Genomic DNA, 124477 nt, shown 5'->3' on the forward strand with positions numbered 1-124477 from the left:
TTTGCCGTGTTGGTTTCTTTTGTAGTTTATTCTCGGTTTCTTTTGTGATTTAAGTTCGTTTTCTCCCAGTTCTGTGACGCTTTCTGTTCTGTTTTAGTTTGTTTAATTATTAAATGTTGTTTATAATTCCCTCCTGCCTCCTGTGCCTATAACCACTCGCACTTGGGTCCTACACCACGTACTCTATACGTGGCTTTAGCTCCCTCGTCCCTTCGTACCCGTGACAGTTAACCTTTTAGACACCGGAGTTTTTTACTGAGCTATTCCAGCTATTAAATGGGAAAACTCGTGTTTTTTTTTTTTTGTTTTTTACATCAGGCTCCATATGCGCACCTTGGCTTGTTTAAGTGCAACTATGGCCGCCAAGGGATTCAGTAAGGACATAAGGGCTTTTCGCTTGGCAACAACACAGAATAATGCACCACCAAATAAAGCCTTCAACGACAAAATGCTCGTAATACATTTGAAATTGTGACTATTGTGTCGCCGATCTATTTGAAGAGGATAATTCAATCAACTTTATTGTGCCACAAATGTATCATTCTTCTCATTCCCAGCGTAATTTCAGTCAATTTCACCCAAGAACATTAGCATCGCTTTATGCAATGGCAAGTATTGTACTGCATCTGTTCTTTGCTTCTTTTAACTCAAATCCAATGAGAACGTGCTCCGAAGTGGGTGCCAAAGTGAGTGCACGCCTAGTTTGACGTAGCCAAACGCAATGGAAGCACAAAAAATTGGACCAGAAGGAATTCCAAGTGAAAGAAACTAGCGATGCTTTACTCAATTATTGGTACACGTTGGTCCACAAGTGCATCAGGTGGATAGCTGTGGATTATGTAGCTTAGGAGTCTTCAAATTGTTTCTCAATGGACCAGGTGTTGGTACAGGTGTTTGTTCCAAGTCAGCAATCGCACATATACCAAGATTGTGCCATCAATCAAACGCATCCACACTCCCATGGCATACTATTTTGATGTGGAATATTGAGTCCCATGCTGACATCAAAGGCAGCGTCCCGCGTTGCATGTTGACGCATAGGCATCTCAAAGGAGTAAAATTCCAGTAAAAAGTCCACATAGCAGAGGGTAGGGATCGGATGTCACAGGGGAGGCGGAAGGCGAGGGGAGACGTTCGGAAGCTCGGAATTACATCGGATATCAGTTATAACCCACCCTCCTCTCCTCCTTATCCATGGCTGTCTGAGGAGCTTTAAAAAGCAATTGACATGTCGTTTCATGTAGAACCTCTGTTGTTTAGTTACCTGTTGCGCTGCCCACGGTAGGGCGTTAATGTACCACGGCATGGGAGTGAGGATGTTTGGATCAATCTTGGATGGGCATTGTACGAAACAGACAAGCATTACATCATTGCAAGATCGACTTTTGCGATAGTCGCCCAACCTTACTGGTCAAACTATAAGTGCTTGATGGGTAGAAACACACTCCTGCCCACTTTTGGGGATCAACTTTTAAGACCGTTGATGTAGAGCACCAAAGTAGCAACAACAATAAATTACTTACCTGAAAAGGTTGATGATCCAGCTGAACTTAAAGACTAGTAATGAGGTATCATGAAACAGCGGTGCCTGGTTAATGAAACACTGCCCTCATTTTCAGAGCTCAGTAGGTGGCGCTCTTGGTTTTGAAGGATGATGTTAGGTTTCACTGAAATAGTCCAAGATAATTCAGTCAGTTCCATCGAGTGGCCTCTTAAAATTAGGACACTGTTTCATGAAACCTCGTCAACCCATCAGTAATAAATATCAAATATATCTGAGGGCAACATTGCAACAGTTGATAGCGATCGCTGTGCGCTCACTCTAGCCACCGTAAAGCACATTCACGAGGAAGGCTGATCTCGTATGAAGACTCTTGTTTGATCATTTATTCTCAGACACGTTGCCTACATGGCTGACTGACGATCTTCAAAGGCTTTAGCCTAATACAATATAAAAAGTGAGGTAACCTGCAAACCTAAATTTATATTACACAGATACATCCTGGAAAGCAGAGGATTATTCCTTGAGAAATGATGATTCTCTGTAAAGCCAAGGGAACGTTAACATCCATTTTAATGAATCATGCTCTCGTGGCAGTGTAATATTAGCAGGTTGCCGTTTAAATTATTGCCTTAGGTATTGGAACATTTTGGGTAGCTGCTTAATGAGTTTATTTGGCTGGCACCCTGCACTATTTCCATTAATCCCCATTGAAAAGTTGGCAGGTGAGGAGAATGTGCCGCAGTCATGGGCTGAATAACAACAAGAGAAAAGACAGAGGATTGAATGTTGTTGTCACCAGAACGCAACACAAAGATTATCTTTATTTTCCCCCACTTAAAAGGAGGATTCAGTAAATTTAGAGTGGATTTACCTCAGTTGTTCACTGGCTTCAAACACAGAAATGATAGCTTTTATATCGGTGTAGACACGATTGGCTGACTGGCTACAGTAGCTGCTCTGAGGTTTGATTCCTGGTACCTTGAAATGTGTGGATTTTGAGGAAATTTGAGTGACAAATGGGAGCCCTATACGGATCGATTATGCCCAATTCTCCTGCAGCATTTTGGTTTCGTATTCCGAGCAGCTGATCATCCATCGACTCTTCTTTATTCCACTCATCTGATTACAAGTTTGCATTCAATGAATGCTGCAACCGAGTGAGAAAGAGGAAATGGAACAGACAGCGATTCTCTTTCGGAGATTGAAATGTGACTGATTTTAAATGAAGCGGAGTGGAGAGGGATGAATGAAGAGCACCGCAGATGCTGCGGTCCACAGCTCTGGAGGAGCACATCTGGAGCGCCGCCAAGTGCCCCAAGGGCACCGCTAAAAGGAACTCCACTCAACTGCTCTGACAGAAGGGAGGAGGTAAAAAGAAAGGATTAGTATCCGGGAAAGAAGGACAGTTTGCCAGTGGAGGCTTATTTGTGGTGTCGAGCAGCTGTTCACCTCCAAGTTTCATGTTTCAACGCAGATTTTTCACACATCCGCAACGGCTTAAGTTCACACAGTGCAACTGTTTTTCTGGCGTTCTAATCCATAAATGGATTTTTTTTTTTTTTTTACCACCTTGTTTTCTACCTCTGCTTCTTCTATGATACAACTAAGATATTTGAGATACACCCTGATAACATCTATAATTATTGATATTGAGACAACAACAACAATGAGAGTGATTTTTTTTCCCCCTAAGTCCATAACTGGCACAGTCCAAACAATAGCAACAGCCATTCCAATTTTAGAAATAAAACAATGATGGGTGGCACCTGCAATACTAAAATAACAAACTCGATATTAATACACAGGTGGATATTCAATATTTAAATAAATATCAATATTCCCAAACTAAAATAAAACAAAAATAAATAAACACATTACAATAGAAGAGCTAAATACATGAAAAAGTACTGCAGTCGAAAGACTTGGGCTCATATTAGGTCGACTTCTCCCAGTCTGTATTACTAATGGAAGAAAACACTGGAGTCACGCTAGCAAGCTAAAGGCTGCTGCTAAAGACGGACAGGCATCTGTTTTCAGTTTAATGCAGCGAGGTAAATGATGAACAGGAGCTTTACTAACCTGTCAGAATTTGTCAAGAAAGTCAGGGTGCCATGACGGTGAAAGAAAGCGATGACTGTTGCGGGATACACAGTCGACTGGTGATGATACAGATGATTTAGACTGATGAAAGTTGAGTGGAATTTAAGACATTTAAGCACAAACATCATGAATCAAGAGTGAATCACCTGTTGGAAGGTTGACTGCAGCATATTTTGCATATTGTCACGTTCTGCACTCTTATTCGTTGTCTGTTCCTCGTGCTTTTATTTTGTTAACCCCCTGTAGTTTCCTTTTGCTGTGTCCCCTCCAGCTTAGTGGCAGCGCAGCTGGAGCTCATCCCGTCATTAACTCCTCTGTGGATATTTTCTCCTGGGTTCCAGACTTCTGGCTGCTCGATGGTCACTTTGTGTCATTCAGTAAATCTCCCAAGACTTATATTCCTTGTTGTGCTTCTGAATTTTCTAGATTTCTGCACGCTTGAATTTCTCTTCAGCCGCTTCCTGAGTTTCGCTTTCTACTCCTTGCTCCGCTTCTGTTTTGATCGCCTCAATTCTTTAGCCAGACCGCGTGTGAGTCTTATTATACTCACCTTTTCATTTATCGATTGCTTAGATTTTTCCCTTCGTGTGAGTTTGAGTGTTTCTCCGCCACGCGCTTTTAGTTGATCTGGACCTTGTGAATTTATATCCGAGCGTGTTTGAGTTCTCCCTGTTTTTGAAGGTTGACATTGATTCACCTCTCTTTTGTTGCAGATTTTTCCCTAGTCCCTCTGTGTGTTTCCCGGTTCATGTTTTGACTCCGGCGCCTTCAGTTCTTGTCTTCGTCGTTTGTATTCATTAATTTAATCTTGTTGTCCGTGCCTTCTGTCAGCCTGTAATCATCTGCACTTAGGTCACTTCTTAGGCAATTATGACACATATAGCACTGTTTTGTTTTTCTATTTTCAAGCACAGATGTTTTTGAACATTTGTGAGAGAATGTTTAACAACACAATTTTAAGAAGTGTTCAATTTCGCCAAAAAAAGCACTGCATTAAAATAAGGCGGAAGTTGCATATGTTGCAGATTTAATTTCAATTTCACTTTTTTTTACTACGTATTAGTTTGTACAAGAAACAGCAGCCGTCACCACTTGTGGCAGAGAACACAGAGCCGATCACCGTGTGCAAACTATAGTAGTAATAGCAAGGCAAATCACAATCGTTCAACAGTACTTTTTGCAGTAGCAGTAATTTGGACAACCTATTTGAGTTGGAGACAAGAAGGAGATATTTCTCTTGTTAAATTTTCTAGGGAGGAAGTCGAATTCAAACACCCGAGGCGGCACATGTTTACCCATGTGCCGCCGAGTAGTGGGGGATCTATTTACCCAGTAGGGAATCAATTGGGAACCAGGAAACATTGCTGGGGAACCAGAAATGTACAACAATAGATATGAAGCAATTTCATAAGCGCATTTTAAACAAATATAATTATGTTGTCGATTTAGTAGCGGAGCAAAATGAAAACATAAATAAGAGAATATCTTGATGGTAAAGTAAAAAGTGAAACAAGATTATTTTTTTAAATGTAGTAAAAGTGAAAAAAGGAAGTTATGTAATGTAGTTTGTTATGAAGGTTCTTGAGAAAAAGAGTAAAAGACGTTTTCTCTTTTTCAAATTGACATAAATATAAATTTCAGACAACATGGAATAGTTCAAAATCCTATTCCTGGAAGGCACTGGATTTGAGGTGCAGTCTCCTCTTGAGAACCTCAGAGCTCTGGTTCTTAGTTGGACTTAGAGGAACTCCTCACTTCAAGCCCACTGTGGAGCACAGAAAATACTTCAAAGGTCAGTGTGGGCAACTGATCTGAAATGCAGCTCCATTTAAGAGCATCACTGAAAAAAAAAAACGTGAATAAAAAGAAAAAAATGATGATCCACCATAACTAACAAAAGCAACAAAACGGTTCTTCAGCCTGCGCCATTTCGATCTCTCTATACAATATGGAGCAAAAGATATATGGCTGAGCCTGAGAAGAATTGCAGCTCGTGTCTTAGTAAAAGGTTGAACAGCAATATTCAGTTTAATATTAGCAGTCTCTCCCCGACACATGCCGGTGATTGAAAACCATGTAAAGGCCTAGTCAGTTGGAAGGCGAGGCTGGAGGTGATGTGGAAAAAAGGAACCTTTGGGGCAAACCACAAAAGAGACACCTCATTTGGATGCAGTTAATTAGAAAGGTTGATTGATTTGATGGCAGCAGCGGGGCGGTGCGGCAAAGTGCACCGGTCTGTGAAGGAGTCCACACTCGGGTCGATATTTACGCCCGGCAGGGAAGCTTTAATAACAACATTAAAGCCTCCAGGAAAAAGACAGTCTCCTTTTGGTGCTTGTCGTCGGGACACGACGACACCAATCCTCCTCAAATATATTTATGTTTGCTCTCACCATGAGTCAAAACACAGAGCAGCGCGAGGAGACCATCTTACTGTATCGTATCAAAGAGCATGCATTTATTTTTCAGTCAGAGAGAAGCCATTAAAAATGATACTCTGCTTCACATGGCTGTTGAAGAGGATGTGCAAGTCTTCAGATGATGAGACACTTCATGCCACATTTATTTATCACTTTGGGAGCGACTTGTGGCTCACGCTCAGGCTCCCGCTGTTGCTCTGACTCCATACATCTCTTTTCTATTTCTGATTTGGGTTCTCACTTGTATTTTTCTCTTTGCCGATCAAAGCAATTTTATCTTTGTCACGCAGAAGAATAAGTGAGCGCGAGGACACTCCGCATTACAGACTTCATTTTCCTCTGTTTCGGCGTGAGAATAAAGCAGTTCCACCAAGTTTCTCCTCAATTCACCTTCATATTTCAAGCAACTTTTAAAGTAACACAGCTCTACAAGGCTTTGTCCTGTTATGATATCGCAATGTCAAGTGGATTATTTCAAGCGCGTGGCCGCCCTTCTACACATGTTCCTCGGTAATTTGCTACGTTTCTTAACAGATGACAGTCATATCGTCTACGCTCTGAACCTAGTGTTTTATCCCAGAAACAAATTTCACTGGTCAAAGATGTAGCAGATATGAAGTGTTCAGTTGAAGCTCTTAAGATTGATATTTTACTTCAGCGTCATTTCACTCATTGTAATATCGCAATAGTTTTATAGAGAGGACCAATGGCATCTCATATTCAATGTTTCTCAGTCTAATCTCAGCGTTAACTCTCACAGACTCCTTTGTGAAAAGTGCAAATCATTTTTGTGATTCGATTTCTCCGTGTGTACCTGCCCGAGGAAACAACAGGGGGCGCTAATCTGCATTTGGTGAAACAACCAGAGGACGTACTCCTTAAGTTCTTATTATTATTTCCTTCCTCTCCGCCCACTTCTTAATTTTACTTCTTCAACTACACCCTGTTTTGATTTACAGTGGATTCATTTTTGGGATGAGGAAAAATAAAATAAACAAAAAAAAGAGCCATCCCACCAATACATTTTCTTTTGTACATATTTTTTTAATATGCATCTTCAAATGATGCAGAAACTGTAATACATAATAATACAGTACATAAAAAATATACAATGCATATTATATTATATAGTATTATAATATATATTGTATATATATAGTATATTAAATATCCATGTATATTATATTGAACAAGCACTGATCCATAATGCATGACTACAGCATTTATAAAATATAATGCATTTAACAGGCTTCATAGCAGATGTGCTGAATGTTTATTATCTTGTATAGTGGCTTATGACAAGGTTTATTAAGTATTATTTATTGTGGATTAAACTTGATGTAATGATTGTAAGTACACCTCAGCCTTACATTGTATCCCAGAAAAGACTTAAAGTGAATCATTTATAACATCTTCTATAGCACCTTATAAATGCATCATGTCTTATGAATGAGCTAATAACGCATTATAGATGAAACCCTAATATAAAGTGTAACCTCAAACAAAAGTAATACTTACTTTAACCACTGTTATATGTTATGTACATCACCTTGGCATAATTTGTGCAAAGGTCAAACTAATCTTTCTCTGTCTCTTTTACACAACTCAGATATTGAAAACTACATAAACAAGAGTTGTACATGAATTATTGATTCTGCACTGAAGTTAATAAAGCAAATGTGTGACCTGCAATATTTTGTTCATAACTTAACGTCTGAAATGAGTTTTGAAAGATGCAAATCAGACAAAAAAACTATTATATATATATATATATATATATATATATATATATATATATATATATATATATATATATATATATATATATATTATTTTCTTGTCATCATGTCGCCAGCAAAATTAAAATCTCCATGTCTCGCGTGAATATAGATCAGGGAAGAGGAAAACAGTAAACACTTGGTGTGAGTGCACATGCAGGCACACTCCTCCCCACTCAGTCAAACGTCCATCATTTCCTCATGACATCCAAATTAAAACTAAGCGCCCGCTGGAGGATTGCCTTTCTGGAGAGGTGCATGTTGATGACAGCTCCATCTCTGAGGTGTGAAATGCAGAGCAGGCCAGAGGGACAGTGTTGTTAAACCCTCAACCATCCATACAAATCATTTGTCACATCCAAACAGCCTTTCTATGGTATCACTTGCTTTTCTTTTTTTCAACCTTCTTGTCTAGCGGTTTGTTAAAACCCGCACCCTTCAAGCTTGACTGAGCAAGACGGGCCTCGGATGTCGGGGATCGACGGCGCAACTTGTCATGTGAAGCTGATATTTGTGTGATTGTATTCGTGGTATTTACTGTCGGAAGACATCAAAACCTTGTCTTTCATTTTTTCTATATGACACATTTTTCACGTTGAAGAGTCAGAATAGCCAGAATAGCTGATTGAAACAGAAATGACACAGAACAGGCAACACATTCTCCCTCGAAGTGTCAAAAATGATAATTTTAAAGTGCACTTTCGTGTCCCAGAGTGACCCAGAAGTCAACCTTCTGCACTGCACGTTGATGCATTAGAGCTTCAATTGAAGCATGTTAGCCTTCCATTGTATATCGTGATGCCGTGGGCAGCGTGTGGCATGAAGAGTTAGAGGTAGAGTTAGAGTAAGAGTTAAGCCATGCGGTAGCACGCCTGTTCACTTGCTGCATATAGCACACTTTCGTCATGGTTCCCCCCCTGAAGGCACATCCGTGAAAATGCAAAGATATATCAAGTGACTTCTAAATTGAAGTGAGATCAGAAAGGTGAACACCATCACAAATAAATGAAAGATCTAAAAAAAAAAAGAAAGAAATTAAAATAAAGTAATAAAACAAATGTCCAACAATGAACAGTAAGTCTACTCAAAGTCCACCTCAGTCCTCAGTGACTGTGGACAAGATGCGCCGCCATAGTGACAAGGAATGAGAGTGGGAATCTGTCAAGCACAAGGACTGCATTTGCTGCTAGTCATGTCTCCACGTCTGACGTTACTTGGGACGAACCCCACAATAATGAACAGTTCATGTCGTCGTAGGCTCCACACTCGGCGCTCAGTGCGACTCCCCTGTCTGTTCCTCCCAGCTCAGCACCGGGGCAGAAAGAGCAGGAGCTGGCGAAATAGCTGCCACTTGTACAGGCAAATTAGTTCTTTGTTTGTTGCACGATCTTATGATATGTAGTGCTACCTCGGTTTTCGAATGTCCCGGAATTCTTACAAATTGGAGTTCGAACAAAAATTTAGAGATTTTGTTGCTTCGGATTTCAAACTAAAATCCAGAACTCGAACGCCCCTGAAAAAAGCCAGAAAAAACAACGTGCGCGGACCGATCAGCCCACCCACGACGCGCTTTGTTATTGTGTATAACGCAGCCTCTGTATGCAGACGTGTCCCGATAGCTACATTTACTGACTGTTTTTTCTTCAAATTGAGGTGTAAAACCTTTCCTGTCTCCGCACTGAACCGTGGTAGAGTGTCACAGGGGAGGTGCTCGCTCTCCACACCTCCGAGGCTGGAGCGCTCACTCCAGGGTTTGATGTCCTGTTGTGGGCTGGAGCTGGGACAGGGATGAGGCGAGTCTGGGACAGAGCGTGACTTGGTTTATGACTTTGCCACAGCCAAACTGCACAGAAGCGCACATTCAGAGCTGGACACGCACCGGGCACCTCTTCCCTTCTGGAGAGACGTCACTCACTCGGCAACCCCTCCCACATGCAGCTGCCACACACATAGAGGAACAGCGCACCTGCAGCAGACACTCTACATTCACTCCTACAAAAGCCTCTTTTAAGGCTTGGAACGCATTATTTCTTTTTCCATTCATTGTAATGGGAAAAATCGATTCAGATTTAGAACAAACCGCTTCTCGAGCGGCTTTCTGCAACGGATTGTGGTCGAGAACCGAGGTACCACTGTACTGTTGAAGTTAAAGTTGATATATTGAGAAATTAAATGTGTGAAATATTTTTTTTTATCCCATATATTACATATATATTAACATATATTACCACATAAACACATACAGTACCGTTGAGTACCGGTAGCGATTCCTAGGTAGTATTGGTATTGGTTTAAATGTGAAAGGTACCTACCCATCCCTATTCCCTGATTTTGTGCTTCCTAGTCAAAAAAAACCTGAGCATGTTCAAGTCTGACGCTTTTAAATCAAGTTCCAGTTTTTGTGTGAGAGCTACTGCCTCTACCTCACTACTGTCCGATAAAACTCCCCTTTCACCTTAGTTGCTTCCATTCTGTCACAGATGTCTGTCCATGATGACTGGTCCCAGATACTTGAACTCATCATAGGCCATAAATTATTCCTCTTCATATTCATACAGGGCCACACTCCTGTAAATTTCATCTCCACCACCATCCCCTCCTTCCCTGCTCTTCATACGATGGTTTGCTCTGCTCTGCCTCACTAAGACTGAGACCTCAAGAGAGTCAGACAGAGGCCATAACCTGATCAGGCTTAACACAACAAAACAATTAAACCACAGAGGAGCACTGGCTGAGAATATTGAGAATGTCAATTCTGGGATCACAGATGTGTTTTTAAGCATGTGTTTTAACCCTTAACCTTGTGTGGTTGAGTTTGATATTCCGGCTTTCACTTACTGTGCTCATCACATTCATGAGCGGATGAGCCAAAACTTGACTGCCTTCCAAAAACAAAAGTTTCAAAGGTCAGCTCACAACTTGACTCCATGCCCTTGATAGCTAAAAGTCGAGTCTGTAATCATTGATAAACAACACCCTAAAGATAGGACAAGCTTGCTAGAATCAAAACTAGCTCCTGTCTGAACAAAGTTTCATTTAAAATGTGTCAGTAAACAAGATTGTTGCAACCATTCCTGCATGGTTCCTCAAATCCCCTCACTGGCTCACTGTGAGCCATAAGGATCGATTTCAGGATGTAACACAGAGTAGAAGGCTGTAAATGTTCGTAGTCCTAAATATATCCTTGACTTTTAAGCCCCCTTTGAGACAGGCAGACCCCTCGGGTTGTCTGGGACAGGCGTACTGTGCACCACCAGGACCAGAACCAGGGAAAGTTGAGCAGCACTCAGTTATTCCCAAACTCCCTGAACACGGGTGATTTAAAGCTGACCTAAAACATGACTTTCACTGCAGACTTTTTGTTATTGAACACTAAATTATTGTGGATTACTTTCTTTTTGGGGGGATTTTGTGCCTTCTAAGTGCTTTGACTTTGCCTGTGTACGGAAGTCAAGAAAAAGCTCATCATGCTTCACAGACATGAGACGGAGGAAACCCTCTTGTATCCACAGCTGAGTCTCCCAGTTTCAGCAGAACCTCTTGGTTCTCTAATAACACGTTCCAACTGTTTGTTTTATGACTGCACAAGTTCAAGTTGGACATACCCTGGACACGTCACCAGGTAGAAATGAAAAATATCCTGACAAGATGTGACTGGATTCTTTTTAGATAATGAACCAACACATTTACACTCCTATAACTGTTACCACATCCATGACTTTCAATGTTTGCGTCCAATGTTTACTTGTAGATATATATTTTTGTGCCATTACCTGACCAAGCAGTTTGAGATTCTGAGCGTGGAAAAAGACATTTTGTGCACTCATAACTGAGATAACAGATTTTACTCTGACAAAGAAAATGAGCTCTTTAGTGCTCTGTAAATGTCAAGTCATGTGCATGCAAGTGCTCAGCCTCTTCTCCTTGATCGTGTTTGGTCTTCTTTTTACACTTTGTCTACTTCTGCAAAGTGTACTGGTGCCAAAAGCGGGAGCAAATCCGTAGACAGTCCAGAGACAGTCACTTCCTGATAGGCCCTTTGGTCTCTAATGTAGTTGTAGCAAGTGTGGAAAACTGCTTCAAAGGACTCAGTTTTAGGTCCAGGTTGGTATTGTACGTTCCAGTACACCTGGCTGCAACAGTACCCCACATGCTACAAATACTACTGCCGTTGAGGATAGCATATGAGGTACAGTCTTTCTCCAGTCTTCATATCTCAATACAGGAGTGGTGATATGATATATACCATACCGTATATGACCATGTATATGACCTTCACCTTCAGCTTCTTCTGCAGCTTATCCGGGGTCGGGTCGCGGAGGCAGCATTTGGAGCAGGGAAGCCCAAACTTCCCGGTCCGCACAAACCTCCTCCAGCTCTTCCCGGGGGATCCCGAGGCGTTCCCAGGCCAGACCGGAGACATAATCTCTCCAGTGAGTCCTGGGTCTTCCCCGGGGTCTCCTCTCGGTAGGACACGCCCGGAACACCTCCCCAGGGAGGCGTCCAGGGGGATTCCGGATCAGATGCCCGAGTCAGTTCAGCTGGTTTCTCTCGATGTGGAGGAGCAGCGGCTCCACCCCGAGCTCCTCCCGGATGACCGAACTCCTCACCCTATCTCTAAGGGTGCACCCAGCCACCCTGCGGAGGAGACTCATCTCAGCCGCTTGTATCCGTGATATCTTTCTTTCGGTCATTACCCAAAGCTCGTGACCATAGGTGAGTGGGGGAACGTAGATCGATCGGTAAATCGCCGAAGCTCTCTCTCTATATATCTATATCTATATATCTATATCTATATCTATATATGGATATATAGATATAGATATAGATATAGATAGATAGATATGTACTCTCGCCTTGCAACAAGAAGTTGGGGGTTCGATGCCCGGGTCAAACCACCTTTCTCCATGGAGTTTGCATGGGTTTGCTCCGAGTTCATCGGTTGCATGTGTGTGTGAATGGTGTGTGTGTGTGACTGGCGACCTGACCACGGTGTATGTATTCCCGCCTCTTGCCCAATGACTGCTGGGATAGGCTCCAGCCACGTATGTACGTACACATTTATAGTACATGCCTGTAGAAGTTTAAGATGAAGCACAAATATCGTCACAGTTTAAAGTGCGAGCGAGTTATTGGCATGCTGTGAGGGCCGGCATGTCGACTGGCTGCTTATTGTGGTGACCTTTCGAGTCAATGAAAGAAAATAATGAGGGGCCAGACATGACGCTTTGGGATGTATCGACTGTTGCAGCAGATGTTAAGAGCCATTCAAATCCTGGTGGAGGACTGCAGACCCTACATCGCCCTTTGTTCCCCCGCAACGTCCCAGCCACACAGTTCAGGCTGTTCGAATCAATCTTAGCGTGACAGTCGCTCCCCCTGCAATCTGGGACCTGAATTAATTGATTTAAATTAGGAAAAGACCTAATGGCTTTCTCGCAGGGAAGATGGGAATTTGTAACATGTGGACTGCAGGTATCGGTCTCCAAGAGTGGGTCAGAGTTTCTGTCCCCCATGGGAATGGCCTGAAACGGGGGTGTCAAACTTATGGGCCGTGGACCATTTGTGGCCCTGAGGATGCAGTTTTGGATGAAAAGAACTTTAGTTTAAATAAGGTGATATAAAAACTTGAATATAGCCACCTCGTGATTTATTGAGCTATTGCCAAACTGATGCAAAACAAACAATATTCTGTTGTTTAAATGTATAGGTCGATCATTTGGTTCAGTAATATACCACATTCATTCAAATTGAAACATGTGGCTTCTTGTTGCAGATATTCTTATACCAATAAACTGCAAATAATTTACATTAATTGATCACAAATTCTTGAATTAAGTCGATGAATATTTTTCAATGGAATCCCACCCCTAGTTTTTACCTTGCATTTGTACTTATAGGTCTTCTGTTTCTCTTCCATCGATGCTGGTTAGGTGACTCTACCAAGCTCAGTCCTGCAGCTAATGCTGGAACACTTCTGGACCTAACATATTGATCTAACACACAATAATCTCAGACACCATGAGTGTGACTCATGGGGTGATACATATTGGGGCGACCTGTTATCATGGAGCAGGTGGTATTTGCTGCCAATGTGCTATCTTGCAGGTGACATAGCTGGTGTGGAAGTGTGGTTTGCCTGTGACTGAGAGGCTGCCAGTTTGATGCATGTGTCGTAGACTCTTGACCTGTGTGTGTTCTTGTTTGTTCAGACAGTGCCCTCTGTTGCTACCTTCTGCCACCTGTGTATGATTGTGTGCATGTCTGCGTGGCTTCCCGTTAAGTATAGAAGCCTTGATGAGGTTTCATGAAATTGTAACAGAAATAGAAATATCCTGATTTTCAGAGGTCGCTGGAGGCACTGTCTGCTGTATAATGTTTGGCTATGAGCAACTAATTCAATGACCAAGAGCGCCATCTTGTGGCCTGGGAAAATTAGCACAGTGTTTCATCAAACCCTGTAATGCTGTTTGATGACACCTCATGTACCTATCACTACTGTTTTGGCTTTGGTCGTCGGATAACCATGGGAATCAATACATACGTAAGTTCCGAATACTGTCTTCTTGATGTCGAGCATGGGGCCGACCTGTGCCTGACTTCTGCGTCACTCGGAGACACAAAAGTGCACTTGAAAACAGATGACATTTGATGGTTCAAGTGAGAATCTGACGCCTGTTCTGCGCGATTTCATGTGGCATGTTCAAATACCAATTGGTCAGTCGCAAAAACCGGACTCCCCCAGACTCTAAAGACTTCGCCTCACTTGAGTAAATGGAAATATTTTGGTCTGAATTCAAAACACTGTATTAAATGTAAAGAGGAGGAAAAAGAAAGTAGGGGTATAGAAGTTTTGTAGTGTTTGAGACTTTTCTTGTCTATTTTTTTTTTTTCAAAGATGAATGGTCATTTCATATTTTAGCAATGGCAAAACCTCAAAGGGCTCTGTTTGTGGAGCACTGGAATCGGAGTGCAAGACAAAAAAAACTTTCAGCACAAGAGTTTCTGAAATATTTGTCAGCGTAAATGACTATACACCAACTCTCCCGACTTCAGGAGACTTCTTACGGAGTGCCAAGCTCACAAGTCATGTCCAATGTTCCTCTGTCAGACTCTGCTCCTGTGAGCCGGTTGTTTACTTGCTAGCAGCAGAGCACCCAGCGTCTCCTGTCTTTGCTGCTTCGTACAGAGCATTTCACTCAATGGTGTTTAGTCTCCTTGTGAGTTAGAAATATAGGCACAGCATCTAGTTTTAGCCTCAGGCCACAAATGTTTCACCGCTGCGTTCTTCTCTTCTTTTCACTGGGAAACATGGAGACTTGCATCACTTCTTCACTCGCAATAAGAGTGAAAACTGTAACTAACAGAATCCCAATGTTTGAATAGTGGCGTCTGAAGCAAAGTCAATAAGAGATACAAATAGCAACCATATGGTACCATCAGTCCTTGCTTCTATAGGCTTTGTGGTAATATTGTGAGTCGTGTACACAGAGGGTGTTAGAGATTTATAGAACAAGCAATTACTCCTGAAAAACTGGGAGCTTTTTAAGAGCTTAAATATGTTGATTTTAACAGAAATGTTAGTTGGTTATGTGTGACTCATTCAACATTTCTTCTTTCTTCAACAAGAATCAAGAAAACTTAAAGCGGTATCACTTGCTTGCCACAATCCCAAGGCTCCCACACACCCTCTTTGTTTATGCCTGTCAATTTGCCTAATGAACTAGAAAATAACCTCAGTTGAAATGGCAGCGGTTGCCTGACTCCTACATTGTTTAGCGGAAGAAAGTGCATCACAACTGCTCAATTCAAGGGATGCGCTGCAATCTGAGCAACACTAACCTCCTTATTACACGATGTAGCCTGCCATTTCTGTTTGAACACCGCCCCAATCTGCGAGCCTTTTGGTTTCAGTCAGAGGCCTGTTCCAGGAGGGCTTGCGTTGAGGGCGCCCTAAATCATGGATATAGTTTAGGGAAATGTAATTGTCGGACTCAGTTATTTTTGACTGACATTTGTTTGCTAAAATAAGGGCTTGTATTAAAGGAAAGACCACTTGATGTGTATGAAGTCTAAAAGGAGAAAAAATAATGCCATCCAATTTACTAGTGTTGCAACTAGCAATGGCTTTGATAGTCGACTATGCGAGTAGTCGCAGAAACAGAAAGACGATGTTGCAACTAGTTGACCAATCCACACATCCTACCATGGCATAATGTATTGACGTCGGGAAAGTCGACTTTTGCGTCACACATTAGGTTTTCAAGCGCATGACCCGCCTTCCATGGGATATCCTGGTGCTGTGGGCAGCCTGTCACATTCGGTAGTTCGGTTCGGTAGGCCATTCACGCGACATGTGATATTTCATTCACTGTAATGGGAATCGTGCATTTATTATACAATATTGATTGTACTTATGAAGAAGTTATTCACAGGAATGCTGAGTGAGTGAGGAGAGTGTGGTTGAGTGTGCGTGAGAAAGAGAGAAGTTTCAGGTGGAGTACAATGGCGGGAGTGAAGCAGACAGTGGAGGTCTGAGCAGACTTGTAACTTGTTGGCGGGTCCAAGGTCAGACGGAGGATGCAGGAAAGGAACCATCTTCTCCAGGGCTGGATGGAGCAGGTCCCGATAAGAGCTACCTGGGTCTGAAAGAGATGAGCGTGTCTAGTGATCGTTGCCATGGTTACGAGCAGCTGAGGACCAATCAGACGAAGACTGAGCCCACATGGAGAACTTTTGTGTATAAAGGGTCAAGACCTCCGATACTTTTTTGTTGCTCTACTGGACTACTGCTAAGGCTAAGCCAGACCCAGAATTCTGCGTATGTATTAGACTCTTCTGTCAGAGAATACATTTCTTGGATGCAACTTGTTGGTTTTTTGGCAGTCATTCTCACGAGTAAACAGACGTGCAGAGATACACAGGAGATGTATTTCCAACAACTGTCAATGAGGAGGACAAGCAGTGATGGGATATGAGGCTTCATGAAACAGCATCCTCATTTTCAGACCCCACTAGGCGGCATTCTCTGATTTAATCTTAGGATTTGAACAACCATTTCAATGAAACCTCACATTGGTTTTAATCTGAGAGCGCTACCTACTGAGCTGAAAAAATGAGGACCATGTTTCATGAAGCTTCAAATGCCCATCACTAAGGACAAGCTATATACAGGGTTGTAAGTAGCAAATGACATCCAATGTGATTCTGTGAAGAGAGCTCCCAAAGATGATGCTCCTCCACACCTCTGCCTGTAGCGCTGCACGGGAAGGAAAATGTTTTTGACTCCATTGAAACACCTATGGATCAACACGCAACGCTGAAGGCTGCTTTTGGCGTCAGTAGTGGACGCAAAAGTTCACTTTCCCAACATCATTATGCTATACCATGGGATAAGGATGAGTTGGACCAATGAACTTGTCGGCCCAAGTGCATATATTGACCACACTAAAAGGGCGGCTGAGAAAACAGAATTACTGGCTTATTCCATTTAAGAGAAGATTTTAAGATACATTTCAACACTTCAGTACAGATGAAGGTCGATGAAAATCAGACTGGGCCAAATAAAACCAACTTATTCCTTGACTTATTTACATTCCTTCACAAGCTGCAACGGCAACAATGAATCTTCCAGACATGAAATGTGGATTGTTACAAACTTTTATTCACTGCCATAGAAATAACCCACACTTCAATGAAATAATAATAATGGAGGAGATGGATGTTAGTCCCAGCAGTTACTTGAGCTCTCACAACTGTCAACTCAGATTTTAGAGATGTCTCAGCGAAAATTTTATATAAAAAAGAGAGGATTTCAGTCCAAGTCAATCAATCGCTTGGGTCTATTTACCATACACAATTTACGAGTTTAGCACATGATATCTGCGAAAATACACTGCAAACTATTAGAAGAGTAAGACGTCACGTCTTGTTTTTTTCCATTTCCCACCTGTTTTATTTTCGTGTGGCCGTCCTCGATAGATAATTCGCCCACTACAGCTTCCCGACCCCCGCAGTGAGAAGTGACAGCGTTAATGATGTGATACATAATAGATCTCTGTAGGAGAGAGAACATCAGTTTGCATCTCTCCTCATGATAAACTCGGATTTCTAGATTTACTGGGAGATTAAATTATCTTTGTGTTATTCCCAGTGGAATCATATGAATTTGTAACAGTGCACATCTACACCCATAAATTACCATACTGTTTCCAACACAGTTATATATACAGTGTGTATAAATATGCATGACTTTTTTATACTCGGCTTCATGGATGTTTCCTTGTATCTCAGTCGGAGACAGAAACAATCCCGCGTTATTGTAATACAGCAGCATTCACTGTAAGAGGGAGGGATGGATGGATGGATGGATAGATAGATAGATAGGTAGGTAGATAGACAGATAGACAGATATATAGATAGATAAATGATAGATGATGGATAGATGGATGACAGATAGATATATAGATAGACAGACAGACAGACAGACAGACAGACAGACAGACAGACAGATAGATAGACAGGCAGACAGACAGACAGACAGACAGACAGACAGACAGACAGACAGACAGACAGATAGATAGACAGGCAGACAGACAGACAGACAGACAGACAGACAGACAGACAGACAGACAGACAGACAGATAGATAGATAGATAGATAGATAGATAGATAGATAGATAGATAGATAGATAGATAGATAGATAGATAGATAGATAGATAGATGGACAGAAGACTGATGATCATTAAGGGTTCAGAAGAACTGTTTTTGGAAACAGACAACAAGAGTAAAAGCAGTCCGCCGGGACAGCAAGCGTAACTTCATCCACTCACTCCGACCTTACAGTATGGCTGCAACTGCCCTTGATGTCAGAAATATGTAGCAGATAAAATATGTATCAGCACTTCTTGGTAAGACAATCACTCCGCCTCGCCCTGTTTCGATTTCTTAGTTTTCCTTTTCAGGAAACATCGACAGACTCTCAGATCACTTCACATTGACATTTGAAGGGAAGTAGACGAGCCAGGGCAGCAGTGTGAATGGTACCGGCTGCCAACAGCAGCTCAGGCGGTTCATGAAATATTTATCTGTAACACCAAAATCTCTGTGTTCAATGGTGTGCAGTCTCGGAGCGGAATACAGGCGGCCAAGTTTGAGTTTTCAGTATTATTTAACTGTTTATGATCCTGGGCTTTACAAAACAAAAAAAAAACACCAGCATAATTGCTGTCAGGGTCGAAGTGAACGTGTTTTAAGCCCTCTAATAAGTGCTACTGGGTGCCACACACTGCAGATATTTGCTTTCTTAGCAGCTATTAGGGAGCTGCGGAGGATTTATCACAAATGTCAGCAAGGTATTAGCAGATCTAATGAAATTTCACATTGTTCTTCATGCCATATTATCCGCCTGACCCCACTCTTTTCACTACACCGAGGTTTAACTGCTGAATGTCAAGCAGCCCGTGAGGCCAACTGCTCAGGGCTTAGAATCTTTTCGCCTGTGCTTATTTAGATTTGTGTCGCCTTCAGAATAATGGGAAATAATGACAACACCACTGCCCCTTTCAGTTGGAGGTGGGCTGCGAGTTAATGACATTGGGCCGCGTTGCGCTTGGCTGCATCACCACACGTAATTACCATTTGACTGTCACAAAAAAAAAAAGAAAATCGCCCGACTCGCCGCTGTAAATCCCCCCCACTTTCAAGATTAACGCGAAGGCAAATCATCTTTAGAGCGCAGGGGCTCCAACCAGAGGCGGACCTGAAATGAGTAATTAAAATTTAGCCTCATTATGACAGGTGCAGCCTGGAAATTAATTGGCAGGCTTGAATATCTGCCTGCTGGAAAATGACTTAAAAAATGGAGTGGCATGTGTTTGCGCTATGTGTTGAGAGGGAGACACACTTTAAAAGTGATGAGGAACCAACAGTTGGTCGACCACACACAGATCTAAATCCACTTCAGCAGCAGCAACATACAGTTACCTAGATGTCTATCGGCGTGTGGCTACATTGTGTCGACCACTTCAAGACGGCATTACACAGTCTACATACCTGACACCGCCACATTGAGTGTACATTACAGATCATCGAAGATACTTCCTCTGTCGGGCCAAGCAGGACCATCACCCTACTGACTGACAATCGCCCCTGACCCACTTTAAAGTCTGCTGCTTTTCTCTAGAAACCTTTCATGACTTCCAAGAAGCACAGACAGGGGGGGATGTTTTGCAATGCTCTGACTTATTCAGGCACCCACCATCACCGCCGCTCAAATTCTGGCTGATTTACTTCGCGATAAAATCCTGCTCCACAGGTTCAATGGGACACACAAAAAAACACTTCTAAAGTCGATTTTTATTTCTGTCTTCTCATATTCTGAGGTCATTTTCTCATGTCTTTTGAATCAGCAATGACAAAATAAAATGGGTTTTATAGTGCAAAACTGACTTCTACTGTTCATTTAGTTAGTTAGATCAAGATTTCTGAAAGCAGCACATATTGTGTTTGTTGTAACACCATAAAACATATTGCAAAGACTGTAGATTTACCCATCATTTCATTCAAGAACTTATGCAGCACAACGTGACTTAGACTTGACTTAGAAACGCTATAGTCTCTATCAGATGTGCCAAGTTTTGAAAACAGACTCCAAGATTGGAACTTTCACTGCCGGCACCATATAAAACAGGAGTGTTTGATCTATGCACCTGCACCTCTCACCCACAAAATGGTCAGTGTCACAACACTGCATAATATTCCGCTGCGATGTTTGGACAACAAATGCTAGTTTAAAAGCCATATGATAAAAACAAAGTCATCTCTGGCAACGGCTCTCTGGCAGTTGAGGTGGACAAATCTTTATTGAAATCTGTGTGAAACATTTCACGTCAACCACATTTAAGCCCCACCATGATCAATTTAAAAACCTAAAATAAAGATTTAGATTTTTAATAAAAAACAATTTGGATTTATTTCATGACAGTTTGTTAATATATTAAATTCTTGATCACAGATGCTGGTTATAACACATGAAAATAATGCATCTTTATCTATAAGCCCTCTAAAAAAAAGTCAGCAAAATGATCAGCACATGGTGAATGTCTGCGCGTCTGATGAATCACATCTGCTGGGAAAAAAAGTGGAAGGGATGACTGATACAGTCAAATGTGGGCGGCGTATTAAGAGTAGGTGAGGAAAGGACGCGAAGGAGACGGCAGACGCGCAACCTTATTTTGGCAGCACCTGGACCTCGACATGCGTTTCTCTCCCGGTTTCCGCACGGTTGCCTGCTGACGTGCATCATCCTTACATTATGTTCTGAAAAATGTCCTCCCACAAGCGCCATTGCTTCCGAAAAACCATTGTTTGTGTTCACTTCACAGCGGCTGTCAGGGAAGGCTGTCCTCAGTGTCCACAATAGTGCTTCCTGTGTAAAGCATTTGGAGGATTGACTCATACCATCAACAAAACAAATATTTCATATGCCACATTCACCACCTATTGTGGGTATTATGACCACCTGCTTATTAAACAAGGGCTTTAAAGCTCCAGATAAGATCGGGATGTCTGAGCCATGTGAGAATGGATTGAGGCAAATGAAAACGTGAGCAAGTGAAATTGCTTGAAAACGTTGCACCAACTTGACAGATGACAGAACACAGCACACACAGTGGTGTGTAGCGCAGCCGAAGCGACTGCGTGGACCCAGACCTCCTGCTGGAAGAGCTAACAAGCCACAACAAGTTGGCATGTTTCATCAGATGATCATCGTCCACAGCTTCGACAGTCAATTCTGACATTCACTGGGCGTTACGGTTTTCCACGGAGGTCAGAAGGAGCAGTCTTCGACTGCACAAGCCACTATATGACGTGCCATGTCACCCATCTCTTGGGAGCATCGACCCTTGGACGGACATGTCTCCAGGTCACTGCTTAGTATCACACAAACCAACCATTGGAGACTGTCATAACCCCACAGGGAAAATACTGTTGCCACACATATAGAAAGTAAATAAGGAAAGTAGTTGGGGGTAAAAAATTACATCTTTATATTTTTTCCTGTTTATAAAGATAGGAGGACCCGTAAATATATATATTTTAAGTTGGTTTTTGTGAGATAATTACAAGAAGATGTAGAAAGACTTTGAGAGAAAACTGTTTGAATTCTAACTGCCTGCTAGATGAGGAGAAAGCTACCTCAAATGAATACAGTAAACACTGCGTCTAAATATCTATGTCGGAAAAGTGGTTCAGTGGCAGTGGTTTCAAGCCTAATCAAGGCCAAATACACTCCAAGTCATAGACATACAGGATCTATTTTTCCTGAGATATGTGGTATGTTTGGTCACAATATAGATTTGAGAGCAGGTAGTAAAACTGTAAACGCTAAATGCTTGCTTATTTACAGTAGTAATTACAGTGTTATTCAAAGTTAACTATGGGTGATGCCATGGTTGATATGTTGCTCATACGCATATGGATAAGCAGTTTATTTACATGTCACCTTTATTCTTTCAACTGTTGCAACACACTATGGAACGTGTTTAAGGGGTAGGAGAGATTTTGCCTTTCTAGTGTGTTGCCTGACATATATATCAAAAGATAGATTTTGGGTCCAGTCCACTTTTTTTCTATGCGACATAGTAATATTTATGACTTATTCTGAAAGAATATGAAGAAAATGTCAATGGGAAATTCCGGAAAATTGCGCTCCTCTTGAACGTATTTCCTGATTTGCCTAGACCAGAGTAGAGTTAGTTTCCGGACTGATGCCTGATGGGCTGGTTTCATGGGCTATGAGAAGTGTAGCCGACGACAGCTTATTGAATTATTGAATTTTTTTTTATTTTGCATATATTTGCCAAGTTAACTGCACGTTTTCGTCGCACATTCTCACCAATTTCACCGCTGCAACTGTTAGCCGTACGAGCCTGAGATTAACCATCAAAGAGGTCCTAAATTCTGTCCTGAAACAAGGGCTGCGTCTAAAGCAGGCAGCAAGAAAACATGAAACAACTTATTTGTGGCTGATTTTTGTGTTTGTTTCTTTGTTATTTCAAGCACACTGATGTTGATGGACGTTCATTGGTTTACATGGCTCCTCTAGAAACTGATTCATTTATTATGAAGGGACTTGCTTCTAGAATAAGTGACATTTCAGTTTAAGATAAAAGATGTACGTCTTTTTATGACGTACTGAAGTTTAGCATTCGCCATGATGTTTGAGGTTAATCTACTGCGCGATGCACAATGGAAGTGCACGCGTCAAACTGCCCACTTGCAGAAAGAACTACTGACTCTCTTTGCATCAGTCAAGACCCTTTCACTGCATAACCTCCAGTTGTGGCATATCAAAGAGAATCCGTTCCATGTTGAACATACGGGGAGGAGGAGCAGCTAGTTGACGGGGGTAAGAGAGCAAAGGAGGCAGAGGCTTTCAATAAATAAACATGGGGACGGTGCAATCAATTTCAAACTCGGGGCAGATTTCTCACTTGTTACTGGAGGATAAAGTGGAGCACAACAGGGGGAGGACTTGTGTGATGACATACATATGCAGGAATTGGCTAACCAGGACACACACACCTCTCGTGTCCCGCTTCTCCGTCCCTCTCCCGGGACTTCCCTTCAAGTTCCGGTGGATGGTCGTCATGGTAACTACCGAGCGCGAGCGATTTGTATTGTGTCTTCTTTCATCTAAAAAAAAAAATAGAGCCCACATTATCCAGACAGTGCAGGTACTGCTGTTTATTTGGATTGCGTCTGTCAAGTTATCCTCAAATAAGTCCATGCAGTTCTCCATATTCCCTGTGCACGTCATTTGCTTTCAGCTTAAGAAGTAAACAGAGAAAACAAGGAAAGGAATCTAAAAGAGGAGAAAAGGTGAGTTCATTCCAGGTGTCTTAAATCAATGGTGTCACGGATGAGAAAGGGGTGTGAATTGCAGAAGGAGGGGAGAAGTTTTCATCCCTTTGGCTCGGTCATTATTCCACAAAACCAATATGAACACCACGTTCTCATTTGAATAAATGCCATGATGTATTCTGCAGTGAATAGCCGGCACTAAAAGGAGCGTGTATTTGTTTGAGAGAGCACTCATGAGTCGCATGTTAGATGGACAAGAAAATAGGGCCTAATGTGTCCTCACAGCTTCGAGGAACAGCCAGGTTTTGAGGAACACTTCTGACATCTGCTGGTCACAATCGAAAGTCCATCATTGAAAACATAAGAATTGGAAAATCTGGACTTCAGAAAAACCTATTAAAATACAGGTTATGTTTGGGGCGAATTAGGTGATTTCTAAAAGCCATTTGAAATCCAGCATTGCGGCGCACAGCATGAGCCTCCAAATGAAAACATCCTTCCCATAGCTAAAACTGAAGGCAGCAGTTCTCGAGCAATTTCTCCTTCCGCAAAGGCACATGGTGATTATTTCAGAAAACACGACAAGTCAGGCCGCTTCCTGTGAGATATCATTACCCAAAAATAAGCACAACCTTCCTCACCGCAGGCTGACTGTTGAGGTAATTTGGTGGATCCACGAGGAAAGAAAACTACACTTTTTCTCGCTGTCTGTGCTCAGGCGGCTAACATAATAACACAAACATTCTGTTCCCAGAGCAAACATCTCACTCAGGATTTGATGGAGCGCTAAAAAGAAAAATGCTTGTCATTCATAATTTAAGGGGCCTCGGAATAATGCAACAAGCTGAACTGCATTGAACAGCAAACAAACTTGAAACAGGGTTTATATAACCATTGAAGATTCTGAGGAGACGATGATGTCACTTTAGTTTCACTGTACTCTGAGCGATGTGTGGAAGTTTTATAAGCAAGACGACCTTTTTAAACTTTCCGTTCTAGGTGCTTGTGAGGTCGAGCAGGTGAAGCAAAATTGGTTTCAGCTATTTAATATGACATTAGCTGGTTTGGGTCACATGATAACCACAATATGGACGGTGTACAACCATGCTATAGTAAGTACATTTGGGTTCAGTCCATCATGGAGTTAAAATACTCCAGGTAACACACTGAGGGATTGGACCCAAGAGACAGTGTTGAACAAGGAACGCTGGAAATGGAGAAGAGGACGACAGACAATGAGGTTTTGGGACAAAGTGAGTGAAGAAGATGTAGTCAATACTGTAGGATAGTGACAAGGTTTCATGATACAGTACTGAAGGGTTTCATAAAACAGTGTCCTTATCTTCAGACACCACCAGATGGCACTGTCTGCTCCATAATGTTTGGATTTGAACAATTGATTCAATGAAACCTCACAACATTTCTAAACCAAGAGCGCCATCTAGAGGCCTCTGAAAATTAGGGCATCAACCCTGCAGTACTGTTTCATGATACCTCATCTACCCATCACTACTGTAGGGCCATTATTCTGTATCTAAACTGGGCAACAATATCAGGATTTGGCTTTTTTTCTGTTGACGTTATGGCCAAAAATTTACAGACACTAAACAAAGTTTGAGGCTTGCAGAGAACATGCCAAATTTATCACCAGAAGAAGGAAAAACTTCTTCTTACGCAGCTCCCAAGGACAAACGGAGCTCAACATAAAGCGGCAGTGAAAGAGTATTTGTTGTTTGTCTTGTTTGTGAGTCAGTTTTGTAACGTCTGAAACGCTTCTGAGCTGTCGTCACTTAAACACCATCTGCTGGGACATTTTGGGCTCTTTTTGGAAGCTGGCGCAGCAATCTTTTTAGATCTTGAGACTGGATACGCAGCAACACGCTGGAACCAAATCTCCTCCTCTCTCATGTTCGATGGAAACAACAAGAGAAATGACAGCTTTAGCTGTTGGATTATTCTGTCTCTGTCGGTCGAGTCAACATCTGCTGCCGTGACTGCAAAGTCTGAAATCAGGTGTTGGCACCTGACGCACGAGCGGACGTAAATCCACGGACGTGGAGGTGAGTCAGCGAATGGGACGCCTCCGACAGGAGGTGAAGATTTGATGGGAAGAGAAGAAGCATGTGCTGCCACTGAGAGCTTAATCCGTCTTACAGATGACAGGTCAGTTTCTCGGTGGAAGCCTCAGATCGATGGCGCATAACCCCGCACTCCCCCTTTTTCCTTAAATACCAGGAGTGTTGACAACCCTCTCAACTCCACGTCTGGCCCGATCGGGATTGATTGCGGTGCTTCCGCACTCTTCCACAGACAAGTGACTGCTGTTAGTTCCTCATTTTTAAAAAATGATGATGCGACACATCCATCCTATAATAACTGTCACCGCGGTGAAAGGGGAATTGAAAAACAATGTTTATCATTTCCAATCCATTCACATGATGGCGAGGCGCCGTGTCTGAGATATGTCTTGGAGGCAGCCGCCTAACCAGCATGAACGAAATATCCCACCCTTATAAATGACTCACAAGTTATCGGGGAGGGTCATGCAGTATCAAGCCAAATGCTGGTTTAAAACAGTAGCCTCCACAAGCTTTGACAGGTTGAGGTTTGATCTCATTTTTGGCTTGATTCATGTTTTCTAAAATAAGACAGTTCTCTTTGCTCTTAAGTATTCTTGTCATTGTTTTACAAACTCTAAAGTGAAATTTTCACTCCGCCAAGAACAGAGAGGAGAACTGGAGCCTTAAAAGCCTCCAATTAAAAATTGTTCTGGCTGCAAACTCCTCAGATGCATCAACAGAAAGAGCAAAGTTAGTCTGTTCACTAGTTTAATAGTTTTTAATGACCTTTAAGAGGTGGGACAGGAATCTGTGCTGCATCACTGAAACATAAATATACAGGTACCACCACACAGATGTCAGGCATCATTCTGAGGGATTGGCAGTGATGCACAGGAGAAGAGAGGCCTTGGTATTAAGTTGGATAAAGGAGTTTAACAAAAGAGAGAAACTTTGAAATACACAGCTTTCTGAGAGTGTAGGTTGCAGACTAGCGCTGCAGCGATAAAAAACCCCGAACTTTGTCTTACAAATTGGCAGGAAAGAAAAGTAAACTGAATGATGAGGAGTTTAAGTTTGTTTTTGTAGGTTCGTTCGATGTTGTAAAATTTAAAATTCCATTTGTTTTTTCCAATTACATTTTCCCAGCTTTCCTGCACAAATACATTGTGTTCCAAGTTGACTACTATGGACTGGAAATTTTGTATTTACTCTCCTCCCAAGAGGCCAAACTCCCGAGTGTTTATTAAAATGGGTTGAAGATTTTCTACTATTTTCTACTTTAGTTGATTTTGAGTGTTTGTGTTTGAGTCCCCTTGCTCTGAACCACATGTGTCAAGCTTGAAACCAAATCAGGTCATTTCCTTTAAATGGTTGGTTCAAAACTGAATGCAATACTAGTAATACACAACACTGCAAGATCACAGTGGAACTACATTTGTACGGCTTATTCAGAGACAAATTCTTTTCCTATTCCTGGATCACAATTTATGTATATAGACAACACAGTTCTGTAAACTAAACCTAGCCTCAACAAGTTAAAGTGATAACTTAAAAGTGACATAAACTTAAACTGAATACTCACAATTTTGTTAGGACCGATCGGTGTTGCCGTTCGACACCCCTGCTCTTAACAGAGCCATTAATAAGCAAAGTATTCTCACCTCCAAGAGCTGAAGTATTTTTCAGCAAATGCCATTTGCTTGTCAGAATTCACGCCGCATATAGTTTCCATTCCACTGCACCTGACGGGAAAATGAATAGCACACCTCTGAACTGCCTCTTAAGAAAGCCTTCTTACATTTGGAATAATGAACTCTTTTGACTTGAAAACATTCCTGTTGATATCTTTGCAGCGCTGAAAGGAAATGGATTTCAAACATTTTTTTTTTTTTTTTTTTAACCAAGGTAATGACACACATGCCGCACTGCTCTGACCGCAGCAGCTCCTACACAAACACACTTGATCAGTGAACTCAGGTGAGGTTGAGAGTGCCATCACACAAAAAAAAAAATCACTTTGAGGTATTTCAATAGGCTCTTTCCAGCAGGTCAGCGTTTTTGTTCAACACTTTTTAGGGTGATTTCTCACCAAGCTCCAAAACTGTTTTCCGCAAGAGCATAATGAAAATAAGTTATGATCAAAAGCTGCGGTTTGCCAGCCATTCATCAGGGTTTCACTTGTTTACTAGCTAAACAAAACGACATTTCAAAGGTTCTTCCTCACCTTTAATCTGGACGACACATATCTGACTATGAAGCGGTTTCTGGGCAGAACTGTTCCTGCTGTGAGGAGTGACCAGCAATTTTGAAGATGATGACATGAAACTCTATCATCAAAGGGTGTGTGAAGTGTTTTTTTTTTTTTTTTTTTTTCCAACTGGCGCTACCAGTGGTTTTCTTTTGCTCGCAGCAGGTTTAGAGGTTCACGGTGAGAAAATGTGATTACACAGCGGCACATGGCTTCGGGAGTGGAGTCAGGAGTGATACGTCTGAGTTGATAAGTGAGCGAAGAGTCTGCATTGAAGTCTGTCGCAATACAAGCCAGAAAACTCCATCGATAAAGACAAATCCTGGACTGCCAGGGTACATTTTTGGGATTCTGAAAGGTGATGAAAAGGAACCTGGATTTTGGGTTGCTATTGATACAGACACTGCATAACTAAGTATTTATGTTAATATTTAATATTTCTAATTTCCAACGTTAAAGTCTGTTGCTGATTTTTTTTTCTTTTTTTTCCTAAGGAGGACAGTCATGACGACAAGCTTTGTTTGTGTGTTTTGTTTGTGAGATGGGTACCGAATTTTGTCAGTGTTACGGGACCAAATTCTGTCAGTGTTATCGAGTGCAGATTCATGTAAAACCAAACAACACCATGTTTCTGTACTTCGCATCCTTGTGACGATGGGTGAGCGGACAAGTTGCCGAATTTCCAAGCCAGACCGGAACGAACCATGACGGAATGGTGTCGGCACACACAGCGCTTGTCCATATGACAGTTTGCAGGTGTTTAGCACATTAGTACGGTGGCTGGGAAGGCTCACAGCAAATGCAAAACGCCGCTACAAATGCAAACACCAAAACACGACAACATGAACTCACAACACATCTGCAAAAGCTGCGGCAAATTCAAACGCCATATTTATTTGTCACATTTCATCGATTCAAATTTTCCTGTTCCATGTTCAGGGAAGTTATCTTGGATCGCGCAACACCTTTGTTACTAAAAACAAAACCGATTTGTGTCCTCTCTGTAAGATGTTGATGTCATGGCAATTGACTAAAAAGAGTTCTGCAATGTTTTCTGCCTTGCTCGGTTCACATTCTTGTTGTGGACAAAATAAACTTCACAGTTTTATTCATTCAAAACGTGACAACCATATGAACCTGCAGTAGAAAGGAGTAGAACATCTCCACTCATAAATAGCAACAGCAGTCACATGGTTTCGAGCAAGGCAACCATTTTGTAAACACCAACTGGATCTGAAATATATCTTTGTTTTGTTATTTTTAAAGCGTCTCTATTAGTATGCAATGTTTGATAAGTGAAGGGGGGGGCGGTGGCACAATAGGGCCTTACATTTCAAGGAAATATGTTTCAGTGAATTCAAAGAAATATATGGTTATCTGCTCAAAACTTGTTCTGAGCAACATGTAGTTCACGATTCCCAACTTCTCTGCTTTATGCTTTTCTCATATCTCGTCCTCAAAGTTCACTCCCACACTGATTTGAGACTCTCACACAGGCACATCCAAATGATTCAACTGTGCGTGACCTACTTAATAGAACCTTCTGGATGCCAAAACAACCCAGGTACCTTCTTCCCACAGCGACGGTTACAAATGCCATTATAAGCAATTATGCAAAAATGAAATGTCCTCGGATTGTTATTAGCTGGAGAATCACGGCCGCTGCAGCCTGATTAAATACAGAAGTGAGTGAATCTCATCCTTTGCCGCCTTGCAAAAGGGCAAATTGGATTTATACTTCCAAAACAGCTCAACCTGTTGTCATTAATAAGGAGTCCAATTTGTCATGGCCCTCGACGCCGCGTGCCTGTTTGGTATGTAAATCTACATGAGTGTTTCTGCTCCCCGCTCAGAGAGCTACTCCATCAGTCCATTTATAAATTGGGAAGGTGGATTTTTCCATCCATCATCTTCTGTCACAACGCACTTTAATAAGTGACCCAAACAAAAGCCAGAGGGAGCTGGCCATCCTCATTACTCAGGTGGGTGCAAGATGGCAGCGAGCTCACACCTGACTGCATGATGACGGCAAACAACATCAAAGACAGACGATAAAAAATAGTTTGACTCCAGCGCATGACGTTAGCATCCAAAAGCATCATGGACATTCACAGAACGGCAAAGGAGATAGCAGCTTTTGCCTCAAAGCCACCAACAATGGCCAAACTAAATAAACAATGAGACACAAGTGGTGTTCAGGATGCTGCACCACCACTGCCTTATTCGGAAAGGAAATTCTGAGTAAGGTAATAAGGTAATAAAGGTAATAAACACAGACAAAATTGGTGGAAATGAGCTGTTTACAGGAGGTCAGCACTCTCTGAGTACTTATCTTGTCTTTTATTTGATCAGCCTATTCACACTCATGGATGTAACAGCCTCCACATCGAGAGGAACCAGTTGAGCTGGCTCGGGCATCTGATCCGGATGCCCCCTGGACGCCTCCCTGGGGAGGTGTTCCGGGCGTGTCCTACCAGGAGGAGACCCAGGGGAAGACCCAGGACTCACTGGAGAGATTATGTCTCTGGTCTGGCCTGGGAACGCCTCGGGATCCCCCGGGAAGAGCTGGAGGAGGCTTGTGCGGACCGGGAAGTTTGGGCTTCCCTGCTCCAAATGCTGCCTCCACGACCCGACCCTGGATAAGCTGCAGAAGAAGGTGAAGGTGAAGGATGTAACAGCTGTTAGTGTTAGTGTTTTACGACGTTGGTGTTGCTCTTAATGTGTGAGTGTGGTTTTAAACTTGTCAACAGCCATGAAAAAAGACCAATTTCTGTTTTTACCAGAACAGACAATAAAGCTTTTTCAACTTCAACTCATGGATTCAAGTCATTTGTGAGGATCACAAACACAAAGGAATGCTTTATTCATGGGAGTGAACAATGAAAACTTCACCAAGTGATGAGCATTTCAACTGTAATTTTGCTTATTAACTGTAACTATTACTCCCTTTATTTACTGCATTCATTCAGCAGTCATTTGTTGTCTTCCTCTTCTCATTTTACTCAGTACCTTCATTTCCTCCAGTAATAACACATTTAACTTCCACCCTATTGTAATAGGTTTAAAGGATCATTTTTATACACTGCTACTACTATACTACTATATCATCAGAGTTTCTCCACAGCAAACCAAAATAACTTTTCAGTCTTTTTTTTTTTAATTAATAGTATTTATTATCATATTCATGAAACATGCCCTTAATTTTGTAGATGTATTTAGTCACAGTTTGCCATTTTTCTCAAAGTGATTGCAAAATCATATTTATACTATTTTAAAACACAGAAACATAAAGTGATTTTAAAACGTGCAACTCACCAGACACGCCTTCACATTCACCACTGATGCCACCTGAATTCCAGAGTCAAGTCTTCTTTGTTTGACACTTCAGCAATGACAAACACAGCGACCTCTGGTGGAGTCTGTGCAGATTGCAATCATTAAAAGCGTGTCCTCCTCTGACCTACTGACTCACTTGTGCACTGTTTCAGTCCCTGAAGAACAGAGGAGTCATCTGGGTTGCCTCGACTGCGACTGAAAATGGCTCGGCCTGGCACCATTTGGCTGTTCTTCTCATTCGAGATGATAGACGTTTGTTGAGTCTATGGACACAACCAAAGGAGATTTCAAGTATCAAAAACCATGACAAAAGCGAGGATGAGGAGTTTCACTTAATAATACTTAATGTTAATGTTGTTGTTTGTTTGTTTCATGTCATGAATAATAGTCTGCAAGATTCAAATGGAAGTTCTCATCTGAACCGATGACGTCAGAGTTTTTTCCTGAGTTTGAACCATATACCACATGAGCGATGGGTCAGAAAATAGAATGTGTATTTCATGTAAAAGTCAAGAGAAGTCTGTGGAAAGTAAAATGACCAAATCACAATCTATTTTACTCAGACGGAAAGTGGCAAACAAACAAACAAAAGAGCAGATGAGCAGCAGAAACTGCTGAATTCCAATGACCTTATTTTACTATGATGATGATTTTATCATTGAGATCATTTCCCAAGGTCACAAATGTTCTCCTGGTCTTGGCACAAACACATCTGAATCAGAGGGACAACCTCAATCGGTGTGTCAAACACTTTAATAAAAAATAAATAAATAAAAATAATTGAACTTTTCGTCTGCTTTATCATTCCATTCTGTTTTAAAAGCCTCGACTGTTGCAGTGCATCATGGGGCTTTTTGTTGCCCTGAGGCTTAACTACAATCCGCAAGTTACGCTGACCCCCCATAGTGTGGCAGAGTTTCCGTTCTAAACTGGAACGCTGCTCCGGCTGCTCCTCAGAGCACCAGCTTTGTCCTCCTAACAGAGTAATTGACCTTTTCTTTGGCACCGATTGTATTTCACAGCACTGCGGTGCTCAAACAGCCGAATCTGGGGCCCTCCAAATATGTGTTGTGGTTTGTGATTAACGCCGTTTCCGTCCAATCTCTGACACGCACAAGGGCCTCTCTGTCCGTGTGATACACTTCTACCCAAATTGAATCCTCTCCTCCTTCTTCTTGCGGCTGATGTAATCGCACTCCCTGCCACCACCTCTCGCTTCGTCTTCTTTTCATTTCCAGCGATGAATTATTACAGAGGGCCCACTTCTCGAACGGTCCCCCAAATACATTTTTTTATTATTTTTTTTAAGGTCAGCTTGAGTGTTCGAGTGCGGCGCTTCCCGGCGAGAATGTAATGATCCAAGTTTGTGCTCCAGACGCAGCTCAATTTACAGCCCCCCCATGTGCCCTTGACCGTCTCCCTGCATGGCAGATCATTGTTCCCACCAATTATCGGACCTGGTGAGAGAAATATCGCCGTCGTTCTGTGCCAGCGCTTTGCCAAATAATAAGTATTTAATGAGCCTCTTGTTCTGCCTTTCAGCTTAATTAGGGAGGAACAGATTTGCTGGAAGGATGATTCCACAGCAGCAGGCTGTGAATCTGAAACAGGGGACCTCCACCCCTTCATTCATTTTGGATATGGGTTTGTTCTGCAGCTGGCTGATTACAGCTCAGGCCTCTTCGCTGCAGTTGACCAGCAGAAGGTCCAGCTGCGGCTGTTTGAGCAGACACCAGCTTGTGATGACTTGAACTTGCCTGTTTGTTTTGTTTGTGTGGCAGTACATCACATGCGCCATCAGCTGGGCAGGACGCTGCCGAGCCTCAACTGCTTTGATGGTGATTCATCGACAATACATGCGCTTCGTACATAAGCTCATGTTTCAGTCTGATGGTTCTGCTTTGAATTATTTATAAAGCAAAAGCAGATAATCTTCAGAACATCGGAGTTGGAATTGGATGAAGTCTATTCCAGTGAGCAAGGGCGGGAGGCTGGGGACACCCTGGACAGGTCAGCGGTCCATCGCTGGGTGGATGCAGACAGACAATTACTTATACGCACAACATGCAGACAGAACTACAGTCGTCCATTAGTATCTCAATAATATGTCTGTCTAACACAGTAGCATGTTTTTGGACTTTGGGAGGAAACTGGAGCACCCAAAGGGGGGGAATATTAAATCCAAGTTGGACTGAAACTCTCAGCTTGTTTTTTTTTCCTCAAAAACCTTTGCTCTTCCACAAAAGGTTACATCTACATAAGAGGAAGCAGGGGGTCATAATGTGAGGACTGGCCACCTTTCATTCAAATTGTTTTCTAAATTGAAATACAACGTATATATGATGACGGTCAACAGGTGACGGAGCCAAGACTCGCTGTCTTGAAGAGCGAAGAGAGGACTTTGTTTTCCGTGCAAACTCTCCAAAAGTGCATCGGCCATTTTGAGCCTTCTTAAAAGTCCACGTAACATGGATTTGAAGTGCTGTTCTGACTTCCACAAAGCGAAGGTCTCAAAGCCATAAATCCTGAGTGAGATTTTATTGGGCCGCGGTGGAGAGAAAGTGGGTCGCTGAAATGGCTCGGCCCATGACAGATCTCCTATTTCCAACGCTTTATCCCAAAAAAGAAACCATAAACAAGAATGGGAGATTATAACATTGCCGCAGACGTTTTAATCACCGCAGCAGAACTTCATCGCAAAACAAGCCGCCATTAACCTTTCGCGTCCCAACCACTCTCTTTTACCCGTGTTCTGATTTGTTAGCTTGATGTTTGCACGTTGGATAATGAGTTGCATCTCGTTAGAATGTTTATCATTTTCAGGTTTTTAATTAGCTTAGCGCCGCGCGCCACTCGCTGCAGCTGTCGGTGAGTGGAGTGACTTGAGCAGCTGGGAGCGACACACGAAGACGGGTAAGAGGAGAATATGACGTTCACTTGTGTGTGTTGAGATGTCAACTCGGACAGCAAAAGTTACATGCCTGAAAACAGAACTGAGGTTGAAGCGTTAGCGACGTCTTTCTTAGCCAGTAAAAGGTCGCGTCGCATGTTATGTGTTCTTATTCATGTTGAGTTCACGATAAACACAAGGGGTCTTTCCTGTTCCTCTGTCCACTATTTTCTCTGTTGCATCACACAGGCAAGGCATGGCTCTCAATGGGAAATTTATGTTCTTAAGTCCTAAGTCCCAAGTCCTAACTTCTCGCTTTCCTGATTTTAGTCATTTTTCCTGCTTATCCAATACAAATGCAAAGATTTTCCAATTCATTTTCAAAACAAAACCACCTGACCATCTTGACATAATGTAGATTTCGATACGTTTTGACGCTTTTGTCATCCTTTCCTGTGTGCACTCTTCTTCACGTCTCCTCTGTGATTGTTGTAGAAGGTCCGTGATGCTACCGCCATCTGCTGTCCGTTTCTGCTCATTGCAGTTTGAATATTATGAACACAAATTATGTCGATAAAATCTGTGTAGGTCTATAATATTGGGTAAAAAATACTGCGTAGATCAGTCCTTCTCAATAGCGGGGCGGGCGCTTGTGACCGTCGAACATACTTTTTTGTCGTACTAGAATAAAGTGTAATTGAACATCCATTTTTTTATTTCAGGCAAATTGATGAACTTAAAGTCTTTTCTGTTACAGACAAAAACAATGTTTATAAAGTTCTACTTTACTTATGGCGATGGACAGGATGACAGATGAGGTTAGACAAGAAGCCCCTTGGACGATGATGTTTGCAGATGACATTGTGATCTGTGGTGAGAGCAGGGAGCAAGTGGAAGAGAAGCTAGAGAGGTGGAGGTATGTCTTAGAAAGGAGGGGAATGAAGGTTAGCCGCAGTAACACGGAATACATGTGTGTGAATGAGAGGGACCCAAGTGGACAGGTGAAGTTACAGGATGCAGAGAAAAAGAAGGTGGAGGATTTTAAGAATTTAAGCTCAACTGTTCAGGGTGATGGAGAGTGTGAGGAAGAGGTGAAGAAACGGGAGCAGGCAGGATGGAATAATTGGAGACAAGGGTCAGGTGTGATGTGTGACAAAAGGGTGTCGGCAAATGAAATGGATGAAAGGGAAAGTGTAAGTTGATCAATATTTCTTTCTTTTTTTCTCTTCTTTAAAGTTAACAAGGATATGTTATTCAGATGTCTACATATCGTACTTTTTTAGACAAATGTAGTAGTATTTACAAAGGTGGCGAAGAGTTGAGAAGCGTGAAACGCTTACTTCTTCATGTGAGGGCGCAACAGAAAATAACGTAGTGAGAGGTTATACGTATTAATAATAATAATAGGAATAATAACAAGGAAAAATAGCAAAAATAATTCACATAGAAATGATCCATCCATTTATGTTACCCATAAAGTAGTGCTCTCACTATTTACTGCTGGAATACGCTTGACATAGTACCAGAGGAACATAAAAGTTGTTTTCTAAAATGCTAAATGCATCACTAAAAGCCAATGTCTACAACTGAGCGGTGTTTACTGACACTCATTGGCAGAAATGGCTCCTTTGTGTCAGCGTTTGTGCGACATGCACTCTGAACCGCGCTCTGCTGAGGTCCAGCTGGCTCTGGAAATGATCCTTTGATGCCAATGCAGACCCAACATTCGCTGGATTCACATCAAAGACTGCAGGAGTAGGAACGCATTATCCACTGTACTGGAGACGGTGTGTTGCACATGGAACAAGAAGCATGTACACGGTCTCTGCTGCTCTTTTGCTGCAGTCGCCGGCTGTAGCAGGCTTCCTTCCCCAGTCTCAATAAATAGATGATAACTGATGACTCGTGAAGTTCTAGATCCTAAACAAAGTAACAGCTTTGTGTGTAAAACGGTTATCTGTCAAATTCCTCGCGAACAATTTGAAACATTTGGGCCCGGAAGCTCTCTGGACAGTTGCAGCTTCCTGGTCTCCTCTGAGGCTGGTGTCCTATTTTCCATTCAAGCTGCTTATTATTTAGCTCGGGATCAGAACGAATGTCTGATCAAAGAGCGGCTGGCTTGTTCTCAGCGGGAATCCTGAGCTCAATTCCAGCTATTAGGAATTTAAGGAGCAGCTCTGTTAATTGAAAAAAAAATAATAATAATAATCATTGATTTTTTTTTTCTTTCCTGTCGGTGCTCTTTGTTACCGCTCTCCATGTGGGTTGTGGTTGTTCAAGGCCTGGTCAGATAAGCTATCAAGCTACTGCCCCGTCTCCACATTAATGTGCTTGTAATTGGGAATTCAGTCAGCACAAGCTTCTCAAGGTCAAACACGGTTTAAAATCAAAACTGCAAAGACAAACGGGCTTGAAAAGGGGTTCTGTGGAGCCTCTTCATGAAATGAAAAATGTAATATTATCATATGATATCAATCTCAATCTTCAAAAAACAAAGTCAAAATTATTCTCTAGAATTATTACATTATTTCTCGACAATATTATTTATAAAAAATATTACGGCGGCAAATTGAGAATTTGTTTCATTCCATACTTTTTAATTGGAAGCAACGTCGGTGTGAGATGTGGACTGGAAAAGTCACAGCGACTGTATCCGGCGCTCAAATGGAAAAAGAAAAAAAAAAAACAAGGTCAAGCTCTGAAGGCCGCTTCAGGAGTCTGATATCGGCGAGGAGGAAGGGACGGCCAAGGAGACCAAATGTAAGTTCAGTATCTCAGAGCCGAGATAGCGATAGCAGGGATGCACACACAAACAAGGATTTAACAGCAGCAGAGCACTTCCACTAATCTACTGACTTGATCCACAATCTTCAGACATGTTCGCTGATGTGGATCTAAGATATCTATACTTCCTAATCCTCCCCTCTCATTGCCTCCCCTTCAAATGAGTCTGGGGTCAGCGAGGCTGCCATGTTGATGTGTGTGTGAACAAGCATCTCATTAAGAGCAATCGTTACCATTAAAAGAACTCCATAAATCTTCTGCTGATCAAAGTGAAATGCCAGAAGAGTCACACAGATGAAGTTTCAGGCGTTTCTTATTGGATGGCTCGGGGTTCTTAGGATTTACAGCCCAGTTTAGTCTGGTTGATGACCTCATGTGGGAAGAGTCACTGTAGAGTTCAATCTCACACATTTGCACACTAAAAACGCTGAATTATGATTGATATATATATATATATATATATAATGAATGTAAAGATTGACAGCCCTGTTAAATCCAAAGGGCCAAAATAAATCTACAAAACCCAAGAATATTGAGAAATGTGAAAGACAGATAAATGAATGAATGAATAAGTATACTTTTTTGTAAAATGACAGATTACCACCATCTCCTTTTCTGTTAAGAAATGTTGAAAAATGTTAAAATAATCCTGATTAATTTAAATCAATATAACTTGTTATTTGATTGTTTTTGTTTATTGTTCTTTCTTTCCAGAAATAGTAAAACATGAAAAAAGTAACAAAATACTTTAAATAAATTATTGAATTATTTGTTTATTTATTTTAAGCACAGCCACGTATAATTCTGTGAAAATATCAAGAAATATTGAAAGTAAAACAGTGAACCTTTTTTCTGATATTCAAGAAATGCAAAACACCAAAATGGAAATTGTTAAAAGGTGTAATTTTTTTTTTTGGTCTAATTGCAAAAGTTGTTTTGTAAGTGATACTTGGTGCATTAACAGAAAACACTGATACAATTTTTGGAAGTTTGGGAAAGGAATAAGGTGAAAATGAAAGGTGAAGGTGGTCATCGGGAAGATGCTCAGAGTAGAACACCAGCTCCAGCAGTTGATGTGACTCAGGCACCACCACATGATGGAGTAGTGTTCATTCACGTTTCTTTGTTTCTCATTGACCTCAGATATGCAACAACATCCCAATGAAGAATTACTTCTAACTCAACCATCTTGTGTTCCTGTACTCACCATGGGACTTCAGCTGAGTTGCATTGTGTAGCGCTGGTTATGCATTACTTATTCACCAGGATAACTCGGACGCACATTTTCTTATTAGTCACAACAGGTTTATGGCAAGGCCTTATTCATTTCATTTTCTCCTCATGCATTTTTCATTTGTGTAAAATTACAACGGCCGCTGTTCTTGCCGGGGGCATGAAGACGATACCAGCAAGTGGACCACAGACCAGGAGCACGCTGGTATAAGACACATTGTTACCACTTGATTTAAGTAAGTGAGGGAAATTCTCACCAGCATGTTCAGAGTCTCCTGCTTGGACGTGCCTTCCTGAAGATGCACCTTTCAACCACCGTACTGAACCAAAAAAACACCTGTCTGGAATTCACAAGAACCACCGCAACCACAGTGAGCAGAGGTAGGAACCTGAAGTCAAAAACACTCCTCATCGTGACTGCACCAAGCATTTTCTAGCTGTAAAACTTTATGTGTGGAAAGCCAACCCCAACAAACTCTCACAATATGGACCAAAATGCTCATCCTCCCATAGCACCACCCACAGGATCCCCAGAGAAACACAGTGGAACTGCAGGTAAGTCTTACCTTCCAATGATATCACTATCTACTGCAGACAGCTGGGGACACTTTCCAAGCCAAAAATGAGCAGGAAAACTTTATAAGTTTGACTCCAGCTTGTTCGATTTTCAGAGGCTCACTCAGACACTGATGAGAAAACATGAAAGACTCAGTGTCCTGGTTGCCAATTACTTCAAATACCAGGGCGACATATATGCACTCTCTCGCTCTCCATCGCTAGGAAATGTCAATCCATGTCGACTGAACAGGTAAACAGTGTTTGACTTTGACTCCTGCTTCAGTGGAGTTCAGCAGAAGTTTCATGTCTCTTCTCTGAGGTTTAGCGAGGGAATCATTTGTTAGATTCACTCTCAGATTCACAGTCTGGATAGTTGCGTCGCAGTGATTTGCTGTTGAAGGTGACTATTCATGAGTAGAGTCACACCATTCGCAGGCAACTCACCGCAAGACGCAACAAATTATTGTCAATTTTCAAATAAAGTCCTTCGTCATTTATATGCATTGACATGTTTATTTAAATAACTAGATGGAGTTCAACTTATATATATGTTTTTATTTGTTTAAACGCATCTTGCAAAGAGAAATTTCATGAAGAGGAGTTTCAAACATTTGCAGGGATCCAGAAATATCATTAATGATGTGGACGGACTGTCAGACACACACACAAACAACACCTACTCCACCAAGGATTTTGAAGGAGGTGTTGTTAGCCCATTGACACGGGAGCCGCGGTGCAAGCAGCAGGAAGGAGGTCAGGGTTAACGGCAGCACCCAAGTCAAGTATTTCAAATGCAGCCTTTCCTTTAATTATGTCCTGCCCTTAACATCTACTTTAAAGTCTAATGGTTCGTGTCACGAGTCACGAGTAAACACACACTTGAAATTAGAGCACAGCATAGAACTTACATTGTATCAAGCTGCAACAGTATCAGTGAAGCTTGTCAGTGACCCATTAAACTGACTCTTACACTTTGTGGAACAGCATTAGTGCAAGGAGCAGTTGAATGAAAATGAGTTATTAGTAGAGTTCAAGTGAAGTGAAAGCAAAATCAAACGCAGTAGTTGAGGAGCAGCAATAGTGGTAGTAAGAGTTGTAGCCCATAGTTGCATGACTTTAAACAGACAACATGAGAGGGAAAGTTGGAGTCTTGGTCACAGTAGTAGTCATGTCAAACTTCCCCACTGTGGGACTCATGAAGCGTCTCTAATAGTACTAGTACTAGCTGCGGTAGAAGTAGCAGTATTATTTGTAGAAGTAGCTGTGGAGTAACTAATAGTTTTTGTTATAATGCTGGCGGAAGAAGGAGCGGTGAGGTTTTCAGAAAAGCAGTGATGGATTCTCATGTAGTTGTTGCAGTAGTCAAAGTAGATGTAGTAAAACCTGTGGCTGTACAATTGCAGTACTGGGAAAAGACTGTCCGGGTAGTTGCCCAGCAGTGATGCTGGTAAGAGTAGCAGCTGAAGCAGGAGGTGGAGGAGGAGGAGGAGGGGAGCAAACGGATGAAGTACTTGTGAATGTATGTTGTTGATAATGTAGGAAAAGTCAATTGGAAACATTTGTGGTACATTGGTAGTGGTAGTAGCAGCAGTTGTTGTGGTGGCGGAGGTAGTAGTAGAACTAGCAGTTGTAGTATTGGTTCAGGACTCGGATGCAAGTGTGAAACTAGCAGCAGCAGAAGAGGATGGTTACAGTCCAAAGTTAAATGGTAGTAGCAGTAGAACGGCAAATCAAGACCTTGGATATGATTTCAACAGTCTCCACTGAACTTTTTTTTTCTCCCCAAATGAAACATTTTTTTCCTTTAACTTAAATCTACCAGTCCAGCACTTGACTTTGACTGCGCCGTCAAGGTCTCCACCCACCGACACGTCACAGCTGTCACAGAAAATCAGAGTTTCTCCTCTGCAGTCTGGTCACAAGTGCAACCATTCCTGACGTGAGCAGACTGAACTGAACTTTATTTTGTCTTTGTTCTGGAACATCTAAGTGCTTTTGCCACGTTATTTTAGACTTTTTTTTTTTTTTTCAAATCATCATCTGGCTGGCCCTGGTGACTCATGGCTGCCTGGGCGGTCTGGCTCCTGCTCTCTCTGACCGGTGCTGTGAACGTGGGCTCATGCTGGGGCTACTCCTGTCAGCCCATCTGCCGCTGCAGCGCAGACACTTTCCAGTGCAGCAGGGACACTCAGCTGGCCTCCAGGGCATCCATGACCCAACTGTAAGTAACAAGAGTTCACTGCTTCCATCTGAATGTGAGTCCGAAACACAACTGTTGTGCTACATGTAATAGAGCATGTTAAATCTCTTGCAGAAGATTCTTTCATCTACCCTTGAAACAAGTTCCCAGTTATGCCTTCAAAGAGCTGATCAACATAACCAGAATGTAAGTCTATTATATGTATATATTTTTTGATGCATTGAGGAAAAGAAGCAAGCGAAAGTAAGGTTGAAGGTCAGGAGCCTCAGCAGCTAGGACAAAGTGTCTTTTTATATCAAAAAGAATACAGTAGATGACACTGAGATGAACTGGGACACACCGAGTTCGATTGCAGCTACAATTTAAATCTGTGTTTAAATCAGATTTTAAGTTGTTTTAAGCTGGTATTTAAACATACACTTGACTGTGAAACACTTGCTTGACTCTCTCATATTAGTGCAAAAATACAAGGAAGCAATGGGTACACAAATAGCAGGAATATGGTTTATATTTACTTTTTGTGTCGCAAATGATACACAGTTTTTTTCTGGTAAACATTGATATTTAATTTCAAACCACAGGCAGCATATCAGAGCTGCGTCCTCAGTCATGACGACTTTATCAGTCTCTCTTATAGTTCAGAATAGTTTGGGGATCCAGGGAGCGAGGTAGAACTGCTACCACTTTGCATCAAGAGATGCCTGGACACCAGGAGTTCTGTGGCGTCTGGACAAGACACCTCATGAACGCCTCCAAAGCGACGTCTTCCCTGGAAGTATTACGTTTCTCTCTTGACCTGGCATTGTAGCAGGCATTGCGTCTAAAACTGAAGAAACAATGGCCACAGCTGGGCAGCAAAATCCACCATCAGAAAGTGTTCAAGGACAAATCAGGAAGTTTTGTTGACTTTGTTTGTCTCCACGTGTCTTTGTTTAGTCCTTCTCTTTAAACATCTTCACTCAGTCTTCCTGGCCCAGATGCACCCATGATGTATGTCTGGAGCTTTTCCAAACATCACCAGTGCGTGCGGGAGCATGGCTGATGCTGGCGTTTTAACATTTGCCTAATGATTTTCAACACCGTATCAGTCATCTGCGTCCTATTTCCATCGATTTATTCCTTAAGAGAAGGCGTTTAAAATATTGTTTGGCGATAAGTTTTGACACTTCTGGGGCTGGTCGTGGTTGATGGTTCCTTTTCTCCTCAGTGAGATCTCCCTGAGCAACTGCATCACCGAGATCCGTAAGAACGCCATCTTCTCCGTCCACAGCCTGGTGGAAATGTAAGCCTCCGACGTTCAAACTGCCTATTGAAGATAATTCTTCGTCTGAACAGCTGGCCTATACATGTGTGTTTGATCAAGGGTTGTGGGATGAATTGTTTGTCGCTGCTACTGGCGAAACAAGACTGATTTCTTCCTTCCTCTTTTCAGTTCTGTGCAGAAGATAAACACCCTGACAAGGATTGAAAAAGGTGCCTTCACTGACCTGCCCAGACTTCAGTACTTGTGAGTGGATATGATGTACTTGTATATTCTCGTTGTTTGTAGCAGCAAGGCCATTTAACTGACTTCATTTCATGAAGTGCATCTTTTATCGCCGTGTTTTTCAAACTCAAAGGTGGATTTACTTCTCCGCGAGGGGAGCTGAGTGTAGATAAATCGGCAAATGCAAGTATTAGCATACAAATGTGTCTTGCACTGTAGACAGTGTTTCTAAGAAAGTAAAATGCCTCTACGTCTTGAAGAAATGTCTTGTGTGATTTTCTTCTGCATATTCTTGATGCAGACTTCTTTAGTGGTGAGATGTAGATGGATCAAGGTAAGAGTAGGAGTAGATCAGGGATTCGCTCTCAGCTCAGTTTGAGTGACAGACAGATGAGGTCGGTGAGGAGTCTCTGTGGACCGTGATGTTTGCTAATGATACAGTGATTTGCAGTGAAAGTAAGGAGGAGGCGGACAAAACAGCGGGAGGAGAGACATGAGAAACAAGACAGAATACATGTGTGTGTGAGTCAAGGTCGTGAAAATATATGGGCTTGGTGGACACAGATCTAGGGTGGTGAAGAAGAGAGTGCAGTCAGAGTGGAACAAGCAATAGGACTTGTGACAGATGAGAGGAGGACTATAGTATGGGAGCTACCTGGTAGCTATAGTTGGCTCATATTTCAGACAGAAAAGTCAGGTTAACCTAGCGTATGTTTGATCTAATATCCTCTGGTTGGCTACATAAATATAATGAAGTTTATAGGCATTTTCTCGCTCAACATCTTTTTTGGTTTCCATTTTGCCGACACAGGAGCATTTCAAATACCGGGCTGACACAGTTCCCAGACTTCACCACTGTCTCCTCCTTGGTCCCAACCATCGTCCTGTGAGTCGACCAGTCCATTAAATTGATTTAAAAAGAACCATTTTGTCCGGCCAAAACACATGAACGTTCGCTATCTCCGTGCACAGAGACATGGCAGACAACATTAAGATCGACAGGATTCCGGCCAACTCTTTCCAGGGAATCACAAAGCAGCATGTTGAAATGTAAGCAGCCAAGTGTCTCATTTGTGATTCAGTCTGTAATGTGTCTCCGAACAACACAACTGAACGACGCTCATCTCTTTCAGGAGCTTGATAAGAAACGGGTTCAAGGAAATCGAACCTCGGGCATTCAACGGAATCAAGCTCAGAACTCTGTAAGCATTTTAATGGTTGAACCACACGAAGCAGAACTTTTCTTTGGTTGTGAATGTGCTCTTTTTTGAAGTCATAGAAACTCAATGTACCAGTCAACAAAAGTTACATAAGACTAAACAAAGATTGCGCCTCCTGTTGTTTTCTGGCTTTGCCCTGGACTGCTGCGTGCAGATAAGTGCCGGCTCCCTGCCACCTAAAATAATGTCCCTGTGTCTCAATGTCAGCTCATATTAGCAGCAGAGCTGATGGAAGATTGTTTGGCAGATTGTTGGCTGCGCGTGTCAAGCCAAACTGTGATATGTGGGGAAATGGCTCCATAAATAGGGGAATATATGTCTATACACATTTACACATTTTATAGTATATTAATATTATATGTATACCTTATATTATATAGACTTTATAGACTTATATTATATAGATCGTATCAACATTACACGTCCCTGTCTCTCCTGTCCACATGTCCTGTCTGTGTGATACTGGCCACCTATAAATGAGTTTTTTTTAAGGAAGCAAATATGGTGGACCTAAAATCGGGTTTTCTTTTTTCAGGATTTTGAGAGACAACAAATATCTGCACTACATTGATGAAGACGCTTTTGAAGGTTCTTCAGGTCTAAGTGCCCTGTAAGTTTTGGTCGTCGCCAAAAGTATTTCACTCCTTTGTAGAATATTCTATATTTGTTTACTACTTAGCTATAGTTACATGTTAAGTGGTTCCTACATGTTGTGCAGATGCAGCTATATGTGTGGGGACATGATTGCTGAGTTGCTGGGCGAAAATGACTCAGGCGGTCATAATGATACAGCCTATTTGTCTCGACGTTACATGGCACAACATCAAACTGCAGATTATTCCTGAATAATGTCAAGAAGCATTGTTGTCATTGATCAGCCAAAATATATTCATTTAATTCTAAAAATAGTCAAAACAGATGTGTGATATTTGGGATATAAATTGAAGCTTTTATTTCCGTGTCCTGACCGGCCCCTTGAGGTCACAAGCGGAGTGAGGCGTGACTGAAATCAGAATGAACACATCAAGATCAGAGGCTGTTGAGAATACAAAAGAGGAGACTGGCCAACTCAGGCTGGGAATGAGCTCCCACTCCAGGTGCAGGAGTTGAACTGTCAACAGTCAGAGATTTTTGGATATTTTGTCACCTAGTCATCCACCAGAAGAGCTGATGGAGGCTTCTCGAGGACGGGCTTCTTTGCTACATTGGCTGCAGCAGGACACAAGCAAAGATAAGAAATGGGATGTAGATTTGAGGCTGAAAGTTGTGCGGATATTAAAAGTGGTGATGCTTTGTAACAAGTCGGAAAGTGTATCTTGACAAGTGGAGGGAGGATCCAATGACAGAGTAATTATGTAGTAAATAATGTATCATCTTCATATAGAGAAGCTCAGAGAAGTGATTCATTTTTAAGATTTTCCTTTTTTTTTTGGTTCCTCTTCTGAAGTGGAGACAATTTGTCTGTGTAAACAGCACAACAAGAAGAGTGAAAGAAGCTTGCAAGGTCTCTGATTACAAGTGCCAACAACTTGAGATAGAAATTTCCTCTTATCTGACTTATAAAGAGAAATATGTGGCGTTCACGGACACTCTGGGGAAAACGTGTTCATGTTCCACTTTAGCAGCAAAGTCCCAAAGTAAAGGGGGTCTAAAACTTTGAATTCAGTCATATAGGAGCCTCGAGAGATTTACATCAGCAGCTGCCATGAAAGCATGAACAGACTTTTCTTTGCTTTTGAATGCAGCACTCTAATGTCCGCCTGTCCTCTGTGCTGCAGGGAGGTTTCTTCCACCGCTCTGAGCTCCCTCCCGCCTAAAGGTCTCCAGCAGGTGAGGACCTTGAAAGCCACCGCTGCTTTCGCCCTGAAGAGCCTCCCGTCGCTGGATAACTTGGCTGAACTGCTTGAAGCGGAGCTCACGTACTCGAGCCACTGCTGTGCCTTCAAGATGTGGCAACGGAAAAACAGGTATGACACTCCTCAACGTGATGTGAGAGGGGATGGATGTGTGGGCCATCTGGATCTGAGAACATGGTTCAGAGTCTGAAAAGACTGGGATATACAGGCTTAAAGAGTGAGACACGACCCAAAGTACAAGAAGTAAAGGTAACTCTATGTAGCTAGTGATCTTGTTCACAAGTGAGGGAAGAAAGTTTATAACTATTGGGTGTGTTTGTAGTATCAGAAGCCCATGTGCCGCCCTTCGCCAACACTGTCTGCAACCATCTTGTGAGACCACCTAGATTTCAAAAGGCATAATTTGAGTTCCATATCCTCACAAGACACTACACACAGGAGATGATCCCCAAAGGTCTCTGGCTCCTATGAAGACAACTTGAAAGAGTTAGTGCCAACCATTAGCTCAGCCAAGGTGCAGCTTCCACTCTCAGGAAATGCTGCAGTCGGGGAAACATTTGATTCATCTGAATGCCCGACGAGTGAACATGCAAGGTGAAAGGCTGGAAGGCCTCAGGAGTGAGAGTGAGTTGGTCAGGAGCTTTGGATAGTGACTGTTGGAAAGATGGGATGAGACTCATGGTTACGACAAGTTGGTTTCAGATGGTCAAGATGGACACCAGACGCTGTAGTCAGGTGTTTGGGTACAGCAAGTAAGAAGCCCCAGCACAGATCCAGGATCAGCAGTAGTGCTTGGGAGGACTTTGATATAACGTTCTTGCACCTTATGATTGAGACCCCAAGGAGCCAAAGATTACATAGATTGAAAGCCCTGAACACAAGGTATTGAACTTCACAGGAACCCTTCAGGTAACATCACGTGCCCTGAGAGCAGCAGCAGACCATTTGTGTCCTCCAGATCCACAGTCCATCAAAATGGACCGATCATCCTGCTGAAGGCGACTAGCACCATGATGGTATCCCACATTCAACAATGGTCTGCAACAATGGTTAGGCAGGAGGACGAGACTGACTATATAAAGCATCACCTCCCTCTTCATCCAATCTTCAGCCAGTCCATCACCACATGTTCTCTGACGCACAACCCTGCGTGACACAATTCTTACAGGCTCAGGAGGAACGTAATGTCCACAACTGCTGCATGATATACTTCACTGCTTCCTCTCTACATTTCCTAGAAGACGTATCGTACTGTAGAGATGAGAATACCAGTGTCTGAATCTTACATTTGAAGAACTGAGCTTATATAATATTAAATCATTCTGTTTCCTTACCTTGTTTTACAATAGGCGCATGAAACAAAAATAAATCATTTGAAACAGATCCTTCCTTGAACGGAGCAAACACGAGCCAGTGTGTGTGTGTTTTAACAATCCCAACTGAGCAAGTGTGTGTCATCTACAAACGGCATTTTGTTATTCACTTTCTTCCTTCTGAACCTCTCTTTCCTGCAGAGAAAGCGTGTCGAAGAACATGACAACGATGTGTGATTTCAGCAACGCAGAAATGTAAGTCACCCTGCAGTCCTTCAGGAGCTTTCGTCAATATCAAACGCAGCTGAAAATCTTTTGATTTTTTTTTTTTTTTTTTGTCGCCTGACAGAGAACAAATCTCATTGCTGAACGGAACAAGCAGAATATGCAACTGCTTCGTAGGTTAACCCACTTCTCCTTGTCTTCTTCCAGAGAGCCCACCTCCGGCGACATCAACGAGATTAACTTCCACTACCCGGATCTGGACTGCTTTAACAACAGCCCCTTTGTCAATTGCACCCCAAAACCTGACGACTTTAACCCCTGCGAGGACCTGCTGGGGTTTGCTTTCCTGCGCTGCCTGGCCTGGATCATCGCAGTGTTTGCGGTCACTGGAAACCTTGCCGTTCTGCTCATTCTCCTCATCAGTCACCGCAAACTGACCGTCTCACGCTTCCTCATGTGTAACCTGGCCATAGCTGACCTGTGTATGGGACTCTATCTGACGCTTATTGCCTGTATGGACTTCTACTCCCGGCGGGAGTACTACAACCATGCGACTGACTGGCAGAACGGGCCGGGATGCGGCGCTGCAGGCTTTCTGACCGTGTTTGCCAGTGAGTTATCCGTGTACACTCTGACCGTGATCAGCCTGGAGCGATGGCACACCATCACTAATGCCATGCACGTGAACAAAAGGCTGCGGCTCCACCACGCCACGGTGATGATGGCAGCGGGCTGGGGCTTCTCTCTGCTGGTCGCTCTGCTCCCTCTGGTGGGGGTCAGTAGCTACAGCAAGGTGAGCATCTGCCTGCCCATGGACATCGACTCCCTTCCCTCCCAGCTCTATGTGATCACCATTCTTCTCCTTAACATCGTGGCCTTCCTGGTCGTCTGCTATTGCTACATCTGCATCTACCTGAGCGTCCACAAGCCGGAGCACTCGGCCCGTCACGGAGACACCAAAATAGCCAAGCGGATGGCCGTGCTCATCTTCACCGACTTCATTTGCATGGCTCCGATCTCATTTTTCGCCATCTCAGCCGCCCTCAGGATGCCCCTCATCACCGTGTCCCACTCGAAAATCCTCCTCATCCTCTTCTATCCCATCAACTCTCTGTGCAACCCCTTCCTGTACACCATCTTCACCCGCAGTTTCAGGCAAGACGTCTGTCTGCTGCTGAGCCGCTGCGGCTGCTGCCCCGCCGCGGCCGACTTCTACAGGTCACAAACTCTGGCGTCGCACTTCACCTGCAGCCAGCAACCACAGAGCAAGTGGACTAGCTCGCTCAGCTTCTACGCTTTTCACAAAAAAATGAAGGGCTGCTTCCTGAACAAGGGGGCCACATGATCTGGAACTCTCTGGGAAAGTCTCTGTCAACTCAAGGATTTCAAGTTCTAGATCTGAATTTTATCTTAGATGCCTGTTGTGACCAGTGAAACTGGACTGGCACCCCTGTAGATGCTTTCTTAGATATGTTTGGACCCTAGAAAGACTGAGCAAATCCTCCACTATGAATTCAGCATTTCATGTTTCTGAGAATCAATCGAGTCACGTGTGTACATGATCAGCTTCGACGCAGCTTTCTTTGGTGTACATTTGGACAGACGCTGGAATGGACAACTTCGGCTGCCAACGCTGCTTCAACAAGCTGATCATGCAGATACTTGCGGCACAGGTTCCTGGATCTCTCACCAGTTGCTGTGGATTTTTGACCTCTCTTGTTGTCCCTTTGCTTTGAGAGACGGCATCTGCTGAAGCAGCTCTGTCGTCACGGTCGCGTCGTCACGGTTGAATGTCAAGGATGTTATTTTTCCTCAAGGACAATCTACTATTAAATCTTTTCGACATGATTGACCTTGTGCTCATGTTGTTTCAGCAGCGATTTTGGGATGAATAAAAATGGTATCATCAAGAGAATTGGCGTCAATCCCCAAATCCTTTTGCAAAAGGGAGGACGGTTTGCCTTTAAATGTTATTATTGGGGTTCAGATAAATGAATTGTCTTCCTTCACTTCCGTTGCTCTGAGCCAGGGGTCTTCAAAACCAGTCTTTAACTGAGCCAAAAAAAATTATTTTGTATTCAGTTTAACAGACCAAAACGTTCAAAAAGTCTCATTTACTTAGATCTAATCGATAAAACATTGACAAAGCAAACAGACGCTTTTCTTTACTTTTGTTCAGGGATTCCTCCATGTTTGTTGTTATCATCCTAGCTGCCACGAGTCTTGTGCATCAGTGTGATCAGTGGACCAGGAACTCCTGCACTTACAAAGGTTCCCTGTTGTCTGGAGAGCAGACTGTTTAAAATAATTTTAATGAAATTAAATTAGATATTTTAACATATTTTTTTGGATTTTTTTTTTGTGTAATTAGTTAATCGTAATTAACTGATTAAAGTCCCACCACTAGTTTTGAGCATTAACTGTCTTGATAACTTCAACTGTTGCTGTGTATTAAGGGGCTTTTGAGTATTTTAAAAATTATTCATAACAATAATGCAAGTGTTGTGTAGTCTGCAAACTCATCCAGTGCCGTAAGTCCATAAATAACTTGAGCAGAGAAACAATTCCCACTCCTGAAGGCACACCTTCTATTGTATTTTTTCCGTTTAAATCTGTTTTTTTCTGTATACTTTTCGGTAGTTTTGCTTTCATCATTTATGCACACAAGGTTTTTTTAGATTTGTTATTGAAGCCCACGCCAGGAGTTTGGATTCTTAGCTCAAACATACAATGCACGTTTACATTCTGGAGCAGACTCAACCCACCCAAGGACTTGGCACAGATTCTGGACGGCTTTCGGCTCCTTTATATCTATGGATGGGACAAAGTAGCACCCTCCCCTGAAAATAAAAGGAATAAATTCTACAGCAGGTCTGTGATGCATAACTTATTTAATGGAATATACACACTGGTATATACATGCCAACACAAACCAAAATAAATCTTCCAAAATAAATGGCAAAATGTGATGGAATCCACATTGACATGAAAAAGACTTTGAAAAAACTTTTCTTAACATGGGAAATTTTCGGTGGTCCATTCAAAAAGAACCTTTCTGACGCAGGGCGATCACCACTCTGCCTCCCCGACGGCTTTAGAAAACACATAGTCGCGTCCTCTGTAACTGATAACTCCGTCTTTCAAATGGAACTTCCAACGGTTTTTGCTGCGATGAATCTGTGAAGAGAGAGAAAAGGAATCGGTAGACCGTCGTTGATGGGAGGATGATATGCTGTTACCTTGTCGTACTGACAGACGATGACATTTTCAGTATCAAACAGATCCGGGATGTCCTGCTCGATGACATCATCCCCTGAATTCAGTGGATCCTGTTGGCGCAACTCGACATCAGCAGCACATACAAAGCACGGCTACGTTGACTTCCCCTTCACCTCGTCCTCTTCCCCGGCCAGCTCCTCGGCTGCTTCGCCATCGCTGCTGGTAAGGCTCTTGGCGTCGCTGCCGCTGCTGTCGCCGTCCTCCAGAGCTCTGATGGCTTCCGCATTGATCATTCCCAAGAAGTCGTTCTCCTCCAGAAGTTCTCCGTCTTTGACATTGGAGTCGTCGCCAGGGCCGTCCAGCTGAATGATGTCGGAGAGGTCGCTGTAGTTAAAGTCAGGAACCAACTGAGGAGGCAGGTGGGAGAGTTAGCCAGCAGCTATTCAGGGATGAAGACCTTCTTCTATCACCCCCAGAATGTCTTCAGACTCGCTGCAGCTCTTGGCCCGGGCAGCTTTCTCCCGCTCCACCTCGATCACCTCGTTCAGGAGTTCGTCGATGTTCTTGAACTGATCATCCGAAGCCAGATGTTCCTCACTGCTGATCTGAAAGTCCAAATTCTGACTGGAGGGAGCGGGCAAGATGGTCAGGTCCAGTGGTTCTGGACTCGGCTCCTGGTCGTCCAGTACAGTTATTGCTTCTGCACACGTCTCTGGCTGACTTTCCTCCTGCAGGACTGGAGGCTGCTGCAGAGGAGGGCTTGTTTCTGGCGTTTCACCGGTGTCGGTCTGTGATGGCGCTGGTGCCTCCTGAGGTTTAGACTGTTGAACCGGCTGGGAGCTGGGGGCGTCTTTGGATTCAGGCTGTTTGGACTGGTTGGCGGACCGAGGCTGGTGTCCAGTGAGGGCTTGTGTGACCAGAACAGGAACGTTGACTTTATATAGCTGACCTGAGAGATCCAAACAGTTAAAGAGTCTTGTAAAGGTTTTCATAAAAAGGTATTCATGCGGCACCAGAAGCTGTTTGCAGCGTGACTCCAGCTGGTATCTGCACCGGGCAGGACAGTCCAGCAGGGAGCGCAAACGTAGCAATGGTCCTCTGGTTGTTCTGCAAGTCATAAAATTGTTAGCAAATAAATTGTTAGATAATAAATAAAGTCATTTTAAATTGAAAAAGGAAGTCTGAGCAGGTTTCTGGAGAGAAGGAAACTGGGCTTCTTTGCATTGACAGCTGCCCCCACGATCTAACTTCAGGCAAGATTGAGTTCATGTGCTTGCCTAGCTTTTTGTTTAGCTGTGTTGCCTCCAACTTAGGCAGAAGAAGTTGACAAAAGAGTTCATTCTACTTTTGTTTTCTGTGAAACTACATGGGTCAAGAGAGAGGTGTCCCACTTACCTTCACTTGGTAATTGAGGTGCTGGCCTGGTGGGATCACAACTGATGCTGCAACAACAAGACACATCTCCTCTATGTCACCAGCAAACTTACTGCCTTCAAAAGACCCACCATTCCCAGCAACCACGTTTCCAGAGAACTCCCTGTCTGCCTGCCTGTATCCCACCGGGAGCTGCAGCACAAAGTTGGATGAGTTGATGTTTGTCTGGAAGCCCTCCATGGCTTTCGACTGCAACATCTTGGTTTCCCAGAGCTGCACGCGAGACACAACTGGTCCACCACATACTTTCACATTTTGGTGGTTGTTTGGTGCCGTGTGCGGTGACAACTCACGTTTTTCAAATCGTCCAAGACTCGATCCTCCAGCCCTTCGTCCTGGAAGACCTCCCTCATACTCTCAATCACATCATCGATGATAGAGAGGTAGAGCTTTGCCTGTTGATCACACAGTCAACTCTGACACTGGCTTTCCTGACAGCTAAACAAAGACGTTTAAGACCCAGTTTGAAAACTTCACATGAGCTTGCTCTGAGGAGAGGTAAAAAGCTGCAGCTCTCACCACGGGACCCTTGTTGGACATCATGATTGACCAGTCGGTTGGTATCCAGCGGCAGCTTGCTGCCTCTGAGAGTGTGTGGAGAAACCAGATGGGAGCACGCACAGGTGGCCCTTATCAACCTCCACAGAGAGAGGTAATTGGAGGAGGCAAGCTGCAGCTCAGACCATGACTTCAGGTTTTGCTTCCCTGACATATTTGAAATAGGAGCAATTTTATTACGCAGATGGCATCATGGCTCCATCTACAATGGACTTCACCTTTGCAACCTGGACAGGTAGTGATGCACCCAGGTCTTCAGACTGGAGATCCAGGCCCCAACTTCCTGTTGGTGCAATAGAAAGTTCTTGATGCCCGCTTCCTGGGCTCTTTGCTTCACATGTCCACCGGCACTATTGTGCCAGATACTTCAGCCTCACAGTTTTCCTCCAAATGGATTTCAAGGGAGAGAAGGGCCACCAGCTTGCTGAACATAGACATCAAGCAGGCTTTTAGCTAGGAGGGCGTCTGGATGTCTGCAACACATGACGAAATGGACGCCCGTTTCTCGACCGTAGCTAGGCTACGCTGGTATATGGCGGCATGTGGTGGCCAAGCTACGGTCGAGAACCGGAATTCAGGTCCATTTTTTTCATGTTTTGCAGACGCCCAGACGCCCTCCTAGCTAAAAGCCTGATACCATGCCTTGGCTGGAGCTGCAATGATGTGTAGGAATGCCTGCCACTCCCTTGCTGCTACACACATATAACCAAGTGATAGGTAAGCAACGGAACAGAGAGAAATTAAATCTCACCTGTAGAAGATGAAGTTGTTTTCTTGCAGGTCTTTGATACTTGTGCATTTCATCTACCACGCAATATTCTCAAACATTTTACTCATCATCCTCTACGCCACACACTCAACGCCGGGGTCAAATCCAGCCCAGTTGATGGTAACCTTGCCTGAGATTCAGGACTCAAAATCAAATGGTGATACAGTGACCTATGAGGATCCCACTGTTTCACATAAGATTATTCATGACATTAAACAAACACGAATTTCCAGTCAGAAAATTTCATGAGGGGAAGGAGATTTAAACACAGAGATAGAATATCGCAGTCTGACTCATACTTCTAGTTGAAGGAATGCAAGACTGTCCCAGTTACTTAGGGCTAGAGGCAGGGGGCACTCTGAAAAAGTCACCCTTAGACAAACAACCGCTCGCTTCTATGGACAGTTAGTCATCAGTTCACCTCATGGATGATGGGAGGAAACCAGAGTGTCCTGATCCCAAGTAAGGGGTTCACTTCAAACCTAGGTTACCTGAGTAAAAATAGAGGCGCAGCTAGCATAAAGCCAGTCGTTCCACATGATAGCGATTTTTGCTGCCTTGCTACTTTTACTGCCTTGCACAGCCAGTGGTCTTTTTTTGTAGGCCACTGCTGCGTAATTAGCTGCAGTGAGTTAGCATCCTCGCTGTTCCCGAGTGAGTGTTTCAACATAAAAATGTGTTGCCATGCTGTTGCACGTAATTACTCAAAAAATGTCGGGATAAATGTTCACAGGAGAATTGACTGTTTACCACAGTTCCCATTGTAACCAACACGGAGGATATTAAACTGCAGTTGAAACTACTTGTGACTGCGTGGAGGGCGATTACACGCGGCAGGATGCGCACCAAAGCGGTGTTCCTCAACCTTTTTTAAGTCACGTTCATTCTTCATTGTAAAAATCCTGATGCACGCAGAGCGCAATTTTGCTTCATTGAAAGTCCCATAGAAAATCCCTTTTAATTTGTGAAAAATTACAGGCTACTTTGGTATATTCGCAGAAACAAATAGCAGCAAATATATTTATTTAAATCTATAATACGGCAAAAATATATCATGAGTTATTTTAAATAACTGTTTTGATTTCATCGCAATGTATTTTGCATAACTTTATTCTAGTTTGGGGAATTTCCAGACAAATCTTTGCCTTAGCTTTATCACAACAATGATTCTTTACACATTTTGGAGCACATTTATTAGGTTCTACATTTAGTTTTTAGCCAACTTTTAAACCACAAAGTGATAGTCTACCAGTGTTGAAGTTTTGAAGTGAGTTAGCTGTTAGCTCCATAAGCTCTGCAGACAGTCTTTGGCGTCGCAGGACCAACAAGGAACGCTCCATCATTCTGTCGTGAAGGTGTGTGGTTGACAGTCTCTCACGTGTTTCAGTATTTTATTAGTAAATAGAGTGATGGAAAAAAACACAAATTGGAGAGGAAAACATTTAGAAATGTAATATACAAATTGAAATAAAAAGAAAGGGTTTTTCCTTCTATTTTTTCTTTGATGTGCACATAACAAAGACACACAAATAGTGTTAAATCAACATGTATTTTATTCATATACACAACATCCAGCTGCAGACAGGTACCACACACATTTAAGACTTGATGACTGAAGGCCTTTGTAAAAAAAAATCTGTTTCATTAAATAAAACATCTCATAAGTGTAGGACAAATGGAAGCAGCACTTGCATATTTGAATGATGAAAATGTTTCATTAAAAAGGCTTCGATTAGCGTCAGCAGCAGATACACAATGGAAGACAAGTGTATGACAAAATTTGTTTTTTCTGGAGCTTTTGATTTCAAAAAGACAGCGTCTGTCAAATCACTCCAATATCATGAAGTTCCTTTTGCGATGAAAAAGACTTTCTTCCCAACTCACTGAAGCCAAACACGCACAAACGTTCCAAAAGCTGCTCTCTCTTTTGAAGAACATTTTTCAGCCGTTAAATATCCAATAGCTGAGATGGAACATTTAAAACTGTTCAGTACAGAGATTCCTCTTTCACGCAGCCAACTTGGCATGATCATCTCGAAGGCAGTGCAGATCGAGTCACAAGCAAAGATCAGAACGGTAAAATTAACGACTCTATTAAAGTGCTAGGCAATGACGCTTATGTTAGATTTAATATTCAGTCAGGATCCAAGTTCATCGCCATGTTATTTGAACGAATTTAACACCACGTATAGAATAGAAAGTCCCTCATCACCCGTTGTTTTTTTTTTTTTGACTAGACTATGGTGACACCGATTCCTCCATCATCACTGCGTCATGCAGGCCGACTGCCGCTCCGATTCCGTGTCGATCAATTTCTTTTCCACCTCCACCTGAAAAAAGGGACGAAAATGGAAGAATGATTTATGGTTTCATACATCAAATTGCTGTTGCGAATTGAGATGTTACTGTTGTAAATCTGAGAGCCAGCTGTGAAGCTTCTTATAGACTGGTGTATTTTTATGTCCAAAACTAGAGCACTCAGTGAGTGCAGACCTCCACCCAGCCACAGGGTCAGCCACCTGACAAAAACTCCTAATATCCCACCCACTTATTAAGATGCATATAAACAGGAAGGTATTATAGATTTTTTCCCTCTTTATTCTTCTATTTTCCATTTTCCCTACTCATTCAAACACAATAACCAAGCACAAAACAAGCATTTGACCAAATGTTTTGTGGTTATGATGGTTTTCTTCATTAGCTATTATAGATACATCATCTGTTGACATATTTCAGCCATTATTGGATATCAAATGTGTCCTCTTGTGGAATGCTGCAGATTTCTATAAAGTTTTTAATGGGAGAATGAAACCCAGACACATTATTATAATATTCAATATGATAACCCAGACACTCTATTATAGTCACTTAAAACCAATGTAGAGGTTGAGCTGACGGGTCATATAACAAACATTTATTCAAACTGTAGGAGTTGTGCTGCTACTTCAGAAAAAGAAAAAGTTCTTTTGTTGACCCAGAACAAGAAAAAGTACATCTAACGGAGCAAACTTCAGTGAAATAAAAAAAAAATCTTCACCAACATCTGTCTGCCTGACAAGCAGAGCAGCCGAGCATCTGTCAATCATCCGGGTAAAATTGGAAAAGACTTACATAAGACATATATGCCAATGCAAAGGGAGCAAAAGTGTGGGCAAAATATGTAGGCGGCACTCAAAAATACTATGAAAGTTCTTAGGAACAACAAGGACCACTATTGTCTGCCTCAGCAACTAAGCTGCCACAGTTCTGTCAAACGTCAGCGAAAGTATTACCTGACAATGGTATCGTGTCCAACTGGTCACATGTTTCTGCGGCTGGATGTCATTCACCGTTCCAAGTGACTTGACTCTGGTTTGCGAAATCACCGCCCCCATGATTTCACACTCCATGGTGACAAAAGGGTACCAGTCGTTGGGGATTTCCTGATCTGATCCCAGCTCCAGCTTGCAGGAAAAGGAATGTGGATGATCCACCGCTGCCAGAGACAGAACAATTCCATCACACACAGGCTCACGCAGCGACAAGCACAGCTCAGAGTGAGTTACCTGTGTTCTTAGCAGGTAGCCTGTCAATCCTCCAGACCACGGCTGAATATACATTCTCGTACTTGACGGTGCCGATGGAGACCTGCATGACAGGCTGCGAGTCTGCAGCGCTGACGGAGCCCAGGCAAGCGTTCCTGTTCATGCGAGCCTTGAGGGATCTCTGTCGCAGCAAAGCCACGGTTGGAGTCGTCACTTTGACCCAGTCACCGGGGACTGGCACTTGAATCACAACATTCTCACAGAGTGGGTACGAGTTAGAGACCCCGGGAGCGGAGAGGAAAGCCGCTGACATGTTCAAGAAGGCCTGCAGCTCCACATAGGCACCTTGGACTGTAACCACAGCTTTAATGGTGAAAGGAATGTCCGTGCAACCCAGAAACATAGTCTTGTACCGCAGCAGTTCTACTCGACATGAATCCGGGGGATAGAACTTGATCAGCCGAGATCTCTGGTACTCCATCTCGTTGACGCATTTGTGCAAATGGTGGTCAGTGATCTCCATCCAGAGTTCGCTGTCCTCTGATCCATAATTGGAATTCGATCGCAGCAGCCCCAGTTCATTTAGCGCGAGGAAGCATTCCCCCAGTCCGTTCAGGAAGGCCAAACAGTGAATTTGAGTGAAGGCGGTTCGCTCCATGACCTCCCCGAATTTATCCAGTTGAACCCACATGTGGTCCGTGATCTGCAGCGACAGCTCCTGCTCCTCATGGTGTCGCCTCGATTGGTGCGGAACGCTCAGTTTAAAGATTTCTTCCTCTACGGAAGCCACTAGGTCTTCCATGTCGCTGTGCACCGTGGAGCCAAACTTCAGCAGCTGCTCCACCTCTGCTTCATGGTTGACCTCCAGCTTTGGGTGGTAGCGCTTCTTCTCCGTGTAGGAGAACTGCTCGACCTTGACAGTGAGGACTTTGCGAGGCTCGCTGTAGCTCTCCACTTTGAGTTCAGAGAGTCTGCACTGAGGGAAGAGCTGGAACTCTTTAAAAGGCTTCTCCAGGCCTTTCTCATAGAACATCTGCAGCACCCCTCCCGGCCGCAGGCGGAGGTAGATCGGACCCCACTGTCGCGACGACATGCGGTTCTTTTTCTCCGGTATCCTGAGCAACACGGGCCAGCCGTCTCTCTTTTGGCTGCGGAACAACCCTTGAGGTACATAAGGAGAAGAGGTGTCATTCAGGACTTCACTTTTGCAACTCAGCCTCCGGTCCATTGGCTTTTCAGGGCCCGTCTCCACTTGAAGTCCGTCTAGTTTGTTGCACACATAAGAAAAGTTGTTCTGGAACTGATCGCGTGGAGGTTCACTTCCATCTTTGGTCCGGATGAAGAAGCGCGGAATGCTTTTGTCCGATTCCGAATCAGATGAGGAGCTGTCGTCATCGTCGTTGTGTTGAGAAGTATCCCAAAATGGGTTTACGTGTCCTGAGTTACCCTGGAATGAAGGAAAGGGTTTTGGTCCATCTACGGTTTGATTTAAGGCTTCGTGTGCTGAAGAGGAGCTGGATGTGCTGGAGAAGCTCTGGAACAAGTCAGTCTTTTCCCAAGTGGTGGAGTGAAATGGGGATGTGCTGTCTTTCGCAGGAGTGGAGAAGGGTGTAGAAGAACTCCCACTGATGCTCAAACGGCTTTGAGAAGAGTCAGGGGAACTGTGGAAGCTCCAGGAGGTGTCTCTGATCGGCGGAGGTGCTAGTTTCAGGCCATTGGGGCGTGGGACTGATGATTTGATACACCCTGGTGACTGTAGGGTTTTCTGAGGTGAGGGTAGCGGTGTGCTGTCATCTTCAAATGTGACCCAGTTTGAGTGATTGGTGGAACACATGGCTGAGGGGAACTGGCGAGGGGATCAAAACAACAGTTCCTTTGTTGCGTTAAATGTGCCCCAATTCAGAGGCCGTCCCTGCATACAAACAAAAAGGCAGAGTCACACAACATGGAATTTACAAGAAAAAAGATTAGGAGGGATATAGTGGCACCTTGTGGTGAGGTTGCGTCATAGCCAACTCACACACCACGGGAACTATGCAACCATTCAATGAACGATAGTGAAAATTTTTGGTTCTGGGAAACATGCACAGGCACAAGCTCACATGCTAAAATGAGAGGCCACATAAGTGAGTACTGAGTCAGATCATTGAAAAAAAAAGTCACAAAGCACATGTATATTGTTATGTCTTCATAGTTTCTGTGACAAGCGGTAACGGTAAAAAGCACTTTAACTATGACTTAAAGATAAAAAAAAAACTCTAAGGTCTAGCATTATGCTTCCACCAGCTTGGAAACTTCATTTAACTAAACTCATAAAGGATAAAAAGTCAGGAAGCAGTCTGCAGTTTAAAGAGCAGCAGGATGTAAAAAACGCAGATTCATCTTTGAGGCGAGAAAAAGTAGCTGCAGGCCTCAATGCCTTTAATTCAAAGTGAAGTACTCATAAAAGCTGAATGTGCTTCAGAGGAAGTCAAGAAATAAAAAAAAAAGGAATTTGTTTATTGAAGGAATGCTGAGCGCATCAACAACATTTCTAAAACTAAAATCGAGTTAATAGATAAGAAATTAATAGCAGTAGTAAGGCTCATAAATGCATGGAGATTTTGGCTGATCATCGACACCACTGCTTGGCAATATGAACTCTTGCTTTCTGATTCCAAACAGGAAGTATAGAGCTTTTTTTGGAGCGCAAGCAAACACACCAACATCAAACTAGAGCCAGTCAATCCTTACGCTAATAAGTCCCCTCAACTTTTACCTCATATGAGGCTTTTATCAGGTACGTTCTCCTGGATATAAATAAATTGGGAAGCGGTTTCGACAGAGTTGGCTGCTGTCACGTCTTCAGACGAACTCTGGATTACGCTGATGAGAGAGTGTTTACAAGAGTAAACAGGCATCCTCTGCAGCTCCTCCCTCCTTTCCATCTCATGGAATCCATCAACTTCAGTGCAGAGAGATTAGCGCTCATGAGGATGAGCCAGTGACGGACTCCTCCGCCCAATTCCTATCTGGGTGCCAGCGCAAAAAAAAGAAAAAGAAAAAGGCGGCTGGATCTATGGGGGACAAAAGAATACATTCCACCCCACTCTCATGGGACTGGCGGCTGTGCACACAGGAAATACCAGGACGTTCAGTGCAGTCACGAAGAGCTACAGCAATTATTATTCTAATAAAATGAATATCACTGGCTATCATGTGCACGTGGTTCCCATGCAGTCATCACAATGGATGTCTGTGGCCAACAACGCTGCCATGAACTTGTTGCTAGTACTTTCATTAGTCAGGATTTCATGAACAAACAAATTGCATGGTTTTAAAACAGGCATTAGCAGAATGTTTTGTTGAAGTAAAATGTGGTACAGGTGATCCAAAATTCCGTCGCTTTTTGAGTCTTCCGGACACTTGAGAGTAGCACTGAGAAACGTCTTATGCCAACTGTGGAGATAGTTTGGCGAAAATGTTGCTATTGACACCCACTTAACAAAAACCATAAGTCGTTCATTCATCCAACATTCTGACACTTATATAAGGCTTTAAAAGAATGAACGTTTTCTGTTGGATAAATGACTCTTTTGCGGAAGGTAGTTCCTATGGAGCAATATGTCAGCTTTACTTTGATGAGGACCGTTTCTGTTTCGTTTCATCTGTCACTGAAATGGTTAAATTATGACTCTATGCTATGGCTACACTAGGACTGCTGACTTGTGTCATCTGACTTGTGACAAAGTTTCGTAGCAAAGGATCCCATTCCCAATGACGTACCGCAGCGATTAGTGCAGCGCAATATGATTAAGGTGGCCGCCTCGACTACGTCCCTTGGACAGAAAAATCGGAAGAAAAAAGTAGCAAAACTGCAGCAGACAACAATGTCAGGGTTTCCCGTAGCAGTGCATCGTTACGGTGGCCACCTCAACAAAAACTGATCTCCGCTTTGACTCCTATATGCTGAAAAAAAAAAAAAAAAAAGCAACAAATACGTGGATCTAATTGGGATGGGCGCTAACTTATGGAACACCGCAAAAACAATCCACGCAAGTGTTGCATCTCACGATAAATTCGATAAACACATGGTACACTGGCAGCATTTATATACTAATATTTCTTCAATAGCATCCAGGAAATGTGTCCAGATGGGTTGACAAAGTAAACTGAGACATGAGATACATTGGAGACAGCAGACAGACGGCTCAACATAACCCCTAAATAAAGCTGGCTAAGCAGTTGAGAGATGTGAAACATTGAATTTCACACTACATGTACTTAACTATTATATTTAAACATAAGTAAGTGATGATTTTTGAGACAAACTCCATGAATAAGTTTCAGCATATAAGAGTTTCGGGTGACTGTAGTTGGTCCACAAATGTAACAGAATGAAAATGTATAAATGGTGATAACTATCGTGATCAGTGAAATGACAAAATCATATTTTTCGTCGTCCATATCGCCCATCCCTAAGTGGCAATATTAACACAACATTTGGGCAACTCTTTGCCCGATGCATAGCCGCAAATACCTCAGAGAACCCAGGCACGCTCTCTCGCACTGAATTTAACCTCAAAATAAAAGTGACAGAACAGACCCTCCCGTCGTCATCGTCACACTCCGACACTGCGAACAGCCCTCTCACAGATTTTCAGCGGGAAACCCTGAATATGGAAATTCAACACTTGTTAATTAAGACGACACCTCGTCTCGACATCTCTCACGAGAGCTTTTCAAGTCGATCTCAGCAGCAGTGAGGGAAGCGAGTGCGACCCCACACGGCACCACTCTCAGCCCCTAACTTCAAGAGTAATAGTGAGCGCCGCGCTTCCAGCTGTATGAATAAAATTAGAACTCTTCCATTAGAAAAGCGTGCGTGTGGCAAATTAGGCATTCAAAACAATTGAATTCACTAATTACACTCGGACGACGTGTGACTAGAATCATTTGGGGACAATTAAACTTTAATCTTCACTCTGCTGCAGGGGTCTGCTAGCAGCTGCTGTGTGACCACGCGCAGCACTTCATCCAGCACTCCAGTCGCTCCCTGCAGCTTGAAGAATATGAAATTAATAATGCATTTCATTTTCAGTTTTTGTTGTCTTGGGACAAGTTAAAATGAACAAGTTAAAAAAAAAAGAAGTTGCAAAACACTTGAGAGGCCAGATGTTTTGTTTCCACTCCTAATATGACGGATCACATCCAAGCAATATATGTGGCTGAAATACAATTACTATGAAAAGTTTGAGGTTAGAACTCATTCTAGCACAAGGAGAAAAATAAATATAATGGTCTCTGAATATTAAAAAAATAACGTACCTCTGAGCTGAAGACGTTCCTCTACATGCCATAAATAATTTATTTTTGACATATGAGCATGATAAATTTGACAAAGAACAATAATTATACATGCAATATTTCTGAAGGCATGAACAAGTGTAGTATTTAAGTGATTGGAAAAACAGCATTGTGTAGCCGCCTTTTAGACAAACAGTTACAGGAAACTAAAAACATGTGACATTCACAATCAAGAAACAGAAGTTCCTGTCGGGATGCACAGACATTTATGGACAAATATGAAAGTTATCAACAAAAAGCAATCCTCAAAAAGAGGAAATGAGTGTTTAAAGTCCACTTCAACAAGCGCAGAAATAAGCCATTCAGAGGCTGACAGGGTCACTGACCCATTTACAGACTGCTAATCAATCTGGACAAATGAGACACACAAAACAAAGCATTATATGGGAGCAACGTTGAGCTGTGTGAGCATGTCGACATCAGTGCAGTCGTGCTAAAATGGAACTTGAAATATCATGAATTATATCAATAAAAGTATTAAAACAATGTTTTTTTCTCTGGTGAGGACTATTTGATCAATGATGGACTTAAACTTTACCACTTCACCACGGAAAATGCTCAAAACAGCAAGAAAATTCTTGAGAAACTCAGGGGAGCCCAAACCACAACAATTTTGCTTGATGTGAGGAAAACGAAAACTAGATGGCTGTAAATGAATAGAGAAGCAAATGAATTGCTGGTCAGTCCAATGAAAGCTCACCAAAAAAAGCACACATTTGTAGAATCAACTGTACATGTGTTGTATATAATATATAATTTATAATATTTTAAGGTTGTTTTTTTGCCCCACACCAGTAATAACCACTTATAGTAATGGAAAAAAAAAAATTGTTTGTTTTTTACTTGGCCACTCATTGTACAGCACCTCCCTCCCCTCCGGATAACAAGTGGGGATTTCTGAGCAAAAACTTGCAAAAAAAAAGTCATACCTAGATGCCTGAGCTGAGCCAGTCGAGACTGTAGAAAAATAAATAGCGAGATAATGCATCATTTGAATCAAAATAGAATATCTGGGATGTGCTCAAACATGGTTGAAAGAAAACTTCCTATTTCCTATTCCACTTTACTGTTCTGTAAACTGACAAACACATCAACATATTGTGATGTGTCAAGTCCAAAGCATACAGCTTTATGATGGGGTGTTTGTCATGACAGCTTTATTTACGCATTGCTATTTTGGTTACTCAGCTATTAGTCAGCATCCCGTCTGGGCGGGTAAAAAAAAAGTCTTGACACTGCAAACAAACGCAACAAACAATTGCACGACATGGCTTTTATTTACAGTAGTTAAGTATTAACCATAGACAAAATAGGGAATCAAAGTTTGCTGAGCGTACGGTCTGAATTTTAGTGACAATACAAGCGTTTAAATAGCAAGGTTTCTATCAACAGACCCCAAAAGTGTCGAGAAATCTCCAAACAAAAGGTCAGGCGGGTCGATTTAAACCACTTTTGCGGAGTGTCTGGTACTATTTGACGCGGAGGAGTGAAACAAGCCGGCACAACAAACGGTGCACTCGCTCGACCGTCGGAGGAAAACAAGTGAAACACGCTGTCACTCCGGGCTGTAGCTCGGCCACGTCCCGGGACAGAGGCCCCTAGTTCGGGTGCTCAAACGACAAACGTGTTCTGGAGTCAGTGAAGAACTTTTATCGTGATTTTTGTCTTCGTTTGCGCGCTACGAATCACAACACTCGTGAAGAGAAGTTCACGAACAATTTTTCCCTTTCTGTTTTTTCCCCAGTACGACGTAGCGTCGCGACAAGCACACTGTTTAAAAATTGAAACTTACCGTTTGTAAAAGTTCCAAAGAAATTCAGGCCATGACGTCTGAGTGACGGAGGTTGGTGTCGGCCGCTTCCTCGCAAAATGGCAGAGTGAGAATCCCGAGTTTCACCGCAAGTGCTTCCTCTCCGACTGTCCTCCAACGGGGCCCTGCAGGAATGAACGGCGCGGTGTTGCGTTCACGGCTGTAGGAAATACTGCCGCCTTCTAAACGGCGTTCAGAAATCAAGTAATAATAAGTACATATTATAACGCATGTCTTCTCCTAAGTAATATTAATGTTAAAATCATAATGTGAGATACAGAGGTAGTTTTTTAAGGGGCTGTTTAGCGCATATTGTAAATTATTAAAGATAAACAATCATCTTGTTTTGAGGAAATATTGTGGGCACAAGTGTATGTTTTAATTGTAAAGAAACAAAAATCACTTTGAATCAATACTTGGTTGATGCTGTTTAAAAACATCTTAAAAGATTCATAATCTATTTAATATGTTGTGTACCATTATAATTGACTTCCTAAGTAGAACATTTAAGATGAGAAACCTTTTTTCTCACTTGTTCCTCTGCATTTCACAGGCAGACGCAGACAAGCTAAATGAAGTCATAACAAAATGTTTTTCTTGGGAAAACAAAGCGGTGACCTCAACTGGAAATCTGGCTTTGAATGCAGCGTAATCTTGGGGTGTGAAGGCTGATTCTGTCAGCAGATGGTTTCAGCGTTCGTTCTGCTTGATCCATCGTGCAGTGCTGAGCTACCATGCATTTTGATGTGCCGTGAAATGGTTGCTTATTTTCTTCAGCTATTTGAGGCGAATTGGAAAATAGCGTTAATCTAAAACATTTGCAGCGTTTGAGTGAATGCGGTTTGATGGGCTGCCAGGCTGCGCTGCTTCAGGTCGAGTCACAACAAGGGCGACTAATTTTGGCTCCCACTAGGTTTCAACCGAGCTGCCATGAGTAATGGCTCAGGTGGGCTGGTGTTGTGTTCCAGCAGGATTTTTTTGAATCACTTCCCGGTAAAATAATGAAAGAAATCAGCCAGGGGAGGAGCCAATGATAATCAGTCTGGTCAACCATCTTGTTCCCACATTTCCAACTCCAGTACAGATCATAGAATACACCAAAATGTTAGACTCACATTGACTTTTATACGTGTACTATTGTAACTCACAGACAGCAGTGTCACGAACGTTTAGCTTTTGTGATTAAAAAGGACAAATGAAACATTACATAGATGAATCATTTCGTTTTTCAAGCTCCAACACGTCCAGCTTCCTCCCAAGTAAATCAGTGCCTCAGGGCAGAAGTCCATTGTGAAACCCATACAGACCGGAAACACTTTCAGGACGAGGAATGGATTCAAGTGTCTTTGCTAGTTGAGGATTATAAAGCCCTTCTCTGCTATGATTCCGACGTGCATGTGTTCGAAGGGAAGTCATTTAAAATCTCATAGTGTAAACAACATTTACATGTTAATAGTTTGGTGCCACAGTCTCACAGTATGACAACACTCGGCAGAGACACACAGCCGTGTGGACTCCAGGCATCTTTCAAATAAGCAGGGAAAGTATTTCTTCACACACACGTTAAGAAGAAAAGCACACACACTGATAAACAGCGTTTGGTCTCCACTTCAATATCATTATCTCAAAGACTTGTTTGCTCTGTGTCTGTCAGGGGAAGATGGTTCTCTCCCATCCTGTTTGAGCCACAAGGTCAGGCAGCAGCTTCCGGGGAAGTTTAACACAGAACTGGAGCAGTGACATCAGAAATGGCAAGAAGAGGTCCTTGGTCGAACAGGGTGCAGTGCTTGAGCGGCTTGTTTGTTTTTGACATCCTGCAGCTCTGGCTCTGTTTTCTAATCTGGTGAGACCGGTACCAGATACTGGAGAGCTCCGCTGCCTGGATCCTGATGTGGAGCGCATTTTTGTGGGGGGTTTACCGACCTTTGTTCTTTTTGGCATTTCCCTGAAGAAAGATAAACAGCTTAGTTGAACAGAAAAAAAAAAAAAATTAAGCATCAACAAACCCGATAACCAGTTCTGATTCCTTCTCATTTTGATGCTCCCAACTCAGTCACAGAGGGCAAACACTTTTTCTGGAACTATCCGCGTTTAACTAGAAATCTAATTTCAAAACATCTGATAATACAGTACTATAAAACAGACATACCACAACTGTTGCAAAGCATTGTGGGTCTTGCATTATGAGTGTCTATTATTAACAGACAATGATGTCTGCTGGGTCACATCTTATCATGACATTAAGGGCTGGATATGGCCCTCAGGCATCAATTTCTACAAGCCTTGTCTATTTGGAGACAGTTTTGACTCACTTAAATGATGGTTTTTATTCATATTTTAGCGTATATTGGACACAGATCAAGGTATTATGAACACAAACTTGAGTAAAGGAAACAATGGTTGAATGACTTCTATAAATCAAGTGGCATGAAACATCAATTCTTTCTTGTCATTTTTAAAATACATTGCTGTTCGGGTGGAGATTGTACTGAAACGACCCCTTCCTGGATTTTATGGATAACATGTCAAGGATGCGTTTGTCATCTGTCAGTCACCTAAGGTCCTCACTTGTGGTATCTTTTTTTACAACTGTGCTAACAATTAGGACCACATCACAACAAAGTCATGTAGATTTTATAGCTCAAAAAATATATTTCTTCTGCTTCTTCATTGTTTAGATGTGAAAGTTTATCAAAACTCAACATGGATTTTCTGTTGCGCTGCCTTGGGGGAGCCGAAAATGAACCCATAAAAACATTAAACTGGTGTTGAGCACAGAGAAAAGATTCCTTGTGTTGCATTCAAGTGCCATTAGACACAGTGTCTCCAATTCTGCTTGAAAACGTGCTGAGGCAGGACTTGTGTCTGACCTTCAGGAGCTGATCACAGCGTCGACCTGGCAAACATGTTGTGACCTGCAACTTTTCAACGGGAGCTGGCGTTGGCGCACACAAGCAGGGACATGCACGTTTGAAAGCATACCTCCGCGCAAGGATCCATAATGGCTTAGTCAGATGGTGGCAGCAGGTGCGTTTTACATCAGCTCGTGCTACAACTGCCTCTGACCTGGTCCAATTTGTCCAAATCTTAACAATGTCACGGTCCAGACAGTCGATTCAAAACTTTATTTTAGACTGAAACCAGCTCTTTGTAAAACTTTCTATGCACTCATAAGTAATGCATCAAAGTAGTGGCTGGTCTTGGTAACCTTTTGGCAAAATAATGTAATTCAACCGCCCACCATTAATTATTTCAAACTCGCTCCAACTGGCTGCAGGGTATTTTCAAAACATGCTGTAGCTGAACGACTGCCCAGGAAAAGTGTCCCCGAACACACATAAAATAATATGAAAAGACAACCTGGACAGACATTGGCATACCTTACTGTTCAGCTTCAGCGTGTCGATTTCTTCTCTCTGTTTACTCAGCGTTTCGTTCATGCTGCACAGGTGGTCACTCATCATGCTAAGCTGGTCCTCGTAGCTCCGTTTAGTTGTTGTCAGTTCGTCCTGAGCAAAAGGGAAGCAGCGGGAGGTAAATCATTAAAGGCAATAAGAATGAAAGATCTACTACTCTTCTTCATTTCCTGTCGGCTTCTTCCTTCAGGGGTCGCCACAGTGGATCATCTTCCTCCATCTCACCCTGTCCTCTGTTTCCTCTTCTCTCATACCTACAAACCTCATGTCCTCCTTCACCACCTCCATCAATCTCCTCTTTGGCCTTCCTCTCCACCTTCTGCCTGGCAGTTCCAACCTCAACATCTTCCTACCAATGTACTGGCTCTCTCTCCTCTGTACATGTCCAAACCATCTCCATCTAGCCTCTCTGACTTTGTCTCCTAAATGAAAGATCTACTACTACTACTACTACTACAACTACTACTAGTACTAATTCACTTATTTTCAATGTGCATTTGAAGAAACTTATTTCTAATATTTTGTGGCAGTTTGCGTTATTTCCTTTTAAAACTAGCATACTATGTTTAATACATCGTTTTAAATCAGATTTTTATCTGCAAAACACTTAACTTATAATCAACTGGTCCAGTGGATGCCATTTAATAGTACACATCAATATATAGAATTTATGCATAGCTTTTATAACGTGATAAAGGTCGGCTGTATTCCTCAGTTCCAATATTGTATCGGCTTCCTTATGAGAATTACAGAGAAAATAGGGCACTATCAAGTGAAAGGCTGTCTTCCCTGAGATGAGGAATTACTCATCCTCACTGCCACAATGGGTCTGTTATAAATGTTTGTCCTGAAGACAACGGGAGCAGCAGGGTGGAGGCAGCAGTTGCTGAAAAAGGCTTTTGTGTCTCATAATGGTTTCTACCGTGGAGAGAAAGACCACAAGAGCAAAATGAAATTCTATCCTGGAGAATTAGAAGTGCTGGTGGAAGAGGTAAACAAGCAATTTGTCGAGCCACAGTCACAGAGTGGAGTCAGCTCCTACTGAACTGCCAGGGAGAGATACCAAGCTGGAAAACTGACTTCAAAGTTGCCTTTACATTTTGAAAAATCATCAACTTTTTCCACATCAGTACGTACAAATTATTGTTACAACTTCTATTGCTCCATTTCACTTTCAAAGAAAATTCGAACTGGTCACAAAATGTTATCAAATTTTACTTTTCTTCCTCATTTTCAAAACACCTTATTTGATAATATTTAAGGTCCATTCTGCCTACATAACTCTAATATAATAACAAGGGTTTGTATGAAACAGGATTTAGAATCACATCTAAAAATACAATTTAATAACCCAGGAGATTAACTGCATCCTGGCCTCTCAGATTATAAAATCATGACATAACAGAAGCTACAGAAACTGCAAGCCATTTATGTTGCTTGACTTGTTTTGAACTGATGAAGTTCAGAAGTTGATTTGAGAATGACTTACCTGCAAGCGGGTAATGTTGAGATTGGCCAGTTTTATTTCCTCCATGAGACTCTCTCTGGCTTTTTCAGCAATGCCCAGCCTCTTGGCCAAAGCACGGCACTATATTTAAAATAAATAAATACATTTTTAAAAAAGCAGCTCCACACTAATTACATATGCTCCAAACATATGTAAAGAAGCCACCATACACTGGAAAAAAAGAAACAGGTTGTCACCTCAGAGTGGAAGTGCACGGCTTTGCTGTCAGAAATCTGCAGCTGAGTGGTGAGCTCGCCTACTCGCGCCATGTAATGCGTCTTTATCAGCTGCTCCCTGGACTCCTCGTCACCCACCTGCCGGAACAGTCAAAACATCCAGTTACTTTCCTTAAATGTTTCACAACTTCACATCAAATCAAAGTGATACTTTTGAACAAACAACTCACATTTTCACTTGTTGGTAGAGTGCACAACATCCCGACCTGCAACACAGAACACAAAGATTTCATTATTGAAAAAAAAACTCAGACTCAATAACAGAACCATAAACAAACCAATGGAATATTTAAAAAGCAGCATGTGCACCATAAGAACTAGCTAACTTTAGTTAAAAAAAAAAATCAGTCTCTCTAATTAAAGCATTACGTGAGTGACACTTGGTGACCGTACCAGGCTGGTGCACATCACAGTCTCCTTCCCAGCAACGTTCTGCTCTGCCTCTGCTATTTCCACATTCTGGGGGAGTGTGCTGGCTGTTGCAACCGTTTGTGGGTTTGGACTTCCACCGAGGGCTGCGGCAAGCTGTGCTTCCAGGTCTGCAATGCGTTGGCTCTCTTTTTCCAGGCGCACCTTCCCCAGCTGAGCTTCCAGGAGCCAGTGCTCCTTTTCCTGCTCCAGACGGGAAATCTTCTCCAGGCTCTGCTGCACCTGCAGGGGGACAGCAGAGAGAACGAATTGAAGACGTTTGGCCACAAAACTCATACAGAACATGCACTGCCTCACCGGCCAAACATCTCAGCAAGTCACACCCAGTCCCCACAGAAGATGAATAAGACTGAACGCTAGGCTTTTTCACAATTCAAATCATTACGACCTGTTTTCTGAGAACTGTACCAAAGACCCTAATAATTTTGATGTTAACTGACAGGAAATGATGGGCACAATAATGTAAATAAATAAACATTTTTATGACTTACTGAAATTCATATCGTTACATTGCGTAAGATGAACAAGCCTCCTGTCGCAGACCTTCAAAGATTTGGAGACGCAGTTTACAGAACAAATAAATTCCAGACGCTTAAGTGACACCACAATCCCCAAATCCGTGCCGATTGTGAAGGCAGTTATCTACATCAATGGGGCAGGAACTTTCAGGCATGTTCAAAAATGTACTGCATGTCAGGAGACTCTTCAGTTGAACTTCCAAACAGTAGTTTCTGAACTGACTAACTTATCGATCACACTGCGGGAAGGTTATCACTCAAATAGGCTCCTATGAAGGAAAACAAAAAGTAGAAATCACCTGCTGTGTGAGACCTTCTCTGCTCTCTGTGGAGCTCGTAAGAATGCGGCGATTCGCTAAAGCTTCTTGGTATGGGACCGACGGAGGCCTTGGCTGAACCAGAAAAAGAAAAGAAGATTAGCCCAAAAGTAAGTAGGAATGTCCAAAACTGTATCTACTGTTCCTAAAGGGACTAGGGAAGCATTGCACAGTGGAAAAATTGGATACTTGCCTTTGTGATTGCACGAATATAAGCAGCTGCCCTCTTCTTGTTAGACAGCATAGTTGCAGCATGCACGGGGTTGAGTGCTACAGCGCCCCCTTTTGGACTGTAACCTGACGTGGTAAAGAAGTCCAAGTTGTTGCTGAAGAATGTGGCGATCTGCAAAGAAGAATAAGATATCCTTTAAAAGCAGCTCAATCTACTTAGTTAACATCCAACAACAACGTATATAAAAGACAATTTTCCAAAATAAATAATTGTAGCCCCATTGTGTGTTGTAGATCACCTCACAAGACTGTATTGGCAAAAGCAATCACTATTTATTTACTGCATGGGAGACAGCTGCACAGTCCGAAAAATATCAGTTTCGAACATTTGACTGCTGCCAACCTGAGTCCTCCTGTTATTGGCAAACTTCAGTTTCATCAAAATTCATTTGTGGGGACAGGAAGGTTACAGAGCTTGGCACTTGTGCGACGCCCTCTGTTGGTGCTACCTTGCCAGTGCAGCTGTTCAGCGAGCTCAGAGATCCCAGGAGACACTCTGTGGTGGTAGAGAGTTTCTGTGTGACCGTAGGGAGCTCTTGTTCCAAGCTGGCCTTTTGATTGTAGTGCTTTGACATCTCTAGATGACAAGAAACATTTTTTTTTTATTTTAACATGATGAGCGACCAACAGAATGTGCTGACTAGAAGATGTGACCCACCTTTAATGGCGTCGTGAAGACTGTGCAGGCAACCATCCAGTTGGGTAAAGACAGTGGAGATGCTGCTTTGAGGCACAGCATCATGTCTGACACCTGAGAGAAAAAAATAAACTCTGTAATATATAATTTGCGTTGTCATCATCACTTAAACTTACTGGGTAAGGCTAGAAGGCTCATGTAGTTCTGCAATTTGTCAAACATGGCTGTTACTCTCCTCATGTCATTTTTGATCTCCTGGTTTTTCGCTGCCAGAGCAGCTGTACACAGAGGAGTCCTGCACTCTTCATCCAGGCTGAAGGGCAGAAAAATGGACCTTAATTTCATTAGACTTTATAAAACATGTAGTACAAAACACCACTACTTTCATTGTGCATTCAATATGGGGGGTAAAAAACGCATTAATAGCACCATGAAGATACCAGATTTGAGCAGGACACAATAAAGAGACGGTGGAGAAATACTGAAATAAATAAAACCACCTGCACACAGTTAAAAAATCTTAAACAATTTAGCTAAATTGGACTATCCCAACAAGCGTATAAGCATCGAGGAGGTTGCTATGGTTACCTTAAAAATAAACCTTTACAATGATTATTCTTACCTTTTTAGCTGGTATGGAAGGATCTTTTGAAGGAAATGGGTGTACAAAGAGAAATGCTCCGTAAATTTCTTCAGCTCCACCACAGTCTCCTTTCAATCCAAAACACATTAGTTAGCAGCTCAAATAAGAATAGAAAAAAAGCGCTCACCAATGCTGTGACTGTTTCTTCTGTGATGCTTTGGTATAGCTGCATAAAGCTGTCCTCCAGGGGGCGCACATAGGCAGCATTTTCGTGCAGATACTGAGCGAACTGAGAGACGGATGGATTTTGTACTTAAAACCACTGTCATGTTTACAGAAGACCGTGATTGGACCAAACTGGTTCGCACCTTTTGGTTAAGAGGAGAGATGGGCTCAATGGAGGAGTCGAGGGGGTAGATGTGAACTCTCTGCTCGGTGTATGAGTGGAAGTTGAGCAGGGCAGCCACCAAGTCCTGAATGAAACCCAGCGCCTGACCTGCCACATCCCGTGCTTTGAGCTGTATTGAGTGGGTGACAAGAAAACATTTTGCAAAATCTCATAACTGCTGAACTAAAAAGCAGATTTACGATGCAGACACACAGGCCTACATAACAGAAAGGATCGTTTGGGGAGGGGAAAAAAGACTTTAAACAGACTCTGAGGACACTTTAAGAAGAGGAAATTACACAAGCACACCAACGCTGTGACACATTGATTTGTTCTCTTTTCACCCACCTGATGCCGTCGATTGTGTGGTGGCACATTCAGGCTGTTATAATCACTAAATTCTGGAGGAAGCGAGAAAGAAAAGAAAAGGCTTCAGTCACAAATGAAGTCAAGGAAAATTCTGGCCATGTGGGTGTAGGAAAGAGTTTCAGACAAAAAAGTGATCAACAACAACGATGGAAGATTTAGGTCACACAAACTAATCACACATACGAAGTTTTAAATAAGGAGGGTACACTGCTGTGAGGTGTGTTTTCCTTTAATCGTATCAGCAACAGGAAAACAAACGTCCACAAATAGTTCCAGGCCGTGTAATAGCTTTAGCATTTGATCTGTCTGCATGACAGAGAGCCAAATACTCACTGGTGTCATTGAAAGGCACTTTCTCCTGGATCACACTGCTGCTCTGTTTCAACTGTCTATTGAGCTCGGCCTGGCACCGCCTCAACTGCTGCTGGCTATGGAAAGAAAAAAATAAAAACAACCAATTGACCCGGTAATTAAGTGTGGACTCATTTTCAAGGCAGGTCAGAGAAACAAAAAAGGAGCGTACCATTCCTCTGTTCGAATTCTGCAGTCTTTCACTTCTCGCTCCAGACACTGTGCTTTTACCTTCAGGAGAAGAATCAACATGAAGATATAGCAGAAACCATAATTATTGAAGCACGATATTGGTACGTGGCTGTGACTCACCTCCAATCGTGCCTTATCACTCTGTAACTTATCAATTGTTTGGGTAAACTTGTTGGTGATTCCATCCACGACCGACTGATGCTGCTCCGTGTTTTTCTCCAGCTCCTCCAGTCGAGCTTTCATCTCAGCTTCCTGTCTCCGGTGCAGTTCATCTGCTTCATAAAACTAGACCAGACAGGAAGTCAAACAAACACCTGGTAAAATCACATTTGGATGTATACTGTACGTTTATACGACTACATTGCATTTTACTGCAAATATTTAACGGGTATGGGAAGACAAGAATGGCGTCAAAATGTAATAAAACTATTCAGGTAAGCAGATATTTGACAGTGGCATTGGGGCTTGCTGCATTTCAGTGCTGATAACCAAACACAAAATGAATAATAAAAAACACATTTGGACTCTGTGTCCTTTATTTCACTGTATCGCTCCAGTATAAGACATGACATTATTGATTCCTCCTTGAGTTGTCTCAAAGTGGCTTAATTATGTTCCATACTTTTTAGGAAATGGCAACCCAAAATATAAGTGCAGCTGTTCCAGGTTAAAAAAACAATTAAATGCAGTCTATGCAATTACGCCAGTCAAGAATACGGTGGCTGCGTTACAATGATAAAGATAATCATGCTCCTGAATACCCATTGTCATCTCTTTGGATCCCAACACATAAAAGCTCTTATTTTCCTCCAAAACAATAACAATGTCGGTGTCTAAGCGAGAATATATGAAATGCCTATTCTGGGCTTGTCTTTTTCCAGTCATACATCATTTTGGTATAGATCCTGACATCTGGTTATTAATTCATCACCTCAACTATAAACAATGATTGCAGCTTAGAGAATTTAATTTAAAAAAAAATTTGCAACAAACTTACTTGAATATGAAGTCGCTCATTTTCTTCTATTTTCTTCTGTAAATCTTCATCAAAAACACTCTGGGTTTGCCTGACATGCTGAGACGGAGAGTCCACTTTACTCTGCAAAAAGAATAGAAAACCAAACATCGAACAGCGATCGTTGTTCTGGCATTTAAGAATCCATGAAACCACATATTTCTACTTACACTTGTTTAACCAGGCGACAATTCAATTGTATAATTTATTTCAGAAGATTACAGGATGTTATTCTCTTCAAAATTGTGTTCCATCCTCATAATTACCTTGCCCTTTTTGCCTTTGGCTTCACTAACAGCCAGCTCCTCCTGAAGCAGTTCCACCCTTTTGGCCAGCTGCTGGTTTCTGAAGCTGAGACTGTCCATCTCCTGCTCCTGTTTTCTCAGGCTCTGTTCCCTCTGCTTGAGTTGGTCCTGTTTAATAAGTGAAACGCATTCAGTGCACAATAGAACCTACATTATCAACACCTACATTTTAATGCCAACAGCTGGGTTTATTATCACAACTGTCAACTACAATTCACTCTAAACTGATGAAAATTATATGACGCTCGAAAACAACAAACATGATCGGTAATTGTGAAATACTTTACTTTTAGGGAAGTGGAGTTGGCCTGTTCATCTACGACAGCCTTCTTCAACACTTGGTTCTGGGCACGGAGCTGCAAAAAAGATTAATCAATTTAAGCAAAATAATATTATAAAATATATTTTAAAAAAACACAGCCTTGGACAAATGAGCCCTCCTCTTTTGAGCACATTTTTTTTCTAAGATGTGTTCCAGCACACATTGTAACCATGACCACAGTGTGTGTGTGTGTGTGTGTGTGTGTGTGCAGCAGCTGCAAAGTCAGCACTTGCTTGACTAACTGCCATGAAACAGGAAACACTCCCTTGTCAGATGACACTTCGGATTCTTACTCAAACCTAGTAATAATACTTCAATAACATTCAATATGCATTTAAAGCGGAAATCAGTATCAGAATAGAATTTATTGCCATGGGGGTTCCACCAACTAGGAAAGCGCTTCAAAATAAAGTGCTGTCAATAAATAACAGTAAAATAAAATAACAAAGGTTGATCACACAAGTGAGAGCATTTTGGACCACCTAATGCATTTTTAACAAGCACTGTTATCTCACTAATAGAACTGAGGGTGGGACACCAGTAACACAAAGAAAGTTCTCAAGTTTCTTTAATGTTGTATGGACTGCCACGTATACTGTACGTTTATACGACTATATCGCGTTTTACTGCAAATATTTAACGGGTATGGGAAGACAACAATGACGTCAAAATGTAATAAAACTATTCAAGTAAACCGATATTTGACAGTGGATGTATTTCAATGCTGATAACCAAACACAAAACGAATAATTTAAAAAAAATCAAAAATTACCTTCGAGTACTCCTGAGCCAGTTTGCTATATTTAGTCTGAAGATCTGTCACGTTTGCCATCGTCGTTGTTGTAGTTGTTAAAGGGTTCCTGTGTTGAGATTAAAACAAACTTGCCTGTCAGCTGATCCACGCGCTGTTTGACAAGGTACGCAGCTACCAGGCTAACCAACTATTGTCATCAGCAGCTATACAACTGTTACCTAACACACATCGCTTAAGATGCTCTAAACCGTCGTTATAGTCGATTCCGACATGACAGCGACGAGTAAGATCAGCACCGTGGGCGCTCACTCAAGCTAGCAAGCTAAATGCTAACTGGCTTAAAAGCAAAACAAATGTCGACGAAACGGTGGCACATAAAGATGTGTCAGTGCTCTGACAGACGGTATCAAACCACCGAGACCGCGGAAATCCCCGCGTGGAGCGTGAAGCTGCGAATGGAAAGAACACGCAGCCCTACGAAACCATTCATCTTGTGGCTCTGATTCTTTCCGATCAGCTTCTTGCAGACAGACATGAGCAGCCGAGGTCAGAGTTCAATGGGACTGTGGCGCTGTTGGAGGTGCGCCATCTAGCGCCCGGGGATCTTACTACACCAACACGGAAGTCCGCTGAATATGTTTAAGAGAAGTGAGTCTGAACAAACCAGCCAACATATTGTGAGGACATGTTCAATCTAACCACGCGTGTGGCGTGATGGCTAAAACCACAACAAAGAAATGCTTTTTCCGAAAGAGCGCCGGAAGAAGTGACTTATAAAGTTACAAAAATGTATTCGGATATTCCAGAAAACAATTGTTTTAAATTTAAAATGTCAATAAATGTCAATAAAATCAATAAAGGCAATATTGTGTGATTTTACTGTGTGCTTAAAATGCTCGTTGATCTATGGCATTAAACAGAAATCATTGCAATGATAATGATAGTTTGTTAAATGTAAATGATGTATTTTTATTAGTTAATTATTTTCAGTAGCTAATAAATACCAAGTAAAGCAGGAAATGAATACCTTTTTTTGCATTGTTTCTCCTTTTTTTCTTAAACCAGCTATACATCTTAAGCACAATTCTATAACCAAATTTATATTTTGTAGTTTTATCATAATAGTCCAGGCAGCCATGTTTATAATCTAGTTCGCCGTCAGTCACATTCACATTTAATGTCGGCGATAAATTATAAAAGCGGCACATGTATATCGGAGGTTGCACTAAACAGGGTCAGAAATCAGTGCTTGCATGCTGCAGGATGACCTGGTTTGGGCCTCTGGTGGATGATGTGTTGCAAATGCATCCATGACTGCTCAAATCCCCCATGATTAATTTCACCTAATCCATGATAATCTCACAATATTACAGTTGTTTTAAAAAAGAAAAATAACTCAGTCGCTCCCAAATATATGTCTATAAAACATTTACAGAGCTGTCAGTGGGCTTGTGATGCACAGGTGTAACTGTCCTGCATCACTATTCCTCATCTTAAATGTATACAGGCTCAACAGAAACTCTCTCACACGCACACCGCTGCCAGTGGCTCCAGCATTGTCTGGTTGCCAGGCAACTGTCGGCGTGGCGTGGTTGCTATGGCCATGTGGGAGGGGGGGAGGTGATGCTGCTCTGATTTCCAGCTGAATTGAGGCAGTCAGTAGAGAGAAAGCCCCCCTCTCCCAGGCAGCACACAGGACTCTATTGAACAATAGAGCTGCGCCAACCGGGCCCGAGGCGAGTCAGACGAGCCCTTGTTCAGGGTCACACCATGTTCATCCCACAGTCCTCCATGACTAATTAACTTACAGTGACGAGTGGCGTTAGAACATCTGATCATACAGCCGTCGCTGGCACTGTTCTACAACATGTGTGCATCAGGGTGAAGTGCGTTTCTGACTGCGGGTCATGCTGGCACTTCAAACTGGATGCAGGAATGAAAGACGGCCGTTTCTCCCGAGATGCTGGATGACCCAGATGTCAGTGGGTCTGAACACGCTGAGATTCATCTGGATTCTGTGCATTTGAAGAGTAGATGCAACAAACTTAGGTTGTTTATTTTAAGCAAGTCTTAAAGCCTTCATGGCAGGTAAAGGATGAAAGCGCCAGTTCATCCAAGTAAATACACAGACGACAAACCTTAATCTCCGGGGGTGAAACTCCATTAAAAAAACAAATCTGATGAATCAGAGGTTTCATAATTAATTTATCATGATTAATCACGTTAGCTAAATCTGCTCACTCACGCTGAAACATCAGGGAGGAAGTGCTCCAGTGAGGAACAAACTCGTAGCTATATGTAGTGCCCAGAACATTTTTTTGGGCTTCTATCATCTAGTTTTTAGTCGAGATTCTTAGAGAAGGTTTGGGTTGACAAGTCTCACACTAAGTCACAGCTGTAGCCAATGATGTTCCAGCAGCTTCAAAAGCTACAATAGAACATGGTCCATACCGAAGTAGAGAAACGCTTCTACGTAGGTTTACTCCTGTGTAGCTGGCAGCCACATCATGTCTGGACCTAAAACCTAAAGGAAAAGACAGTCAGGTTCTAGACATACTACACTGTGACTAAAGAACGTTCGACTATAATGTGGTGAGACAACAAGGTCAGGGTTGGAGCCTCATGGATAATAACTTGGGCTGGAAAAGCTCTCAACTCTCTTTCTGGGCCCCAAGCTACAATGGTCTCCACATGTCTTGTAACTACTCCATGTTGCAATTCCATGATGATTGTACAATCTGCAAGATGACAGAACAAATCTCGTAGGTGTAAATTGTGAAATTCATCACCAGCGAAATGAGAACTGTCATCTGCTGGAGGCCTTGAGTCGAGATGGTTTAAGTGCAAGAGATGGGAATGAAAAATGTTCTCACAGTGATAACAAGAACAGGTTTTTATTAATAGTTTTGTAATACCATATATAATGCAATTGCATATCTTTGGCGAAAATAAATCTTATAAACATTTTATCAACAGAGGTTAGCATACAAAAACCAAAAGGGTCAGTCTGCCGGTTAAAGCTGGCAGAGAAGTTACTGATACTGGGCTGGCAGCTTTGTCAATGCAAATAAACAATCCCTGTTCTAAAGTATACCCGAATAAACTGCAGATTTCGTGAGTCCTGTAAATCAGTCGATGCCGATTACACAAGAGTTTGTTGGAATATCTCTGTGAAACTGAAGTTAAAATAAACCTTTTTTTTTCTTGCAAGTGCTACAGAAAGAAATTAATTTTTCATCTCGTCGCTTCAGTTATCCCTGAATGTAGATCTGAAACTTAAGAGCAGCAGCCTGCAGGTTGTATGCTGCAGCGGTCGACACAACAACAGTTTTGGCAACTCATAATACTCGCAATTTAGAATGGCAGTTAACTAGGTTGAAATTAAACCCAATCGAATGGCTGTATCTAAACATGGATGTCATACAAAACAAATACACAATGATCAACTCAGCAGTACACACGTGTCTTTCTGTCAAAAGACACACCAGAATTACAGAACAAATTTGGCAAAACCAAGAAGAAAAAGAAGGACCAAAGTTAATCAAACATCTTCTATGTGGCATAAGAGCAGAAAACAAACATATCAAGAAAACCTGGCAGTTCGGGTTAGAATCAAACAAGTAAAACAAAGTAAAAACACCCGCTCAACAGACGGTAGACATTGGCAATTAAAGTGAAACACCGAGAACACAGGCATATTGCTGTTAAATAATATCAGAATTAAAACAGAAAGACACAGGGAGAGAAATAAATGTGCCTGGTCAGTGACCAGTGTTTGATAGAGTCTCCTTTCAATTTTCACATAAATTATTGTTATAAATAAGGTTATGATTTATGAACAATCATTTGTTCTTTTTTTCACAGCTAAACAAAACCAGTGTATGCAGGTGGCACGGTCAGCCTTCTCTCCTGAAGTGAGTCACAGTCTACACTGTCCCAATTCCTCTTCCATTTCCCACTCATGAAACACGGCAATAGTGACTCGAAAATCATAAATGTCAAGTGGCATCGAGGGGATTAAAAGCTCACGACCTTTTTCGTTTTACATCAGTGGCACATTAAAATGCTTGGCACCGACCACTTAATTAAATGGATTATTACCAAGCGTCGTAATCAAGGTTTGCCTTTCTTGCCCCCCCCCAATGGGAAGAGTTACATTGTGTTCATCATCATTTCCTTCAATTGTTTGCCACAAGTACCCAGGCGGATCTCCTGAAAAGCCCTAAACAAGCGGCTGTTAAACTTCCCCTTTCCTTGGTGAACAGCATAAAAATCAACTGACAGTAAACACACCGTTTCACAGCTTGAGAAAAGAGCAAGGACTTCCGTATTTTTGTTCGAGTGAGGAAGAGGAAAAAGCTCAAGAGTGGCTGACCTGAACTGAGGGGAAATCCAGTAACATTGAATTGCATTCTTACCAAAACACGTTCATGTCAGAGAGGAACAACCTGTAATTTGGATAATATTTGTGGTTTATAAGTGGAATACTTTATGGTCGAGTGTGAACATTTTCATTCACTTAATCACATGCATCTATTTTTAAACAAACATGACTTTTCGTTCTGAAATTTATTTGACTGGACGAAGATCCCCTCCGTCGATGGTCGTTTAGCAGAAACCCAGTGTGCAACAACTACTCTTTTCCTGTAAATAAGACAGCTTTTCCTTCGACCACGATGCTAAAGAGGTATGTTGTTACTGTAGATGCAATCGCTCTATGAATGCGGTGGGAATGAAGTGCAGCTCAAGCTTCAACATCTGGTGACGTAAATCAGATTTTGCATAGTCACCAAAACGTGGAATATTCTCTGCCCGAAAAGACTTGACAAAAGGCGAAAAACGGGCTGAACAATGGTCTAAAAATAAAAAGCTGGGGTTTACATCTTGCAAAGGCAGTTAACATTATAGCTGACATTGCAACTTAATTTGGCAGTGGCAATGTAATACTTTTCCAACAGCTTGATAATCCTGAAATGGAGCAGGAGCTCAAGGGTAATAATAGGATCATAACACTACTTGTCAGCTTCAAATAGCTTACTTAACTTTAAAAAAAGGTGTCACGTAATATAGTCAAAAGGTTAAGGTTATGGATTAATTATTGCATCTCTTAAAGAAGAGGATCCGAAGAGCAAGAGTTCATTGAAAAAAAGTGGCATTTTTCGGACGAAGAGGAATACGACAGGAGGTTAGATTTCGTCTGTTACAAACATGCACTCATTTGCTTCTTAAATAGATTCACTTGGAAGAGGATACAAGTTGGAGGAGGAAGCATGCAACGCTTTGAGTTAGACAACCCTTCAGTGTGTCTTAATTTGTCTTTTGAGGAAAGATTAATCACAATCGTATGATCCAACAGAAGCAGGCAGGTCATTTTGGATAGGCATCACCTACACCAGCAGTCACCCCGAGATACAAAGGTCTCTATATGGCTTTGTTCTCCTGTGTGATCGACACTATTGCCATTTGTTTTGTTGGACTGGGAAATCCCGAACAAAAAAAGGCTCAAAATGGCCGATGAATGATCAGAAAAGGAGAAGGAGGCACACTGGGACACACTATCGGGGTCAAGGGTGATCGGTCACAGGGTCTGGAGTCTGATAGGTGGAAATTTTCATTTCCTGCTGAGTTTTGTGCTCTTGACTGTGCGTTTGGAACCCTCCATGCAGCCGCGGATCCCGGCGAGGTGCAGCAAAGATCCGGCGGCTTCCTTTAGCTCCTCATCTAGCTCCTGCTTGACCTCATGTCTTGCCCTTTTCACGGCCGGCCACTTGATGGCAGGTGGGCGTCGGGATGTTTCGTGCATACCCCTTTCGTCCCAGAGGTCAGAGTCTTCATCGCTGTGGAAGCCCTCGCTGCCGGCGCGGTGGGACTGCCTACGGTCGCAGCCCCCTTCGTCTAAGGATGACAGGGATGAAGAGGAGGAGCGGGAGGAGCAGCGTTGCAGGGCCACGCTGCTGTAGTTGTGGTCCTGCTTTGGATCGCTGCTCACCAGGACTGAGTCTGGTCTGGAGAGGTCAAGTGGGCTGTCAGAATCACCTGGAGCAGCACGACAAAAAAAAACAGGAAATTTTAGTTCTGTAACATGGCTGTTAAATCCCACTTTACATAATTCTGAGTCACAAATCTTTAAAAAAAAAATCCAATAAATACCATAAATTATGATCTATAGAGTGCATCGGAATATTAGCTGCACCCAATAAATTTAAGAAGAAAACTAGATCGCCGCATCAGTCTATGCGGTATAGAAAGGTCAGTGGTGCACCTGGCTTAATAAATGCATGAGGATCACTTCTTAACTAGTTTTGAAAACGGGGTCCAGCATGGAGACTGACTCATGAAAGAAACTCGGCAATGTTGTGAACCTGAATCATCAGCGCCTCACATCTTGTATTTAAATTAAAGCACTCAGTTTGTGCCGTTTTCTCCCACGAGTCTGAAGATCCTACACCACAACTGGTCTCAGCTGCTGCTTCACGTCTCCGGTCCTCCAGGAGATCGGCTCTGTTAGCGGAGCTACGGACACGCGGGTTCAGACAGCTCGAAAAAAGTAGCTTATAGACTGGAAATTAATAATAAATAAATTATATTCTTGGAAGTTTCAGATACATATGCAATCCAACCTCAGAAGATAATTTGAACTACTTGGGGAAACTCAAAAAAAAATTTAGGCTATGGAGACCAAACTATAGTCGACGGGGTTCTACTTTTCCTACCGTGTCCAGAACAGCCTCTCGTTTGAAACAGAATGTAAACATCACAATCTAATTGAAAAGTGAATTGAATCAGGCTCTTGTGAACCCAGTCAAATCGATTTTGGAATCAGAATCAATATCCAGCCTTAATAACTTGTCTTGGAGCTAAAACTTTTTTTCTAATTTGAAGTCTCCATCCACAACTTTACTGGAGGAGATTACACCATATTAATTGGAGCACATGATGCTAGCAATATTAGAGCAAAAAATCATTGGCACATATTGGTTCCACTGACTTGCCGCTAGCCTTCATTCACATCTGTGGCAAGGAAAATTGAGTGGAATGGTTCAAATTTGGTTCTAATACATTTTAGGAGGTGGAAGATCTGACTACCTCGCCTTAGTAGAACGCAGCATTATTATTTAATATGCACACTTTAGACAGAATCACATATAAAACTGCAGAAAACTTAAAAACAAACAAGCATTGATGAATGACGTATGAGGCAAAGGTGAAAAGATGGCAGCTTGTGGATTCTCTTACATGGGTCAACGTGGTGCCCTGGGGCAGAGTTTAAGAGCATCATGGCAGTGGCAGCATCAATATCAGACTCTGGAAGAGGAGAGAACATGCATGATGGTCAGTCCTACGCTGCGAAAATGTGGCAGAATGACGTCTCCACTCCTTTACCAAGGCACGAGCCAGATTTGTGCTGCCTATATGACACACAAAGATTCACAGACAATTTTCTGGAAATAGTCAAATCCAGCTCTGAGTGCATCTGATCTTTTCAGACCTGACGAAGTGTCTAAAAGCCTTGCCACTGGGGCTCTAAATTTTTAATGAATACAGTGAAGCAGAGTGCTCCACACTCAGCATCAGCAGAACCTCTGCCTGTCGTCAAGGTTACAAATCTAAGAGGAAGAGGGTGGGGAGCAGAAGACTAAAATATTGAATGAGAGCTCTCAACATTATGGTCTACATGAGGCATCAATGACTTTGAAGCAACGGAACAAATCAAGAATTAAAGAAAAGCACAGTGATGTCAAATGTTCTGAAATGTGCCAACGTAACGTGATCACAACAACAGACACACAACTGTACATTCATCAAATGAGCTGCATTTTCAAACCAGCAGGAGAAATTTGGATTCAGCCTCACCTTTAAATGAGCAGCCTTGGAGAAACAGATGGCGAGGGGGTGAGGAGGCACTGTGGAAAGTAAAACAAAAATGAGGCAGGAGAATTGGAGATAGAAAAGACAGCATGAGACATCTTAATCTGGATTAAATGATTTGATGCTTTTTTTAGAAAGAGCGTTACAAAAACATCCCTTAACTCAAAACATCCATCTATAACAATTTATGACGTTAACATTTTCAATAAAAATTAAAAGAAAAGTGAAAAGTCTAGCTGCTTTAGCCATCATTAATTAGAATACAATTTAACCTATTCGATCAAAGACACTTATTTTATGAATTTTTATGAATTGGCATGTGACAAGTAAATGAAAGCCATCTCACTGTATATAATTCAATTAACAGCATGCAAAATGAATTATGCAGAGGAGAGGATGTAGACAACTCCCCTGCTGTTTCTTGACGTCAACATCTTCAAAACCCAGCATTTTTGTTAAATAGTAACAAATCTAACAATCACTTCTTGAGGCAAAACCTCTCCAGCATCATTGTCCCTATCGCCATCATCATCTGATAATCTGCAACACCTAAAAAAAACACTATAGCTTCAGAGTTTTAGGCGACTGAAACAAATGTCAGCGTATGCCCTGCTGTGTTTGGTGGTATGATTAACCATATTAAGTACTCTGGTTTGATGGGATAGATTTTCCGCACAGACGTGACAGTTCACCTGGGTGGGGAGGCCGGTGGTGTGCAGAAGGCATGCGCAGCAGGGAAGTGCTGCTTCTTAAGGGCTTGGATCAGGTTGGGACGATACTCGGGGTCGACACACCAGAGAGAACCTTTTCCATTGGTCTGTGGAGGAGTGATTGAGTTAAACTCCAGCAAGACATGGGACATATTTAGCTTCAGAACAGAACAGTACAGTACAGTTATTAAGAACCAGAGTAATTGCAGTCACACAAACATATTCATACACAGAAACGGTGAGTGCTGGGCTACACCACCCGTCAAAATGGAAGAACGGCCTCACAGCTGTACTCTTATGACAATCATAGTGGACAGAACAGAATAACCAAACAACACGTGTGACACTTAAGCAGCAAAAGGATGAATCTAATACGATCATGTATCTACTTCTTTTAGCCATGACTTGATGCAGGCATTGAATACTCGCTGCAGGTTACAGGTACTTTACTGGAACATCTGAATGATTTTTTTTACCCCTGTGATTTCACCTTAAAATTTAAAGACTTGAATGATAATGCTGGAGAAGAATTCATGCTCAATTTGGATGTAGGGAACATCCAAAAAAACGTTAAACTTATAATGTATCTCTGTTAAGCAAAGAAATCACAGAAGAGTTCAGAGGAAAAGTGTAGTTTCCAAAATTTTGCAAAGACCTATGGACAAATAATTCATAGCTACAATATGAGACACTTCACATGCAGTTGCACATAGCAAGCAAGAACGCCTGAGCATGTTGAATGAAAGCAGAAAGCAGCTACTGGGCATAAGAATCCACCCGGTGCTAATTTCTGTCAAGTGTCACACTATCTAGTGGCAACATACTCTCACTCCGTCTGGGAGGAGAATGCAGAAAGGGAGGAGAATAACCTTGACTCAGATTACCAAGCAGCCCTGATACAGGAAGAAGGAAATGTCTCCATGGCAACGGAAACCACCAACCAGTGTCATGTGAAACTGGGTCTGGTCTCTCTGCAGACAAAACTGCTCACACTGCCACCTGCACGCCGAGTGTCCTGCACCTTACTGTGACGCCAAGTCTGACAAGGCTAACCTTTGTGATTGAAATCTATAGTTGCCATTTGCTTAATTATGACCATCCCTCTGGAATTAGTCATGGATATTTTTAGCAATGAAGATTTCAATAAATTTAGCTTGACATTGTCAAATAGAGGACATTCCGATGCAGAATTTAACTCCAGTCTCGTGATTAATCAGAAGTCATTTAAGCATACAAGTGGCAAGTGATCAGTCACATGACTTAGTCTCATTCCACTTAAAAAAAAAACTTTTTTACTGAATGTTCACTCAGTATTCACAGAATAAAAGACCTTGTGTTCTCAAGTAAGTGGTCGATTATCGTGACACTAGTGAGTGGTCTCCCACAATTCAACCCATGACAAAACTCAAGGTGAGGTTCAGGTCATCTTCATCTATTGAGGGGTCAACCTGTCTGTACAGTTTTCAGTTGATCTTACGGCAAGTATACTAAGCAGCCACGGCAAACAGTGAATATCACTATTAGGCTGAGATTGAAATTGGAAGTTGGATTCCAAACATCAGAAAAAGGCACCACTGTCCAGCCACATAACCAATCCCCTGAAAGCTCACCCTATATCAGTTTGAGACACGAACAGTTTTAAAAATAGTGAAACAATAGCCGACAAAAAAAAAACAACTCTACTGTCATGTGCTTGGTTTGCATTTCCTCAGAAGGACAGTGTGTGTGTGCGTAACCTTGACTGGATTTCAGTCTTATCGCAGCAAAGTCAGAGGTCACTGTGCCTGTGAAGTTGAGATTTACAGCGGGTGCACACATGCGGGCACTTTTCCACATCATTTTTGACAATACAAGCATTTACAGTGTACATCATAGAAAAGCAAACACTCAAAAGAGTAAAGTTTAAAAGACCTACCTTTCCTAAACTCCTGTCGACCTTGCGGAAGCATTTGTTCAGGGATAGATTGTGACGCACAGAGTTCTTCCACCCAGTGGGGGCATTTGAAAAATACGGGAAGTGCTCTAGAATCCAGCCGTAGATGTCCTTCACGGGCAAAGACTTACTAGGAGACTGCTCAATGGCCATGTAGATGAGGAGCGAAAATGAAAAGGGAGGTTTTGACTTTAGCGAGTCCCTCTCTCGACCTCTGCCATGCGATGAGGACGATGACGACGATGGTCCCTGGTTGGGCCCGTAGTCTCCCTCTATGTCAAAAAGAGGGCTGCCGCTGGGCTGAGCCTCGGGCCCCCCGAGGGTAAAGTTCTGAAGCAGGTTTTCATGAAGCCAGTTGAGGTTTGTTAGCTCTTCATCTTCTGTGCCACCGGTCTGGTCCACATTGGTCGCCAGTGGACTGGATGCGCACTCTGCCTCTGGCAGTGTCCCCACACCACAAATGCCTTTGAGCCCTGATCGCTCTTCTTGCATACCCGGAATTTCCGTTTTCTTATCTGGCGACATCCCAATGATTGGACCCATTAAATCGAAGAGATCTGGAGGGAGAATAGAAAGTTATCAGCAATGTCTCTTTAAATACACGTAGTCATACGTAGTCTTCCAAGTGTTGGGCAGGATTCATACAGTTACCCAAAGAAACGTCAAACTCAAGGCCTGAGGGCCAAATCCAGTATATTAAGTCATTTCTATATTTGGTCAAACTACATTGAAAGTGCACCAAAAACCAAACAGAGTGTCAACAGGCTGTTTTCTTGCAGGCAGAGATTTTCATTGAACTGGGAATTTATAAGTCAAGACAAACTGAAGGGAATATGGTAAATGAGTATGTGACAGCATCTAAGAAAGTGAAGATGAAAAAAATTTCTCTTGTGTCTGAGGCATGGTCATAAAGGACAAGTTATTAATTATCTATGAATTTGGTCATGTCATTATTACTTCGTCTATAGTCTTAGTAAACTTGAGCCTTGTGTTTTGCCTTATTTTTAATGTTTCTATAGGATCCTACGCATGTCTTCTGAAGCCGGGTGTCCAGGTGTACTGGGGGCACCCTGTACTGAACAGGAAGCCCTATTGCTATCCATGGTAACGCCGCTGAATGGGAAGAGTTTTGTTTTTAACATTTCGCAAGATGTCAGAGTCGCATTCATTGCTCCGAAAAACATCCTAACCAAATGCCACTTCTAGATCCACCTTAAATGGCTAGTTTTGCTGCAGGGAAACAGTGATCCAAGTATTTCACAGAGCAACTCTCTTAAGGAGGAATTACCTCACAGCTCTAATTGATGACCCAAGGTTAATGAATCATGTGTGCTTCGACTTCCAACTTCGACATTAAGTCTTATGTTTCAACTTTCAATCCGCCCTTTGGGAAACATGTCATTCAGTCGAGAGGCAAGGGCCCTTCGCGTTATTACTGTGAACCCGTATTACACTCCCCAGCTCCTCCGTCCCCACTCTCGATTAGAACTGACCCAGGCTGGAGTGGCTCTTGCATCATTCTTCAAGACTCTTGGCTTTAAAGAGGACCTCTTAAGCAAGTGAATGGTCTTAAGGCACCACTTGTACGCGCCTATCTCATTTACGGAAAGACTGTTGTAATTTTGTAATGAGTATGAAACCTTCCAGGGTTGTTGAGCCATACATACATATATATATATATATACATATACACACACATATATATATATATACACATATATATATATATATATATATATACACACACATATATATATATATATATATATATAGTGTGTGTGTATTAAATATGGGTGCTGAACAACAACGAAATGCCCATGAACAGGAGCAGATTCCTTGATACAAACATCCAGCGAGTAAAGATGCTTCCTTTGTGTTTCTTTAGGGATAACACCAATGCCCAACATAATCTCTGTGATATTAACATAGCCTTAAACAAGGAGGCTCTATGGGAAACAATATATACTGCTCTGTAACGTGGTGACATGGTCATCATGCTTTGGTTCAGCTTCCAATAAGCTTTAAGTCCTGGTGTCACCATGACAACCGTCCCATCTCTTCAATTAAGAGCAGACATCTCACAAAGAGGCATCAATAAGAAAATATGTAATCCATGTTGGCTGGCACAAACCACCACAGAGTCACAATGCTGCATGGAAATGCTCCTACTGGACTTGAGCATCGACAGCAGATGCCACAATCGACGGTGGTCAAGGATCCTACTGTATCATACCCAAGAATTAGAAGAGAAATTGCGATAGAGCAACACACAGTCTGGTAGGAAAGGTAGAGAATGACTTCCTTTCTGTGAGGAAAGGTAAGAATTGGGTCAAGCTGAAGAGTGTTTGCACAGTGGGTGAGACAGGAGAGGGAGTGCACTTACACATGCATACACAAATCATTTTGTCACAGCCAGTCATCGAAGCTATGAGTGGACAGGGAGAGGCATTAGTGCATTTACAAAATGACCACTCAAGCCCCTCGACAGGGTTTAAACCTGTGACACACAGGCTACATTTCAGTCCAAAGTGACCTAAAAAAACCGCAACCCACTCCATTGTCGACACACTCTGTCAATTAAATATACAGCAATCCGTCGAATAAGTTCAATGTTTAACATCTATATTCACAGACATTGGCACATCAGCAAGATTCAAATATAGCATTTTCTTTTGTTATTTAGCCACGTGTAGTATTATCAAAAAGAGAAGAGCCCGATAATAGTTGGAGAAAAAGCATAAAATAAACATAATAAAATAAAATAAAAAAAAATTAAAAATAATCTCAAAATATTTTATAGTCAACATGTGACAATGCATAATTTAACTCAATAATCTAATCTAAAATATGATTGATTCACCTTATAGAATTAGAATTATTACTGTCTCTAATTCATAAATATAAGGTATAATGCATTATACTTTCATAATTGGCAGTACAAGACTAAAATATTTTGTGCGTTTTATACGTCTGACATGCTACCTGCACCAGTGAAGATGGCCTGCGTCCTAAGCAAGGGGAGTCGTTTCAGGACAGAGCAAAAACAGTCTCCAACAGGGCGAAAATGAAACACAGAGACAGTAGTGAGGTGGGCTGCATTAGTTATCCCCACTCCAGGATGAATCACAGCTCGCAGTAAACTAGAGCAGTCACATGTGTCAGGAGGCGAGAGAACCACCCATTTGTGTTAAAAGATAGTCGTATCTCAAAAAAATGACCAAAAAATTGGGAACGTTACCAGCTGACAGGTTCAACGATAGATTCATACGCGTAACAGATTTTCAGAACAGATCAGCGTTCTTAAGACTTTTTAAGAATAATCGGGATGAGTTTATTTGTTGTGTATTTTCGATGTAACACACAACATGGAAGAAATTGCAAACTATTCTGACAGATGTACCCGGGCCAAAATCTTCCCTCACTTCAGGAGCATGTACTTTGTCTGCACCCTGGTCCTCTACTATCTCGATGAACAGGAAAACCTCAGAGAGTTCAAGTCAATGCTACTTCTATTTGTGTGAATTTGGCTTCTGCATTGAGCATCAAGCAATTCTATATATTGACTTTTGGCATCAATTATTTTCCAACAACATCTGTATGAATTTTAGGTAATTTTGGTGTGCTACTAACTAGGATCAAAGTGAATTTTGAGCCAACTATGTAATATTAAAGTGCTCGATGGTCACATACAATCACTCAATGAGCCATACTTGGCCACCGGGCCTTGAGTTTGACACTCAATTTCTCTGCTTTCAAGCTCCTCCTGCTGAAAAAACTGGGATGGAAGTTGCTAAGGAAGGAACTCTGCTTTCGCTTCTACAGCGTAAACTTCAAGTTGAAACCGAGTTACTGAACAGCTCAGCTAAAGCCAAATGAAATTCACGAAGGCAACACTCAAATTTTGTTTGGAATTGAGCAGATTGTGAATCCATAGCTGGCTGACATTAACCTCCCTTTCTCTGTCATTGCAGTGTCAGTGCAGCCCTACATGGCTCAACATGTTTTGCAAGATGACCAGGACAATGGAGCCAAGGTAAAAGCAAATCGCTTATTCTTTGTTGTTCTAATGAGTGATATAAGGACTCAATGGACCCTGAGGAGTGCAATAATTCACCAATAAAGATCACCACTAAACTCGAGTCGATTTCCACAGCCAGGGCCTCTCAGCTGCACTCTTGGATGATGGGGAGTGCTTATCCTATTTGACAGGAGACTCCAGAAGTCAAAAGATCAACACAGGCTCCATCGGTCAGTGGGTGCAACCAACCAAACATATGTTTGCAGCTGGTCACTTAATGTAGCGTTGATTATTGTGTTGGCGAAAAAAGGAAGCAATGATAGATGAGAGTGGAGATGTTAGGAGGGGGGTGGCCCTTGAGCTGAGTTGGCCTGTTGACTGCTCATCCTTGAATACGAACCAAGGCTGCAACAGTGCTGACCTAGTGGCTCATCTGCAAGTTAAAATACTCAAGCTGCATCATATTCATGTGCAAACAGCCAGAGTCTAACAGCAGGTGCCAAGGCACATTTATCCCCCTTTATACACCCCTCTTATCCTGTTAAGCACTCTGGCCCCTGACAAAAAAAACCACACACAATAAGAAGATGGCTATAAGTGGCAGATTAGCCAGTGGTATACCTAATGTACACCTTCTGATGTTTCCTGGGTGAGAATTGCAGCTTCAGCATAAAGAGGAACTTGTTTTTAGATGGTTTGAGAGCAAATCTCACTAACAGAAATCGGTTGCCACGGCAGCCAATGTGGTAAGGGAAGCAATTGTGCTCATGTCTGTGCATGAAGAGAAAGATAATGTGGGGAGATCAATACAGGCGGAAAACGCTGAGGCCAGCAGTCTGCTTGCTGTTCTCCACAAACCTGTCTGACAAAGAGAAGCAGGAAAGACCACGTCCAACCTGGATGAAACTGGGCGGCAGCTAATTCCACGACAGCCTCCTTTACAACACAACGAGCTAAAAAACGCAGACCTTTACATGATGCTGAACTTAAAACTTTACTTCAGCCATGTTACTGTTTGACAGCGCCTTGAGCTGACACAGATGTAGAGGCCGCACCCTCTTTGCAAGTAAGAAAACAGTTGACACAAACCAGTTACACCTCTGTAATAGATACACAAAGGTGTGTCACAACTCCCCATCGCCAGGGCTGTTATTTGAAACCCTAAGTGATATTTAGGTGACTACGATGTCTCGAGCTCTAAAAATGTGAATGAGACAGGGGGAGGGAGGCTAATTTAGGCCGAGAGAGATAGCGGCTGGGAGGGCAAGATAGCCAAGTGAGAAATTCATGTCAGAATAAACAACACTGTTGGCAATGTGACGGTTAATAAGGCTGGTTAACACAAACCATGAGTGAAATTGATTTGCTCACCGACTGAAAAAAAATGGTAGAACGCAAACTGGTTCTAGAAGAATAGAATTGGCCCCACGTAAGGTCCAGACAAAGGAGCGGTTGTTTTTGCCCTCGTCATGTTTCTAAAGTGCTCAGTATTCACCTCACAGTTCTAAACAGAAGACTGGGAGGGAAGGAAACACCTCCTGCCTGTTGAGGAAGTTCATATTCGGAGAACAAATTCAGACTTCACACAGAGGCAGTTGCTCTTACTCAATAACAAAACAGTCGGCTGGAACAAGGAGTGGATGAGAGGTAGCAGTTAATGCCGCAGTGTCCATGAACCGCATGCTGCTGAAATTGGGAAAATATTTACTTTGACGGGCAACTTCAAACCTGATAATTCAATAACAAAACAAGCTGGTAATATTGGAAGTTATTTGAAACGGAAAAACAGACTGCACTTGACCGCTGACAGTGGAGAGGTCTACAGAAGTACACCCCCTGATCAACAGGGAAACCTTATCTCCAGGGTCATGTGCCGCATTTCAGACTACTGATATTCTCAACCTCTGCCTCAGATACTTCAAAATAGCAGAAACAACATTTGCTTTTCCTTTCCAGCCCTTTCACAGTCCAAGTTTCAGCTAAACCCTTGCAGGAATTTGCTCATTTGTAAATACTGAATGAGATTATGCGTTCAGTAAAGTCAGTAAATATGCAAGGTAGGAACCAGAAATTAGGGGAAACAGAAGGCGAAATCTTATGAAATATGGGAGTGAAAAAAGTATCTACAAAGTATATATTTGATGACTAGCTCAAGAACTATAGGAAAGTAGCTGCAACGTTTACCCATTAAATTAACAAAATACTTCCTCTGAGGTTATATATGATCAATATGGAGAAGTGTAACAGTACTAGACATTTTCTTCATGGCTAGTTCAGGTGTCATTAAAAGAGATCTGATTGATGTGGTCAGTGTTAGGGCAAGCAGATTAGCAGGACGAATAAAGCGTCAAGGAATGATTCGTTTGTTCTGAAGAATGAGGTTATAGATCAAATTAATTGGTTACAAAGTATTAGAGACAGGAGTGCAACAATTTACAAAAGTCCGTGTTTTAGGAGGTTTAATTTGGGGATATTTCCGTGAGGTAAAAAGCAAGACATATGTCTTATTTTTCAGATGTCGAACAAGGCTGATAGTTTCACTGAATAATTTCACCATTTTTTCAACACAACACAAAAGAATAACAACTACCACATGATAGAGAAGATGAAAAGTGTATTGTCGTCAAAAGACGATCCGTTTAAAATGAAGGAATTATAATGAAGACGAAAATACAGAGACTCTATGTTTGTTCCAGTCACATGAGTGACAGTAGAGCGGTTCCCAATAGGCCGCATCTTGTGGCAGCTGACGGTCAGAACCGAGACAAGGACAGTCAGTGAGTAAATGGCAAGTAGGACTAGAACAACAAATGATCTATGGAGAGCAACCAAAGAGCAACAGGCAGTCCGTTCACAGAATCACATGTTTTGTTTTTCTTTTCCTTTTTTTTTTTTCAAATATAGTAACTGAGAAGAGACGATGGCTTCATTAAAACACTAAAGGCCATCTAAAGGTCAACCCATGTGCAAGCATTTTCCAGCTACTTTTTCTCAAAATTGTTGATTTAGCTGTCCTCTATTAACAATTGTTAATTTTTTAAAGAACTTCTAAAACACTTTGAGCAAGTTAACAGCAGTAACTTCTAGATTGCATCCATTCATGAAAAATCCTGTGCCCTATTGTGCAATCTGGTTTACCGACATAGAAAATGATTCCACCCATTGTTCATCAGTAAAATGAGTTCCTCCATTACGTAGAAATGGGATTTCCCTTTCCTCACTAATTCAAGCACGACTTCATTGTCAAACCTGATAAATATATGGAAATTTAAATATATTTCCATCTTGCAAGTACACAGAATATGTTTTAGAGTGATTCTAACCGTCAGACTACAAAAAAGGAAGTGAAAATCCTTAGAAACTCAGGTAGTTGGTTTATTTGGGAGAGTTTGGAATGACTTTAAAACCACAGTCATTTGTATATATACAAAGTACATAGTGGCCTTACTTTGGGTCAGAGTACAAACTTCAGTGATAAGATTAGACACAAACATCACCATGGTGAAAGGTAGCTTAAGAGCCACCCACTTAACATGGCGGAACAATTCTGTTCCTTTCCTTCAGCCGTTTTGTTTATTATAAATGGATTTTTATTTTCATGATATTTGTTTTGCAGCTGAAATGGGCATATCTTCATAATCAATAAGCTAATTGCATACATACAAAATAAATGTTTAAAGAAAGTCGGTTGAAATCAATATATATTTGTAAAACAAATGAAATCTACATGATAAACAACTTGAACGTAAATCAATGAGCAGAATCCTTATTGATAATTTTTCACTTCTGCTCCAATTAACCACATTCAATTGTGTCACTCTCTCAAATGATTCCAGTCCCATATTCGATTAAAAAAAAAAATTAAACTCTAGAACTGCACAAGGTTGTTTCTTATTTTTTCTAAACAGATCTTTTTGGTTGAGATATAGACTTTGTAAATATAACGTTGAGCGCTCATTCAACCCCCATTCCATTTGACCCACACTGCCCCAAAAGAAAATTGGGCCGAAGCACGATTATGCCATGATGTTGCGTTAGCATGTCAAGAAGAAACACCGATCAGGCGGGATCATAGATGAGGGCATGACAAACATCAACAACCTAGCAACAACGGACACCAAATTATGACATGATGATTTATGATTTCACTCTGGCTTATTGATACAACTCTAGTGTGCATTGGGCAATATGTACTATGACTCTATGCTGGTAAGTAAAACATCACAGTGTGTTACTACTGTTCATCAGTGTGTTTGGTAGTATTATAAAGCCCAACAGTGACTACTTTCCATAAGTTCCTGCTCCTGTTAAAGGACGGAAAACCTCACTGCACATGCATAGGTCCAAGTTAAACATACTACCGGGTTTGTTTTATTGTCATGCACCACAAACGTTTTTCACAGGCAATAGTGTTAAATTCTGGTTTGACAGTTCGGCCCAGCTTAAAACCATGACAACTGAAGCAGTGGGTGCAAGTAGTTAGTCCTTCATTATGTCTACTGAACTGAATTCAACAGACGAATACTTGGTTTTAGATAGATTACTTTTGTTCTCCCCACAGTGTGTTGTGTACAGTGCTTAGGCCAAACCTTGTGAATCTATATTTCCACTTTTTAACAACAGCAAATACAACAAAAATAAATAAATAAATAAATCTAGAATAAATAAATTAAAAAACTACAATAAATTAACTTTCTGATCAGTATTCACGACTATTTAATTTAATGTGTAATAAATTAATCTTTATTGAGGAAAATCATTAGCGTTGTGGAAAGAATTAAATGTCACCTTTATGTTTAAACAGATGTAAAAAAGTAAATATTGAATGATGTTGCTTTTGCGGATTTTGCATTATCACCCTTTTACCTCTGTGATCCAGTTGAAGTCAGCAAACACGTCATATAACATGGTGCATAACAAGTATTATTTATAGTAATCTATGCCAGTAAAGTTAGTGGGCTCTGGTCTATTTTTGGATCAGAGCCCTTCAGAGGCTCCTGAACAAGAGCATTTACAAAGTAGTGATGCATACCAAGACCACAAACAACAACAAAGATAACAGATGGCTCTGACCTTCCATATGAAAATGGAAACTGGCAATTAGGTAAAGACAGTTTTATAACATCTGTCTTCACGTGTCTCCAAATCTTTTGTCCTATTAGAAATGCAGATGCTTTCACAAAGAAAGTGAAAAATTCATCAACTGAATTCTGAAAACACTTCCAAAATGTACACAGTGGGATCCAGAAATTATTCAGGATGAGATGTGTTATTTAAACCAAACCAGTTCCAGCTGATCCTAATGTGTGCGGCCATAACACACAGATGTATTTCCCCCTCTGATATTGTTAGTAAAGCACTCTATCTGGGACAATCTTGTGATAATCCATTACATCATGTGCTTAGCCACCAAACGTGGCCACACAACCAGATATGACTGATATGGACTAAAATAAATCAGTTAGGATATTTCAAATTTCACTCCAAAGGCTGATTGAGTTGAAAACACAAGTCGAGATACTGAAAATAAAAGCAATTTTACGTGTTTAACGTGCCGCTTGTGTTGAAAAGTAAAGATGATAGTAGGATGTAACGCGACGTGAGTCACCGCGGACTGCAGTCACACGATGTCGAACACAAAAGTTACACGTATTGCATAAGACTTCCTGACAGACCTAACCGAATCAACTTGTAATAATTAAGTTGAGGGGGATACAACTACACTTCGCTTTGGGTCGACACCGCGAAAGTAGAATGGCGTTTGCTGTCGAGTCAGTGAAGGTAAGCGTGCCGCTAGCGTTAGCATCGCGCTACCTCAAATATCTCAGTCATTCTTCGCCCAGTAAAAAAGTCTTCAAAGGCAGAACAAAGAAGGCGGTTGTGTCACACACTATATGGAGAGGTGACAGCGAAAAGTACGCGTAAAAGGGCAGCCCAGCGGCCACATGCTGTCGCTTTATCTGCCATGCTGGCTGCTCTAAGCAAAGTCACTTGACCACATTTACTTTTAGCGTGTTCGGAACACACACACACGGCGGCTTCTCACACACAACTCGGACCGTTAACGAGTCGAAAGAGTCGGGTTACTTACACTCATGCACGTCGTGTCCCGGTCCAGTGTGTTTTCGAAGCCGCTGAGTTGTTTAATTCAGATGTCTGTGTTCACACAATGTCAGAGATCAGATCAGCAGCTGCTTCCTCCATACACGCAGCGCGCAGATCACACAGCGCACAGCAACGCTACCAAACCCCTCGCCGTCGCCATGGTAACAAACCCGCTCCAGCCAATCAGAGCCCCTCCCCTCCTATCTCCCCTGGCAACTGCCGCAGCACAGGGACTCCGTGAACGCGCACGCTATCCTATTTTGAATCCTGCTTTCACTTCTATCCGAACACATCAGAGCAGAACATTTTAATATTTAAAAGATTCACATAGTAACTCAGGAGCCACGTGTATTTCCCCCATCAAAAAAGTCATTATACGGATACAAACGGAACAGACAAGCAAACACTCCCGCGCTATTTAGGCTACACAAACACCCAGGGGCGGGGAGAAAGGATGTGTCACCACACCCATGACCGTGGACCCTCAATTGGGGCCCCTCCTAAAGTAAACGATGAGCCGATCCTATGATCAGTGGTTTAGGGGAGCCTCGGAAAACGAGGGATCATAAAACAAATGTACTCAATATATTGTTTCATGATGATCAAAAATTTCACAAGTGCAGGTCATGTGAAACACATGACTTTTATTGAATATTAAAGGTGAACTGACCGCCTAGGGAAAAAAAAAAATAACTTTGCAACATCACAAGCTAAACGGTGCGTCATGATTCGATGTGGATAAAGCGAGGATTTGCAATGATCATAGCAATGTTCAAAGTAAAAGGAAATTCCAATGGACGTGGGTAGAAACAATGAGATTTAAAAAGTGTGATGAACAAGTAAACAACCAAGAAAAATTATTGTCAACCAAAAGTTTATGAAATGTTTTCATCAATGAGTATGTCTTTGTTACAGTTTCCAGCCTGCTGCTTTTTTTTATCAGACTATCTGTAGAGTGCAGATTTACTGGCCAACAGTGACTTAACACCAAACTGTAACTTTCACATAGAGGTGATACCTTACTCAACCTCAGTGAGACTGTTACAGCAGCACAAAACTTACTCTCAGTGGAGTGATCGCTTTAGAGGCCTATGCGCCCATACCTATGCACACCCATGTTTTCCCTGCCTGTAACTTGACAAACTGGCTCAACAGGGTCATAGCGTGTCTGTGTGATGACTGGAAGAACACTGTAAAACGTTGTGCTGTGACTTCTCTTCAGTGTCATTTTGTTTGAATCTATTAACCTTTAGTAAAATGTACTATAGGAGGCCCTAGAGTAGCTTTGCATATTAACAGATTTATGGTCATTCACATTTCGACGAGGTTCCACAAAACTAGCATCTTAAATCTATAAATTATGTCTGTACGATCTGTGTAAACCGAAGATTAAACACTGAATGGAATGTAACACGACACAAAGACTGTCCGTGCAAGAGTCAGCCACTCATTACTAAACATTTTTTTTTCATTTGTCTCAGATCTGCCAGCTGAGTTCAGCACAGTTTGCATATTTTGTTGGTTTCAAAATGCAAATCTCCACCATGCAGCTAATTCTCACCCAACATTACTGTCCTAAATTTGTATTCTTCATATATTTAGATACATTTTTTTACAATTTGAAATGTCATTCCTAGTCAGACTCTAATGAGCTCTATGGGATGCAGCAGTTGTGTTTCAGAAGTTGGTCGCACAACTCAGTAGAAAGCGAGGAAGGAAGTCAATTGAGCTTTCAGCGTGGGTAAGTGCCTCCGTCAATAGGAGCCAGATGACAAAAGTGTACCATCTATTCCTCCTCTCATTATAAACAATTGCAGAAAAAAATTTCAACTGAAATCCACAACTACCTTTTTGGTTATTTTGACATCAGAAAAATTAATCGATTTATATCTGCGCTGGTGCATTTTCAGAATCATTCTTGTTTCCATGTGTTATTTCATAATAAATCACGTGTTCTCGTTGCCCCTAGATAACTTAATGCATTCACATTTAAAAGCCTTTACTCAGGGGCATCATTTTCCTGCCCAATAAGCTATTCTTAGGGCCTGCAAGCGGCAACGATCTGTCCCGTTTTTCCTCCTCTAGTATCACTCTTAAGAATGATGAAGTTGCACAGGCAGCAAACGAGAGAGAAGAGAACAAGATGCATTAATCACCAGGGTAACCGTTGATTTAGGATGCCTTGAAAAGACAGAGCCATCAGTCTGTGAGCCTGCCATACTGCTAATTTGATTGTAAAACTGTTAAGCTAAAACAACATCCATCGGCCACCTACGGAGATGCCCATATAGGTATGAGCGGTGTTGTGCTTTGTATTTTCTGGTGCTGTTGAAGGACTTTGAGAATTAGCTCTGCTGACAGGGAGGATCAAATGAAATGGTGCGTGTTGTCAACTTGACAACAAGTAGAAAATAATGCCTTATAGAGCCCCTACGGATAAAAGGGAGTTAGGTGAGAAATAATGGGATTACAGACTTGGAGAGGCGTTCATGTGTGGCAGTAAAAGTGGCCGGGATGAAGGGGTGGACAATGGAGAATCTAACTGGGAGAATGAGCATGAATGAGGGTGCACAGTGTCTCAGTTGCCAGTCTATGGTGGCATAGTGGGCAGGATCCCTGCTGCTTTAATGGTCCATAAATCTGCGTGGACTGGCCGGTCTGATGCCGCCCCAGTGAGACCCTCTCATGCGGAAAATGAATCAGACCATTTTTACAGACCGCAAGTGTTGAAGCTCTCACCCCCCTCCTATACTGCCAGCGAGCCGATAAGAGCTGCTGCACACGCAGGGTACTCCATTTCAGCACGTCTGGAGCTCATAAAACTGTCGGGTGACAAACCTTGTTTGTATTCTGCTCTTCATTCACTCCCTTCTCTTGAATTTGTAGCTTTCATCCTCTTTTCTATCTTGAACACACCGAGCCTTGGATTGGAAAGTGGGAGCCAGAAGTGTTGGCACTTGATTAGCTTCAGAAAAGCGCAAAAATAAAACCTGTCAGAAGAAATTCTGCTGAGCAAAGCCTTTGCACGCGCCTCTACCGTCAGTACCTCATGCTCATGAATTAAATAATAAATTGTGTATTGATCACAGACAAGTCCGGCATGTGTGTTGTATTTATGTGTTGTCAATGCGTCTTTGTGTGTCGGGATTTCTCCCCAGAGTGCAAAAACATATCACTAAGTCTTCAGGGGATCCTTTGGCCCAAACAATTCCATTTAAACATAATTCTTTTTGGAAGACACATTGCAAAGAGGGGATTTAAATCATACATCCAAGTGAAAGACAACCTCTCACACGTTCGGTCACAGTCACATGGCATATTAATGCCATTACTGGCAAGCTGTCCAGGGCGTCCCTTGACACAGCCTCGTGTTTTATTTACCACTGAAGTATTGGGGCATTTTGCTGGAGTGGATGTACCTTTTCCCCGCAGTCCTTCTATCTCCTTCCCCTGACTTCACCCAGCAGATTAGCTCCTGAAAACCATTCCATTTAGTAGTGCTGATGGAGCTCTTTATTTGTCAGCGTAACGGTTTTGAATAACCCTGGAAGCTGGTAAGAGAATGTTAATCCCTTGATTATTCACTGCCTCTTCATTTATACAGTTGAGATGCTTGACTTCAGCTCTTGTTCCCTTCTGAAAGTTTACACACATGCAGTGATGCTCAGTGGTGTGTTTTCTCCAGATAGGCATGGTTACTGGTTAAACAGGTAGTATTTGCATTCTCCGCAGGACGAGAAACCAATTGCAACTGCCTGTGAAGCTGCCAGAGCCCGCCTGCTGTGTCAAGACGTGTGCTGACAGACATCACAGCAGCCTGAAGGTAATTGCCCTGGAAGAAACGAAAAGCGAGGAGTAAACAAAAGAATACAGCCTATTTTTAATCACAACTCTTGCTTAAATTTGTTATTTTAAAAGAGACAAAGTTCAATGTTACTTCTACCGCCCCTGTAACTGTTGGCTTATCAACAAGGCGTGGCCAACTTGTTTTCAAATTCAACACTCTCTTTTGTTCTTCAGGTTTCTTTCCCTGGAGGTTCTCTTGGATTTAGCCCACAGTTATTCTCAACTGTGTGTTTGCCCACAGAAGCCTTTGTTTGACGAGCCTTTATGTTAACCAGCTTTATGAATTGTGTCAGCAGTTGCTGCGTGTTATCAGTCAGCTGATAAGTGGCCTCTTTGATGCGCTGGCAATAAAATGCTCCCCATGTAGGGCAGATGATTTTAATAGTCAAGCAAACACCCGGTAATTCATGACGATTATGTTTATTGGTCCTTGTTTGCCTGCTTCGATTACTGTATCCAAGTGTCAGCCTGCTCCTGGTAAATGTCACCGGACAGTTCAATAAAGTCAACACTGACTGGTAGATGTATCAACAAATATACAGTGGATTTTTTTAAAAGGCAAAGTTATTTGACTTGGTGCCTGGAATTGTAATGAAATAAAATTATGATTTGAAACTCCTTTTATATTCATAAAAGGCCAGAAGTTTGGACCACAAAACTTAAATCACAACAGTGCACAGAACCGGATATTTATGACCAAATATGGAGTTATACATCCTGCTTATTGAAAGGGAACAGAAGGTGTTGAGAAATATTGAACAGTGAACGAAACACAATGAATATATTTGTGACTTTGATTTCCTAATGTAAATCTGTATTTTGGATCCATGCATTTCTTTTGTTTTTAATTTTTCATTGTGCACTCATTGAAAATTGGAATAGAATTTATCTTCCATAGCTTCTCTAGAACTGTTTCACTGACATTTCTGCCGTCTTGTTTTGTATGTGTCTATACAACAAGATGGTGTCCCCAAATCAGTCAAAGCAAAAGTAAAAACGAAGCTCTCTTCCAGTCTGATTAAATTCCAGAGCAACTTCAGTCTCATTTACTGTACAGTCTTAGTCAAATCCCAGGTATACTTTCAATAAGTCAGATCACCAAACATTTACTTTGCAAAACCAAGAACACCTCTGTTGTTAAAATAATCCAATCTCAGCTAACCAGGTTACAGCTAATTACATCACTGGTTTTATGTTTAGATGTGCGATCAATACCTTGTGAGTAATGATATGACAAACAAAGAAGCCGTTTGTAAAACACAAGGTTTGTCCCACAGACACAAGCACATAGAGCCAAACACTGAGCTGAACTTTGGTCTGTCTTTTTCATTGCCTCAAGTGCTGCTCTTCTCTGGCTTTATTGACCAATGTCCATTGCAATCTCTTTGCACTTCTAAGCACACTAAAACGGCATGACTCCCCTATAAATGATTCTAAGGAGTCCGCTCCACAATGCACCACACGCAGAGGCCATTGAATTAACCCATTGATCCTTGAGTCTACGTTAAGGCCAAATTTTGTTATCCTCCCTTAATGACTGCTACTCGCAGGCAAATGAACACTTGTGGTCAATTTACTGGGATTATATAAGAAGACGACGACCCTCTCTCTGTTTTGGTTCAAGTCGCACCGGCTTTTGTCTTCACTGTAACTCACATTAGGTGACTTCAGTTGCAACAAACTTCTCTGACTTCCACTGTCTTGGGTCACAAACACTTAGCTTGTGGAACAATAGTGGTCTTATACCCAACAACGCAGTAGTCTGGCACAAACAGCTCCATATTGGGCTGCGACACAAATAGGCCATTGCTGGTTAGATTTTTTTCTTGCATGCACTGGGTGTGCTAGAAACTGGCTATAACATGCACCACAGATTTATCTGGTATTCGCAGGGATTAAATTAGAATCTTAGGCCGGCTAACCGGAGACACGTGATATTACTCATATTTTGGAGTGTTTTTCGCAGATTTGCGGTCAACCGCTATGTACTCTGTCAACGTCAATCAATAATATGCATGAAATTCAATTATATATTGAGTCCCTGTTTGATTATGCTGTGAAAGAATAAGCGTTCTCAAAATATTAAACTTGGGTTTTTGATTGGCTTCACTGTAGAGCGAGTGCTACTATATACAACTATCTGCAGAACGTCTGTGTTTACAGTGATCATTTGCTACTCATTATAATGGAAGAGAAGCAGACGATTTTTTGGTTAATATTTACGGTGAATACCTGTAGCTGAATCAGCACATGTAGTCCACTTTTATTGTTGTGACAGAGTGGAAAATTATGTCATCATTTCCAGAAATCGGTCCTCTCAAACCTTCATGTGTTTGTCTGTACAGAATAATTGACTCAATGGAAATGAGAATTTTATCTTGGGTAGTCAGGATTCTGGATGATGGGATCTGGGGATGTCAAGGGTTTCGGAATGTGAGGATTTCTGGATGTCGGTATGTTGGGATCTTAGGGTGTTACTGTATGTTCTCGGGATGTCAACTAGGGATGTTGGGACCTCGAGAAGTCGGATCTATGGATGTCGGAGTGTAAGGATCTTGGGATGTCGGGATCTCGGCAGGTCAGTAATTTGGGATATCAGGATGTCAGGATGTCAGGATTCCCTTAGATTAAAAAAAACAATGTTTGTAAACTTTTACACAGCTCATAAACCAAGCGGCAACACCACTATCTCGTCATCAGTTCTACTTTCAATAGCTGACATGACATTGAAGCTGCTCAGTTTGAAGTACGTTGCTCTATTTAAGAACTGAATATAAATATGTTTTGTAGCAAGAGCAGAGATGATGAGAGTTATTTTTCTATACCCAAGAGGTTGTAAAAATGATATTTCTTCCCCCACCCCGAAATAAGTCAACAAGGGGCAGAGAACACATAATTGGTTATTTTTGGACCAAGGCTCACTCGTTCCCAAAATACGCCGGAGGTCATGTGATACGTGATGAAACCTAAAATGATAAACAGAGCCTCAGAAGGATACTGGAACAGACATCCCACTGTTGTGTCTAAACTATGCATATAAAGTCAGACTGACCTGATGCCTGAGGGGCAACGTCTACCCAGCTCGGAACTTCAGTCGGGCCCGACTGCAAGAGGGCACACGACTGTAGTGTGGAGAAAGTGGTGCAGTGCCTCTCTGTGCCTGGTTGAACACTGGCTAATGAAGCGTGGCAGAGGATAGAGGAAAGAAGTGTGTCTGCAGGGTAGGCATGGCCTTCCTGTTTCTATGCAACCAGGGCGGATGGCTAGGTGATGTAGGACTGCCTCGATACAGCTTACTTGTCATGCTGCTGACATGCCTACTTTTGTTGGGTCTGGATGGCTGAATTTTAATTGTTATAGTATGCGATCCCTTGTATGATTCAAGAGTGCTGCTGCTGCAGTGCATTGTTCCCCAAATTCTCAAGGCAATATGCAAGAATCTAATCAACCAGAAATCATCACGGCAACATCATGCATTAAATATATATTATAATTATGATGAACCAAACTCACTGTAGCATTCAATTAGACTATGCATGTCAAACTCAAGTCTTCTGAGTGCGGAGACAAAACTTGGACAATTTTATGCAGGACATTTTTCACGTAATACTCCCACCATTTTTGTGATAGATCTGTTTAAATATGTTTATGTAGCTGTCACCACTTCCTGTGGCAACAAGTGTGGTTCTATTCTTAGCTGGTGTTCTGGGCTCCTGATTTCGCTGCGTCTCATAGGTTGGAAACGATGAGGTGTGATCAACTCCTGCCAGGTCTGACTGTTGTCATAGCTGGCTCCAGCTGTAGAGACGACGGGACCCATTGACCATCTGTCCCCAACCAGCAGTACTAGGAGTATAGTTGGCGAGGGGGCGGGAATGAGGTAAGGTCGGATGGGGGGATATCAGCTTTGTGTTGCTATAAAGCTGTCTTCCTTCTCTCCTAGCAACGGCCTTCCATTTACTTGGTTTTGGGCAGTGGAGCCCTGTCGGTCGGTCGGTGTGCACGGCCCCCTCACTCACTCTCTCTGTCCTATTTATGGTAATGAGCCATCTGCCCTCTCTATAACAGCCGCCCAAATAGAGGAGAGGCTGGAAGGGGGGCGGGGGGTATCTCTGACAGACAGGAGTCTGAGACAAAGACGCTTATCCTGTTGTGTCTGCTTCAGCCCAAGTGGATGCCTTTAGATTTGAAGAGAGAGCGCAAAGAAACGTGTCAAGTGTCCTCAGGACAACGACTGGTGTCTGCAGGAGTGAGAGTGCTTCCACCTGCAGGTCAACCCATCAAGTCGGTCAACACAGACAGTTAACAGTGATGTCAGTCCTGCTCTCACCTTCTCAATCTCTTAGACACACCATGTTGATCATCTTGGATCATTAAAACACCACCCCTGTCCTTGTTCATACGCTGCTTCACGGATGCTTCTGTGTGACTTGGTGGCACGGAGGTGGGCACACACACCAGTAAACAGCCACACGAAATTCAATAGACCTCTGTTGCCACTGGATACTGGATTGGTTACCAAGCCAACACATGTGCATCACTCTTACATCTCCAACACATTACTGTCAAAAATATCAGGCATCTTGATAGTTCTGCTTTTTCTGTCAATGTTTTTGAGAATATATTTCTAGAGTCTCATGCTTTTGCCTCAAAGTATCAAACATATATGAGACTAAACTGACCAAGTGTATGCACAGGGACCAGGAGTAAGATGGATAGAACATCTGTGTCAATGGCAGGTCCTACAAAGCTGACGTACTAGATGGAATGGAGACCAACATAATGTTCTCAGCTGACTTTTAACTCCGCCCCACTTGGGGTCAGTCGCCATTAACCTCAGCTCACAATCTAGCAGATTCACACACACAGATGGTCATTGACCAGACACCAACACAGATGTTTCTGTTTGTATACAGAATGTTGAACTGCTGAGCTAAAATACTGCTCAACATTAGCTTAAACAAATCAATAAGCGATGAAATATTCCATTTTCATTTTATTTATTCTTTTACTAGGGTGGTCGAGTTGCAATACACTCATGAAGTATTTTAAAAAATCTATATAAAGTACTTAAAAGGGACGCGTGGAAGTGATGTGGAACTGACAATTATCCAAGGCCATTAAAGAGGAAGCAATCAAAAGTTGCGCATTAAGACAACAATTGAGCGGCAGTCATGTGACTTGATCTTTCTTGAAATACCAGGAAGCTGAAGACATCTAGTGGTCAACTAGGCTAACGCAACACACATATTCACAATATTATAATGAAGTTAAAGGGTCAATAAGTTGACCGTAGTGTGCAGGAAAAGAAAAGCGTGGCTGATCATAGCATAGTATTATACCACTATTGAATGTAGCGTATTTTAAAATTCATTTTTCATAGGTCAGAAATAGCTTTGAACTCATCTGCTGTTTTCCTTTTGCTGCAGCAAGGGCATGTACTGCTATACATGTATTATAAAATTTATAGAAAGAACGAAACACACAGAAACAACGAAAAACAAGGCGGTAAATTTCAAATAATTTTTAGTGTATGTATTCAAAGTTTCAGAAACAAAATGCAAAACACAATTTATTTGCATTTTAAATGGTCATATAAAGTTGTTGTTTTTTTAAACAAAGTAATAAATACAAACATATTTAACATGTGGAACATTTTACATTTATCAATATTTTAACATGGCAATTGACTTGTTTTTACTTGAATATTCTCCATCTTTATTATTGTCAATACCAGTATCAGTTTGTCAACTTTGCGCTCGATATTTTAAAAGTAGAGAGACGAGAGAGGAGGGATAGTTCAGGTGTCTCGGTGACCTGTTCGAAACTCAATGAATGAATGACGAACAAAGACACCTCAGAGCCGCGGCCGTACATTAGACATTAAATAGAGCTGGGAGAGCTGACGTGACGGTATAAGTCATCCAGTGAGCAGCGACGAGATTTGACGGACTGAGCTCGTCTGTTATGGCCCCTCCTGCTTCAGCCGAACGGGGCAAGACGTAACAGCAGTAGCGCAGGGGGACGGGGAATAACACTCAGCGACGCGGTGTTGTGGAGCCACCGATCCAACATGACATATCTTGAAATGCTGGAGAAAAGGACATAGACGATGTGCTCGACGACGTCCCAGCTTCTGCTGTGAAGGCTTCGACATTCCTTCCAGATTACCAACACCCCAAATGAACTCCGTCAGAGCAAGCAACGTTAGCAGAAGACCAAGGCGAGTATCAAGGCCGCGCCCGGTGCAGCCGGAGAGGAACCACCAGGAAAGAGGTAATTGAAGCCACAACGCACTGGCTTGTTTGCCAATATGCCAGTTTTATTTCTATCGGTTTGGCTTTTTCCCGAGTAAGCACAACGCTGTGCGGATCTGTAGCATTCGAAGTGCAATTGCAGTCAGACCCCAGCAGTCATTAGAGGTCGCTGTGCAGCCAGGAAACTCCGAGGCTTTTGTGTTGGAGGCTTGCTATCAGGCCTCGCTTTGTTTTGTTTGATTTTTTTGCTCTGCGTTGCTTTTCTCGCGGCGTTTTCACCACGTGTTAGGGTCGAATTCTGACTTTGTTAGGCATTAACGTTAGGTGAAGCCAAGTAAAATGTGTTTTTTTGGCTAATGTTTGCGTAAATGTGGACAAACGCAGGGAAGGGAACACCAGAGTGGTTTGTAGTAGCATGCTAACTCAACCTAGCCGGTGTCAGCTGATATTCAGAATGGTCTGATATAGAGAGATTACGGCTCCGTGTCGGAGCTATTGATTTATTTATTAACGCTCGTTTGATCCACCTGCATGTATTTGCATTTTTTAATATTTGATACTGTTTCAGTTTATTTCCATAAAGTAACGCAGGTCTGCGTTATCCAATGTAAACATTAGCAAAGGGGGTCGTGATGGTAGTTTCCATTGATACATTTGGCAGATAGTTTAAGTGTATAACTATATCGCATTTTAATTCGCTACGTTCACTGTTTTCTGCTTCTTCAGTCATGCCAATTGTTGGAGTTAATTGAAAGGCAAAGCATGTAGTGAAGGCGGATGTCATCCTCTTAACTACTACTGGGGGCGAATGGGCTGAGAAACAACTGCGTTTCAGAAAGATCTGACTAAATGGACTCGTGCATAATATCTGAATGATATCGAAGGGTATTTCGGCATTCATTCTCCATTAATCTACCTACAGTGACGGTTTGTCTGTGGTTATTGACACATAACTGTTTAGCCTTAAGCATTGACCTGGTGGTAGTAGGAACAGTTGACAGTCACTCAGTATTTGTCATTTAAATGGAATCTCTATTTATGGTTGCTGTCAGAAAACTTTGGGAAGCAGAGAATTATTTATCAGAAATACTTCCAAAACAAGCTATCGTTATTCTTTACTAAATAGAATGCTGTCTTCTTTAACAAGACCTATTCTTGTTAGAGTTTTGAGTGTTAAAAGCATTAAAAGCTGTTCCTCAATTCTGCTGTCTGTGGTATTGCACTATTTTTTTTTAAAGCACACCCATCATTCATTTAACTCATTGCATATGACTGGGAGGGACAATTCCTTTCACAACTTCCATTTATATTTAAATCAATTAAAATATATGACATGGCTTCAACCAATATAAGCAGGTTTCTTTTTGCTCTCAAAACCAATTTCAGACAATAACTTGCATGTTAAAAATCTAAGCATCAATGAAGCAGCTTTCATTTATATTACCTGTCTTATGAACTTTTCCTCTCACCATATTTTCTAGATGAGGACGTTGCTGCAGATATGGTCGCAGAAGAATCTGGTCCAGGAGCTCAGAACAGTCCATACCAGCTTAGAAGAAAGTCTCTGCCAAAGAGAACAGTGTGTCCGACAAAGGCCAATATGGAGGTATTTACTGAGTACATCATTTAAAAAAAAGCCTATTATGCCCCTTTAATTTTTATTTTTCCTGATAACAGGGTGCTTCCACTTCGACAACAGAAAATTTTGGACACCGACCTAAACGTCCCAGAGTTTCTGGAAAATGTCAAGATTTACCAGGTAAAACACACTTGAAACCTATCAGTACAATATATATTAATAATGCTATGCTGCTCTGCAGATTGAGGAGAAATCTAGAGAGTGTGCCTAATGTCTCTCACACGGAAATCTTTTTTCTTTCTCTCCTCAGCAGCTCCAGCAGAACAGTACCTGCAGGAGAAGCTTCCCGATGAGGTTGTGTTGAAGATCTTTTCATATTTACTGGAGCAGGACTTGTGCCGTGCTGCATGTGTGTGCAAGCGCTTCAGTGAGCTAGCCAATGATCCCATACTCTGGTAAGTGTCAATAAAGAAAAAAAAACTGCGCTCAGTTGTGTTGTTTTTTTTATAACGTGTGTATCCTTCAATCCATATTATGTCAGTAGACTGCGATGTTGAAAGGAATCCAAGTTTATTATTGTGATACATTGAGCCTGGTGACAAACTGTAAACAAGATGGAGATTATCCAACACAGTAATGTACATTTCTGCCAAAATGTTTTGAAGGATAAAGGATCCAATACTACATCTGTGATTTGTTTTATTTATATATTATTTTACTAGATTTCCAAGAGTTTATTTTTGGGTTTGCTAAATTAGGTATCTTTATTTCTTTTAATTGAATAAGTAACACAAGGATTACATGTCATCCTTTTAACAGCAGTTTCTCTTGCCTGTTGTATGCTGTATAGTTTTGGCTAAATTATCCACGTATAATTTAATGCTGTGGCATAAATCCACCCGTATTTGTTTTCCATAATCTTCACCTAAACATTGTTTTTAAATAATTTTAGGAAGAGGCTCTATATGGAAGTTTTTGAATACACACGCCCCATGATGCACCCTGAAGCTGGAAAGTTTTACCAGATAAATCCAGAAGAATATGACCAGCCGAATCCTTGGAAGGAGAGTTTTCAGCAGCTGGTAAGGAATTTTTCCTCTCCATCAAAATACCTTTTTTAAAATAACATTTGCACTTTCATCATTTAATTAATGACAGCATTTTGAGCACTTCACTTCCTGTTGCTGGAATGTAACTGATGAATTTGTATTTAGCTAGCTGCCTTTCATATTAATCTGGCTTTCATGGCTGTCTTGATTTTTTTTTTTCATCTATTCAATCAATTAGCAATAATAAGTACTGTGGTGAAAAATAATATTTTTTTTCTTTTCCCCCCCAACAGTATAAAGGTGCACATGTCAAACCGGGCTTTGCCGAACATTTCTATAGTAATCCTGCCAGATACAAAGGAAGAGACAACATGTTTGTAAGTTGGAAATTGAACAATATTTTAGAATGCAGTCGTGTTCTTTCCACTTACCCAAGTCTCTTCTAGTACTATGACACCATTGAGGATGCCCTTGGTGGCGGTCAGGAGCCCCACTTCGACGGCCTCATATTCGTCCACACTGGTATTTACACAGATGAATGGATCTACATCGAGTCGCCCATCACAATGATCGGTGCCGGTACGTGATATGAAAGAAGCACATTTCTAATTTGCTTTTGATGACTCGACTCTGAAGCACCTCTTGACTCGCTTTTAGCTCCAGGAAAAGTCACAGAGAAGGTCATCATCGAGAACACCAGAGACTCCACATTTGTATTCATGGAAGGCTCAGAAGATGCTTACGTTGGATACATGACAATAAGGGTGCGACACTTTTTCCCCTCACCGGGTTTTAAACTGTTCAGTCGGTTTTTGTTGCGACAACTGTTTTTGTGTCTCCCTTGCAGTTCAATCCAGATGATAAATCAGCGCAGCACCACAATGCACATCACTGCTTGGAGATTACAGTCAATTGCAGTCCCATAATCGACCACTGTGTCATACGTAGCACGTGCACAGGTGAGGAACCTTCTACATGTCAGTGGTGTTTGATAAGTGCATATTTCAGATGACATCTTGTGTTCAGTGGGGTCGGCGGTGTGTGTCAGCGGCCAGGGTGCCTGTCCTACTATCAAGCACTGCATCATCAGTGACTGTGAAAATGTTGGTCTTTACATCACTGACCACGCACAGGTATAACGGGAACACTCGGCAGAAGTTTTTTTTTTTTTTGTTTTCTTTTTTGTAATTCAGTTTAGGGAAATAGTTTATGCTATTCTGTGGGACTTCATCGTACAAGTGTTTCAAACAGATTGCCCAAAACTGTGTAATGTAGAGCATGCTTAAGCCAATTCAGCTCTTTGAATATTTACCCAGAAAAATGTCTGGACCTCATTTTTTTTTTTTTGTCCCTAATCAGGGGATATATGAGGACAATGAGATCTCGAACAATGCTCTGGCTGGCATCTGGGTGAAAAATCACGGCAACCCAATCATCAGGAGGAATCACATCCACCATGGCAGAGATGTAGGAGTTTTTACGTTTGACCACGGCATGGTGAGTACGACTTCCTGACTTTCCCCTCGTCCCCCCGAGACATTTTCACTTACTGTAATTTCTGGACGATAAGCTGGTACTCTTTTCTCAAGGTCTGAACCCTGTGGCTTATACAACATCGTAGCTAATATATGGATCTTTATAGGCTAACATCAACTCAAACCGATGAAATCACAGGCTCAAAATGCGCTGTTTCCGCAGCTCCTCCAACTGAAATTTTGAGCGCTTTAATGTAAATAAAAGCTGTGAGGCGTTTATGATGGTTCAGGACATTGCCGAGTTTGTTTCATGAGTCAGTCTACATAATGGAGTCCATTTTCAAAACTAGTTTAGAAGTGATCCTCATGCATTTTTAAGCCTGGTGCATCACTGACCTTTCTATGGTACAGACAACACCACTGCACCCGCAGCTTATGGACCCGTGGAGCTGACGTTGGAACAAGAGGGGACTTGGGGGTTAGTCAGTAGATTTAAGGAGGTACCTGAGCTGTGATTGAATGCGTTTCTTATTAGTGAAATACAATGTAGAGGTTTTGTTATGGATTTGATGACCTGACGTTTTGGGATCTTGCTCCTCACCTGAATGGGTGTGAGAAGAAAGTGTTTTTCTAGATCTGCTTTTGGGCTTGGTGGCATGATGGTCTTTGGTCGCTGACAGTTTTAAAAGTTTGATGATGGGATGGGTTGTTTCTCCCCGCAGCATCATGCTTGTAAATTTTTGAACTGGTCTAAATTTAAAATGGCTTTTTTGTCGCTCGCCATGTCTCAGGGTTACTTTGAGAGCTGCAACATCCATAGGAACCGCATTGCTGGCTTCGAGGTGAAGGCCTACGCCAACCCCACGGTGGTCCGCTGTGAGATCCATCACGGCCAGACGGGTGGCATTTACGTTCACGAGAAGGGCCGTGGCCAGTTCATCGAGAACAAGATCTATGCAAACAACTTTGCTGGTGTGTGGATCACCTCGAACAGTGACCCCACAATAAGGTCAGTTCAAGTCATTTTAGCTGTTAAAATGGTAACATTTAATACTCGATGTTCTTCATGTTTTTGACATGATCTCTTTTGTTTAATTCAAGGGGGAACGCCATCTTTAATGGCAACCAGGGTGGAGTCTACATTTTTGGGGACGGCAGGGGTCTCATAGAAGGGAACGACATCTACGGGAATGCGTTAGCAGGGATCCAGATCCGAACGAACAGTTGTCCCATCGTCAGACACAACAAGATCCACGATGGGCAACACGGAGGAATCTATGTGGTAAATGATCATCATGCAGTTTGGCCGTCACAGCTTCTGTCATTGTGAGACACATTTTGCTTTTCCCAGCATGAGAAAGGACAAGGCGTCATCGAGGAGAACGAGGTTTACAGCAACACGTTGGCTGGAGTTTGGGTGACGACCGGCAGCACTCCGGTGCTGAGGAGGAACCGGATACACAGCGGGAAGCAGGTGGGAATTCATTGTGGTTCAGTTTTAAGTCGCTGAATATCCAGACTGATACAAATTCATTCTCCATTTTGTTTTGCTGTGGACAGGTTGGGGTCTACTTTTATGACAACGGCCATGGAGTGCTGGAAGACAATGACATCTACAATCATATGTATTCTGGAGTACAGATAAGGTCTGTCCCTACAGGTCCGAGTTAGTCAGGAGTAGTTGGTCATTTTTTTTTCTTTTGATCAACAGAACTGGCAGCAATCCCAAGATCAGGCGCAACAAGATCTGGGGGGGTCAGAACGGCGGCATTTTGGTCTACAACTCAGGTCGGTGGACGAGTCCAACAGAAACATTGTCGTAATTTTTAGAGCTCAGTAGGTGGCGCTCTTGCTTTAAAAAATGATGTGACTTTGCTTTGTGATTCTGTTTCTGTCTTTGTAGGTACAATTTACATATAGGTCATTCGATTATTGTGTTTTCACAATTTACTTTACTTACTTGTACTAATGATAGTTTTGCACTAATTAGTATTTTATTATTATTTGATCCAGAAGCCAAGCAACAACATTTCGTTGCTGTTTTCTTTGTGCAATGACAATTAAAGGAAGTCTAAGTCTAATTGAACTACTTGTTCGAAGCCCTTGCTTGTACAGCATGCACTGCCATCTAGTGGCCAGTTAAGATTGGGACACAGCATGATCCTCATCCACCCAACACTTATCATTCAACCTCAAACACAGATGTGTAGTTTTGTCTGTGCGAGTGAATTGGACTCAACATGTTTCAGGCTTGGGCTTCATCGAGGACAATGAGATCTTCGACAACGCCATGGCCGGAGTGTGGATCAAAACCGACAGCAATCCCACGTTGCGAAGGAATAAAATCCACGACGGAAGAGACGGAGGGATCTGTATATTTAACGGTGGAAGAGGCAAGTCGACCGTGGCTACTGTGTTTTTATTGCGGTCCTTTTATTTAATTTTTTTTTCTGCCCACCAGGTTTGCTCGAGGAAAACGATATTTTCCGAAATGCCCAGGCAGGAGTTCTCATCAGCACCAACAGTCATCCAGTCTTGAGGAAAAACAGGATATTTGATGGCTTCGCTGCAGGTGTGTGACTCCGTCCAACGGTTTGATTTGGCAACGTGACTCATTCTTTTTTTTCCTCTCAGGCATCGAGATCACAAACCACGCCACGGCAACTTTAGAGGGCAATCAGATATTCAACAATCGCTTTGGAGGGCTGTTCCTGGCGTCCGGCGTCAACGTTACGATGAAAGGTGCTTGTCTGAGAGTTCGTCTGTGGCACACAGAAATGGATTGTTTCTGACCTCGCCGCTTCCCCTCCAGATAACAAAATACTGAACAATCAAGATGCCATTGAGAAGGCTGTGAGCAGAGGTCAGTGCCTGTACAAGATTTCAAGTTACACCAGCTACCCAATGCACGATTTTTACAGGTAACTCATGGCTAGACACCAGGTCAGGTGACAGGACTGGCCTTTGTTTTAAACGGTTGCTTTGTCACTTCTGCCAGGTGTCACACCTGCAACACAACGGACCGCAACGCCATCTGCGTGAACTGCATCAAGAAGTGCCACCAAGGACACGACGTGGAGTTCATCAGACACGATAGGTGAGTCCTCACTTCCACTCTTTTTCACCAAGTCCCTGGAAGAAGTTTGCAAACTGAAAAGTCATGTCAAATTGATAGTGGCATTATACTTCATACTGAGGTTTTCCCACCTCCTCCTCCTCCACTTGAGAATAATTTCACTTGAATTATCACATTGTCCTTTTTTCCTCCCGATAGAACAGCATAAATAGTTGTGCTGTAACTCTCACATTGTAGTTTTATTAGTGAGATAAAGTTCACTGGGTAATGTTTTCTGAAAGCCTGTCAGCGACACTCGGGCACCTTCTTTTCATCAGCTATTGACCAGCCCAAAATGACGTGGCCAGACTGTCTTATCCCTTCACTCTTCTATTGCTATCTCAAGCTGTTGCAGTGCATAATGGGACTCTTCTTGCTCCTGCAGGTTCTTCTGCGACTGTGGCGCCGGCACGCTGTCAAACCCTTGCACGTTAGCTGGAGAGCCGACTCACGACACCGACACACTGTACGACTCGGCTCCTCCCATCGAGTCCAACACGCTGCAGCACAACTGAGCTTCAGCCCCAAAGCAGTGACCGGACACTTTGTTACGCAGCTGAAGAGCGAACTGAACTCTCCGTGAAACGTTTGAGGAGTCGGATTATACATATACTTCAAGGAGACGTCTAGGAAAAGAAAGGATTTCTCTCTTTTCCCTTTTAATTATTTTATATAAGTGACTAACGGGCGTGAAGTGGGTTTGTGGGTGTGTTTGGAAATGAATCGACGGACGAGTACCACCAGGCTCACAAACATCCGTGAGGAGGAAAAAAAATTGCAGTCGTGCACAGCCCTGTAGCAGAGCCACGCTGAAAGGAGGCACAACTTTTCTCATCTGGAGTCAAAGACGCCGAATGCAACGATGCTTCCATCCCTGGGCAACAAACGTGCTTGTTCACGCACGAGAGAGAATTGATCCAGCACTTCAGCTTTTTTCTTTTCCCTCCAAACAAATGTTGAGATTTGATTTAAATGCTTTTGTGTAGTTTTGTATTTTAATGCAAAATCTTACTGTACTTGAATGTCTTTATTTTATTAAATGTGTTTTTTTTTTTTGGTTATTATACCCTTCAAGTGCTGTATTCATGTCGCAGTATCTCGCTTCTTTCTGTGAAAGAGATCAGAGAAACGGGGAACAGGTTTTCTTCAGCAACATTGACTCTGCAATATAGAGAAGCAAAGGCAGGGATGTGCTTTCATGTGCCTGCTTTGACTTTTTGGACCAACTTTTACATGCGTTCAGATTTGTACAGGTTGCTTAACAAACTTTTTTTTGTGGGCGGGGGGAGGGGCATGTTTACTCACGTGGATGGTTGCTGTTTTTTTTTACTACTTCCACTCTGGATTTTTTTTTTTCCCTCCACAGAGGTGAGGTCCAAAAAGTGAAAGTTGTCCAGGTGAAAGTCTCTGCTACGTTCGATCAATGTTGCTGGAGTGCTTGACTCCACTTAAACTGAGACGAGTATCTATATACAGTACAGCGCTATATGGTTTTATTGACCCCTCCCCGCCCCCCCATTCATGTGTACTGGTGATTGTGGGTTTTCATTCAGACTGAAATGTATGCATGTATCATAACATCTAGACTTAATATATTGTGAAGTATTCAATAACCGTTATGTAGGCGCTAGCGTGAATTAAAAGGGTTTAATTTTACTAGATGAAACATTGTCATTTTTAAGAAAAAAATAAACTTTATTAGATCATAGTGTTTTATTTTTTTTTGTACTACAGCTGGAATGACATCAGCAGGATGGCAGAAACTACAAGGTCTTGATCGTCTGAACTAGAGAGGCGAAGTGTGTGCTGTCCAGGGCGGGGTCTTCGGCGAACTGGAGGAGTTTCCTGCAAGAGAGGGAGAGCATGGTTCAAGTTAAGAGTGGAGCTTCTTCACGTTTAGTTGTCAGCGCGTCATACTTGAAGAGTCTCAGGCTGATGGTGCTCCTCTCGAACTCCTTGGCCTTTCTGTGTCCAGACTGGATGACCGACTCTGGCAGGCTGGCGAGACGCGCGGCGTTGAAGCCGTAGCTTTTCGGACAGGCGCCGCCGATAAACTTGTAGAGGAACGTGATAGTTTCCTGACTGGGGTCCTCACACTCGTTCTCCACCATGCATGCCTGAAAACAATTCAGAAGTCGTGAGCCGGGAACAAGCAGTTGATGTGAGCGTGACAGAGACTTGTCCTTGTAGAGAATCATGTAAATTCATACTGGCTGACTGAAGTCACGACTCCTTTGCATGAATAGGCACTTGACTCATCTTTCCCTTAGTTTGTAAAAAGTTGCTGTCAAGTGCTCACCATGTGTCCCAGCCTCACAGCAGGGTTGTTGGCGTAGTCCTCCACCAGGGAGTGATAGTGTGTGGAAAAGAGCGTGCGGCAGCAGATCTTCTCAGCCAGCTCTTTCACCACGGCGCTGGCGATCGCTGTGCCATCGTATGTGGCGGTTCCTCTTCCTGCGTACATTCACAGCAGAATGTCAGATCTTTAACAACAGGTGGCCTACGATGCTGCGGGGCTTCCGTCCGAACCAGGCCTACCCAATTCATCCAGCAGCACCAGGGAGTGTCGAGTGGCGTGCTGCAGTATGCTGGCCGTCTCACTGAGCTCCACGAAGAAGGTGCTTTCTCCTGTGGAGGAGGTGGTGTGAGATGAAACAGCCAGGCATACATCATTCATGGAGCCGCAGCGTGGGATCTCACCTGCCATGATGCGGTCGGATGCTCCCAGGCGAGTGAAAACCCGGTCCACTGGGGTGAAGCGAAGACTCTCCGCCGGAACATAGCAACCCAGCTGAGCGAGGATGATCACAAGTCCGCACTGTCGGGGGGGGGGGGGGGGGGGGGGGGGGGGGGGGGGGGAGAGGATGCTTTAGACTGTGTAGGAGACAAACACTACACAGCAAACTCACTTGTCTCATGAGGGTGGACTTTCCTCCCATATTGGGCCCAGTGACCAGGACACAGGAGGCACTGCCTCTCTCCCCCTCGTCGCCGCTGCCGCCAGGACAACCGATGAAGACATCATTGGGGATGAAGTCGTCCCCGAAAAAGGTCTTTGTCACACATGGATGACGGGACCCAGTGAGGTCAACAAAGGGCACAGACTGGTCTCCGCCCTCGGGCAGCAGCACGTCTGGCCTTGTCATGGGTCCGTCTCCTCCCTGACTGTAGCGTGATAAGGCCAGCAGCACATCTGTCAATAAGAAGAAAAAAAACTGCTACGTGAAGTCATCTCACTGTTTGGTGTTACACCACATCAGCAACACCTGCAGGAAGTGAAGCGACAGCTGTGCAACTGTCAAACTCCAGAAAAGGCGCCACAGACTTAGATGCTGTACATGGAATGAGGCAAACAATGAAATGTTTTTTTACGTTGCCATGATTTTACAAATTCAACAGTAACGGCTACTTATTCACACTCCACTAGATTCCACTATTTACCTCCTTAGCGTCGTAGCAGACACGTAAAACACATTTAATTCCAGCCTTCAGATCATTCATGTTTAGAGGAAGTTTTAGCGCTACAGTGAATGCTGGGTATTTTGACGTCATGATAAGCAAATCCCACCTACCCAGTACCGCCATGCACTCCACCCCGGTCTTCCAGTCTTTGTAGTTCTGGTCAAAGTTGTAGAAGAGGCGGCGCATGCAGTCTTTCAGGGCGCCGTCTCTCTTCTCCTCGAAGCCCTGCAGCTCTGCAAACAGCCGCTCGCTCTCCTTGGTCACGTAACGCTTCCAGCCTTTCTTGGTCGACTTCACCTCGTACTCCTCGGGGATGTTCCTCTCAGAAACGCTGTCGGGAACCTCCATCTGGTAGCGATTGCGCCCGGTTCCCCAGTAGGTCATGCTCTTACAGCCGAGCCTCTTCTTCTGTCTGTCCAGGTAATCCTCAAGACCTCGCTCGCAGGTCTTGATCCCACAGAGAGCCTGGTCGAACTCGGGATCGAAGCCAGCCTTTGGGGTGATGACGCCGGTGCTGCGAGCTTTCTGGTGATCAAACGCCGTCTCCCAACGCTTGAGCTCCGCGGCCAGGTCCGGGAAGAGGCCGTTTTCCACACCGCTCAGATTGACCACCTGGCGGAGTAAAGTGGACCGAAATCCCCCTGACAGAGGACCAAGGACGCCAATGATCTCCTGCATTGTTTGAAAACCCTCCAAAGCGGCGAGGAAGTCGGCGATCTTGCGCTTGCTGTAGGTGACCTCCTCATACAGAACCGCTCGAGTGTCTGGGTGGTCTTCCCCCTTCAGAGGGGTTCCAATGCTGTGTATTTTGCTGAGGAGGCGCTCCAGATCTGGAAGCTTCTTCAGCAGGTCTGTGACCTCGGAAGCCTGGGCTGCGGCACCCATCAGGTCTTCCACAGCGTCCAACCTGTCCTTGATGGATGTGGGGTTGCACAGGGGAGCGCAGAGCCACTGCTTGAGAAGTCTCTTCCCGAATGGGGTCGTGCAGGTGTCTAGCTGCTCAAGCAGCGTTCCCTCAGTTCCTCCGCAGCCATTCTGGAATATTTCCAGGTTTGCCAGAGTCACACCATCCAAGACCATTCGCTGACGGGTCCTGGAGAAGAAGCTCACGGGTCCGGAAGCCTTCTCCATCTCCACATCGACGGGGACGTACTCCTCAAAATTAGCCATGGACAGCAGCTCCTGGTCTACCAAACACTTCTTCAGGTAGAAAATGCATCCACCAAAGGCTGACAGTGCCAACTCATATCCGTCCTTGGGAGTCAGGCACAGCGAGTCACTCTCAGACGTCATCCTCTTCAGAAGGTCAGGAAGAAAACTGCCTCCATTCTTCTGGTCTTTGTCCGCGGCCTCTCTGAAGTAGTCCTCCTCGGCGAGGGTTTTCAGAGTCTTCTGAGCATCCCAGAACTGTGACCCTGGGCTGAGACCTTCATGGCGTGCAGACGACAGTGAGGCCTTGAGGATCTTGCGGGTTTCTACAGAGGGATTCCCCTTCTCAAAGAGCACCTCTGCAGGCGCAAAGTGAGCCACCAGGGTGCGCAGACGAGAGCAGTGGCGGTCATCAGGGAACTGACCCACATGGAAGCACCCGACAGAGGTATCGATGAAGCAAACCCCATAAACACGGCAGCTTCCTGAACCGTCATCTTCGGCCTTTTCCTTCAAACTCAGAAGGAACTTGCTCTGGTTCTCCGACGGGGCTCCATCTAGGATACTGTAGGTCTGAGTGCCTCTTGTTATGATCCGACACACCTCTCTTCTCACCACGCGGTCGAACTTGGTGGGCTTAAACATAGTCTTGCAGCGGGCTTCCATCATCTCAGGGGTCTCTGTCTGCTCGACCCGGGCCACCTTATAGCCCTTCTGCACCAGCACGTCTGAGAAGCGGGCGAACCCGATCTCAGGGAAGCCGGAGTGAGCCCAGGTGCCTTTCATGAACGTGAGTCCAAGTTCATTCACTCCGATGACAGCATCCATGTGGTAGAGCTCGTAGAATTTACCCACCTTGTAGAAGATGACGGTGTCAAACATTTCTGACTTGAGCTGCCACCAGCGCCGCATGCCGGGTGTGTTGCGGTTCATGAAGTCATCCGGCACGTAGAGAGTCGTCGGATCGTAGTTGTCTTCGGACATCCGCCGCCGTTGGCCGTCTTTCCTCCGACTCTCCTGCAGCCAATCCAGCTTCTCATGATCCCAGACGGTGGCACCGCCGCCTGACCCGGGACTGTTTGCTTGGCTTTCAAAGTGGTCAGGGGCGGAGAAGGTGGACAAACGAGACTTTGTGTCAGAAGCAAGGGAGGCTGTTGTTCGTTTGGGAGTCACAGAGGGTGTCAAAGCTGGGGCGCTGGGCTTCTTCTCCTTGGCTTGGGAAGACTTGGGAGCAGGGCGCTTGCGCTTGAGTGGCTTGACCGGGCTGTCAGCTTCAGACTCCGGTGTTCCCTCCTCTTCCTCCTCGCTCACAACAGTCTCCTCCTCCCCTTCATCCTCGCTGCTGCTCGCTGCCTGATCCGGTTTGAACTCGTCGTCTGAACCGTCACTGTCAGACGCTACAATTATCCGTCGGCGCTTGGCTTTGTTACCATTTGCTCGGGTGGTGCGTTGGTTGCCCTTGGACGCCTTCACCTCCTCAGTTTTCTCCTGGTCGACATCACTGACCTCTTCATCATCATCATCAGTGAATGTGGACTTGTCCAGCTGAAATACAACAAATGCAACCATGCAGTTCGGCATGAATCCAATCCTTGACCCATCACAATGGTTGGGTCTTGGGAGATAAGAACTGAGAAAAAAAAGAGTAAATACGAAGGTAAACGTTACCTCCATGTCTTCCTCATACTCATCTTCATCATCAGACGGCTCCGTGGACAGAGGCATCTTTAACCTGCTTTCAGTACTCTCAAATAAGACAGCATCAGCAAGCTCCATCGCACGGCGGATCACAGGCTTGGCACTGAAAAACACCCCTCCAGCTTTAGCGTCACTGCTGTCGGAGCCTGAACGCAAACACAAAGAAGCTTCAAACCCCAGACACAGACATCCAAAATGCTTCAACAGCATTGAAGACCAACCTTGGTAATCTCGGACGAATTTGGTGCTGACCCAGCCCCTCGTCGGTGGCTCATCGAAAAAGTGAACGTGGATGCGCTGGGATGAGCCACGGCCTCTCATCTGCTGGCCGCTCAGGGGCTGAGGAACCACCATGCATGGCCACCACGGATGCCCCTCCAGCTTGGCCCACACCAGCGCACCAGCACTGAACGAGCATGAAGTGGATGAATCATTTCTAGAAGAAGAAGAAGAAGTGAAACACCACCATGGCTGCATGAACAACTGCCACATCGATAAACATGAGCTGAAGACCATGAAATAGGGCAGATTATAATGCAGATACTTGTCAACTTGTGGAGAATATGGTCCGTTAAAGATCACGTTGAACTTTTAAACTGCTGCTTTGAACCGTTAGCTACGCTTGCATTACGTTTGAACGGAAGTAGCAGGATGGTACAGAACTTTTCGTTTGAAAACAGACTGTGCTGCAATAACACAGTAAGCCAGTGCAACAACTGTTGAATGAACTTTCTGGTTGTATAAGTGACTTTCGTTCTACCGTAGAAGTGAGCAAAGCACGCTGCAGCAGGGATGAAGCACTCACTTGTCTGTAGCTGTCGGGGCCTTGTCACCGAATAGCTTCTTATAACCTGCTTTGAGACTTTTAGCGCCGCTTTTCGCTTTAGGCTTCTTGGCGATGTGGTGAGGCGTTTGCTTAGCTTCTTCCTGCGGAGAGGAGCTGGACTTCCCCACCGGGTCTGCCTCCACAGGTGACGGTGACGGCTTCGGCTTGGCGACCGGTGGCGGAGACTTGGCGAAAAAACTGAAAAGAGAGCGCTGCTTCGACATGTTGAAGGCGTGGAGTTAAAGCGAATCCGGCAATGCTAACGATCGTTAGCTTGTGTGCTTGCAAGCGTCACCACACGAGCCCAGCTAATTCGCGGGAAACACGGCGGCTCTCAAGGGGGCGTGGCCGAGACGTTCAGCCAATCAGAGGACCGAATGAGACACTGTCAAAGTCAAATGACCGTCCTCAATGTTCCGGTTGGGGGCGGAACTTTCAAGACCAAAACAAGGTGAACCCAAAATAAATACATCAGTAAACGAGACTCGATTACACATTTTTATTCCTTCATCTGTAATCTGACGCTTGCAATCGGAAATGAATATGAAGCATTGTGGAAATAATATAAAGAAAAAAAGAGTTACTATATATATATATATATATATATATATATATATATATATATATATATATATATATATATATATATATATATGCTGTAATGGCAAATGAAAAAATATGAGGTTTACGAAGACAATATGGAATAAAAAGAAACTCATATTAATTACAACGTTATTACCTTAAACATTAAACCAATTGAATAATAATGACAAAAGAAGGACAAAAATTTATTTGCTCAAATACGCTAATTTTAAACAGAAATAAATAAATAATATAATAAATGTAAGAACGATGTGAATTGGTTTGTGAGCATGTCCACTAGAGGGCAGCAGAACTCCGCATACGCCTTTGAGATCACATTATAATTCATGACAATTGTTTAAACTGAAATCGGACCGCATTATACCTTACATACAATTTGAGCAATAAGAAATATTGCAACGTGACACACATTTGGAATATAGTGTGCACTATTTTCAGTCATGTAATCTCCAAGGGAGCTGTACCTTTTACACCTGATGTGGTGACAGTTTGCGTTCATTGAAGACAACAACCCAATTTGGCATCTAAATAAGAACAATATGGTTATGTTTAGAGGGAGAGTTAATGGTTAAGAACGTGTCAGTTGCACAAATTCAGACACAATAATCTGAATCTCAAAATGCCAAGCAAAACAGGACAATTCAATGGTGAGGAACATTTCTTTACTCCCACAGAGATGTATATGCACAGTCCGATCTAAGTGGTCGCACCGGTACCTGCAGTACACACTGTTGTGAGATGGTTTCTCATGTGTTTTCATTCACTACCACTGCAGCGGTTTAGAATAGTCTGTCAAGGGAGCGCCACATAACAGCAGGCATGTTTTGGGAAATTACAAAACCCTCTGAACATTAAAGCTGAAAGATAAAGCACCATGCGGACTGGGTGATTTAGCTGAAGTCGTTTCCCTTGACGTACTGAGCAAGCGTTTATTAGAGGGAAGTCTATAGGGCACTAACAATGGTCCCCGAGGAATTAATGGTCAAATGTTAGAAACACAGAAGGAGCATCCAGAGCAGTGGTGGGGAACCCAGTTCCATAAATGTGTTGTAAACACAGCACAAAATCTGAAAAAAAATCAAAATTAAGTAAGAATAGATGATTAAAATCAATCATTATGATCATAGAGAATCCAAATAATAATAATATTGGTCACATGAATGAATCAAATCGCACCCCTCTTATCGATGCCTCTATGGTTTGAATTCACACCAGCCAAGAGTCTGGATTTCTCTGGAGCCATTTATGCAATAACGTTTGTACAATAATTCCTTATGTCGGGACTCCGGAGCAGACCTGGCAAAGTGCAGCCCGGGGGCCATATGCGGCCTGGTGCCTGTATTTTCCTGGCCGTTTTTTGACATCAGACTAAAACTTAAACTGATATGTTGTAATTTGTATTCTTTTCTTTTGTTCTTTCTCTTTTAGTCACCACCACTTCAGCAGTAAATATAGCATGTTCTTATTTGAAGACTATAATTTCGTTCTTTTCATTGGTCATCTTTGTGCGTTTTTCTTGTTCCGCAATGAAGGAATATTGAAAATATATTTTGAAATAAATTGCCTTTTTATCTCGAACGTCTTGTCCATACTTATGTTGATTCGTATTCAAATTAAATGAAATATTTCAATAAGTTTCATGGCATATTTTCACTTCTTAATATCCTTACTTACATTTAATATTTTTAGGTTTTGTCCTTGTCCTCAAGTACATATTTTGGATATTTTTCAAGAGTCTGAGACACATCAATGTTTTATGTGATAGTTTTATCAGTGACGATGAGTTAAGATGGATGAAGCAGTTGTGGCAACGTGTCACCAAATGTATTTATGTTATTAAATCTGATGCTCCTCCTTTAAAGATTCAATAACACAGAGCATCACTCTCGGCACTGCTCCACTGAACGCTCACGCTGTAATCACAAACACAACAAACAGGACTAATGCGAACATTTGTATCGATTCAGTTTTCAATCTAATGAGGCAGTTTTTGTTTAATGGCACATGAAACCGAATCCAACGTGCAGCTCGATATGTGGCTGGGACTCTCAAATCTTCTGCGGGAGAGATTTATGTGGAAACATTCGCATGCTTCATCTGCATAAATCATTGTTTAGAGCCGCATATGGGAAAAGCCCTTCATCCCGCCCTCGCACTTAAATCCAGAGGAGCAAAAACATTTACATGGGCTCCTTTCAGCCCAATGTTTCAAACTTGAGGAGGCAAACATCGAAGCACAATCTGTCTCTCTAGCGCGGCCAGCAAACTGGAAAATCCAGCTGTTGTTACGGGCTTTAAAGAGGAGCTTTGTATTTTTGTCTTCAGCTTCTCTCTGTGGTTCTGCCAGTGTGTTGTTAACAGAATGAGTCTGTTGCTTCGCTGTACAGCGAATTCGCCACTTATCTTCATCAGCCCTACAGTCAGAAACTAAAAGCTGAAGATGACAGATATGAAATCTGTACTGTTGAGAGGTTTGAACTTCTTCAACATGTCAGCTTAGTTGATTTTACACCCAGATAAGGACCCTTCCATCAAAAAGGGTTTAGATTGAAGTGGCAGAAGGTCGTCCTTGTCGGCGAGAGAACGCTGTGCAGGGACTGATGTCTGGACTGGCAGTAATGATTGTAAATTCAAGACCCTTCATTTCGTAGACTCGAATAAGCGACTGAGATTCACCAATTCCCTATGTCTTGACATAAGTCCCAGCTGGTACCTACTGAGAGGCTGCATTATATGTAACAAGCAGCGTAGTAGCTGACAGGTAACATGACTGGGTTGTCATTAAACCCACGCGCAGGAGTGACAGTTTTGCTTGCCTCAGTTCATTCCTGTCTTTGCCGAGGACCTGTGTCATGATGACAGCTGAGTGGAATCCTGCTGACCACTTTTCCCTCTCATGAGGACGGCTGTGATAGTGACGACAAATGAACAACCAGGACAAAAAGTCATGCGTATCATAGAGGAGTTTAACATCTTCGGATTCCTCCGATGGAGGAGCCTGTCTTGCAGTTGCCATTGATGCGCTGCAACGCTTCAATGTTCCCTTTGCACGTGTTAAAATCCCTTTTGCTGCACCGGGGATATCGTTTCGTGAACGGATGTACAGCGCGCTCTGTGGGACTCCTCTCATTCTAATGAGCAGTGCACATCAGGTGGTGGCAGAAAGTGACTCCCTCAGCACAGCTGGGACTCAACATTGAGGCAAAACAAACCATCTCTTCCTTCCGCACTGATTATCTTCCTCTTCTCGTCTTAAATTTGCACTCAGAGTTGAAAACATAAGGAGGAAGGAATCCAGAAACATGTTTACTTGTTCAAGTAGGAAAGGTTGAAAGTTTGAGGATGAAGATGGGACCCTCTTTCAGGAAATTTCATGAAATGCGAGCACTTAATGGACAGCTGTTTTATTTTGAAATATAAAACGAATGTTTTTATTTTGTCACTGTGCTCCACTTCCTTCTGCACTGAGCCCTT

General features: G+C 42.6%; 7 protein-coding genes and 1 long non-coding RNA gene across 11 annotated transcripts; 3 read left to right on the top strand and 5 right to left on the bottom strand.

Moving 5' to 3' along the window:
- Nucleotides 1-40713: 40713 nt before the first annotated feature.
- Nucleotides 40714-49053, top strand: lhcgr (luteinizing hormone/choriogonadotropin receptor). Its single transcript, XM_053875586.1, has 11 exons — nt 40714-41000; nt 41094-41165; nt 42187-42261; nt 42412-42486; nt 43277-43351; nt 43438-43515; nt 43599-43667; nt 44221-44295; nt 45464-45652; nt 47056-47109; nt 47287-49053. Exons 1-11 carry the CDS (start codon nt 40840-40842, stop codon nt 48422-48424), a joined length of 2061 nt encoding a protein of 686 aa, XP_053731561.1. The 5' UTR covers nt 40714-40839; the 3' UTR covers nt 48425-49053.
- Nucleotides 49054-50148: 1095 nt separating this feature from the next.
- Nucleotides 50149-52275, bottom strand: gtf2a1l (general transcription factor IIA, 1-like). The gene is given in 9 exon segments (XM_053874513.1): nt 50149-50256; nt 50319-50408; nt 50472-50705; nt 50769-51321; nt 51323-51405; nt 51694-51740; nt 51804-51945; nt 52026-52127; nt 52252-52275. Coding segments are annotated over 9 exon segments (1383 nt in total).
- A 2319-nt stretch (nt 52276-54594) lies between these two features.
- LOC128765245 (stonin-1) lies at nt 54595-63865 on the bottom strand. Its single transcript, XM_053875821.1, has 4 exons — nt 63722-63865; nt 56605-58495; nt 56332-56534; nt 54595-55389 (listed from the first exon to the last, which is right to left on the bottom strand). The coding sequence occupies exons 2-4, from the start codon at nt 58415-58417 to the stop codon at nt 55324-55326; spliced, it is 2082 nt and encodes a 693-aa protein (XP_053731796.1). The 5' UTR covers nt 58418-58495; nt 63722-63865; the 3' UTR covers nt 54595-55323.
- Nucleotides 63866-64760: 895 nt separating this feature from the next.
- Nucleotides 64761-75863, bottom strand: ppp1r21 (protein phosphatase 1, regulatory subunit 21). Of its 2 annotated transcripts, none has more exons than XM_053875832.1 (22): nt 75328-75863; nt 74521-74589; nt 74195-74341; nt 73911-74012; nt 73034-73198; nt 72894-72952; nt 72704-72798; nt 72350-72402; nt 71982-72131; nt 71801-71902; nt 71653-71741; nt 71207-71343; nt 71052-71144; nt 70843-70970; nt 70356-70505; nt 70145-70237; nt 69292-69549; nt 69069-69104; nt 68860-68976; nt 68645-68743; nt 67120-67248; nt 64761-65684 (listed from the first exon to the last, which is right to left on the bottom strand). In XM_053875832.1, exons 1-22 carry the CDS (start codon nt 75385-75387, stop codon nt 65655-65657), a joined length of 2361 nt encoding a protein of 786 aa, XP_053731807.1. In that variant the 5' UTR covers nt 75388-75863; the 3' UTR covers nt 64761-65654. The 2 variants fall into 2 exon arrangements, 1 of the variants encoding a protein (XP_053731807.1); XR_008415838.1 differs by having other exon boundaries at nt 65656-65684; nt 67120-68073.
- A 2333-nt stretch (nt 75864-78196) lies between these two features.
- Nucleotides 78197-96079, bottom strand: foxn2a (forkhead box N2a). 2 transcript variants are annotated; one of them, XM_053875866.1, is made up of 6 exons: nt 95931-96079; nt 85804-86378; nt 83871-83995; nt 83164-83213; nt 82546-82614; nt 78197-81345 (listed from the first exon to the last, which is right to left on the bottom strand). In XM_053875866.1, the coding sequence occupies exons 2-6, from the start codon at nt 86362-86364 to the stop codon at nt 80921-80923; spliced, it is 1230 nt and encodes a 409-aa protein (XP_053731841.1). In that variant the 5' UTR covers nt 86365-86378; nt 95931-96079; the 3' UTR covers nt 78197-80920. The 2 variants fall into 2 exon arrangements, with proteins under 2 accessions (XP_053731841.1, XP_053731842.1); XM_053875867.1 differs by lacking the exon at nt 82546-82614.
- Nucleotides 95523-100238, top strand: LOC128765268 (uncharacterized). Its single transcript, XR_008415849.1, has 3 exons — nt 95523-95620; nt 99677-99767; nt 99965-100238. It is a non-coding gene; the product is annotated as an uncharacterized LOC128765268 (long non-coding RNA).
- A 5462-nt stretch (nt 100239-105700) lies between these two features.
- On the top strand, nt 105701-114961 carry fbxo11a (F-box protein 11a). Of its 2 annotated transcripts, none has more exons than XM_053875073.1 (22): nt 105701-106066; nt 107529-107653; nt 107725-107806; nt 107940-108081; nt 108579-108708; nt 108969-109052; nt 109122-109254; nt 109333-109439; nt 109523-109634; nt 109702-109808; nt 110035-110172; nt 110942-111159; nt 111252-111432; nt 111502-111624; nt 111711-111796; nt 111862-111938; nt 112400-112543; nt 112612-112722; nt 112785-112892; nt 112963-113071; nt 113149-113247; nt 113651-114961. In XM_053875073.1, exons 1-22 carry the CDS (start codon nt 105973-105975, stop codon nt 113778-113780), a joined length of 2640 nt encoding a protein of 879 aa, XP_053731048.1. In that variant the 5' UTR covers nt 105701-105972; the 3' UTR covers nt 113781-114961. The 2 variants fall into 2 exon arrangements, with proteins under 2 accessions (XP_053731048.1, XP_053731047.1); XM_053875072.1 differs by having other exon boundaries at nt 105702-106066; nt 107937-108081.
- On the bottom strand, nt 114948-120738 carry msh6 (mutS homolog 6 (E. coli)). The gene is made up of 10 exons (XM_053875071.1): nt 120380-120738; nt 119796-120010; nt 119545-119720; nt 116838-119421; nt 116175-116458; nt 115966-116083; nt 115804-115893; nt 115565-115719; nt 115183-115382; nt 114948-115110 (listed from the first exon to the last, which is right to left on the bottom strand). Exons 1-10 carry the CDS (start codon nt 120622-120624, stop codon nt 115029-115031), a joined length of 4149 nt encoding a protein of 1382 aa, XP_053731046.1. The 5' UTR covers nt 120625-120738; the 3' UTR covers nt 114948-115028.
- Nucleotides 120739-124477: the final 3739 nt, after the last annotated feature.

Source organism: Synchiropus splendidus, chromosome 9 (assembly GCF_027744825.2).
Source record: "Synchiropus splendidus isolate RoL2022-P1 chromosome 9, RoL_Sspl_1.0, whole genome shotgun sequence".
NCBI classification, from domain to species: Eukaryota; Metazoa; Chordata; class Actinopteri; order Syngnathiformes; family Callionymidae; genus Synchiropus; species Synchiropus splendidus.

What these genes read in the sequence shown, in the direction of transcription:
- lhcgr (XM_053875586.1), top strand. Translation starts at nt 40,840, where the DNA reads ATGGCTGCCTGGGCGGTCTGGCTCCTGCTCTCTCTGACCGGTGCTGTG. An exon ending in CTGATCAACATAACCAGAAT is followed by an intron (nt 41,166 to 42,186) that starts GTAAGTCTATTA and finishes TTTTCTCCTCAG; the next exon opens with TGAGATCTCCCTGAGCAACT. An exon ending in GTCCACAGCCTGGTGGAAAT is followed by an intron (nt 42,262 to 42,411) that starts GTAAGCCTCCGA and finishes TCCTCTTTTCAG; the next exon opens with TTCTGTGCAGAAGATAAACA.
- LOC128765245 (XM_053875821.1), bottom strand. Translation starts at nt 58,417, where the DNA reads ATGTGTTCCACCAATCACTCAAACTGGGTCACATTTGAAGATGACAGC. An exon ending in GCTACCTGCTAAGAACACAG is followed by an intron (nt 56,535 to 56,604) that starts GTAACTCACTCT and finishes TGTCTCTGGCAG; the next exon opens with CGGTGGATCATCCACATTCC. An exon ending in GGACACGATACCATTGTCAG is followed by an intron (nt 55,390 to 56,331) that starts GTAATACTTTCG and finishes CCCTTTTTTCAG; the next exon opens with GTGGAGGTGGAAAAGAAATT.
- ppp1r21 (XM_053875832.1), bottom strand. Translation starts at nt 75,387, where the DNA reads ATGGCAAACGTGACAGATCTTCAGACTAAATATAGCAAACTGGCTCAG. An exon ending in TCTCTCCTCTTAACCAAAAG is followed by an intron (nt 71,903 to 71,981) that starts GTGCGAACCAGT and finishes TCCGTCTCTCAG; the next exon opens with TTCGCTCAGTATCTGCACGA. An exon ending in CGCTGAAGCTGAACAGTAAG is followed by an intron (nt 65,685 to 67,119) that starts GTATGCCAATGT and finishes ATCTTTCTTCAG; the next exon opens with GGAAATGCCAAAAAGAACAA.
- foxn2a (XM_053875866.1), bottom strand. Translation starts at nt 86,364, where the DNA reads ATGGGTCCAATCATTGGGATGTCGCCAGATAAGAAAACGGAAATTCCG. An exon ending in TCGACAGGAGTTTAGGAAAG is followed by an intron (nt 83,996 to 85,803) that starts GTAGGTCTTTTA and finishes ACTCCTCCACAG; the next exon opens with ACCAATGGAAAAGGTTCTCT. An exon ending in CCAAGGCTGCTCATTTAAAG is followed by an intron (nt 82,615 to 83,163) that starts GTGAGGCTGAAT and finishes CTCCTCTTCCAG; the next exon opens with AGTCTGATATTGATGCTGCC.
- fbxo11a (XM_053875072.1), top strand. Translation starts at nt 105,973, where the DNA reads ATGAACTCCGTCAGAGCAAGCAACGTTAGCAGAAGACCAAGGCGAGTA. An exon ending in AAAATGTCAAGATTTACCAG is followed by an intron (nt 107,807 to 107,936) that starts GTAAAACACACT and finishes TTCTCTCCTCAG; the next exon opens with CAGCTCCAGCAGAACAGTAC. An exon ending in TATTCTGGAGTACAGATAAG is followed by an intron (nt 111,797 to 111,861) that starts GTCTGTCCCTAC and finishes TTTGATCAACAG; the next exon opens with AACTGGCAGCAATCCCAAGA.
- msh6 (XM_053875071.1), bottom strand. Translation starts at nt 120,624, where the DNA reads ATGTCGAAGCAGCGCTCTCTTTTCAGTTTTTTCGCCAAGTCTCCGCCA. An exon ending in GCCCCGACAGCTACAGACAA is followed by an intron (nt 120,011 to 120,379) that starts GTGAGTGCTTCA and finishes TTCTTCTTCTAG; the next exon opens with AAATGATTCATCCACTTCAT. An exon ending in GGTGCTGCTGGATGAATTGG is followed by an intron (nt 115,720 to 115,803) that starts GTAGGCCTGGTT and finishes GAATGTACGCAG; the next exon opens with GAAGAGGAACCGCCACATAC.